The sequence below is a fragment of the Dromiciops gliroides genome, chromosome 4, assembly GCF_019393635.1.
Source record: "Dromiciops gliroides isolate mDroGli1 chromosome 4, mDroGli1.pri, whole genome shotgun sequence".
In the NCBI taxonomy this organism is placed as follows: domain Eukaryota; kingdom Metazoa; phylum Chordata; class Mammalia; order Microbiotheria; family Microbiotheriidae; genus Dromiciops; species Dromiciops gliroides.
In genome coordinates, this window is record NC_057864.1 from 368,974,595 (window position 1) to 369,098,232 (window position 123,638).

Here is a 123,638-nt window from a genome sequence, read left to right on the forward strand (position 1 = left end):
AACACTATTTTAATTAGCACCACTATTTTCATTTAATACCATATGAGCATTTAAGTCTTTGTCTAAATGAATTTAAAATGAAAGCTAAATAAGGATTTATTTACATTTTCTGCCTTTCTACTCTAAAAAAAAAACAACCTTTTTTCTATTTCTAAATTTTATTCTAATCTGTCAAAACCCCTTATTTTACAGGAAAAGAAACTGAAGCCCTGAGAAGCAAAGTGATTTTCCCAAGGTCATATATCCTTATAATAATTAGTATAACTGAGATTTGAACCCAGTTCTTCTGACTCCAAATCCATCATACCATGCCCCCTGTTTCCCAGCCTAGTTTGCAGCCCTTATTCTAGCAATAGTTTATTTTCACTGTTTATTAATTTTCAATTATTTTTAAAAGAAAGAAATGTAGCCAAAATGACTATACATTTTTACCTGTATTTAGTGAGCACAGTACTTTTCCTGTCATGAGAAGTCAGTTCTGATTTGGTGAATATCTTTAATTGCTTTTTGGTTGTGGGATTTGAAGGGTAGGCCTCTTGGAAGCTTGATTAAGGAATAATTTAAAGGCTGAGATATTAGACTTTTTATGATTTTGCATCAAATCTCAGGAGAGCTGAAATTGATGAAAACAGAACCCAAAAAGCAGAAGCTCTGAGAGATAAATTAAGTGAAGAAAACTGGGGGAATTGCTCTTTTTAATTCCAGCTCCCCAAAGGAGTAGTGAAAAATCCTCTGTCTGTTTGACGATTCCCCAAAGACTGTTCTGTCTTCTCTCCAAAGGATTCAGAGTTTATGTATGATTTCATAATCACAAGGGTTTTATTCCATGAAGGCATCAACATCAATTCAGTGTTTCTAAATTTCCAGATATTTGCTATTTTGTAAATATCAACTGAACCTTGTCTAATGTGTAGCTAGAAGTTTTTCAGGTTGTTTCATTATTTTGGTGCTTTTACTAAAGGTCTTTTTTTTTTTACTCGAGTGCAAAGGAAAGTTAAGTTTTATGAATCTGACTTTCACATGAGAAAACCAGGTTTATTAAATAAAGAACATTGGACTAGGAGGTAAGAGATATGGGTTCTAATACTAGTTCTGCCAGTGGTTAGCTATATAAACTTGAACAAGACAATTTCTCTGTGTTAACATCATAAAAGAGAGATTTGAACTGTAGATAGAGGCAAAAAGGAGATGAAGGGTAGAAGGTAAAAGCCAATAGCTATTTCCAATAACACTGAGGAAATGAGTCTCTCTCTGATCCTGGGGCTATCTTTAAGCAAGACATGAAAACTGAGAGAAGCCAATTTTTGTTACTGGTGTTTCAAAGTCTTCCTATTTTGTTGATGATACAGTAGAAGTTGTCTATGAAAGAGGCAGAGAATTAGGCGAGATTTCTCTGCTGTAAATCCTTACAGGTGTTCCCGTGTGGATTTTGCTGTGCATTAATACTTGCATTTTCTTGTATTGTATTTCTTTTATTGTATGTTTGTGTATGTCCATGCCACTCAACTGCCCTAGCTCTTACCTAGGTATGTGTTTTTGTTTGTTTCTTTATTCATTTGAAGTAAAAATCCCTTTATAAAAGTTAATTGATGTTAAGTAGTTAAATAGAATTAGAGGGCTACTTGCTAGCATCTAACAGTGGGTGGAACACAGACAATGGGGGATGGGTCAAGCTAGAAAATAGATATCTCATAACCTCTCAGGGTACTCCCTACAACCCTGAAGGGGAGGGATAGCAGGCCTAGCTCTGGGATAATGGGTTAGAATGTACAAATATGTGTAGATAGATAGATCTAGATATACACACACATATACATATATAGACATATATAGATACAGATTTATACAAATAAATAGTTTTAAAGATCTTTAAATAATTCTCCTGAGTCTCAGTTCTTTTATTTAAAAATCACTCATAGATTTTCCTCATAAGTAGATATTCTACACAGATTATTTCTGAGGATACAAATATTTAGGTGTTTTGCAAAAACAAGAGGAGAAGAAACTATATTAAAGAACGATGTTTGACCTCTGTATGGGTCAGTTAGCTTTGTTCAGTTTTTAACCATAACCTAATGCTAACATGACACATGAAGCCTGCAAATATATACAGGGAGCTTGATAAGAAAATATGATTATATCAATGTAAACCATTCCCACCCCTGAAAAGAACATCAGAAGACTTGTCTTCCTGATGATCAGTAAGGAGCAACATATTAATACATAAAGAATGGCACATTGGGGGCGGCTAGGTGGCGCAGTGGATAAAGCACTGGCCTTGGATTCAGGAGGACCTGAGTTCAAATCCAGCCTCAGACACTTGACACTTACTAGCTGTGTGACCTTGGGCAAGTCACTTAACCCTCATTTCCCTACCAAAAACAAAAAAAAAAAAAAGAAAAGAAAAAGAATGGCACATTAACCCAACAGTGCCACTATTCAGACTACATCACATGAGGGTTTGTTTAGATTTTCTGAGGGAAATACCAACCTGTCATTTTAATTTATGCAGGGAACTCCCCTTGTGGAAACACAGTCCACAAATTCACCCTGGCTTACTTATCACTTTCCTTGATAGTTGCCTAGGAACACTGGGAGGTCAACTCATTTGCCCAGAATTGTTTAGCTAGTATGTATCTGAGGTGAGACATGAACCCAACTGAATGTGGGCTCTCCTATAAACTCCTAGGGACTAATGAGATAGCTTTCAAGGGGACAGGAATAGGAAGAGCTCATGATAGTGACTGGGTGTTTGGGACAACACAATATGAGATCTGGCACCTTGGAGAGTTGAGTAGAAGAGAAGCTTGGATGGAGATACAGCTGCTACCCTGTAGATTATGGAGTGTAAAACAATAAGGATTACCCTGGAGTAGCAAGCGTCATTGTCCATGGCAAGTAGAAATCAAATTAAAGAAAGCCTGATCAATAGTGGACTCTCCAACACTCCACTATGAAACACAGTGGTAAAAGGATATATTCTTTCTCTGTCCCTCTCTTCTTCTTCCTCCCATGAAGTTTAAAAAAAAAAAAAACACCTCAGCTGTGTCCCCTTTTCCAATCCATAACTGTCAATAGTATTTTGGAGGCCTGTAATTTGTAATTTAGTTGTTTATTTTATCTGCAGACATATCAGACTGTGCATGGAAGGATGGTTTTTAAATTTAACCTCTGAGATCACTTATTTTTCTCTTAGAAGAATGAATTACTGGAGAAATGATTCTCTTGTAGGTGTGAATATACCTTCTGGTCCCAGAGCTAGATAGGAGAGCAATTTTTTGTTTGTTTGTTTGGTTGGTTTTTGCGGGGCAATGAGGGTTAAGTGACTTTCCCAGGGTCACACAGCTAGTGTCAAGTGTCTGAGGCCAGATTTGAACTCAAGTCCTCCTGAATCCAGGGCTGGTGCTTTATCCACTGTGCCACCTAGCTGCCCCTGGAGAGCAAATTTTTATAACAAATAAAGTAGACCTTTTAAGAACTTTCATGTATATTTTTATAATAAAGAAAGTAAGAGACCAAAAGTAGTCACCCTTTGCTTCCAGAATAAAATATAACCTTTTTTGTTTGGTTTCTCTTTGTTCTTCAAAATTTTAAAGGTAGGCTCCAGTCTACCCTTTAAACTTATTTCATATTACTCTTTAATACACTCTATATTTCAGTCAAACTGTCCATTTTGGTGATTATCCTTCACAATAGTCAATCCACTATGGTTTACTGAGAGAGTGACAAAATGCAATACTTTAGACAGACCACTTTGGCAGATTAGTGATGGATGGATTGAAGAGGGCAGAGTCATGAAGACCAATTAGGAGGCTGTAGTAATAGTCTAGATCAAAGATGTCTTTCTAAAAATATTGTTGACATTTATTTTTAACATTCTTTTCTTTTTAAATTATGAAATCCAAATTCTTTCCCTCCTTCCCACACCTATACCCATACTCACCCACTGAGAAGGCAAGCAAATGATATCAATTATACATGAGAAATACTGCAAACACATTTCCATCTTAGTCATATTTTTTAAAAATAAAGAAAAATATACTTCAATTTGCACTCAGAATTCATCAGTTCTCTCTCTGGAGGCAGAAAACATTTTTTCATCATGAATCCTCTGGAATTGTCTTGGCTCAATGTCTTGATCAGAGTAGCCAAGTCTTTCACTTGATGATCATTACAACATTGCTGTTACTGCACCCAATGCTCTCCAGATTCTTCTCACTTCATTTGCATTAATTTGCATAGGCTTTTGTCTTATATTTCTGAAACCACCCCCTCATCATTTCCCACAGCATAATTGTACTTCATCACAATCATATGCTATAACTTGTTTAGCCATTACCCAATTGATGAGTATCCCTTTGATTTCCATTTCATTGCCACCACAAAAAGAGCTGCTATAAATATTTTTGTAAATATAGGTCCTTTTCCTTTTTCTTTGATCTCTTTGGGATATAGACATAGTAATGTTATTTATTATTAGGTCAAAGGGATAGCACAGTTTTATAGCCCTTTGGACCTAGTTCTAAATTGTTCTCCAGAATGGTTGGACTAGTGCACTACTCCACCAACCAATTCATTAGTGTATGTACATGTGAAGACTTCCCCCAGAGGAATGGGCAGATGAGAACAATTTGTTCCAAAGGCCATGAAGGCAGCTGAAGCAGGCACTATGGAGCACTTAGGACACAGTCAAACATCAAAGATACTAAGATCATCCACTTCATCCTGGACCATCACCAGTCATCCTGATTTTTGTCTTGATACTGGACTTTGATGACTCTGGAAGGCTGATAGCCATTATGAAACTGTCTCACTTAAATCCAATTTACACACAAATCAAGACATCACCCTGTGATGTCATTTGTTCTCTTTAAAAACAAAGAGCAAACAACCAGTGTGTGCAAAGCTCTTCCTTGCATACCTCTTTTATGTGAGAAAAAATTTTCCCATTCTATCTCTCCTTTCCCCCTTCTCCCAGCACATTCTTTTCTCATCCCTTCATTTTTTTGGAGATCATTCCAACATAATCAACGTAAAACCATGCCCTCTGTCTATATAAACTTCTTTTAACTGCCCTAATAGTGATAAAGTTCTTAGGAATGACTTGTATCATCTTCCCATATAGGAATGTAAACAATTTAACTTTATTGAGACCTTTATGATTACTTTTTCATGTTTACCTTTTTATGCTTTGATTGTATCTTGTGTTTGAATGTCAAATTTTCTATTCAACTTTGTTCTTTTCATTAGGAACACTTGAAAGTTCTATATTTCATTAAGTAACCATTTTCCCCCTGAGGGATTACATGCAGTTGTGTTTTGTTTTGTTTTGTTTTGTTTTGTTTTGGGTGGGGGAGGCTATTCTTGGTTATACCCTAGCTCCTTTGCCTTCTGGAATATCATATTTTAAGCCCTCTGCTCTTTTGACAGGGAAGCCACTAAATCTTGTGTGAACCTGGCTGTGGCACCACAAAATTTGACCTGTTTGTTTCTAGCTTCTTAAAGTATTTTCTTTCACTGGGGAGCTCTGGAATTTGATTCTAATATTTCTGGAAATTTCATTTTGCAATCTCTTTCAAGAGGTGACTGGTACATTCTTTTAATTTCTATTTTACCTTCTTGATTTAAGCTATAAAGGCAGTTTTCCTTGATTATTTCTTGAAATATGATGCCTAGGGTCTTTTTTTCTGCCATGGCTTTCAGGTAGTCTAATAATTCTTAAATCATCTCTCCTCAATCCATTTTTAAGGCCAATTGTTTTTCTGATGAGATATTTCACATTTTCTATTTTTTTTTATTCTCATGAATTTGTTTTATTGTTTCTTGGTGTCTTGTGGTGTCATTGGCTGCCACTTAAACATTTATAATTTTTTTTAATGATTTTCCTCAGAGATATTTTGCACCTCTTTTTCCATTTGGCCAATTCTGCTTTTTAAGGAGTTATTTTCTTCAGTGAATTTTTGTACCTTCTTTTCCATTTAGCCTATTCTGATTATTAAAGAGTTCTTCAATGAATTTTTGTACTTCTTTTACCATTAGGCTAATTCTGTTTTTTAAGGTGTTGTTTTCTTCAGTATTTTTGTGCTTCTTTTGGTGAGCTGTTAATTCTCTTTTCTTAATTTTCTCATATCACTTTCATTTTTCTCAAATTTTCCTCTACCACTTTCATCTCTTTCTTTAACTCTTCCATGAAGTCTTGTTTGAGGTTTTGTTTTTAGCTGGTTTTTTTTTTATTGTTGTCTTCTGAATTTATGTCTTAGTCTTCTTTGCCACCATGGTAGCTTTTTGTAATCAAATTAATTTTTTAGCCTATTTCTTGACTTTGAATTTTATGTTAAAGTTGATCTCTGCTCATCTGGGGGTGGGTAGGCACTGTCCCAAGCTTCAGGCCTTTTTGTCCCATTGCTTTCAGAGCTAGTTTTGGGGGTCTGCAAGTTTTTGGTGCCTCCAAGGTGGTATGATCCTGGGAGATGTATGGTCACTGCTCTCTTGGTCTGCACTCTGATCTTACCCTGTAAGGGCACCTGGTCCCTTAACTGCCACAAGTGCTAATGCTATCTTTGCCTTGGAAGCATGACAAGGACCCTGTTCTCTTGTGACTGACTCCTAGGAAACTGACACACTACTGCATTCAGGCAATAGAGTTGCCAATCAGTGCCAGTTGCACCCAGTGCCATCAAAGGGTCCTCTATAGCCTCTTTCTGACCAGTTATCCAACTCCCTCACTGTTACTGGACTGAGAGCTTTTGAAGATGCTGCTGCTACTGTTGTGGTCACTGTTGCTGCCACCACATGTGTTCCCTCTGGACAGGCTTCCTCCCCAGGGTCACAAACGTTTTTTGCTGACCTTCTAAGTTTTCTTAGATCATAAAAATGCTTAACCATGACCTTTTGTTGGTTCATCTGCTCCAAAATTTGATGTGAGGTATTATTTTAAATTTTTTGGAAGGGAATGCTGAGAGTAAATCTCGGTTGCCTCTAATCTGCCATCTTCAAATGGCATGCTCCCAATCATAGATGTCAAACACATAGTCCACAACACTCTCAAGTGTGGTCCTAACCAGATTAAAATGTAATTGAGGAATATTTAATAAAATAAATAAAAATACAATGAAATATAGATAGTGTTGGTATGTGTTTTTCTAAGTCAATATACAGCCACAGAGATCCTTAGATATAATTTAATGGCCCCTGTTTCTATTTGACCTTGACACCACTGGTCTAGATGAGAAGTGATAAGAGCCTGAATTAGGGTGTTGGCTGTGTAGGTAGAAAGGACAGGTATGAGATATATTATGGAGGTAGACTCAATAAGACTTTCCAACTAATTTTATATGAGGAATAGGAGAAAGAGTAAAGAATCAAACATGACTTTAAAAATGTGAATTTGGATTACTGGAGGGAAGGTGGTACCTCTAATAAAAAAAATAGGAATTAGAAAAGAGAAGAGTTTTTGATGGGAAAGAATAAAGGAGGAAAGAAAATTTTAATTTTCAGATACCTGGGGGACATTCCATTAGAGATATCCAATTTGTAGTTGGTGATGTGGGATTAGATTTCAGAAGAGAAACTAAAGTGGGGTGGATAGATTTACATTCTTAATTTACATTAAAGAAATAATTGTATTATCAAACTGCTTTATTTTAAAGAATCTAAAAAGGAACAAAGAAAGGCAAACTTGGAGCCTTGGGGGAGTTTTTAGGCTTCTCTTGTTTACTTAAGAGAGTAACTAAAGGGGAGAGAAAAAAAGTACACTAGGAATTAAATGAGAAAGAAGGGTAAGAAACATTTCTTATGATGGAGGCATATCAGAAGAAGAACATATAGACAAGAAGGTGGGAGTGGAGGGGATTAAGAATCTCCTGAACTTCATTCTTATCAGAAAAAAGAAAACATATGCAAAGTTTAGTGTGAAAAATAGAAAAATTAGCAAGGCCAGGGAGAGGAAAGAGGGGTGCTTAACTGAGAGGTAAGAATTGGAATGAAATAGTTGCAAGTAAAACAAACTTCAACTGTGAAGGAAAGATTGCAAAATTGGCATTAAAAGATGATAAAGAGAGGTTTACATGCTATAGCAGTACTTGACTGGTTGAAGAGAGAAAGGTAAAATAAGGATCAGAGCACTCTAATTATAAATTGGTACTATTGATACCACTCCCTTTCTTTCACCACTTTCTTTTTCTTTGTAATAGAAGAAAGTAGGAGTGAAGAAAGGAAACATTATAATAGAATATGAGGGAGGAAAAACTTCATCTAAAAACAGCAACCAGGAATGTGAATGGAACTGAATTTACCCATACAAGGGAGGAGGGTGGCAGAATGGATTAAGTGGATTAAATATCAGAATCTACCAGCACGTTGTTTATAAGAAATAAACTTGAAATATAAAACATAAAAATATAAACAAATTCACATAGGATTAAAGATTAAAATGAAAGGCTAGAGTAGAATTTATTATGCCTCAGGAAAATCTCAAAAAGGGATTATCAACAACTAGATATAGATGAAATGTTCCAAATAAGAGAAAAGTGAAATTAAACAACCCTAAGGTTCTACCTCACATCCATCATATGATGACACCTATCAAAGATGACAAAAATGGAAAAAGCAATAGTTGGAAGGGTTGCTGGAGGATAAGCATGTCAGTGCATGACTAATGAAATCATGAATTGATTAACACATTATGAAAAAAAAAAGTCACTAAACTGCATAGAGCCTTTGACTGTGCTATACTATTAGGCACGTATCCAAATGAAATCAAGTATGGGAAGAAAGGATCCATCTGTTCAAGGATCTTCATAAAAACATTTTTCTTCTTGTTGTAGCAAAGAACTAGATATAAAATAGTTTTCCATCAATTGTGATATGACTGAAAAAATTATGATAGAAGAATGTAAAATCGTTTATTACTTTTTAGCATTTGCTCTGAAACAACTATACCAATTCTCCAGAATGTATTTGCCATGTACCTTCAAGGCTCTAGGTTTAGCCCTGAGGTGTTAGGAGTATCTTTCTAAGGTTATTGATCACAAGACCCCACTGGTATACTTTCTGCCATGATCATCAGTGATAGCAACTAGTTAGCCAGACTTAATCAGCTTTTAGAAAAGTTTTTACTCAAATAATATAGAAAGAAGAGTTGGTACAAAAACATCCTTCTAAAATGTTATGATACATTTCCCCACAAGTGCATATATAGTCCAATGGGAAACATGTTCAAGTTTAGAGCATATGTTCCCCCCCCCCAAAAAAAGAGTAACAATTCCTGATAATCCCTTTGCTAAAATCCTCAAGATGTTTACCTAGGGATGATATAGCTTTTCTTCTGCATTGTTTGTAGAGCTTGGAATCTCTTCTCATCTCATTCAGCCTGTCCTTGGCTCCCAATTTAGTCACTGCCACCAGCCACTTATGTTCAGGGATCACTGTTAGGATTCTAATGATTAAAAAGTCCAATTCCAATGACCTCCTAAAGTTCACAGGTGTCTCTTTTCATGAGACAGGGAAGGCTTAGGAATTCTCACTCCTCTTCAAGCATTTCCCTTAAGAGTTTAAAGGGAATGTTCTCTCTTCTCCGTTGATAAGCACTCTAATATTGCTGGTTCAAACTGTCTTGATAGTTGATAGTTTTTTGACTGCCCATAGGGCATGATCAAATTTTCTAAACTAATCTGAATACACTTCCCATATAATATCATTTCAATTGATTAAGGACTTTTTTATGCTTAGTTTAATTGATTCAAAAGAGAAGTATTACTACCTAGTTAATGCATCAGAGTTTAGCATCTTGACACTTACTTTAAATGGAGTGGATTGGTTTGCCTGATTTACTCACACATTTAGAAATATGTGTTTACCCCACACTTACATGTCATTAAGAAATTACGAATATGGCAGATTCAGAGAAATTTGAAAGGGTGCATATGAACTAATTTACAGCAAAATGAGCAGGAAAGCAATCTGTATGATGAAAATAATAATAATATAAAGAGAATTGGCTGTTAAAGACCAAAGAACTCTGAACAAAAAGGCAACCAATAATGACTTCAAAAGACTGATTATTAAACATGTCATCAATAAATATGCCACCTTTGGGAATACAGGATGGAATTATACATTCCCATAACTGACTCAGACAAACTGAAACCTAGGAAAGACCTTAGCTTAAAAAGACCAAGATTTTCCACTGTATCCAGGACCATCTCAAATCATCCTGATATATATCTTGCCACTGGACACAGATGGCTCAAGGAGAGAATGAGGCTAGTGACTTTGCACAGCCCTCCCTTACTTCAATCCAATTCACTGCAAATCATTTCCTTAATTCCCAATATCATGGTTGTCTTCAAGAATGAAGGATAAATAACAACAACAACTCATTCTCAGACATTGCAAATACATTGATTTGTTTTGCCTTCTGCATATTTGTTTTGAAAGAGGGTTTTTACTTTAGGGTACAATTATTGAAGAGAAATAGACAAAAAACAATGTAAATTAAAAATTTTAAGTCCACATTAAAAAGAAGTGCAGGAGATAAAAAGAGAACAATTTCATTAATACCAAGTTAAACTTTATATTTACATATATGACATCTATGTACATAGATCACTTTTTTTTTTTTTGTAGGACAATGAGGGTTAAGTGACTTGCCCAGGGTCACACAGCTAGTAAGTGTTAAGTGTCTGAGGCCACATTTGAACTCAGGTCCTCTTGACTCCAGAGGTGGTGCTTTATCCACTGCACCACCTAGCTGTCCCCACATATATCACTTTTAAAAACTACGAACAGAAGCGTACAGTTTCTCCTTAGATCCTCATTCTTTGTATCTGGAAATGTTTGTATTGGTTGATAACTAAGTTCACAATTTAAAAAAAAAAGAAAAGAAAAAAGCACAACCATCATTTATGTTTTTTAAGAAAAAACCCTTAAAAACTATAAGTACAAAAAGATCATCTAAAAATATAACTTTGTAACTATATATGTGTGTATATATACATATATATGTACAGTGCATACATATAGATATAGACACACACATTTATACCAAAAGCCAGCATTATTTGTAAAGAGGAAAAACTAGATTCCTGATAAATATAAAATTAAAGTGAAGATAAGCTCACCCTTATCTGACATCTAATAGATAATAAATAACATTTATATAGCACTTGTCATGTGTCAGTCATTGTGCTAAGTGCTTTATATTTATTATCACATTAGATCCTTACAACCATCCTATGAGGAAGATGCTATTATTATCTCCATCATATAAGCAAAGAGATGTTAAATAACTTTCCCTGGGTCACACAGCTACTAAATGTCTGAGGTCAGAGTTGAATTCAGGTCTCCCTAACCTCAGGCTCAATGCTCTATCTACTGTACCAAGACAAGATTAAGAAATTCAATCTATAAACATTGGCAAAGGGAAGGCAAAAGTATCTCCATTTTTAGGTGGCATGATGGTTCACTTTTAAAATCCTAGTTAATTTAAAAAGAAATCACAATGAAGAATCAGATAGTTTTTCTTTTTCTTCTGAGAAGGCTAAATAAATAGAAGAAACAGGTCAAAAGGTTTAGAAGATTTGTTAAAATTTTTTTAAGTGGAAAAATTACCATACTTGAATTCAGAAGATCTCCATTGGTGTCCTAGGTCCAATGCTCTCTAGTTGAATGACAAGTCATTTAATCACCTCTGAACCTCAGTTTCCTCATTTGTAAAATGGGAATCATAATGCTGCCAATACCTATTTCTCAGTGCTGTTGTGGGCAAGAAAAAAATTGTTTTGTAAACAATTTACATAATATCTGCTTTATGACTGCTTGTAAATGTCTTGTAAATACTGCCTTATTACTAAAACAGTGTGGTATAGTAGAAGAAATGCAGGATTTGTAGTTTAAATCCTGATTCTTTCACTTCAGTACCTGTGTGACCTTTAACCTTTCTAGCCTTCACTTTTCTCAACTGCCAAATAAGGGCATTGAATTAGATGACTCTTCTAGCTCTAAAAACATATGTGTGTTGCTATTATATTGTGGGAGAATGCATACTGAAAGAATTAGTTATTAACAAAAATAATAAAGATACCCAAATTTCTGAATTCTGGAATAGTCTCCACTATCTAATAGACAACTCAGCCAACATAATGAGTTAAAAAGAATTCTTTTAAAAAGGTAAACTAGAGGGGCAGCTAGGTGGTGCAGTGGATAAAGCACTGGCCCTGGATTCAGGAGTACCTGAGTTCAAATCTGGCCTCAGACACTTGACACTTATTAGCTGTGTAACCCTGGGCAAGTCACTTAACCCTCATTGCCCCGCCAAAAAAAAAAAAAAGAATCTATTGTTGCAAAAAAAAAGGTAAACTAGACATCTTTTTATGGAATTATAACTGTAAATTAATTACTGAAGGACTTGGGAAAATAAAGTAGCTAAGTCAATAAAGATGACCCTATCACTGAATTCCTGCTCCTACTGCAACTTACAACTTAATTATCTTTAATGGGCAACTAGACCCTATGTGACATTTTACTGCTCATCTTCTCCCACAGGGTAGGTATCATACCTTGATTAAGTTTTATAAAGTTTCAGAGACACTGCTCACTAACTAGCCAAATTAGGATTAGATAAACAATAATGCTAGACAAATTGATTTTTCCCCCTGCAATGTCATCATCAATTAAATCAAACAAAGTTGTATTATAAATCCTCCTAATTGCTAGGGAAAAAAATATAAGCATGATTATAAATTGTGAAAATAAATACTTTCCTATTGCATGAGGTTTGAAAGATAACAAGAGAGTCTGGTAAGAACTTGATAATGCTTGCTTAGAATACCAAAATGGAAAAGTAGAGTCTGGAGTTTAGTTTGAGAGGACTTGGGTTTGTATCTTGGGTTTAATCATGACTGACACATTGTAGATATATTTGAGCCTCAAAAAATCCTGTGAGGTAATACCTGCTACAGGTATTAACCCCATTTTATGGATGAGGAAACTAGGTCTCAAAAAGGTGGGAAGTAGCATGATGCAATGAAAAGCATGCTGGACTTGAAGTTATAAAACCTGGGTTTATATACTAGGTATCCAAGTCACTTTCTTAATGTGTGACCTTGGACGAGTGACCTCACTTCTTTGGCCTCATTTTTCTGGTCTATAAAATGCAGTGGTTGGACTAAATGGTTTTAAGCACCCTTTCCTCTCAACATCCTATGAAGTCTCTTGGCATCGATGTCCTCATCCTATGACTTGTTAATGGTCACATATTAAGTAAGGTTCAGAGGTCCCCTTTTCCTGGGTCCAGGCCCAGTATTCTATCCTCCATGCCAGAAAAATTACCTCTCCTCTATGCCCCTCAGCTTTTTCCCCTGTAAAATAAGGGAGTTGGGTTACATGATCTTAAAGGTCCCTTCTAGGTGTAAATATTATGAACCAGGCCACAAAGAAATTTAATAGCTGGCCTTTTTTGATGAGTGTTGATAGTGATCAATGGCCATGGAAGAATTTTGAAAACAACTAGTGCCTGGGCAGCTAGGTGGTATAAATAGAGTGCTGGGGCTGGAGTCAGGAAGACCTGAATTTAAAACCAGCCTCAGACACTGGGCAAGTCACTTAACCTCTGATTGCCTCAGTTTTCCTCAACTCAAAAGTCAGAATAACAATAGTACCTCCTCCCCAGGGTTATTACAAGGATCAAATGGAATAACATTTGTAAAGTGCTTAGCACTATGCCTGGCACATAGCTGTATATAAATGCTTATTAGGGGGCAGCTAGGTGGCGTGGTGGATAGAGAGCACTGGCCCTGGAGTCAGGAGTACCTGAGTTCAAATCCGACCTCAGACACTTAACATTTACTAGCTGTGTGACCCTGGGCAAGTCACTTAACCCCAATTGCCTCACTAAAAATAAATAAATAAATAAACAAACAAACAAACAAACAAACAAATAAATAAATAAATAAATAAATGAATGAATGAATGAATGAATGAATAAATGAATGAATGAATGAATGAATAAATGCTTATTAGTAGTAGCATTATTAATTGCTGCAGGCCTATGCTTTTGATATTTTTTCATAGAAGTAGTCAAAGTGGAAGGGGAAGCAGGGAGAAGCAGGGAAAATAGTTTCACATTAAAAAGTGTGGGATGCTCTTATTACCTCATATGCAGCTCATCTTAAACCAATAGAATCGCTCGGTGAACAAGAGTGTCTGACTCAGATATCTACCTTGGAGGGAGTTTCTGCTACTTTAGAGAAATGTTGACTGGACTTTGGATTTTTTTTTTCTTAAATTAAAAAAGAGAGAGAGAGAGAGAGAGAGAGAGAGAGAGAGAGAGAGAGAAAAGAAAAAAAAGTGTGGGATAATTTGAGAAGGTAGTAGAATTAACCCTGCTACCAACCTCCTGACAGAAAGGAGACAGACTCAAGATGCTGAATGTGACACATATTTTTGGATATGGCCAATGGAAGAATTTATCTTTTGCTTGACAATGCATATTTGTTACAAGGCAACATGAAGCAATTAGCATTTATTAAACACTTATGAAGTGCCAAGAGCCATCCCTAAGTGCTTAGTGATACAAACACAAGCAAAAAGAAACTGAGTTGCTGCCCTCAAGGGTTTAAATCCAATGAGGGACAACAACACAAAAAAGGAAGCTGGAATGGGGGGATGGGTGAGAACATGGGGCCTGGGTGAAAGCATGAGGTCACAGTATTGAATTCCAGAAAGTCAGAAACATACCCAGGAGTGGAATGAAGGTTAGTTGGCCTGGATCCCTCACCAAAATAGAGATCCCAGGAGGGACTTGCCCATGAGAGAAAGAGGCCAGCACAGCGGGAGTGTGCCAGGGTGAGGAGTGTGACTCTGGGTATGAGGGAGACTAACTGCTGTGGAGGGGAATGAATGCAAAAAGTTGTGTTTTTTTTTTTCAAGGGGATTGTTTGGGGAAGAGGTGAAGATAGGAGAAAGAGAAAAAGTGTGGTAATTTTTTTTTTATTTTTTTTTTGGGGGGGGGAAACTCAGTGCAAAATTTGTAGACAGAATACAAAGGTTGCAAAGCTTCCTGAAATCTTTTCAAAGAGCTCAGTGAAGAGCACCTGGCCAATGTTTTAACAGCCATTTAATTTAGTTCAGTAAAAAAAAAAAGAAAAAGATCTGGTTCCTTGGTGGCCTCACCATTCCCCCCCACCTTTATATATGCCCATTGAACAAGAAGGGATGAGTAGGAATTACTGAGGGAATGTTTCTACACTTTGATAAAGGACCTTTTTTTTATCCTCCAGGTTTAGATCTATGATATCATTGATATATGGAGGTCCTAGTGAGAAAACGTCCTCCCTAGATGCAAATCTACAATTTTTCTGCAACTCATACTATTTGGGAGTTGTCTGGGTGAAGTGAGATATTGTGTCAAGAGGCAACATGTGTCAGATGTGGGATTTGAACCCAGGTCTTACTGACTCCAAGTCTTCCTCTCTTATAATGGATGATTCAAGCTGACTCCCTGAAGTAACTGTTAGTGAAAGTACCATTAAAGAAAAACAGTCACTTCCCCAGCTACTACTGAGCAAGAGGATGCGGCTTCAAAGGCCTGGGCATTCTTCTCCATCCCAGATAGGCATGAGCATGCATCAATAAAATATGGTCTTTCACCCTCAGTTTTAGGAAAATGAGATGCTAGCACTTTCTTCAGCTTGAAGGGTAGGGATGAGCAACTGCATGCTCATAAGGCTATGTGAAATCAAAATACTGAGAGATGTATTATTCCCTTTGTTCTACCACATGGCTTTAGCCCACAGCATTTTGGAAAATTGTCTTTTCCTACAGGTGCCCTGTCATCTGAAGCTATGTATCCATTGTCTCCTACCCAGTCTGCTACACAAAATGGCACATTGCTTTCTTACCTCATTGCTTGGATGGTGTGCTTCCCATATGGACAGCTCCTCCTGCTAAGTATTTTTGGGAAAGGTAAAAAATGCATTTCTTTTATTTGGCTTTTGAATTACCATCCCCCCCCCTTTCCCACCAGCTTTTACTAGGGCAAGACTATTTAAATTACTCTGAGAAGCCTAAAGAAAGCATTGGAAACACTTAAGACTGATGGTTATTGTCAGCAACTTCGCTTATACTTGTCATGGGGAAAATAGGGTAGGGAGTTTGGGAAGGGGATAGGGGTTTGGGGTTTGGGGTCCTTAGGAATTCCTCTTTAAAGAATTACACCCTATTGCACATGAGAACTACAAAATTTACTGATTCCCCACCCAGTCCCCTCTTTCCCAGACAAATGAATTGCCTGGGGCTGACTGTCTTTGTCATTTCCAGACTCTTGATGGACTTATGGACCTTCCCCCAAGCAACTTATCCCTTCCCAATGTTCCCCACCTTACTCCTGGGACTTTATGTTATTATGTAAAAAGGGTCCACCTACATTAAGGAGTTTCTATTCAGAGTCAGTAACTCTATACTTAACTTAGGAGCAGTTCTATTATTTCTTTTGTCAAAGGTTCATTTACATTAATTAGCTATATGTCACTCTGGAGCAATCTTTCGGTTCCCTTTTTGTTCTGTTACCCCATTTAAAAACCCTGTCCTCTGTTCTGATCTTTGGATATTCCTAATACCAGGAGCCAATCCTCTGCCCCAATTAAAGACCTCATTTCTCCTATATTGATTGTTTCCTTAATTTCCAGGTTAACACACACAAAAGCAATTAAAATAAGATGGAAGTTTATTTAGGGGCAAGGGAAGGGAGGGGAAGGGAAAGGAAACCATGAAAGAAGTCCTTGGACTTCTCAAGGGGAGAAAGGCATGGCACAAAGAGAGTGACTCTGAGATACCAATCTCCTCGATCAGGAGACTGGCAAATACTTTTATAGAGGATTGATTGGGGTGACCATCTGACTGTGGAAAGTTCCCTTAGTGAGGGAAGACCATTCCCCTGGAGGAGTTGGGTGAGGGGTGGCTGCAGATCTCAACAAAGGAAGGAGCCACACCTAATTGTCATGGGGTGCAGAGCACCCCAGAAGTTCTCTGGGGCACATCAAGGAGCCTTCTCCTTGAGAAACTAAACCAGAGGACAGATAACACCTAGAGAGATAAACTGAACCAAATCAGACTGAGCTAGCTTCGGATTCCTACCCTTCATTCTGGTCTCCCTTGGGTGTGGCTGCGGCCTTTGTGTCCTGAAGAGAGAGCCACCCCTCACCAAATTCCTCCAGCTACCCCCAGTGGGGGATGGTCCTCCCTCACTAAAGGAACTTTTCACAGGCAGATGGTCCACCCCCATCATTCCTCTATAAAAGTATCTTCCAGTCTCCTGTTTGAGAAGACGGGTACCTCTGAACCATGTGCTTTGTGCCTATCTCCCCATGAGAAGTCCAAGGATTTCTTTCATGGTTTCCCTCCCCCTACCCTTCCCTTCCCTTGGCCCTAAATAAACTACCACCTTATTCTAACTACTTTGTGTGCAAGAGGGTGTAATTCTTTAAAGAGGAATTCCTAAGAACCCCAACCCCTGATCTAACCCATACCCCATTTCCCCCATTACATAATCTTATTGCCCCAGGGTTGAGGGAGACTAGAATGAAGGGTGGGGGTCTCCAGCTAGCTCAGTCCGATCTGGTTTCACTTATCTCTCTAGGCGTGTCTGTCCTCTGTTTTAGTGTCTCAAGGAGAAGGTTCTTTGATGTGCCCCAGAGAACTTCTGGGGTGCTCTGGGCCCATAACATACTTGTAAACCAAGGCAAACCTCTCAAATAAGATTTAGATCTTTCATTCCCCAAAGGAGAAGACCAGAGAATGCAAAGGCCAGTTCTTGATGTTTGAATCCCCTTATTCCTAAAAGGGAAGGAAAACCAAAGACAATGCCTATAAAAATTAAAAGAAAGGTTTTATCAAGCAGGGAAGAAAATATGGCATGATCATGGGTGTTATTCAGCCTATTGCCAAAAGGACACCATGCAACAGATTGCAAGGGGTTTTTTATGGCTTAAACAAAAGCAGATAAGAAATCTGGAGGAAAGGTGGGTTTAAAAAGGCCCACTCCCAAAGAAATGTGTGACGAATTCCAGGGGTGCTGGATATGGCCTTTGATATACAATCAGAAGGCATTCTGATTTCTTTTTGTTGAAGCCCCCACAGAAAAACTATGGGAAAATCTCTGAACTAGACACCCAGTATGCTAGTATGACTTTAGACAAGCAGTTAAAATCTATTCGTGTGGTGTAAGGGCTGCCTTCCTTAATCCCACAGGAAGACAGGATATCATTATATTAATTATCCAGCCAGGGAATATAATATCTGAGTTGCCCATCAGGTAGAACCCTACTTTAGCTACTACCATCCAGCGTTTTAATCAGTTTTTCTTTGCAGAAACGTGAGAAAAACTTTCCTTAAAAGCTGCAGTATGTCCACTGGCCAGAAGAGGGCTCTCAGAATCTAGATGTCTAAACTATTTCTCCAATTGTCAAGCCTGCTGCTTCAATGATAGCACTAAACATTTTATGGCAGTTAAGTCTGAAATTAATATGAGGAATGAAATGGAATGCTAACCCAAAATATTAAGTTATAAAATCTATACATAGGTCACAGACTCTCCTCTCCCACATTCCAACATTCAAAGACTTACCATAATGTGATCAGTTTATTGAATATTAGCACAAAGTGAAAGGAAAGAAAGACATTAAGTGCTACCATATGGATCTACCTCCTTCATCTCCTAAACATTCTTCCATTTGCCTTCCCAGATCTTTGAGTGTGACTGAAGATATTACCTATGTGAGATTAAAATTGGATATTAGATCATAAATCTCCCCTACTTAACCTTTCCCTTAATTTATCTCCCAGACTAGTAAATGGAAGAAGCTTCTGGTTTTCTAGATAGAGCCTTTATTGTATGGTAGTCACAAGGTAATGTTGATTAGAAGGATAGGAAAGTAGAAATACAATACAAATCGTCTTAAGTCTAGGCTTAGTCTATATTCCTTATAAAAACTCACCAAAAGAGAAGGCCACCTTTGGAGAGAGAGAGACCGTCTGTGTCACGCAGTCAGGAGACCAGCAGAGCAGGAAAAAGCCCCACTTCCGTTCTCTCCTTGTCTTTTAAGCTCGCACCCCGGAAGTCGAGTGCATAGCAGGCAGTCTGACGTGCGCAGCAGGCGGACTGTTGGTCTCCTCCCCAAAAGGGTGGTCCTTCAAAAACTGGAGTCTTTCAGTTATCCTAACCAACTGTTAAAAAACTTTCATATTTTTTTACCACACCTACCACACACCCTTAGTTTAAGGAAAGGAATAATCAACACATGAATCAATAAATATTTTTAAGTGCCAGGCAGTGTGCTAAGTGCTGGGAATTTAAAAAAAAAAAAGAGGCAAAAGATAGTCTCTTCCTTCAAGGAGCTTACAATCTAATGGGAAAGTAGCATATAAACAAATATATAAAAAAGCAAAGGGAATAAGGGAATGGGGTATCCACATGCTATCTTAGTATCATGAACTCTAAACAAGGGGAAGGAATTATGGAAATTAAATTCTGCTTTGTACTTCACCAATCAATAGCTAGCAGTCTCAGCAACTCAGGATACGCTTTAGTCACAGCTCCCATCTTTATCCCTGCTCAGAGATCAGAATCTCTCCCATAACATTAATCTCTTGTTTTCTGTATGTACATGTCTCAGGTCAAAGCAAAAGTGATTGTCACATCTACAATCTAAGCCATTCCCATCTGCTTCATAGAAGCCTGGAAGTCTGATTCAAGGTCAGAAAAGGAAGGAAGCCAGATGAAACAATGTACAAACAGTGTGCTCCTCCTCTTGTCTCATGACTTCCTGGTTTACTTTCAGAATGTACTGGGAGGAAAAGAGTTTCTCTTGCCCTCTGTCCTAAAAGGATACAAGGGATGGCTGGTAAATGTTTAACAACTGGCCACCCGGGGTGAAAAAATACATGTGACATGCTTATAAATTTAATCTAGATTTTTAACATTTTCTCCATCAGTCTTGACATTAGAGAATTAACTAAACAATATATGCCCTGATTTGTGGCCTTTGCTGATTTCTTTGGTGTAAATACTCATGCTAAAAATTTTTAAATTGCCTCGTCAGTAAGATCTGGCTCTAGCATCCTCCTGAATTATAGCTCACATTTATGTAACACTTTAGAGTAGCATAGTATTTTGTTTCTCTGATCACAACAACCTCATTCTATTATTATTATTATCATCACATTTTATGAGAAAACAGAGTCTCAGAGTAATTATTGGGTCACACAGCTATTAAATGACAGAGGTGGTACTCAAATTTTGCTGTTGCTTGGTTGTTTCAATCATGTCTGACTCTTTATGACTTCATTTGGGGTTTTCTTGGCAAAGATACTGAAGTGGTTTGCCGTTTCCTTCTCCAGTTTATTTTATAGTTGAGGAAACTGAAGCAAACAGGGTTAAGTGACTTGCATAGCTAGTAAGTGTCTGAGGCTGGTTTTGAACTCAGGTCTTCGTGACTCCAGACCCAGGGCTCTCTATCCATTGCACCACCTAGCTGCCCCTCAAGTCTTCTAATTCCTAACTTCCACTGTGCGGTGTTCCTTCCACTATATTCTTATACTATAATAATATAACCTACTGATCAAAATCATGATCATTCTTCATAAAGGCCAGAAAAATGGATAATTGAGTCCACCAGCTTTATTGCACAATAATAAATATCGCTACTGAGGAAAAGTAAGTTTGTGTCCCCCGCCCCCTCAGATTAGTACAAATTTGTTTTAATATCGAATCCTAGACTTGAACTAAGAGGAAAGAAGAAAAGGAATTGTGAGGATATAGGACAGGAGGAATGGACCGAATCTCTAGGACAAGTTACATAGTTCCAATGAAAGCAAGAAGGAAGAAAGGAAGGAAGGAAGAGAGGGAGGGAGGGACAGAGAGAGTGATGGATGGATGGATGCAATTTATTTATTAAGCACTTACTCTGCCAAACACTAGGGATACAAATATGAAAAAGGGTACCATATAACACTTGTGGTTTGTGCAAAGGATTAGGGTCTAAGCAGAGATCAAAGACATAAATTCTAATCATGTCCCATATGATGGCCAGGTCTACATCACCAAAAAAGAGTGAGAAATGAATTCATTAAAAAAAAAAATAAAAGATACTCCATCTCCCAACTCTGGGCATTTTGGCTGGCTCTCCCCATGCCTGAAATGCTCTCCCTCCTCATGTCTTCCTTCTGGTTTCCCTGACTTCTTTCAAATACCAACTACAAGAAAACTTTCCCAGTTCTCTTAATTCTAACACCTCTCCTTTGTTGGTTCTCTTCAATCTATCCCGTATATATATATATATATATATATATATATATATTTGTCCATAGCTGTTTACACCTTCTCTCCTCCATTAGACTGTTATCTCTTTGAAAGCAGGAACTTTTGCCTATTCTTGTATCTTCAGCACTTAGCACAGTGCCTGACACATAGTAGGTGCTAAATCAATGTGCACTGACTGACTAACTGAGGTTGATTTTAAACAAAAGTTTTATTTATGTGTCTGGGAGATAGAAAAGCTTCAATTATTCAGATTAATTGCTTCTATTCAGCACTTCACCGTGCTCACATAACCTTAACCTCACATAATATTACATTCTTAAGTAAATCTTTCAGCTTCTGCATTTAATTATCTAACTGTGGTGTAGTAGATAGAGGATAGCCCTTAGAATCAGGAAGAACTAGTTTCAAGTCCTGATGATCACACTAGCTTTTGGGTAACTATAAATAAGTCACTTAACCTCTCAGTTTACTCAAGAAACTTTCTAAAACTGTAACAGACCAGAGAATAGCTGTTGAACTGCATGCATCAGTGAAGGGATTTGTAAAAACCAAAAATTATAATGTTATATTGTGATTTGGTTGATGGCACAGCCACATAAAGAAAACAAATTGATAGATTAGATCTTATACATTCTTGTCTCCAAAATGTTTTCCCCCTGTCCAGCTTTCCACAAAATTAAAAGATGAAAATATAAAATCATTTTTTAAAAGTTTTGCATAGATTTCAAACATAAGCTAATCATTCTTTGGGAGCACTTTTTGTTTTGAAGGGAAGTCCCTAGAGAGGGCACTGTTAATGAGCCTATGAATCAGATGTATTGATTACATGTTTAACAATCCCCATTATGCTTCATTTACAGTTCAACACTTTGAAGATTGCAGTGCCATGTGTACAAAGCATCTCCCTCATTTGATCCTCACTTGCCAAACTCCTCTGATGCAATGGAGACCACAGGGCATCATTAACACATCCTTTTTTTCTCCCGGCTTAGTTATAATGAGAAATAATTTCACACTATACCTGATTAGGGAAACAGGTACACTTAGTGGTGTTAAGAAAACAAATACCAGAGAGCCTTATTTTTTTTAAGTAAAGAAAAAAAAAAAGAAAACAGCAATTTGGAGAACTTTCAGAGCCGTAAACAGATGGAAAACTTTAGCTGATGCAAGAGAGAATACTCATGCTCCAGTTGTTAGGGTTGTAAACCATGGAGAAAATTGCTCACTATTTTAAATCTGAGTGTTAACAGGCCTATCTTTGAGTTACATATAAACATGATTTAGGCCATTAGAATCCTAAGATATGAGTTGGAAGGGGCCTTCAAAGGTCACCTAGGCCAGACTGTTTCTAAACAGGAATACTCTTTTATAATACCTACCCCCCCTCCAAAGAAAAAGAGTATACAGCTGCCTACCTGATGTAATTTCAGGCCCATTGGGAAAGAATCCCCACACAAGATACCCTCTACTCTCTAGATCAGAAATTTTTTGTGTCATTGATTCCTATGACAGTCTGGTAAAGGCTGTGGATCCCATCTCAGAGTAATTAATAAATGGATAAAATGAGATATATCAGATTATAAAAGAAATCAATTTTATAGAAATTAATATGTAATCTTTTCCCCATATGAGTTCATGAGCCCCCTAAAATCTATCCATGGACTAGATCATGGATTCTAAGTTAAGAACCTTTGCTGTAAATAATATCTGGAATTCTATGATTCAGGCCAGAGAGGGAACACCTTAAGCTTTATCACATTTTCATACCTTAGTCTGAATTTTTAATTTACAAAGTCCTTTCCTGAAACTAATTTGTTTTTAATACCGAGGAAAGAGTATGAGGATTTTGAGAATGTGAGGGTGTGATCCAGAGGGAAAAAGATGAAATTGAATAAACAAAAGACAAAATTTTCCCATTTCACAGTTTTGTCAAAGGCTAACCTTGTTTTCAATAATACACTGCAATTTTTAGAGGTCTAGAATCATGACATTGCTGGAAGGGAAAATAGGATAATAAGCTCATAGACATAGGGAGATCTTTTACTGAGGTTCAGAAAGATCAAATGACCTACCCCAAGTCACACATACAGGAAGAAACAGAACTGGTATTTAAATCTAGATTTTCTCATTCCAAGTCCAATTCTCTTGTTTTTTAAAAAGAAGAGAAACACTATGCGAGTTTTTTTTTAATGGAAAATAACAAAGGAAACTTTTTCATTTTACTACAGTCAGATTTCATCACATCACACTCTAATTGGTTCTGCTGCCTCCCCCACACACACACTTAACTGTAACCTGAGAACAATCATTATTTAGACTTCCTCTACCTGCGTTATCTTCACTCATCTTCTTTCCTTGTCTGATTCCTACACTTCCCATAAGTGCCACCAGAACTACCTACTGAATTTCCCATTCATATTTGCCTCTTAGAACCCCTAGTTTCCCTCAAAGCTTAATTCAAAAACCACTTTCCTTTCCGGTTCCCCCTCAACTGCTAGTGCCTCCCTTCATCCAAAGATACCTTCTATTTACCCTGTATATATTTTGTACATAATGAAATGTGCCTATTACATGTGTGTTTCACTTTTGTTTCCAGCGCCTAGCATAGGGCCTTGTACGTGTGCTTAATAAATGTTTGTTGATAGATGGATGGATTATATATAAGTTAACAACTAACAGTTTGGCATGAGGAAGCAGAATACCTCATGTTTCTGCCCCAACAACAGATCTCAGAAAAAAGCAATCCCCAAAAAGTCATATGGACAGGATTAAGGAAATAGATTTTCATAAATAGGGTTTGACCCTTCTGATTAAAAAACTGACCCTTTCTTTGAAAAAAAAAATGGCACTAGTCCTCAACTCTAGTAGCGTTTGAAATGCAAGAGGTAAAATATTGTCTCTCATTTTCATTGGGAAATTATAAAAAACATGGAAGAAGGAACTTAACCATAAGCATTAATAAATCTTACTAATATGTTATGTTGATCATATGTTAAATTATATTAACAAATGCTTGATGAATTGAATCATATTACATGCCACTAAGATGCTCGTCTTGCCTCTACTTCTCAGTGGGTCACACAGTACAGCAGTGGTCATAAGAAATGAAAGAAAGTTGGTAGAAAGTGGGTGCAGAGCTTAGTATAGCATCTATGCTGGTATGAAGTTTAGAGAATGTCTCTCCAATATAATAGCACTTCTCAACAGATCTCACTATGGTGTTAGGCATCACCAAACACCACAATAGAAAGGCACCAGTGAGGGGCAGCTAGATGGCGCAGTGGTTAAAGCGCTGGCCCTGGATTCAGGAGTACCTGAGTTCAAATCCGGCCTCAGACACTTGACACTTACTAGCTGTGTGACCCTGGGCAAGTCACTTAACCCCCATTGCCCTGCCAAAAAACCCAAAACAAACAAACAAACAAACAAAAGAAAGAAAGAAAGGCACCAGTGGCTACAGTACTTAAGAGGTTCTTCTCAAGGTATGAAGCTGCTAAAGTGTGATACTGAGATAATAATCACAAGATTCTTTCTTAGCCAATGTGTTCAGAATCACAAATATCTTTAAATAGTACATGGGAATTCAGATATTTTTTGTCTAGCTTTTGAACAGAAACTACTTATGGCTTCATAACAAAGTATTATTTTTCCCGAGGCCTTGGAACCACATTATTACCACCTCAGTTCATGAGATGCAATCTGAACAATAACAGTACCATGTCTGTAATCAGGGTAAAATTGTTTCACTTTTCCATTTGCACATACCCATCTGAGAAACCTGAAAGGAGAGAAAAGAAAATCATGGATGTGTCTGGCTGCCTCACTGCTCATAAGACAATCATGAAGTCTGAGTAAAAAATTAAACTATTTTGTAAAGGAGTTTCATCTAAAAGGCAAAACTGCTAGAAATAGTTTACTACTGAAAGATTTTAAAGAAAGAATTCGTGGATAGAGCACCAGCCCTGGAGTCAGGAGTACCTGAGTTCAAATCCGACCTCAGACACATAACACTTACTAGCTGTGTGACCCTGGGCAAGTCACTTAACCCCAATTGCCTCACTAAAAAAAAAAAAATTCAAAAAAATATTTAAAATGTACCTTTAGCATAGAAGTTGTACTGCTGACACAATGGCTGCCATGCAATATTGTGCCTTGTTGAGATTTCTCATTTAAAGCACTATTTTCTGGCTTTGAAATGTATTACACCTGTGATCAAAATTCTCATCATGTGTTAAAAAAATAGAAGCTACTAGCAGAATGTGATTTTAGTCATTGAATATAACTCAGAGGCAGCATGGTGTGGTAGGTAGATGGTTGATGTTGGAATCTGGAAGACCTGGGTACAAGTTGTGTCCTGCTTCTGACACATACTAGCTCTGTGACCATGGGGGATCCCCAGGCATCTCTATACCTGCTGTTTGGGGCCAAGCTTGTTAATATTGATTTCACAGCATTTTTTAAAAATTACTTTGTTTTTTTCTATACATATTGTTATAGTCATTATATATAAGTTGCTATTAAATATATATATATAAATTGCTATAGTCATTTATATCTGTAAATTGCTATAGTCAGTATATATAATGACTATAGCAATATGCATATATATACATATTGCTATAGTAGCAATACTATAATTGCAATAGTAGCAATCTATATATACACACATGTATATATACGCATACATATATACACAATGTATATATACATATGGTAGCAATATGTATGGAAAATATATGTATGGTTTTCTTGATTCAACTTCATTTTGCCTCAGTTCATTATGCCATTCTATGCTTCTCTGCAAAATTACATTCATTTTTTTCTTATAGCACAGTAATTTTCCATAACATTCATGTACTGTAATGTTTTTAGCCATTTCCTAATTCATGAGCATCTACTTTATTTTTATTTCTTTGCTAATACAACATATTGCTATTAATATTTTGGTGTTTATGGAATCTTTTCTGTTTTGTTTTATTTTTGGTTTTTGTTGGTTTTTGTCTTTATATTCCCTGGGGTATATACTTAGCAGTGTTATCTCTAAGTGAAAGGGTATGATGGAGCCTCATGCCTTAGGGGCCTGGGGAAAACCCTCACCCATGTCTAAAGGACAAGAGCAGAACTAATCAGGCAAGAGCAGCATTCAGGGCACTTGAGATCATGACTCTTCTCCTGGCCTGGAACAGAATTTTACCGGAAGGCTTGGACAGCAACTTCTGGTGTCCTGAGACTCAACTGTAAAAGAGTTATTAATGTAATGGGGATTTGGCACAGACCAAGATCACCATGCAGGAATCACCTGCATGGAACATGCTAGGGGACCTCCATCTGGGAGGCACTCTATTCACTGCACCATCTGAAAAAGGTCATATTTAAAATCAAATGGAGCTTATCAAAGCAGCTAGGCGGCAGAGGATAGAACACTAGGCCCGAAGTCAGGAAGACCTGAGTGCAAATCTAAGCTTCAGACACCTACTAGATGAATGACCCTAGACAAGTCAATTAAACTCTTTGAACCTCAGTTTTCTTATCTGTAATATTGGGATAATAATAGCACTTCTATCTTAGGGCTATTGCAAGGATCAAATAAGACAATATTTGTAAAATGCTTAGTATAGTGGGCAGCTAGGTGGTGCAATGGATAGAGTGGTGGGTCTGGAGTCAGGAAGACTCATTTTCCTGAGTTCAAATTTGGCCTCAGGGGCAGCTAGGTGGCACAGTGGATAGAGCACCGGCCTTGGAGTCAGGAGTACCTGAGTTCAAATCCAGCCTCAGACACTTGACACTTACTAGCTGTGTGACCCTGGGCAAGTCACTTAACCCCAATTGCCTCACACACACACAAAAAAAAATGCTTAGTATAGTGCCTGGCACATAGGAGGTGCTTAATAAATGCTTATTCCCTTTTGTGAGAAAATAATTATTGATGACCAGTATATGGGGAAATTCAGATTCCCCTTTTTTGTTACTTGCTGTCAGCCAGACTCACTGTCCCCCTCAGGACTATACCCAAGTAGTAGCCAGCATGCTGGCTCAGTCTGGGTGGGGTCTGAATTCTTTGGATTATTACCATATATAGAAATATCGTCCCAAATCAAGGGGACAGTTCAGTCCTTTGGACCTGATGTAACCCACCTTTAATTATGTGAACCAATCAGATTTGATTGATGTATAATGATTGGCCTCTTATTGGAAAGGGATAAAAAACCTGGAAAATTAGCCACGTTTTCTCTCTCTGTCCCTCTCTCTCTATCTGTGTGTGTGTGTGTGTGTGTGTGTGTGTGTGTGTGTCTCCCATGAGAAGCTAGGAAGTCATATTGTTAATCCTTTACTCATAGATCAATAATATCGATAATATGATTGCCCAAAACTGGTGTCTCTTATAATTATTTTAACTGTAACACTTTCAAATTATAGGTTATTGGTAGAGGGTAACAAGCCCCCAAGAAGAGTCAAAGCACCCCCAAAGGACAAAGGAAGAAAGAGCCTTCTCTGTTTCATGAAGTCTTCTGTCTGTAGCATTCTTCTTTGACATCAAATCTATGCCACTGAGAGAGGCAGCCAGGTGGCACAGTGGATTGAGCACTAGCCCTGAAGTTGGGAGGACCTGAGTTCAAATCTCACCTCCGATACTTACTAGTTGTGTGACCCTGGGCAAGTCACTTAACTCTGATTGCCTTAAATATTCAGGGCCATCTCCAGTTGTCCTGACATAAATCTTGCAACTGAACCCTGATGGTTCCAGAGGAGAGAGTGAGGTTGGTGACTTTGAACAGCCCTCCCTTACTTAAATCCAATTCAGTGCAAGTTGTGACATTACATGGATCATCCTGATGATGGTCAACAAACAAGTCACTGAGAAGCTGAACTGCCTAGAGACAGGTCTTTGGTATTTGTAGTGAGGGCTTCAAAGGGCTTTTTAGTCTCTCAAACCAACAAAATCATGCAAAGCAATTTTCCCACATTGGAGATACACATATACACACGCATTTATCTTGAGAGAAATAATTATTTCTTTCATATTAATAAACAATTATTTAATTAGGATTAAGGTTTTTCCCCTTTCTATTTCCTCATTCCCTGTAGACTATTCACAGTCATCCTTTAAATGACAGGGCTGGTGGCAGCTAGGTGGCACAGTGGATAGAGCACTGACCCCGGAGTCAGGAGTACCTGAGTTCAAATCCGGCCTCAGACACTTAATACTTACTAGCTGTGTGACCCTGGGCAAGTCACTTAACCCCAATTGGCTCACTAAAAAATAAATAAATAAATAAATGAAAATTAAAAAAAAAAAATAAAGGACAGGGCTGATAAAGAGATGAAATCTTAGGCATACACACCCCACTGTAAAACTCAGATCTGTTCAAAAAATAAAGTTGAGTTTACATGAATTGATAGATTCTGGCCCATTGTCTTTTAGTCAGACAAGTCTGTGTAAAAGTGGACTTCCCCTTTTGTTTAGATTACCCTAGATAGGGTGATATGGGTATAGATAAATCTGAATGATCAGAGTCAGTTCCCCTAGACCCTCATTAGAATAAACCTACATCCCATTATAGTATTCATTCTCTCATTACTTGTTAACCAATCAGAGTTTGTTTCGACCCTCAGGAACACCCACTCCTCCAAAGGATATAGTCATTGAGTGGGTTTCATGAGTGGTCTTTGGCATTCAAGGGTGCCACTGACCCCTTTTATTAATTATTTATAATCAAGATTAATAAAATGATTAATGACCCAGAAACTGTCTCTCAAACTTTTTACACACACTCACACATAAATATATATACATATGTACACACATATACATACACACATATATATCATCTGTGTTCTGAATCTTTCACCTCTCTACCAGAAGGTGGGTAGCTTGTTTCATCATTAGTACTCTAGAATTGTGGCTAATGATTACTCTGATCTGAGTAAGTCTTTCAATATTATTCACTAGCCATTGTATGAATGCTTTTCTTGGTTCTGTTCACATTACTGTGCAACCATTCATACAGGTCTTCCCTGGTTTCTCTGAAACCATTCTCTTCATAATGTCTTACAGCACAATGGTATTGTATCACATTTATATGCTACCACTTTTTCAACCATGCCCCAATTAATGGATACCCCTTCACATTCCAATTCTTTACCACCTCAAAAAGAGCTATAAAAATATTTACACAATATGTTCTTAGAGTTTGTTTTCCTTACACCAATTCCTCCCTTAAGTTACCCTCCCTTTAACTCCTTCCCTTTTCTCCCCTTTCCTTCCTATTCCCCTGTTGAGTAAAATGTATTTTGGTACCCAACCATATGTGTCTTTTCTTTCCTCCTTTAACCAGTTCAGATGAGAGTGTGGTTAAGGTCTCAGTTGTTCCCCTACTTCTTCTTCATTGTTTTGTATAGACTTCCACTTACCTACTTTAGTTATGTGTGATAATTTATTCTAACCTTCCTTCCCCTCCTTTCTCCCCACCCCTACCTGATTATTCCTTTTTCCTTTTCTATACTTCTTTTAAGATTATCAAGACATAATAGAATCACTCCCAGACCTTTTGTCTACTTAGACTTCTTTTATGACCCTTGATGATGATAGAATCCAGAGGGGACACATATATCATTACCCCAAATTAGAATATCAATAAGGTTATCCTAGTTTAATCCCTTATGATTGCTTGTTTGTTACTTTTTCATTTTTCTCTTAATTCTTGTGTTTGAACTTCAAAGTTTCTACACAGCTTTGATCTGAACTTTGGCTTCTATTTTGTCTATTTTAATTTTCATATAGTTGGGGAAGATTTTGTACCTCTTAGACCTGGCTCTAAATTCCCTTTCCAATTCTTTCTTCCACAGCTCTCAGTTCTTTTCCAACCATTTCCTCTAGTGCTTCTCATTTAAAAATGGTGTTAACTCTTAATTCTTGCTTCATCTTTTCCAAGAATTCTAGAGGAATTTATACCTAGGTTATGTTTTTCTTTGAGGCTTTGCTTATAGATTGATATTTTGGAGTCATTATCCTCTTCCAGTGTTATATCTTGAGCATTCCTTCATCAAAACAGTTATTTGTGGTGGGATTGGTTGTTTGTTTGTTTGCTCATTCCTCAAGTATATTTTCTGACTTCAGGCTTAATATTAGGGCCAGCTCTGCACACATCTGAAAGGGAGGTCTGGGTTGGTCCTATTACTGCTTTCTTGGATTATTTAATATTATGTTATTCCAGGCTCTAGGGGACAGCTCAAGCTGGGGAATTTTAAGCTTTCAGTGCTCCCCAAAGTGTTCTGACTCAGGGTAAAATTGAATCATTCCACATACCCCCATCTCCACTCCTGGTTTGAGCTCTGCAAGTTCCTAACATGAGTTTCACTCAGCCAGTTGGGAAGCTACTAGTTTATAGTCTGGGATTTCCTTCCTGGTTATTCCTCTAAAGGCTTCAGATTAGGTCAGAAGCAAGAACTAAGACCCTTTCTGTTTCTGGTGTCTGATTCTAAACTTATTCCTCTAGGTATGTGGCCTAGGACCCTCACCACTCCTTATCTTGGAATGGTACCCCTTAGCCTAAGTACCCTCTTCAACATGGATCTGTAACCCCGAACTGGATAGTGGGTAACAAAGCTGTCAATTGGCATCTATTTCAGCACCCTGTAGAACCTCACCTTGATCTGGTACACAACCTTTCCCTACACTGGAATATTCTGATACAAGTGGCATGCTCCTATCTATACCCTGTTTCTGGTGTCCACAGACTTCTCTGTTTCACTTTGCCAACCCTAGACTGGAAAAAATGACACTGTTACTTTTTCTTGGATTTCTCTATCAGAATTCTGCCTGGGATATTTTCTAGATCTATTTGGAGGGTTTATGTTTTGGTTGGAGGGGGTAGTATGTGATACTTCTTCCTACTACTACAACATCTTAGTGCTACCTTCCACCCACAATTGATTTCAAGTTTATATTGTTGTTAATATTTTGTATTTCTTTTTTGAGAAATGTTTGTTCATATTCTTTGACCATTTGTCTACTAGGGAATAGTTTTTAGACGTATATTTCTGTTAGTTATATACATATCTGGGATATTAGAAATTTTGAGATATTTGATTTAAAAAAATCTTTTCCTAAATAAGACATTTTCCTTCTTACCCTAGTTACATTATTTTTTTCATATAAGAACCTTTCAATTTCCTCTATGTCCCTCCCTCCCCCTTCCTTCTTCCCTTCCCTCTATCCTTCCCTCTCTCCCTTTGTCTCTCTCCCTCTCCATGTCTCTTTTTCTGTATCTTTCTGTCTATATTTCTGTCTGTATGTCTGTTTCTGTCTCTCCCCCTTTTTTCTTCCCTTCCCTCCCTTCCTCCCTCCCTCTCTGTCTCCCTCTCCCTGTCTCTGTCTCTCTGTCCCTCTCTCTCCTTCTGTGTCTCTCTTCTTCTCTTTGGTCCTCCTTTATTGATTTAGATCAAAGTGAGGTCATAAGATGCCAGCTTTATTCAACCCTTTCTCTATGTTAGTATGTTCTTCTTCTTGAGCACCTATTTATTCAAAATATTAAATTTCTGTCCCCTTTTCTGCATTTCTGTCTTGTGTATTTTTTATGCCCTCCCTTTTCTTTCCTCACTGAAAAACAATCTCAAAATAGAACACAACCACCAGGCCTCCCTCTGTCACACTTGAAAACGTTAGGGTCCTAAAGTGACACTTGTATCTTCTCTCTTATTCAAATGTATAAATTCTCTTATCATTCAGCCCTTTCAAGAGGTTTAAATATATTTACCTTTTTAGATTGCCCCTTAATCTGCTATTTGTATTCAAACTTTCTGCTCAGCTCTAGTATTTTTACTAGAAATGCTTAAAAATCCTCTATGCTATTAACGATCCATTTTTCCTTACTAGGTTTATACTCTTTTTTGCAGAATATATTATTTTTAGTAGTAACCTCTATATTTTGCATTTTTTTACTAGCTAAGTACATATTTTCTCCCATATTATATCTCATATTTTCTCTTATGGAATTTGTTGCCAAGGAGCATGTAATTATGACTATAGTTCTTTGGTTCTTTAACTCTTTTTTTTCTGGTTACTTGAAGCATTTTTTTTTTGCATTGGAAAGATTATGCTTTTTCTATGACATTCCTGGATGTCATTAGTTTGAGTTTTCTTTTAGGAGGTAATGCATGAATGCTTTCCATTTTCCCATTTCCCACTGGTTCTAATAGATCTATACAGGTTTGTTTTTTTTTTTAATGACATGTTGAAATATAGTGCCCTGGAACCCACTTAAGCAACATATATACTAAAATTAGAACAATATCTAGATTAGCATTGCTCCTGCACAAGGATAACAAGCAAATTTGTGATATGAAAGGAAGAAAGGAAGGACAAAAGGGAGGAAGGAAGGAAAGAAGGAAGGTGTAATGATTGGAATAATGCCACCTGCTGGAGACTTACTGTAGAAGAGTTCCGCCCATGAAGTGAAGGTCTTTGAGGGCAAGACCAGGAGTCTTTTCTTTGGCGTCAGGAAGTGACGCGGGCTAGTGGGAGGAGGAAGGAAGAGACTGGTGCTCAGTCTTGCGCTCTTTCCTTTGGACTCTGGTGGAGAGCGGAGCTAGAAATGTTGTGCTCTCCCTTTAATAGATAGGAATCTAGGCCTTTCTCTTTACTAAATTCTTATTCTCCTTAATAAATGCTTAAAAGTCTAACTCTTGCTAAAGCTTATAATTCATTGGCGACCACTCATTAGATATTTTAGACAGACTAGCTAGAATTTTAGCCCTTAACAAAGGAGAAATATAGAGTTCAGGTTTTTTATTATATTTTCAGAGACTATTATTCTTTTGTATTTTATTCTTTTTAAAAATAATAAACATTTTTATTTATAGTTTTGGGTTCCAATTTTATCCCTCCTTCTCTCACTCCCCTTCCCCCTCCCTGAGGCAGAATACTATTCTTTAGATTATCTTTCCTCACCTTATTTTGCAAGTCAATCATGTTTGAGAGTAGATATCTTACATAGTCTTTCTCCCCCCAAAATTTTGGCTTTTTTGAAATATTTCTAATTATCTTGTGGAGTCATTGAATCCTATTATTCAGGAAGTCCACTACTTGAGTAAGGTTTCCCCCTTTTCTTCCAAGTTACCTATTCTTTCTTCTTTTTTTTTTCTTACCAAATTCCCATTTGGTTTCTTATTTAATGTTTTTCTATTGCTTTGTTTCTTTTCGTAATTGTATTTTATTGCTTTGCTCTTTTTGTAATTGTAGGGTTTTTCTTAATCTTCTGGGTTTTCATTTTTGACCATACTTAACCCCCAAATTGCTTAATTGTGTTAAATATTTTCTTATGTTTTCTCATGCTTCAGTTCTTGGTTTGGGATTTTATGCTCAGGCTAGTCACCTCTAGCACTCTCAATTATTCCTTTTTGATCCTGTCCCTTCTGTAGTTTAATTGACATTGTCATTACCAATTTGAAGAAACCTAATACCTAGGAGAACAGAAGGATGGTGGTACCCTTGATAGGAATAGAGAAGTCCAAAAGTTGAATAGGTTTCAGGAGAGAAATAATGTTATTTTTTTTTTAGATATATTGTGTATGAGATGTTCTATTTGTAATGTCTAATAGGAAGTTGGTGATAAGGGACCAGAGTTCAGGAAAGAGACCAAGACTGAATGTACACACACACATACACATACAGAGTTATCTATATTTATATGTAGATCATGTAGACATAAGTATAATGTGTATATATATATATATATATATGTATAATAGCTCTTATATAGAGATAAGAAAGATGTCTCTTAGAGTCTTCTGACTAAAGATGATAATTAAGCCAATGGCTGCAGATTCAAATGAGAATCTAAAGAAAAGAAGAGGAGTAAAGATAGAGACTTGGTGATATACCTCCAGTTATGGGTGCACTATGGATAATGATCTAGCAAATACTTTGAAGAGTGATGAGACAAAAGGAGTACAACCAGGAAAATAGTGACATGAAAACCCAAAGAAAAGAGAGTATCTAGTAAGAGAGATTAGTAAACAGTGTTATATGCAACAAAGAGGACAAGAAAAATGAGAATTTAGAAAAGACCATCAGATTTAGCCATTAAGACATAATTAGAAATATTGTATACAGTGGTTTCAACTGACTGCTAAGATTAGAAGCCAGATTGCAAAGGGTTGGGAAGAAAATAAACAGAGAGGAATTGGTGGCAATAAATTTCAATAGTTTGTTCCTAGGAGTTGTAGCTGAAGAGGAGAGATATAGAATGATAGCTAGCACATATGGTAGGATCTAGGGATGTTTTTAAGGATGGGGGAGATCTGCACATGCTTATAGGCAGCAAGGAAAGAATAAGATGATAGATTAAAGATTAAACAGAGATAAGAGATTATTGAACTGGGTAATCCTCTAGAGAAGATGGGAATGGAAGTAGTCAATAGTTAATGTAAAGAGAGTAGCCTTGGCAAGGAGAAGGGCTGCTGTATAAAAGACTGTAGTCAGTGAGGAGAGAGTAGGGCAGGAGGGTGTCAAGGGGTTTTGAGATGAAGAGAAGAGGGAGCTCACAGTAGAATAGTCTCTATTTTCTCAATTCTAGTTCTACTCCATTTGATTATATCCCATCCACATACAAAGAGGAGATTCGGTCTAAAGAAACTGAAAGCACATAGCTCACAAAATGTTTCATATGTCAATTTTTTTCTTTTTCTGTGCCCTATCCCTAAAATAGCCTACTCCAATATTTGTCTGCTCTCTTCCCCAAACTGCCTATTTTTCTTGCACTAAACCTTTCTCAGACTTTCCATGATTTTCTATAAATCATCAGGGGTTTTTTGTTTTTTTGTTTTTTTTTTTAACCAAAATCTGCCTCCCTTTGACTAAATCTCTTCAGACCTGTGCCCCATACAGATTCATGCTCATAAAAGACTCCAGGATACAGTCTCATATTAGATAGTTAACCTCCAGAAAGATCATAGGACTTAACGCTAGAAGAGACCTTACAGATCATCTAAATCAATGCCTTCATTTTGAGAATGAGAGAGGCAGCTTTCATCTATCAGTTTGAAAAGTAGACAAACTACTGTATGTGATGTTCTATTACCAAAGAGGTGTGTAGGGAGATGTATAGTCATTTTAAAAATTTTGTTCAGCACATTTCTTGATACCTACTGCTTTGCAGAGCTTTGAATTAGGGAATACTATGGAAGTATGTTATTTTTTCATGTAGTTCCTGCTTTCCAGAGAAACCAAAACCATGAGTGAAATAATAGACTAAAGGACTCATTGAATCAAGAAGTCTTTGGTCTGCAAAGAAAATCCCATTCATCCTTTTAAAAAATAAATGTCAGATGTTTATTCTATAACATCATTTAACACATTTTCTGATTTATTTGTAACTTCTGAGTTTTAAACTTATCCAAGAACTTTCTTTCCCCTGTCCCCAGATCTTGGTTTTTTTACTTGTGTGTGTGTGTTGGGGGGGGGGGTCTTTGTGTGTGTGTGTATGTGTCTGTGTGTGTTTCTTTGGCCCCCAAATTCTCTCACCTATTGCCTTTTGCCTGGGAACTTTTGGTGGAAAGTAAAGGTAGTGGATAGGGAAAGAAAAAAGAAAGGGACAGATTACTCTGCTGGATTAGAAATGTCTATAGAACTGAGAGGTGAACCCCCCAAAAAGCATCTGCTATTCTATAAAACTTGATTCATGTGAATTTGTACAGTTTGTTTTCATGGTGGATCTACAATATCGATTGCTGATGCAGAAAGATTCAGAGACTTCCAGCTCTTATGGTTCCTCATCCTGGTTTCATCTAATTAGAACACTACATTGACATGGATCAGTGATCTCTTGGATTTAAATAAGCCCTCTAATATTACAGATTTAATCTATCCATTATGTATGAATCATGTACATGTCCTCCCATAAATCCCCCCAACCCAGTCAGTTTGCAGAGGACTCTAATCTTCATCTCTTGGCTCTGACACATGGAGCCTGGGGACTTGTGTATCTGTTATCCATTGTTTTTGTTTTTGTTTTTTGCAAGGGGTGGGGGGGAGGTAAGAGACTTGCCCAGGGTCACACATCTTCCTGAATCCAGGGCCGGCGCTTTATCCACTGCGCCACCTAGCTGCCCCCTATCCCTTGTTTTTACAATGTTACCAGCACCACTTCTCTTCTAGTTACACATCTCCCTAGTTTATTCCTTTATTCTATTTTTCCTGTGCAATTCTTCACTGATAGTATGTAAGCAGACTTGGGGCAGCTAAGTGGCACAGTGGATAAAGCGCCAGCCCTGGATTCAAGAGGACCTGAGTTAAAATCCAGCCTCAGACACTTGATACTTACTAGCTGTATGACCCTGGGCAAGTCACTTAACCCTCATTGCCCCACAAAAACAAACAAACAAAAAAGATAGTAGTAAGCAACCTAGTAGCCTAGTCACACCCACAATATGCCTTCTTCATTGGGTGAACTTCAACTTTCATTCTTGGAGCAATATTGGAAACAGTAGGAAAATGGTGGTCACCCCTGACTTTAGGGTAGAAATGAGATTAGCACCTGTTTGGTTTTTTTTGTTGTTGTTGAAGGGGCAATTTTAAACAGTAAAATGATTTTGCTTAAAATTGGTTTACTTGTTTAATTAAACAATCTTTTTAAGCATTGTAAGTTACCCAATTATCTAAGAATATTTTATTCTTTATGAAACCAGTTTCTAAGAATTCAGTGAATCAGATTATCATTTTTATATGCCAGACATTCAAGTCCTGAAGTGCCTGACACAAAAACACTATTTAATTTAATATGCCTAGCTCTAATTATTTAGCTGAGCAAACAGTTCTATGAAAATAATCTGATCACTTAATGTCTGAATATATGGGTTTTATCTATTAGAAACTCATTACATAGAGTTTGTGTTCCTTCTCTAAACGAAATTCTACAGTTGGGGAATTATTAGCAGCTTTCTATGAGTTTTGTCTGTTATAGTTCAGGTGTATACTACTTTCTACCATTGTTTTGTAACAGAGCTTGAGAACACCACTGAGTAGAATAGGAATGGGAAATGATTTAGATAAGTAATGATAATCTCCCTCAGGTACCACTCTAAGTTGTCACATATATTTTGCAGCCAAATTCACACAGAACATTATTTGAATTTCCCAAATGTTTAGCTATGAATAGACATTCTAGTATAATGGAAAGAAAATTGGAGAGCTGAATGTTCATCCTGAGTTCCATTCCTAATTATCTGTAACTTGGATAACTCAAACTCTGTGTGCCTCCCTTGCTTAATATCTATAATAAAGGGGTTGAAATAGATGACCTCTAAGGAGCACCTCGGTGGCACAGTGGACAGAGTGCCAAGTCTGGAGACAAGAAGATCTGAGTTCAAATCTGGCTTCAGATACTAACTGTAAGACTCTGGGCAAGTCAGTTGACCCTGTTTGCCTTATTCTCCTCATCTATAAAATGAGCTGGAGATAGTAACAGCAAACCACTCTTTGCCAAGAAAATCACAAGGGGGCTGGGGTAGTGTCATGGAGAGTGACTGAAAAATGACTAAAACAATAACCAGTATCAAATCATTACAATTTTTCATAGACTAAGAACAAAGAGCAAAGCAAAGCATTTCTTCCTTGGGCATAAAAGCAAGATAGTTTTGGAGCTTGGAAGTAATAAATAGGGGAAAGCTACCATTGTTGAATGAGAAGGAAAAAGGATTGTGCAGTATCTTTGTCATTGGGATTTCTTTTATCAAGTTGTGCTATAGAGGTTGGTAGATAGGCTCCTATATGCCTGATTAAGCTTCAAAGGATATGAAGAGGGCAGGATTTGGAGAATAGCATCCATTTATTCCTTTAGAGATTACAAATAAATTACTTGTTACTCAAAATTCTCAAAAGTTTCTGGACAGAGAGAAACCTAAACCACAGGGACAGGTAGATGGCACAGTAGGGAAGTGCTGGGCCTGGAGTCAAGAAGACAAGTTCAAGTCTGGCTATAGGCACTTACTAGCTATGTGACTTTGGGCAAATCACTTTGCCTCTGTTTCCTCAACTGCAAAATGGATAATAATAGCACTTCCTTCCCCAAAAGTTTTTTTGTGAGAATCAAATGAAAGATATATAAATTGTTCAGCTCAGTGCCTAGCACATAGTAGGTGCTCAATAATGTTTTTCCCCTTCTTTTCTCTAAAGATTTTAGAGATGAAGCTTAAAATTATTTTTCTTTTCTCTGTGACTTTGAGCTCCATAAAGATGCTTCAAAAAAAACCAGCACAAACACATACAAGTTTAAATTATATCTTTAAATTTAACATGCAAGCATGACAATTTTATGAAAAATGCTAGTTATAGACATCATCCAGCAGAGGCCACTGTAGAGGGAAGTTTGGATGAATTTGTTATCTGTGTTCCCTTTGGAGAAAGTGTGTGGAATTGATCACACTTGTATCCACCCAGTGGGGCTTTCTCAGATTGCAACTTTCACTGTCCGTCTCTGTCTCTGTCTCTGTCTCTCTCTCTTTGTGGATGTCTGTCTGTCTCTGTCTCTATCTCTGTCTCTCTCCTGTCTGAAAGGAAAAGTTACATTATATCATGATATTTTAGTCTACAGCAAAGATTCAAGTTCCACATGACAAGCTAAAAAAATACAGATTATAAATAAAACATATAAAATGTTCCAAGCTTCCAGGAAATTTGTTGATTGACAAGCCTGAAGGATGGTCTCCTATCCATTTGAATTAAGTTTAATCAATTTCTACACATCGGGGTTAGGAGTGAAGGTAGGGCTTTATCATACTCTTTATAGCAAAAACAAAAATTCAGAATGCAATTAAAATTATCTTTATCCGGACAGCTAGGTGGTGCAGTGGATAGAGCACCAGCCCTGGAGTCAGGAGGACCTGAATTCAAATTTTGCCTCAGACACTTAACACTTACTAGCTGTGTGACCCTGAGCAAGTCACTTAACCCCAGTTGCCTCACCAAAAAAAAAAAATTATCTTTAACTAGTAAAGAATTGTTTTAAAATGTAAATAACCAATAAGCTGTGGAAATTTATTTTGATTTGGGGACCCTACCTTTAGGCTGAGATTAGAAAACCTTAGGCCCTCAGGGTCTCTTCTGTGTGGGAGGGACTGGTGCCCCTCCCCCTCCCTTCAGTTGAGCCGGAAAGCCCCGTGGGCTGTACAAGACGCCAGGTCCGACAGCTGGGGGAAAAAAGCTTCCAGCTCTCTCTGAGCGGAGCTATCCAAGAGATCCTGGACTGGTCCAGGCCGGGCTCTGGTATAGTCTGAAGCACGTGTGCACCCCCCCCCCCCACCACCACCACCAGCGCAGCCCTGGCTAGCGGATTAGCTTGGTGTGTGGACGCAGGAAATCCCGAGATTTGAGTGGAGAGAAGAAAAGGTATATAAAGACCTGGGAGTTAGACAGCAAGGAGTTCAGACGGACCAGACAAGGTGGAGGAGAAGTCAAGTGGTGGCTGATGAGATTAGAAAGGTTGGAGCACGGCAGACTAGAGATGGGGCTACAAGGACGCAGGAGAACACGAGAAGGACTAGGAACAGGGAAAAGAGAGGGAGCAGACAGACAGAAGGTCAGTGAGAGAGAAACACAGGGGTTCAGGGGTGGCAGTAAGGAGAGGAAAGTTAGAAGCAGGGGGATTTACAAAGTGAAAGGGTATAGGCGGAGTTAGTGAAAGTAGCTGAGCAAGTGAAAATACCCTGAGGCGAGAGGTGGCTAAGGCCCTTATTGTTTTAAAAAAGTTCAAAGCGCAGCAGGTGGGAAAGAGAGGCACTGCAATGTAGTCAGGTTGTACATTTTATTTCCTTGTATTCTTAATTTGAAATAGTATCTCATAAATAAACTCTGCGTTGATTATTTAGCTAAGAGGCTTCTTAATATTTTGCTTATCAATTTGGGAGTGGAGCAGTGTGGTGGAACTTTATAAACGGCCCACATTAAGTTAAAAGCAGTCAGATAGCCAAACAGTCAAAAGTCCCCAGAATTAGTCCTCCAGTCAGATTAGCCCCCCCAAATTATCCCTAGTCATCAAAAATATTCTTACATTTGAATGGCGACCCAGATGGGACTTATGGCCCAATTATAATTTTTCATAAACTTATCATTTTTTATATAATCATAATTTTTATAAGTACAATTATTATAATTTTCCCAGGTTGGTTATAGTTAATAATTATTTTTTTACAAAGCCAAATATAAAAATACCAAAGAAACATTTAAAAATGAACCCCACCACCCATTTTTAGCTTAATAAAATAAGGGAGAAGCAGAAAGTGGGGTAGATTCACCATTGTTTCACCATTTTTTGTTTTGCTTTGTTTTTTTTCCGAAGGAGATATTATTCAATCACTCTTTGCTGAATTCTCTTCCTAAGCTGAGCTTCAAGTCAGGAAAAGGGAAAGCTCTAGCAGCTACAAGAATGAGGGTCAGTCAGGGGTAGCTAGGTAGTGCAGTGGATAAAAGTACCAGCCCTGGATTTGGGAGGACCTGAGTTCAAATCCAGCCTCAGACACTTGACACTTACTAGCTATGTGACCCTGGCCAAATCACTTAACCCTCATTGCCCTGAAAAAAAGAAGAAGAAGAAGAATTAGGGTCAGTCTCTTGTGGTGTCTTCCATCTGTTGCTGGTGTTGGAGTTAATACCCCGACCAACTCATTCTCTATATCTCTCATTCCCACTCTTCCCCCAACTCCTAATCCAGAGAAAGTTTAAAAGCTGTGTCAGAAAACTCTGCCCTCCATTTCTGATACTGCAATAGATTTTTTTTATCTTCCACAGTTGAAAACAAATAAAACTTCCAGTGTCTTTTGCAACTTTGGCCCCCATACAAGATGTAGACTTGTCAGAAGAACCATTAGGTTCATAATTTTGAATTCCCAAACTAGCACAAGGCCTTTATTTAGCTCTCTGAAGAATACCAACAAAACTTCTAAAGTTTTGTATGTATTTTAGTGTTCTCAAAATTGTTACTGACTGTTTCCATTCCCAAATATAAGATGTTGATTTTTCTTGCATGGCTTCAATGTTTCCAAAAATGAGAAAGACCCTGACACAGTAGAAAGAATATTGTATTTAGAGTCAAAAGACTAGGTTTTGATTCCTGCTTTGTAAGTATCTGCATAAGTTTAGGCTCATGGTGTGGCTAGGTGGCAAAGTAGATAGAGCATTGGCTCTGGAGTTAGGAGAACCTGAGTTCAAATCTTAGCTTAGACATTTATTAGATGTGTGACCCTGGGTAAGTCTCTTAACCCCCATTACCTCAAACATTGCAGGGGCGGGGGGGGGGCATCTTCAGATATCCTGATATATATCTTGCCACTGGACCCAGATGGCTCTGGAGGAGAGAGTGAGGTTGGTGATCTTCCACAGCCCTCCCTCACTTAAATCCAATAACTGCAAGTCAGGATATCACCCCAATGTCATGGTCTTCTTATTTCCCTATAGGTCTCTAATGGGTATTTTAAAAAATATGAATAGAATAGCTCCTTTGGGGAGCTTCATGTCCCTAGTTTCCAGCATTATATTGAGCAAATAGTAGGTGCATAATGATTATTTGGAATGAATGAATGAATTACTGGAAAAAAAAATGAATCCATGGCTTGTATTTATGTAGTACTTTATAATTAAATACTTATTATGTATCCAGCTCTATTCTAGGTAATGGGAGTTTGGGAATAAGCAAAGTCAATTCATTTCCTGCCCTTGAAGAATTTATAATCCCATGGATATGAATCTTGGGGCACATATGTATCTAGATGTCAGAACTTCTGTCAGAGGAAAAAAATCACCTAACCTCTTTCATAATTCATTCTCTTGAGTTTTCCATAGCTCCAGGAATAGTCCACAGGAGTTGGGGCTGGGTGTTATTAACCTAGCAAATTAGGAGAGCAATAGCATGAGGCAGGTGTTTTCTATACTCTAACAAAGAAGAAAGGTACCATGGGTCAGTAGTTATTTGGGATCAGCTGCTAATGCTTTCTTAAATTTGAAAGGATAACGAACATTTAGTGTAAAAATAGCTATTGCTTTTGAGAGAAAATCATGTAAAAATACATAAATTACAAGAGAAATATTAATTTTTTCCAGAGGCTAATGATTGAGCTGAAAAGTCTAACTCTGACCCTTTCATATTGTCAAGCTCTGTTGTAAAAGAACAAATTCAGCATTGTTAGAACAATTGTATGTGAATGTGTGTGTCCCTGAATGAATCCTCCACCACAGCAGTGCCTGGATATCTTTTGTGATGTGAGAGTTATCTTGAATTCTCAAAGGCTGTTCCAATGGAGGGTCCCAGGAATCAGTCAACGTTTAATAAGTGCCTACTATGTGTCAAGAATTATTCTAGGCATTGGGAGTGCAAAGATAAAAATATACACCATGAAAGGAGAGGTATTATGTTGTAATTTGAATGTATTCTGCTTTTAATAACTATGAATTGAGTTGAATTTACTTTATCTATACTCGCCAAATCCCTGATCCTACTGCCATGGAAATTATTGGACTTTAAGAAAATCTGTATCTACTGAAGGAGAGAAATGAAAGAAGCTGTAAAAGTTAACAACTCAAGCCAACAGTCATGTATTAAGTACCTGCAGTCACTGTGCTTAGTATGGACATACCAAGAAAGGCAAAAGACAGTCCCAGGTGTCAAGGAGTTCATGGTCTAATGGGGGAGACAACATGCAAACAACTATGTACAAACAAGCTATATACAGGATAAATTGGAGATATTTTTTAAAAAGCAGTGAACAGTACCTGACCACAGGTGGACAGATTCCTCAGTAATAACTGTACCCCAGATATCTCAAGTCCCAAACCTCACTGCCAGAAATTCATTGGCTCCTGTTTATCCTGCTTTAAATCCCACTTATTAAATTATTCATTGGGGTACAAAATTAACCTTTTTATGCAAATAACTGTGGCTGTGTTACTGAGTTATCCATCTTTTAATCATTCTCACTGTATGATTTGTTGTGGTGGTGGTTGCTTTTTATTAGACCTTTATTTCATCAGAGTATTTCCCCAGTAAGGGACTGCCTTCATCCATGAAGATCCACACTTTGTCAGTGACTTATAAATTTAGAGAGTTACCTGGGGCACAGTAATTTCCACAGAATCACACAACTAGTATGTGTCACAGATAGGATTTGAACTCAGGTCTTCCTGACTTTGAGGTCACCTGGCTTCTTTTGATTTTGTTAACAAGACTTTAAAACAAGTTAAGAAATCCTTTGGGGTTTAATACAAATACCTCTCATCGATTAGTAAGCATCTCCTAATCTATCAGTAACATTATTCCTATATATAATTAGCCACACTTTAGTCTAAATTGGTTCATTCAGAATTATTTTCTTCTAATATCTACCTGAGACTTATAAGCAAATGAGATTGTTTTTTCATGGGAGAGGGAAAGTAGGTAATTTTGGAACATGGATCATTTTGTGGGATAGTGAGTATAGTTGATGGATCATGGTAGAAAGATTGAAACATGAAGGCATTGGACAAATTTGTTAGGCCAGGGAATAATAGCAATAGGTGAAGGGTACAGAAGCCAACACAGATGTGTACTCAAGACTGATATCAGGGGCAGCTAGGTGGCACAGTGAATAAAGCACCAGCCCTGGATTCAGGAGGACCTGAGTTCCAATCCGGTCTCAGACACTTGATACTCACTAACTTTGTGACCCTGGGCAAGTCACTTAACCCTCATTGCCCCCCCCCCCAAAAAAAGACAGATACCATTTATTTCAAAATATTGTAAAGATCCAAACCTATTTCCAGGAAAGAGAGAGGAAATTATTTTCCTTTTCCTCTTCTTGCTTTTCTGCCCTTCCTATATTTTCTACTGAATGTTCCATTATCACCTCTGATCCCAAGACTCAAAACTCAGGCTGGAACCATTATAATTTAGTTATAATATAGTTTAAAAGACTTCTGTTAGCTTATCTGAGAACTCAACCACTTTTTATAATACTATTTCTATGAGAAAATTCACTTTGAGTTCCAAATCACCACTATCAATGAATTTTTAAATTCCTCTTCCTCAACCTGTTCGTTGGTTAGGGATTTCACATGTGTACACTAAACAAGATGCAATAATCTCATTTCTTAATTTTTTAAATCATAGCAATAATGTTGAAATGTAAGATTCATCTCGCCCATGAAACCATTGCTGATGAACCCAGCTAACAATGAGCTTTAATTTCATTTAAATTCATATAACTAAATCATATTTGTACCACACAATGTAACACTTAATAATCTGCTTTTTCTCAATTTAACAATTTTTTTTTAAAACCTTAGTAAGTAAAACACTTACTCTGTGCAATATACTAGGGATACCAGGACAAAAAGGAAACATTTCCTGCTACTAATATTCTACTGGAGAGGGACAACATATACACATTTAAATAAACACACAAATTATAGACAAAGAAATACAAGATAACTTCAAAAGGAAGAGAGGCTAGCAATGGGAGATCAGGGTGGGGGGGAATGAAGGAAGGTCTCATGTAGGAGGTGGGAACTGATCCTATATTTAAAGAAATCTACCAATTCTGAAGGTAGGTAGGTGGCACAGTGGATAGAGTGCCAGGCCTAAAGTGAGGAAGACTCCTCTTTGTTAGTTTAAATCTGCCCTCAAACACTAAATAGCTGTTTAACCCTGAGCAAGTCACTTAATCCCATTTGCCTCTATTTCCTCATCTGTAAAATGAGCCTCTCTAGTTTCCATTTTCCTCATTCATAACAGGAGGGTTTTAGATTATGGCATTGCTGAGATACTTCCACTTGTAAAATTCAATGACTGCCCCATGGCATCAAGGTCAGTAACTTTAAAACCTTGCCTTGTGGGCAAAGAAAACAAACTTTCTGAGGTGGAAAGTAATTAACCTCATTATTAATTGAGGGTGTTAAATATGCAAAAGAAAGCAGATGTAGGATTGGTCATGTAGTTTGGTGCAAAGATTCAAACTGAAAAGGCCAATAGCCATGAGGAATGACATTTTAAAAGTTCGAGAGGCATAATTTCTGGGTAATTTATTCAGTTTGTTAATAAGGCTAGCATGTTTATTAATAAAAAGACGTTAGTAGCACTCTCAAATACCAAAGACCCTTCATAGTGTTGGGCTCCTAGTTTATATGCTCTTGGAAGAGTGGATGTTCCTGAAAGTGTCAATCAACTTTGGTTAACGATTAATGGGGGCTCATTTTAATGAGGGTCTTGAGGGTGACTTGGATCACCTAACTCTGGGTCAAAAAGACCTATCAACATACATATCAAATAGAGAAGCCACTTCTAGCCCAGACTAAACACAATAAACAGGAATTCACCCATTAGCCTAACCTTAGAATTTCTTTTGCTGTCTGATTAGATCTTGGCTTCAGTAAATCTTTGCCAAAGATTTCGCATACTGGTTGATATCTGCATGAGGAAGTAAAAAAATTGTGTGTGTGTGTGGGGGGGGACTTTGGTCCTGATTTAATGATTAATTATTAATACAAGAAAGAAATCATTTCTCTCAGAGGAAGTAGTGTTAAAAGGTCTAGCGCCCCAGAAGTTCTCTGGGGTACATCAAAGAACCTTCTCCTTGAGAAACTAAACCAAAGGACAGACACACCTAAAGAGATAAGTGGAACCAGATTGGGACTGAGCTAGCTCCGGGACCACCACCCTTCATTCCAGTCTCCCTCACCCCTGGGGAGATAAGATTAGGTGTGGCTGCTGCCTTTGTGGTGGGAGGAGGAGAGAGATGGCTTGAGATCTGCAGCCACTCCTCCCCCAACTCCCCCAGCCACCACCAGTGGGGGATGGTCCTCCCCCAATAAGGGAACTTTCCACAGTCAGATGATCACCCCCATTGGACCTCTATAAAAGTAACCGCCTGTCTCCTGCTCTAGGAGATTGGTATCTCAGAGCCATGCTCTGTGCCATGCCTTCCCCCCATGAGAAGAAGTCCAAGGATTTCTCTCTCGGTTTCCCTTCCCCAGGCCAAAATAAACTATTATCTTATTCTAATTGGTTTTGTGTGCAAGAGGGTGTAATTCTTTAAAGAAGAATTCCTAAGGACCCCAACCCCTATCCCAAACCCCCAACTCATTTTTCCTATAACAGTAGGATTTGCATAAGTGGTATTTTTCTCAGAGCCCCCTTGCTTTTCACTATCTGCTTTTCATAGTTTATTGCCATGTTAAATCATCTCTGATGAAATCCCCTTCTCACACTCTTTTAGCCTATTTCACTTGCCTCAAGAGAGAATGGAAATGATTGTAACCTGGCAAAACCAGCAACCCAAGACAGACTTCTGTTGTAACAGAAGTTATTTATTAGATTGAGCTTCTCTCACTTTTTCCAATGTCCATACGGAACGATATTTACAGTAATGAAATACTTAACGTCATCAGCTACCTCTTCAGTAAAATGGGGTTTTCCCACTTCCTGAAATCCCTATTCCCTCTGAAATGAAAGAAAATGTCAACCTCTGTTTGCACTGTCTATATGAAAACAATTTATTAGTTTGACTATGAATAGTACTTTGAAAAAACAGAAAGGTCATCACAGGTCAGTTCATAGAAACACCTTTCTGGTCAGTATTGATCTTCATGCTATTAGGTGAGTAAGCTCTGTCTGAGATAGCGGTGTCTTTAGATATTGAAGCTGAGTGCATTTGCTGCAAACAGGTATTTGTGTTCCTACAGGGGCCATGAGTGTCTTACCATTTCCTGGCATGGGAAACAGCTAGTGAAAATGGCTAGAGTCCGTAGATGAAGCATTTTGTTTGAGGAACAGCAAAAGAGCCAGTATCACTGAATTGTAGAGTTGGGGGTATGGAGGGCTGAGCCAGAAGGGGTTAGTAACATATAAGAAAAACTAGGTTATAAAGGACTTTAAAAGACAAAGGATTTTATATTTAATACTGGAGGTAACAGGGCAGCTAGGTAGCACAGTGGATAGAGCACCGGCCCTGGAGTCAGGAGTACCTGAGTTCAAATCTGGCCTCAGACACTTAACACTTTCTAGCTGTGTGACCCTGGGCAAGTCACTTAACCCCAATTGTCTCACTAAAAAAACCAAACAAACAAAAAATACTGGATGTAACAGGGAGCCACCAGATGGAGTTTGAGTAGTGGGGAGGGAAGGCAGGTAAGATGGCATGATTCTTTAGGAAAAATCACTTAGGTAGCTAAGTTGAGGACAAAATGGAACTGAGAGAGGCTTGAAACTAGAAGATCAACCAGAGGGCTATTGCGGTAGTCCAGGTGTAAGGTGAAGAGGGCCTGCACAGAGTTACAGCAGTGTCAGAGGAGAGAAGGGGATGTACAAGAGAGATGGCACAAGGGTAGAATAAACAGATTAGATCTGAGGGAAAAGAGAATGAAGAGTCAAGGATGGCACATAGGTTATAAGCCTGGGTGACTAGAAAAATAGTGGTGCCCTTGACAGTAATAGGGAAGCTCTGAAGAGAAAAGAGTTCAGGGGAAAATGATAATGAACTCATTTTTTAGACATGTTGAGTTTAAGTGCATATGGGATATGCCATCTGAGATGTCCAAGAAGGAAATGGAGATGAAAGACTGGAGGTCAGGAGAGAGGTTGGTGCTGGATAAATAGATATGAGAGCTGACAAACAAATGTTTAGACTGATTTTACGTAAACATATATATACACATACATATTTGTGTCTAACAGTAGCCATCTCTAGGGCAGGTGGGGGGGGGAAGGGAAAAAAAGACAAGAAAATGATAACTTTATTATGTATTTTAAAAGGATAGCAAAGTTTATATATTTGTAGTTTCATGCGCAATCTTTTTTATTCCACTGTTATGGAAATTCTTGTGTTATTTCATAAATTAAAAAGAAAATTTGAAAAGAAAGTGAGATTTCTGAAAAAACAAAACAAAACTTAACATTGGTAACTTTAATGACCAAGATTGGCTCCAGAGAAGAGTTGAGAAAATACACCTCCCTCCCTTTGCTTTAGACCTAAGGAATTACAGATATGAAATATTTCATATGCTGTTAGATGCAGTCAATATGTTGGTTAGTTTTGTTAAAATGCTTCCCCCCCCCTTTTAATCTTTGTTATAAGAGATGGCTTGCTGGGTATGGGAGGTGATAGGATTATTCCAAAATAAATGTAATATAAAAACAAAAGTTATTAATAAAAACAAGTGCAAGTTTTAAAAAAATAGATATGAGCATCATTTTTGTAGAGATAATTGAATCCATGGAAGCTGATGAGATCAGCAAGCAAAATAGTATACAGTGAGAAGAGAAGAGGACCCAGGACTGAACCTTGAGTTTAGGGAATGTGACCAGGATGAACACCCTAAAAAAAAAGAGAGAGAGACTCTTGAGCAGATAGACAAATAGGAAGAGAGCCAAGAATAGGCAGAGTTATGAAAAGCTAGAGGAAAGTCAGAGCAAGATCCAATAGGGGAGCAATGACAGGCAAGGTCCAGGTTTCAAGAGAAAGGAGCTGAATAAAAACCAAAGACTATCTTCATTAATTTCATTTACTTCCATGAAATCTATGTGTTGCTGGACAGGTGGGGTTAAACATATACAAAGCCATGGGAAAGTTTGTAGATTAAATTTTTTTTCCACCAGAGGTCCCACAGAGCATTTTGCTAGTGTTCAGCTCATATATGTATATTTCTGTGATAGTCATATGTATCTAAGATTGAATGGATTGCATCCTAATGAATCTTATATCTTACCTGGAGCCCTTAGCATAATATTGTGCACATGCCAGGTGTTTAATAAATGCTTGTCACAGCTAAAATTGAGATGGAATTTTGAATTTCTGATTCAGCCTTCACTATCATATTTCATGCATTTTTGTCTTTTAATGAAAAGCATGCCCTATGCATAGACCTCTTTTAAAAGATCATCTAGGGGCAGCTAGGTGGCGCAGTGGATAGAGCACCGGCCCTGGAGTCAGGAGTACCTGGGTTCAAATCCGGCCTCAGACACTTAACACTTACTAGCTGTGTGACCCTGGGCAAGTCACTTAACCCCAATTGCCTCACTAAAAAAAAAAAAAAAAAAAGATCACCTAGACTTGTGACAAGTACAGTAGCCAATTGACTTTGGGGTTGTTTTAGTTATGCTACTCCCAAGGGATTATCAGACTCTTGCTAGAAAGTGAGAGGGTAACCTCCACTTGAGGCATTTTCCTTGAGAGAGAGGAGTCCGTGGGCTGCTGTGGCTTGCCACCGCTAGAAACTTAACCTAGCTGCCTAGCATTGTGGAAATACACCCAGCTAGGTTTGTGTAAGTCAAGGGGCCTTGATTTGACTGCAAATTCTAATGATCTCCCCATTTAATTCAACAGATAGGTAGGCACTGGGGATGGGAACACAAAAAATGAAACACTCCTTGCAGTCAAGGTGGTTCCATTCTTCTGGGGAGAAACAACATCTGACAGGCAAAAAAAAATTTGTGTATATGTATGTGATGTATATGTATATGTGTATATTTTGTTTATGTATGTGTATGTGTTTATGTGTGTGTATATGTATATGTATGTGTATATATGTATGTATGTATAAGAAAATTGGAGGTTTGTAGTTTGAAGGGAACACTAATAACAAGATGAATTTGGAAAAAACCTTGTATAGGAAGTGATCAGGCATGTGATCTGTGATTCAAAGTAAAGATTCTAAGAGGGAGAGATGAGGAGGAGAGTTTATTCCAACAAAGGGGAATTAGGAGGTAGGTGATACAACACTGAATATAAGAAGCATCAAATCCGACATGTGTTTGACAGGAATGTTAAGGATGTTAAGATGAATTATTAGTTGTTGTTCAATTGTTGTCTTTTCAGTTGTATCTGACTCTTTGTGACCCCATTTGGGATTTTCTTGGGAAAGACACTGGAGAAGTTTGCAATTTCCTTCTCCAGTTCATTTTATAGATGAGGAAACTGAGGTAAACAGAGGTAAGTGACTTGCCCAGGGTCAAGACCAGATTTGAACCCAGGAAGTTGAGTCTTCCTGGCACCAGACCCAGCTTTCTAACTGCCTGTGCCACCTAGCTTCCCAAATTATTAGCAGCAAACCTAAAAAGGTAGAGTGAAACCAGACAATGAAGGGTTTAAAATGTCAAATAGAATGATTTCTAATTTATCATAGAGGCATTAGGGAGTCGATGAAGCTTCTTGAGCAGGGGAACTAAATGATCCAACCTGCACTTTAGGAGGTAATGTGTATATTTAAGCACTGTTGCAAACTTTAAAGCGCTATACAAACATCAGCTATTGTCATTACTTCAAAAGGATAAAAAGAGATGCAAATACTTAGAGAGGCTGATTTCCATATCTAGAGCATGGTCTAGTATATGCCAGGCAACATTATCTTGCTGCCCACAGCCCAGGGCTCTAATGAAAACCAAGCACAGTCAGTCAACAGTGGTTATTGATCTCACTGTTTACATTGTACTGTGCAAACCTCTGTGGGAGAAAGGAAAAAGGAAAAGGAGAACATAACAATTATTATATTAAAAATTCACAGCGTGATTTCCTGGAAAGTTGCCTGGCAGATCTTTTTTTAGAACAAACTCTCAGGTTAGGAACAATGGATAATATATCTATTGTACTTGAAGACTGAGCTCCAATGTCACCTCTCTCAATAAATGCTAAATGGTAATATGACTGTCTGAAGAGGCTGTTAAGAGGGCTCTATCCAGGTTTTATAATTGAATAAGTCAGGAAGCCAATTTGTTGACACCACTTTCTTATATAAATAAATCATTATGGAGGCAGTTGAAATGGTCAAGCCAATTCAAATTATACAATAGCAGCTCAGGAGTGAAATCCATTCTTTGCCCATATCAACATAAAAGAAGGGTTCTAAAACTAGGCTCATTCAGTCATTTACCAGAAAGTCATTGGACACCTAATGAATGGCCCTGTGCTTAGGACTTTTTATTGCTTTTAGATGCTGTCTGTTTTTGATTCATAGTTTTAAGGCTGTGAAGAATGTTAAAAATAATCTCCAAATAGCCAATCCTCTCTGTGATACCTGTTACATAAAGATTTGTAACCATTCCAGTGGGGACATCTTGGAGAAGATATAATGACTATCTGGCATGAGGTGGACAAGCCTCTGGTCAGTTATGCAACTTCCCTCCCTTTTTTTTTCTTTTACTCATAGACTTCTTAATATAGTTGTCTCTCCCTGGGCAACTAGGTGATGCAGTGGATAGAGTGCCAACCCTGGAGTCAGGAAGACTCCTCTTCCAGAGTTCAAATCCAGCCTCAGACAGCTGTGTGACCCAGAACAAATCACTTAACTCTATTTGCCTCAGTTTCCTCATCTATAAAATGATCTGAAGAAGGAAACGGCAAACCATTCCAGTACCTGCCAAAAAACCTCAAATGGTGTCATGAAGAGCCAGGAACAACTGAAAAACAACCAAAGAACTATCCCTGAAACCTCAATTTTCTCACTACCCTGATTCCTTAACCACTTGTAATAAGGCTTTTACCCCCATCGCACTACTGAAATTGCTCTCTTAGAAGCCACAAAAGACCTCAGCTTTTCCTCACCTGGATATGGAGTCATGAACCAGTGCATATTGAAGTAGTAGTCGTCTTTGTCACCATCACCATCACCACCATCATTACCATCACCACCATCACCACCATCATCCTCTTTATATAGCACTTTAAGGTTTACAGAATACTTTACATATATTATCACATTTTGATCCTCGTAACAAACATATGAGACAAATACTATTACTCTCATTGGACAATAACAACATCACCAAGCATTTATTAAGCATGTGTCAGAAACTAAGGTTAAAAAGAAAAGCAAAAACAATCCTTGCTCTTAAGGAGCTCCCATTCTAGTGAGAGAAGAAAATGCAAGAGAGGTTGGGGGAAAGAAGGCAGAACATGAGCAGCAATGGGGTATATTTTTAAAATGATTGGGAAATTGCCATAAGGTAGAAAGATAGTGCCATATACAAAGGAGGCTTCGAACAATTAAATGACTAATCCAATCACACAGGTAGTAAGCAGCAAAGCTGGGATTTAAGCCTCAGACTTCTGACTTTAAATCCAGCATCATCATATTTAGAATCTTTTTTTTTTAATCGGCTTAGAATTTATTGCTTTAATACAATGATTCTTTCAGAGATATAATTCAAGTCATCTCTTTACATCAGTTCCAAAAAGTCAAACAGAAGGTGCAACATAGACTTTTCACAGTAATGAAAGCCGAAAGTTTCAATTTTAAGTCAGTTAGAGATCTATAGACCCAAATTCTGGATAAATCTTATTTCATAATTAGTATAGCTATCTACATGATAAGCAGTATTCTCTCCCTTTAAAAAGAGGAAATTAATTTTAAATTTGACAAAATATCATTATAGAATTATCAAATCATGGCAATACACAATTTTTTGTTGTTGTTCAGTCATTTTCAGTCATGTCTGACTCTTCATGACCCCATTTGGGGTGTTCTTGGCAGATACTGGAGTGGTTTGCCATTTCTTTCTCTAGATCATTTTTACATATGAGGAAACTGAAGTAAACAGGGTTAAGTAACTTGCCCAGGGTCACATAACTAATAAGTATCTGAGGCCAGATTTGAATTCAGGAAGATGAGTTTTCTCGACTTTAGACCTGGCACTCATCTATTGCACCACCTAGCTCTTTATACAATGAACAATATTATCTACATTTAATCCTTCATCTTTCACCCTGCCAAATCTGTCTCCTACTTTCCCACTGATACTTAATTTTTGGAATGACAGGAAAAAAAAAACCTATGCTTGTTTGTTTGTTTTAGGCTTGGAAGGTTATATTTGATGTCTTCTAGTCAGCCAACTGTTGTATGTTCCACTGTCTTGCTAAAATAATTATTTTCCTATTTCATCATCAGAGTCAGATGACTTCCTAGTAGCATACAGGGAAATGTTAAGGATGTAATTTTGTGGGGTAGAACATACCAGGATAGGACAAGAATAGAACATTATAATATCTAAATAGAAAACTTCTTTGAAATGAACTGTGCCCTCCTAGCTCATTCCCTCATACCTAGCTTTTCCTAGGTGAACATTTGTGTATTTGATGGTAGTAGAATAGAAGAGTCTTTAAAGCTTATCTAATCCAGCATCTTCATTGTCAAAGGAAGAAACTTGTTCTACCACCTATGGAACTAACGCAGTGTTGTTTTGAAATTACATAAATATATACATACATACATGATGCAGTTCTTCAAATAGGAGAGGCTCTTCAAATACATTAGAAGACCCTTCCTGGATAATCTTAAAACAGAGTAATCAATTGGATTAAAATCCTGTACTCTAAGAGGAAGAGACTTGCCTCTGGTCACACTGTTAGTATGTTTTGATTGTTGGACAGAAACCTAGGTCTTCCTGACTACAAGGTAGTCTGTCCTTCATATTTCCTCAAATCTCTGTAAAGTGTGTCCCAAAACTCTTAGTAAAGTTTTAAGCCACTAAGCCCTTAAAAAAAAAGCTTACTACAGCTCAACCTCACTGTTCCACAAATAAGACACTCCATCTCTCAGCTTCTGAATTCTTTCAGGCCATCCTACATGCCTGGAACGCTCTCCCTCCTCCTCTCTAGTCACCTCCCTGGCTTCCTTAAGTCTCAACTAAAATTTCACCTTCTACAGGAAGCCTCCCCCAACACATCTTAATTTTAATGTCTTCCCTCTATTATTTCCTACTTATCTGGTATATAGTTTGCTTTGTAAATATTGATCTACAAATTGTCATCCCCATAAGATTGTAAACTTCTTGAGAGGAGGGACTTAACTTTTGCCTCTTTGTATCCCTAGTGCTTAGCACAGTGTCTGGCACATTGTAGATCCTTAATAAATGTTGAATGATTGATTTATTAAGCTATTAAAGTTAAGACTTTGGGGACACCTTGTATGTATGTATGTATGTATATATACACATATACATATATACACATACATACATATATATATATACATATACATATATACTTTTGTCATTTCTATCCAGACCTGTTATTTTATTGGTCTCATAAAATCCTCAATATGGAAATTTCCTCTGCTGATACAAATCATCAACTCATCTGTAACTTAGAATCTTGAGCATTTGCTTGAGACCTTGAAAAGTTGGCGGGGGGGGGGGGCAGCTAGATGGTGCAGTGGATAAAGCATCGGCCCTGGATTCAAGAGGACCTGAGTTCAAATTTGACTTCAGACACTTGACACTTGCTAGCTGTGTGACCCTGGGCAAGTCACTTAACCCTCATTGCCCCACAAAAAAAAAAAGAGGAGACCCTGAAAAGTTAAGAGATTTATCCATGGTTACTCAATCAGAATATGTCAGAGGTAAAACTTGACCCCAGGATTCCTGACTCCAAGGTCAATCTCTTCATATGTATACCTGTGTGTTTATATTTACGTACATATTATACATATGTAAATATACACATATGTATACATACACATGCAGATAAATTTCTATACACTTAAAGAGCTTAAAATAATTCTCCTGAGTTTCTATTCAGATTCTTTCTGAGGAAACAAATTAGCATTGTGAAAATGTGAATTGAATACTTTGCCAAGGAGAATATACTTCAGTGCTTTTCGAAACCAAGGATAGAAAAAACCATATATTAGAGGATTGAATGTGGAGTTGAAATAGCCAAACCAAGTCAGAGCATCAAACAATACTGCAGGAGTAGAGAAGTTCAAATATGGATCAAGTAAAATTGTGAAGAAGCAAGGAAACCAGCATAACAAGAAGACACCCATCACAATCCCCAAGGTTTTGGCTGCCTTCCTGTCTTTCTTCATTTGGCTACTTTGACTTTCAGGGATGGTGTTGATTGCACGAGCATGTTTTTTGGATACTGCAAAAATTTTGCCATAAATTCCTACCATCACAGAGCTTGGTGTAAAGAAGCCTGCCACAAACAAAGTGGTGCCCCACAGCTTATTGAACATCACTGGGCAAGAACTGGAACACGCAACCAGAACATCATAGCCTTCTATTCCATCAGCATATGCCTCAGAGAAAACTACTCCAAAAGCAAATGCTCCCGGTATTGACCAACAGAGAAGCAGCAACTTCTTTACTACTGAAATGGTCATTTTGGTAGAATAATGCAAAGGGTAGCATATGGCATAAAACCTGTCTATGGCTACAGAACAAAGATGGAAAATTGATGTTATGCTTAGCATCAAGTCAAAGCTGTAATGTATCTTGCAAAAAAGAATTCCAAAATACCAGCAGTTCTCCACAGACCGGATCATGCTGTAGGGCATAATGCTGAATCCCAGAAGAAAATCAGTGATTGCCATGGAGAGGATGAGAAAGTTGGTTGGAGAATGAAGCTGTTTGAAATAGGAAATGGAAATAATCATAGCGAGGTTTCCAAAAATAGTGATGAAGATAGCCCCAGACATAAATAGATACATGGCAGTTCGAATACCTAATGACTTGTCATTCTCTGGGCATGATCCATTTCCAAATTCAGAGCAGTCAAAGGCTACCTTCAGAAAAGCAAGAAGATATAAGGCTCTGTCAGGCAACATTTAACATGTTTTATGCTTTGCAAAAATGCTTATAGTAATTCAGAAATATGACAGACATTGACATAGGCAGATCTAAGATTTTGGATTTAAAATTTTATGAGGTTTTCCATTACCGCTCATCTTAGATTTGTTTGAACTTTGATACAAATCCATTTTAATGACTATAAATGAACAGAATAGCTTTTTGAACCTTTAAAGATTTACAGTTTTAAGTTTTTCAACTTCATAGTGTATATTTCATCAGAATTCAATAAATGCTTGGCTTCTAAATATAAATCCAAATAGATTGATTAGATTGAAGAGCCAGATGAATTCTTTGAGTTAAATATAATTTTAAAAAGGTTTCATATCTCTTTTAATACCCCTTTAGTTATGTTAGAAGAGTTAGAAGGATCAGTCAACAATTGAGATGGCATTTATTCTGTCTGAGGCCATATCTACTGATTCAATCCTAGGTGACATCGTATCTTTCAAGACAGTAAAGCTCATGTAAGTAATCTGACCTTTGTTGAGAGACAACATACAATACCGGAAGGAATGCCAGACTTGGAATCAGGAAGACCTAGGTACAAATCCCACATTCAACAATTACCAGATGTGTAATTTGGGTAAATCATTTAACCTATCTGAGCCTTAATTTCTTCAGTTGAATTCAACAAATTATTAAGTACTGTTAACATGAATATATGGGTCACCTGGATTTGATGGAGGGGTACCTTATAATCAATCTAAAAGGAGTTTTGTAAAACACTGGATTAATAGGAGCAAAATGTCCTTCAACTGAACTTCAAACTGAACCCAGATAGCTAGCAGATAAAGGACCCTACCTAGTGACTTCTTTCCCCTAAGGATAGTAAGTCCCTATCTTATGGTAACATCTGGGCATCCTCATCCTTGCCAAACCCTTTTTTGGAATCCTGTAGTCTTATCATGATGCTTCTATATTTCCTCCATACTTGTTATAACTGAAATTGTAAAACTACTTTTTGCTTCTGGGTTGATTTCTGTATCATACTATTGAAACTGACAATGCCCTGTAATCAGTGGACTAAAACCATATATACCTTCAGAAATGGGGAGTCCCCACATGATCACGTGTAGTGTTATTTTTCTTCTTGGGACAATAAAATATTAAATTGATATTATGTTTTTTTCTGTTTGTCTCTGATCTGTTTCGTAGGAGGACAGGTATGTTTTTTCTGTCTGTCTCTAATTTGTAGGAGAAATTAAACATTATTTCTCTGATGTTTGTAGGAGACAGGTAGATATATCATGTTCTCTTTCTAGTTAGTAGGAGATATTATAAGATTATAATTTCTCTGATCTGTTTATTAATTTGTAGGAGAAATTAAACATTATTTCTCTGATGTTTGTAGGAGACAGGTAGATATATCATGTTCTCTTTCTAGTTAGTAGGAGATATTATAAGATTATAATTTCTCTGATCTGTTTATTAATTTGTAGGAGAAATTAAACATTATTTCTCTGATCTGTTTGTAGGAGGCAGGAAGATATAAAAGCTATATTTTAATATTCTACAGTACTTACTAGTGAAAGACATGGTTCAATGGCTGGGAATACAAAAAGAAAAAAGGAAAAAACTCTTCCCTTAAGGGATTTGTATTCTCCTTACTTACTCACAACATATATAGAGTTAAGTAGATACAAAGTAATTTCAGGAAGATGAGAGCCTCTTAGAGAGCTAGGGATTCTAAGAGAAAAGACAAGGTACACAGAGAGATGATAATTTGTAAAGAGGGCATAAAAGTGAATGTCTATAGGACCTACTTCACTGGGGTGGTGTGAGGATAAAGGAAGAGGCCTAAAAAGTGTTTTACAAATTGTAAAATGCTATATAAATTTGAACTATCATCACCCTTAACACATCCACATGAACCAGATATCACTGTGTTTTGGATGGCATGAGACAGAGAGATGGTTCAGAATTCATAAGTCTGTCCCTGACCCAGTGTTCTCAGTCAAGAATTTTTGTTTGACAAAAGAAGACTGACCAAGTGATGATAGCAAGGCAACTCTTTCTCCCTGTTCCCTTCTTGCTTGTAGAATCCCATCAGCTAAGCTTAAACATTTTAACAGTATTCTCTAAAGTGGCTTTGGTGAATGAGCTAATGACAGCACAGATTTTTTTTTTTACACACACACTTTACAGTAAGAAGCAAAACTCTTAAACCTGTACTTCATTTAAGGAAGAGCACCCAATATTAATGCACTGACTCCTAATTATAGTGAGGAATCCATCTCATGTTTTATTTAGGGATAAAGATTTTCAAAGAAGAATGTGGCTACTTGTTCATTGTTGTTGAAACTTTATGGGTTCTGAACATCTCTAAGACTGAGATCCCACACTATAAACCACGTTTCTTTTTTCCTCAGTCTTTTTATCCACATGATCCCCACAAAAAAAGAAAGAAAAAAGGGTGTGGTTTTTCCTCATTGGGATTAAGTCTCTTGGCTGATCATTCAATATTATTTTCCTGCTTTATAATACAATTTACTTTGGAGAAAAAGCTGGCATAACTATGATGTACTTGGCAATTTAGGAGCAGGCAGTTCACCTTTTCCAAAATTTCAAATGACAAAGGCCAAACAAAGATGAGGCACTTCCAGGAAGGAAAATATTACTTTGACAAGATGCAAAATTCACAAGACTAAATTTAGATTTAGCCTTCAGTAACATCCATTTGTTCCCAGGCATTTATTGTTGCAAAGAATTATAAATGAGAAACAGAGCATGAAGAACAAACAGCCAAGGACCTTGTTACTGAAAGTGAATTTTGCTTCTTAAGAAAAGTCCAAATAATAGAAGTGAATGCAGATCCAACCCAGCTAAAGCCCCTTTGCTCACTTACCTGCTCCATTTCCAAGGAATCTAGGGGTTGATCCATTACCTTTTCTTGCTTTTTGCCTCCCCAATGTGAAATGTTGATTATTGAATGCAAAGAACTAAAAGATGCAGTTTGTGGTGATTTATAACTCAACAATGGGTCTCTAGGGGATTGGACCTGAAAATGAAAGCAGGACTTAGCATCCTGAAGTTTCAAGGGCTAAATCAGGGTAGGTCCCTCCTCTTCCATCCTCTGAGGATTTCAATATCTATTTCTGATTTATCTCAATGCACACAGGTTTCCTTCACCTTCAACACCTGTAAGGCTATATCTACTAGATAGGAGTTGTTAAGGGAAACTCTGAATTTCCACCGCGCTATAGTTGTTATCAGTTTTGGTGGAGTATATACCCATACCAATGAAACCACAAATACTTGAAGCATTGAAGTGTTGCATCCATGACCAGTAATTAGTGTAAACCATGACTTGTGTTTGCATGTACAAACTTGTTGACCACTTTTATTAATGACCTAAAATATTTAACTAATTGGTTCATTTAGAAAGTTCTAGAGGAATGCCAAGATTACACAAATCTTAATCAATAACTAGTGAGCATTTATTAAGAAACTACTTTATCCTGGCCATTGGTGATAAAAATACAAAAATGAAACAATCCCTGCGCTCAAGAAGTTTACATTCAACAGAGGAAAGAAGTTTAGGGTTGTGGAACAAAAATGGTGGGAAACATCACTTTTCTAATCAGATATTTGTGCCCCAAATTCAAAACTATCAAGATTTTTAAAAAATATATGTTTGTATCTACTATCACTAATGATGACCTTCACCCTGAATGTATATTGTGCCTTGATATACTAACTGACTGTATGAGGCTTTCTATATAAACTCTTCTAGCAAGGCTAAAGACCCTGGGAGTTGGATTTCTTACATGCTCAGACAAGAGAGAGATAACAGAACCCAGGTAGGCCTTTTTGCTGCCTCCACAACCAATCAAAATGACTCCTATTCAGCAAGTGGTTAGCAGCCTGGAACCAATTACAGAATGGCTAAGTATACTTCACAATCTCCCTTTTCAGTGCCCTTTTCAGCTGACTCCTAATATTCCTTTGGTGAATTGGACATCATCAAAACAATGCACCAGGCAAAGCAGCGTTTTTTCTAGCTATGTTCGAATCCTACCTCAGTCATTAGCTGCACTACCACGGGCAAGTCACTTAACTTCTGAGCTTCTCTCCCAATCTGTAAAATAGGAATGGTAAAAATGGAAATAATAATAGTCTGTACATCACAAGATTGCTATGGGGAGCAGATGGAATCATTTGAAAACTTAAAGCACTAGATAAAAGTGAGCTCTATCTAAGGCTGTATGAAGCATCACAAATTACCAATCAAAGAGCCTGGTACTCCCCTTTGTGTTACCCTATACCTTTGTCCTACAGCGTTCTGGAAGACTGTTATTGGGGTTTTTTTTTTTCTTCTTGCTGCCTTGTCTACCACCAGCCTGCTTTCCTCACCCAGGGGCACATAAAGGGATACTTTTCTTCCTTGCCTCCCATATGGTCAGTATATCCTGTCGAGTACTTGGAATGCAAAGGAAAAAATAATCACACCCTTTTTCATTGGACTTTTCTATTACCATTTTTACTTCCTCCCTCCTCCTCACTGGGGCTGGGCTCTGTGAAATAATTTGATGCTTAAAAGGAGCCTAAAGAAAGCATCAGGGGGTTAGCTAGGTGGCACAGTGGATAAAGCACTGGCCCTGGATTTAGAAGGATCTGAGTTCAAATCCAACCTCAGACACTTACTAGCTGTGTGACCCTGGGCAAGTCACTTAACCCTCATTGCCCCACCCCCACCCCCCACCCCAAAAAAAAAAGAAAAGAAAGAAAGAAAAAGAAAAAAAAAAGAAAGCACCAGGAACACTGGAGGTGATGATCATCATCAACAACACTGTAGCATAAGCAGGGGTTTGGTCGCCATTATTCTCCAGTACAAGAGCTCCCAGTAAAAGATTGGCAGGTCAGGGACTTCAGAGCAATAGGGGAAGAGCCAGTCATATATAGCTATAGAAAAACCCAGAATCACCTGGCTGGGGCTTTGATCTGTTATTTGTATACTGTCTTCCTTTTAGAGTGTGAGCTCCTAGAAGACTAGAACTGCTTTTTGCCCTTTTTTGTGTCCTCAACACAACACAGTGCCTGGCAAGGATAGCAAAAGCTTCATAAATACTTGCTGATTAATGATTAGCCAACCACCTTTGACAACAAAATGATGGGATTGTTCAGGAGTTGTCTAGTCTTAGATACACATCTTTCTCCTTCTAAGGAAGAACACAATGGTCACTCAACAGGTTTCATGCTTATATTGAGTGGAGCCCCAACTCAGATGCTAGGTGAAAATCTCTGAACTCCACAGCCCAATACACTGGTCCACATTCCACACTTGTAACACACTTTCTGTTATATGTCAAAAGAAAGCTTTAATTCTAAAAGAATTTTTAAAAACATTGTGCATTCTCCAAATAAATTGAAATATATCAGATTCCCATTAGGTCCCACAGTGTGTATACTGCAATGTAATGCACATTCCTAGTATGGAGTCCCTCTATAGCAGATAATAGTAATTCTAGTAATCTGGTAAGCCTCAACTGCATCTCTGCTTCTCTTACTTAGCATGGTGTCTCATGGCATCTGCTTGTATTTGTTTTCAGGTATACACTTATGGGATCCATTGTTAGGATCCATTCATTAGTGTCTTATGGGGGTAATTGGGGGGTCCATTTCTCTAATTAAGAACTTTAGGGTAGGGGGAGGCTAGGTGGCGAAGTGGATAAAGCACTGGCCCTGGATTCAGGAGTACCTGAGTTCAAATCCGGCCTCATACACTTGACACTTACTAGCTGTGTGACCCTGGGCAAGTCACTTAACCCCCATTGCCCCGTTAAGAAAAAAAAAAAAGAACTTTAGGGTAAACCCAAAGAGAATATAATAGAATGGCCTTTGGGTTTGGAGTCAAAGATCATGGGTTCAAATCAGGATCTCCCAATTATTGTCTCATGACCTTGGGCAAGTCACTTAATCCTTCTGTGCCCCAGTTTTCTGATATATAAAATGAAAAGTTTGAACTAGAGGAACCCAAGGATCCTAAGTAAGTAAATCTTCTGGTTTGGCTGGAGTTATAGCTCTCTATGGCAGTATTCATGGTTAGAGCCTTTAAAAAGTACTAACTTGCAAGTGTATATATGAAAAAGAAGTTTTATTAATCAGCAACAATCAAAAACATAGCATGCCCTCCACTGCTCACCAGACAGTACTCCATACTGGACTCAGCCAAAAAAGTATTAAGGCTACTCTTAAGAAGTAACAGATAATTGGGGGGAAAGTAAAATAAAAAATAATTGATTAAAAAAAAGAAGTGACAGGCATATTTTCCATCTTTGCAGGTCTGCCCTTGAAGATTTTCTTTCTCCAGGTGAAGCTACATGAAGTCCACATTCAAGAAGAGTGGTTTTTACACATCTGAAACTAGAAAACGGTATTCTCCTTCCAAGGGAATATGCTTTATTGTTCAGGGACCAAAATGGAAAGTCATTTGTTACCCCAGACTTCTGTTCTTAATCACTTAGGTAAAAATTATTCAATTAGTTATCAGTTCTATACTAACTTAGAGTATTTCCAATTCAGTCTAATGAATATTTGTAAAGGGCCTACTATAGTACAAAACACCACTCTAGGTTTTGGGGATACAAAGAAAAAGAAATAGTTTCTATTGTCATGGAGTTTGGATACTTCCATTTTTTAAGCTAGTTTGGGGGGTGAAAAAAGGAAGAGCTCAACACAGCATATGTTTGAAAACCTATAGTGACAAGGCTCCAACTTAGTTTCGCCACTTCTTAAAATTAGAATCATACTTGAAATATTACAAGAGTATTTAAAGAATGAACCCAAGTACCACCCACTAACTTCAATAGAACTTAAACATGTAGCCTTAATATGATCATGTTCATTCATTTCCTACACGTATTTTATTCAATTGCCTCTGAGCTGCTAGACTAGATATATAGAGGGGTGACTGGGTAGATCTGAGGAGGAGGATAGAAGATAATGTATTTTACCTGTCATGGTTTGCTGATGTGATTATTTTTTAATTTTCTCCTTGTTTTTACAAAAAAAAAAAAAAACAACCCACATTTGTCATTAGGTCTAAACAGGAGAATGTGAAACAGACATCTACAAATTGTCTGTTCAATTTGGCTAGCACAGATGGTCAGTCTGGATATTAATAGTGTGGATAATTCAATCCACAAAAGTCAATCCTGCCTGAATTTGATAAACACTAACAATTATGTAGACCTAGTCCATGATAACTTCCTTCACATCACAAAACTTTTGTATCTCTCTGCTCCATCTTCTCTTTTCCATTCTCACTTCTAACACTCTAGTACAAGCCTTCATCAACCCTCATGTGCATTATTTCAATGGCTTCCTCTCCCTGACCCTAGCCTCTTCTCCTTCAGTTTCCAATCCATTGGAGACACAGCTGTTGAAGTAATCTTCCTAAACATAGATGTGACCATATCACTCACAGGCTCAAGAAATAACAGTTCCATTGCCTTAAGAATAAAGTTCCAAATTCCTTAACAGAACCCTTCTGATATAACCCTTAACCCCAGTTTCCAGATATCTTCTCACTTTCTTGCATTCTATACTCACCATTCTCCAAATATAACTCATGATTTCCAGCTAACATGTCTTTGCTCACAAATTGTCTCCACCTGAAATACCCTTCCCCCAATTTTTATCAAAGTCTTAGCTGATGTGATTATTTCTTAATTTTCTCCTTGTTTCTCCTGAAGGCCTCAATCAGGTGCCAGCTGCTCCATGACACTTTTGCTGATACCACTTCATCCTAAAATTGAAAGTAATTTCTCCCTCTTTTATTTACATCTTACCTCATATCATCTACTATACCTTATCTTATTTCTCCTATTTAAATAAGCCTTTTTATGAGCACAATGATTTGTTCATTTTTGTAGCCCTCCTAATACTTAGTATATTTGTTCAATAAATATTACTTGAATTTAAAAATATCTGGTTCATGTATTTCAGTGAATGCATTTCAGTAAGGAGATTTGGTAACATTTGTTTTGTGGGGTACAAATCAAAGTGAATGAAGAAAGAAAGTTGTTGTTATTTTTCTTCATTGAACCAATATAGTTTGTTGTTGTTTGTCCTTCCTATTTGAAGAGGATCATGACATCAGGGTAATGTCATGACTTTCAGTGAATTGGATTTAAATGAGGGAGGGCTGTGCAAAGTCACCAACCTCATTCTTTCCTCCAGAGCCATCTCGGTTCAGTGGAGAGATATATATTGGGGTTAAGTGACTTGCCCAGGGTCACACAACTAGTAAGTAACTGAGGTGAGATTTTAACTCAGGTTCTCCTAACTTCAAGGCCAGTGAACCACCTAGCTGCCCCAATATAGTTCAATCACAAGGAGAAAGTCCCCTGTAACTGTGAGTGCTCAGTCCCCTGTGTCTCTCCTTGTAAGTTAGTCAACAAGCATTTATTTATTAACTGCTTACTATGTGCCAGGAATAGTAAGGAAAGGCAAAATCATTGCCTTTGCCTTCAAGGAGCTCATATTCTAATGGAGGAGACGATATACAAATAACAAGATATATGTATGTGTATGTGTGAACATATATATCATATGTGTATACATATGTGTATATTTGTATGCATGTGTATACCCACAGTGTAAATTGAATGTCATACCCGAGGGAAAGCACTAGAAGAGATAGAACCAAGAAAGGCCTCATGTAGAAGCTGAGATTTGAACTGAGTCATGAAGGAAGTGAGGGAAGCCAGGAGGAGGAGGTGAGGAAAGAAAATTCCAGGCGTGGACGATAACCAGGGAAAAGGTCCTGAATAAGGAGATGGAGTGATGCGCTTCAAGGAATAGGAAGTCTTACAGGTTTGTAGAATACACAGAGGTGACTAAAGTGTAAAAAAACAAAAAGCAGGAAAAGCCAGGGATATGAATACCTTTAAGAACCAAACAGAAGATTTTAGATTTCATCCTAAAGGTGATTGGGAACCACCGGAATTTACAGAACAATGGGGTGACACAGTAAAACCTGTAGATTAGGAAGATTACTTTGGAAGCTTAGTGGAGGATGAGACTGAAGTAGGGAGACACTTTGGAAGAGAAGCCCAGGTAGAAAGTTATTGTTATAATCTAGGTCTGAATGATGAGGGCCTGTGTGGAGGCTGTGAGTGGAGAGAAGGAAATGTATACAAGAGATGTGAAGGTGGAAGACTTGACCATAGATTGGATATGTGTTGTGAGCATAAATGAGAACTAGAGGATGATACCTAGGTGTCAAATCTGGCTGGCCTAGGAAAATAGTGGTACCCTTAACAGTAGTAAGAAATGTGGGAGGGGAGAGTTTGGGGGGAAAGATACCAAATTCTTTTTTGGAGAGGATGAATTTTAGATGCTTATGGGACATTCAGCTTAAGATGTACAGAGGAAATTGTCAGTGTTATGTATCTCGAATGAGAGAATATATGTTATGTGCCTAGTAAATCTTAAAGCACTATATAAATATCAATTATTACCATTATTATTATCCTATTACAGTTGTAGACTCTGCTGTGTGACCCTGGGCAAGTCATTTAACCCTCATTGCCCTGCAAAAAAAAAAAAAGTAAATTTTGGACACTAAAGACACTGATATTGGTTCATGTCCCTTATAGAGGAGATCTCATTGGTTTTGTGGCATGGTGGATAGAGTGCTGCTGGACCCAATGTCAGAAAAACTTGAATTCAAATCCAGGCTCAGACAGTCTAGCTGCATGATTCTGAGCAAGTCACTTAACTTGTGTCTTCCCTTAAGAACCTAAACTGTAATCTGCTATATAAATCTACAATAATGGTCTAAGGCAGCTCTCAAATACGACCAAAGATGACCTAAGTAGGGCATTTTATAGACAGTGTTCCTTACCTTATCAAACCTGACTCTAATAATGAGGTATAGAATTTCTAACAGACCAGCCTTTGGGCACCCTTCAAATTCTATGATTTCATTTGAGCCTCACAAGTCTGGGCTGTTATCACCATTGTCTAGAAAAGGAAACTTAAGTTTCAGGAAGTTGCCCACAGCTAGTCAATGGCAGAGATGGAAGTCAAATCCAAGTCTCCTAGCTCCATACCCAGTGCTCCTTCCACTACACCACTAATATTCGTTGCCTTAGGCAAACTGAGAACTGGGAAAAACCAAGGTCTCTCATTGCATCTGGGGGGTTCTCCAGTTATCCTGTCTTGCCACTGGACCCAGATGGTTCTGGAGGAGAGTGAGGCTGGTGACTTTGCACAGCTCTTCCTCACTTAAATCTAATCTACTATAAGTCATGACATTGCCTCCCCATTGTCATGATCCTCTTTGAGAATGAAGGACATAAAAAACAATAATATTATAACTAGATCACAAGTCCAATGGTCATTTTTCACAAAGCCTAGGGAAATTGATGGTTAGAGGCCTACAAATGTATAACACAGAAAAATTAATATCGCTGTTGAGGGGGGAAATGGATGGTTTCTTTTCCCTCTGAATTAGTCCAAAAATATTTGACTATGAAAATCTAGACCTGCTCCTATAAGAGAAAAAGAAAACGAAACTGGAAGAATATAGGAAAGGAGGAATGGAGGTGATGCATGGCCCTGCTATAGAACCAGTGAGAGCATGAACAGCACCATATGGTTGTTTGAGGCTGTATTGGAGAGTGGGCTTTGGCTTCAGGAAGACCAAGGCTCAGGTCCTGCTTCCGACTATGTTAATTTTGTGGCAGTGGGCAAGTTGCTTTTAGCTTTGGGTTTCTAGGCAACTCTCAAAGAATGCGAATTACAACGGAGTTGCCAGTCTGTGTGGGTAAAAGGAGTTTTCACACAAGAAATTCACCATACTGACGAAATAACAGGTCAGCACGCCCCCTCCCCAAAATCAAAATTTATAGTACTGTGTTGTAATTACATAGTAGGCCTTGGTCATTCAGTTCTCCAAAAGGTCTATGGCTGACTAGGTTTTTAAGGCCATACTTTAAAGATGAAAACTTTAAACCATTTTTTAAAAGTTTTCAATGGATTACAAACATATGACATCATCCTTCTGAAACACTGTTTTGCAGAAGAGAGCCTGGAGAGGACACCACTAATGAGCCCCTTAATCAGATGTGTTGATTGCATGTTTAACAATGCCCACTGCACTTTATTTACAGTTTGACACTTGGAAGCTACAGTGCCACCTGGGTAATCTGATCCTTAATCTAGAAGGGCATGTGTATAGCCCTCAGTTGACTCTCATTTGCTAAAATTGAGTTGAAGTGCAGACCAAATAGCATCATTAACACATCCTCTTTTCCCTTCCCATCTTGTTAGAATGACAAATACTTTCATACTGGCCCAATTAGGGCAACAGGTGTATTTAGTTGGAGTTTAAGAAATAAGGCTCTCTGGTACTTGTTTTCTTTTAATAAAAAATTAAAACAGCTGCGCTTAGGGATGTTGAAGAGTCTGTAAACAAAAGGCAAAAGTGTTGGCCTAAAAGGGAAAACTTTAGGAGACAAAGAAATGTCTCAGGGTTGCAAATCTCAAGGAAAATAGTTTAGTATTTTAAACAGGGATTCTAAGTATGGACAGGCTTATCTTTTTTTTTTTTTTTTTTGGTGAGGCAATTGGGGTTAAGTGACTTGCCCAGAGTCACACAGCTAGTAAGTGTTAAGTGTCTGGGGTCGGATTTGAACTCAGGTCAGAGCTGGTGCTCTATCCACTGTGCCACCTAGCTGCCCACAGGATTATCTTTAAACCATGAATAAGTTTAATTTTGGTTTTGAGTCCTAGAATCTGAATTGGGAAGGTTCCTCAGAAAGCACCTGGTCCAATGGGAGCTGTATGTATTTGGGCTTCATTGCCTCTGGCCATCAGTTTGTTTTTTATGTCTTTGATGGCCGCAGAACAAAGACCTCTTTCATAATGTACTACTCTTGATACATTGTTTAATGACACTTTTTGTAAAAGACTTTATGAAGCAATTCGAATAGAATATTGAGCTGAGAGCTGGGGAAACATTCTGAATCATCCTGCTCTTCAGTATAATAATTGTGTGACCTTGGGCAAGTCACTCTCTGTGCTTCACTCTCCCTATCTGGAAAATGGGAGCAATACCTACCTCTGTTTACCTACCTCACAGGGTTGTTATGGGGATTAATTAGATATAATGTTTGTAAAACATTTGATCTCCTTGGAGAATGGCTCACTATAAATACAAAATAATCTATTAAAGTTGGTTTATTTGTGGAAAAAAAATAAAAGAAAGCACCTGGTCCAGTGTATTTGAATATACCCTCTAAAACTATGGAAAAAATACAGCTGCCTCCCTGATACAATTTTAGGACAATGGGAAGGTCCTTGTCCCCAAACTAGAAACCTTCCACACTCTAGGTCAGGGGTTCTTAAACTTTGTGTCATGGACCCTTTCAGCGGTCTGGCAAAATCTATGGACTCTTTAGAGTATTTTTTAAAATTCATAGCTGAAGGAAATATTAAATTTCAGCTAGACATTAGACTATGAACTCCTTAGGCAGCAACTAACTTGCTTGTACTTATTTCTCCAGTACTAGAAAGCTAATTTAGCTAGAGTTTGTGAAAAGGAGTAGTGTACAATAAGGCCAGAAAGTAGGTTGAAGCAGGTTATAAAGTGCTTTAAAGGTCAAAAAGAGGATTTTATCTTTTATACCAGAGGTAATAAGTAGCCATGGATGTTGAGTAGAAGAGTTATATTGTCAGAGTTGTACTTTAAAAATATTACTTTCACAGCTGTGCCAAGGATGGATTGCAATGAAGAAAGACTTTAAGCAGGGAGAGCAATTAGGAGGTTATCATGATAGTCTTAATTGAGAAATGATGAGGAACTGAACTAAGATGGTGGCTATGAGTAATAAGAAATGGACTAATGTAGGAGATATTGGAGTGATAGTACTTGCAAAATTGGGGAACTTGATTGGCTCTGTAGGGTGAGGGGGAGTGAGGAATTGAGAATATAATGCTGCAGTTGTAAACCTGAGAAACTGGAAGAATGGAGAAGCCCTTGACAGAAATAGAGAAGGATGAGTTTTAAAGAAAAGATGAGTTCTATTTTGAACATATTGAATGTAAGATGTATGAAATATTAAATATGAGAATCCAATATGAAATATCCAATAGAAAATTGGTGATGGGGGCTTGGAGCATAGGAGTGGGACAGGGGTTGGATATGTAGATGTGTTGAAATGATAATTAAGTCTGTGGGAGCTCGTAAAGGTCACCAAGTGAGAGAATGTAAAGAGAGAAGGAAAGAGGGCTCAGGGCAGAGCTGTGGGGTACACCCACAGTTAGGGGAGGGATAATTTGGATGAAGACTCAGCAAGAAATTCTGTTAAAGAGTGTTCAGACAGATAGGAGGAGAACCAGCAATGAGTGATATCACAAAAACCCAGAGAAAAGAGAGGATTCAGGAGGAGAGGATAGTCAGCAGTGTCATATGTTTCAAAGAGATCAACAAAGATGAAGAAAAGATTATCAAATACACAGGACGTTAGTGTAAAAGCAATGGTCCTTTTATTTAAGTTTTAGTTGATTTGTAGTTGAATTTTTTAATTTTTCAATCATACTGACAAAAATGATAAAATCTCTTTGGAACTACAGATATTCACTGTGCTTCAAAAGCCCCAAATCAGATACTTCAGTGTTTATGCCATGTATTGTGCTGTCGCAAAAATTTCTAAGTCCAACAAAGAAAAGAATCAGCAAAGTCTCCAAGCCATAGAAAATAGGTTTATTGAGAGAGGGCCTATCTCACAAAAAAGTTGGTCAGTTTTCAGGGTAGGACCTGAAAGACTCTGAGCTGACTTTTATACCCCTATGAGGCTTAAATGCTTATTTATATACCTTACTATTTTAAGACATAACTCCTTCCATTTCATCTACATAATGAAGTCAAATGGTACAGTTCATGAATTTAATAGAAGTTCTGGACTCTTACAGATGTTCCTACAGCTGTAAATATACAGGGAGAACATCAACTCTAAGTACAAAGGTCATGTCCTTTCAGCTAATTGGTTGACCATCTAGGACATCAGCTTAAGGAGTAATATACATATACATGACAAAGTGTCCTGATTGGTCATGATCTCAAATGCTGATTGGTCCCTTCAGCTTAGAAGATACTATCTTTAGGTCCTTGGTTAACCACAATGTATCGTAATGAACACAGTAAAAGGGACTTAATTATCCAGAACAAAAGCAAGTCTACAATTCATTGATACCTGAAAACACATTACTGCATTGGCTTAAGCCATTAAAGAATATATTAGAGTACATAAAGAATAATTAATTACCTAATATCTATGGTCTATGCTATAGTATTATTAACTTAAGAAATCATAGAACACTTAATCTTGAGTAAATCACCATTGGTAGTCTATTATACTGATAACTATCACAATTAAATCTCTTATATTTAAGGGGTGGGGAAAATCACTCACAATGCATTGTTCTATCACTCTTTTATTGATACATTTTATTACAACCTAGACTAAAAGCCTAATTTCTGCTCAATGTATTCTCCATATATTTTATTTTATTTTATGCTTCAACCTGTATTCAGACAAGATCAGTTCTTTCTCTGGGTATGGATAGCATTCTTCATCATAAGTCCTTCAGAGTTGTCTTGGATTGCTGAGAATAGTTGTCATCCACAGCTGATCACATTTCTTTACTTTAAAGAAATTAAATTTTTTTGCCACAGCACTTCTGTTACTTTGTACACAGTTCATTTCACTTTGCATCAGCTCATGTAAGTCTTTCCAGGTTTTTCTGAGAGCATCCTGCTCATCATTTTTTATAGTGTAATAGTATTCCATGATAGTCACATACCACAATTTATTCAGCAATTTCCCAATTTATGGGCATTCCCTCAATTTCCAATTCTTTGCCACCAGAAAAGGGCTGCTATAAATATTTTTGTATATGTAAATCCTTTTTGGTTTTTTATCTTTTTTGGATACACACATAGTAGTAGTATTGCTAGATCAAAGAGTATGCGGGGTTTTATAGCCCTTTGGCCATAATTCAAAATTGTTCTACAGAAAGGTTGAATCAGTTTACAACTCCACCAACAATTTATTTATGTCTCATTTTCCCCACATTCCTTCCAATATTTGTCATTTTCCTCTTCTGTCCTATTAGCCAATCTAATAGGTATGAGGTAGTACTCCAGAATTGTTTTGAATTGCATTTCTCCAATCAATAGTGAGTTAGAGCATTTTTTAAAATGTGGCTTTGATTACTTCATCTGAAAACTGTTCATATCTTTTGATCATTTGTCAGTTGGGGAATGGCTCTTATTTTTTATAAATCTGACTCAGTTCTCAGTATGTTTGAGAAATGAAGCCTTTATCAGAGAAACTTGCTTCAAAATTGTTTTTCACAATTACTGTTGCTAACTGTATTTCCCTCCTTCTTATTCCCTCCTCAACTCCATTTATTCTATTCTCTCTCCTTTCACCCTGTCCCTCCTCAAAAGTGTTTTGCTAGGGGCAGCCAGGTAGTGCAGTGGATAGAGCCAGGAGTCAGGAGTACCTGAGTTCAAATCTAGCCTCAGATGCTTGACACTTACTAGCTGTGTGACCCTGAGCAAGTCACTTAACCCCAATTGCCTCACAAAAAAAAAAGTGTTTTGCTTCTGACCACCCCCTTCCTCAGTATACCCTCCCTTCTACCACTACAATCCCTTCGCTTATCCACTTCCCCATCTACTTTTCTGCAGGGTAATATCGATTTCTATACCCAAATGAGTGTGTATATTATTCCATCTTTGAGCCAATTCTGATGACAGTAAGGTTCACTCACTTCTTCTCACCTCCCCCATCTTCACCTCCACTGTAAAAGCTTTTTCTTGCCTCTTTTATGTGAGATAATTTACCCCATTCCATCTCTCCCTTTCCTTTTTTCCCATGCATTCCCCTCTCACCGTTTATTTTACTTTTTTGGATATCATACCTTCATTTTCAGCTATCTATGTTCTCCATATATTTTAAACCAATTATCTTATACCATGGAATGCTATCACAGGTACCACATAACAATGAATTTATAGCTGACAAGCTTCTGATAAAGTTTCAGTCTTAAACATTGGTCTTTCCCAAATTCCATTGGTTTAACTATACTTGACTTCATTAATGTCTTCATGACCTTCTTAGGTTAGACTAGGGGTCTGGAAAAGCTGAGATCAGAAAACTGATGGAGTTTCTATTCCATTGTCCCCTTTTAATTTAGATAACTTGCCTTCTGCACATAGTAAGGAGGACACTTTCTCCTTAACCACCTTCAATATATCAATATATTTAATTTAAGTGATCTCCAAAGAGGAAGAGGAAAATTTTCCAAGGTGTAGTAATAACACTATAGAAAGCTGGACCCAGAGGATAAAGACATGCTCTGAAATTTCCACAGCTCTAAAGATCTCCATTTGTATCTCCTAGAACTTCTGGATGAGTTTGCTGTCATTCCTAAGGATCCTTGCCCCATTTACCACAAGGAAACAGGGATGCTGTAGAAGTAATGAGCCAGAAAAAAAAAAAAAAGAAGCAGCAAAAAAAAGCCTAACTCTGGTCCTAGTCATAGTCCTTTTTACTGTGGATGGTTCACAATTGACTGCAGAAGAAAAGTTGTAAAAGCTTTGATATCAGGGCAGCTAGGTGGCGCAGTGGATAGAGCACCAGCCCTGGAGTCAGGAGTACCTGAGTTCAAATCCAGCCTCAGACACTTAACACTTACTAGCTCTGTGACCCTGGGCAAGTCACTTAACCCCAATTGCCTCACTAAAAAAAAAAGAGAGAGAGAAAGAAATTAATGAATACAAGGATTGGAACAAATGAACAATTTGATGAGGATCACTGAGAAAGGTAAGAGATTATTATGTCTAGATATTTGTTCCCCTTAATAACCTGCTACATAATTTAAAAATACTATTTAATATTTAATGTTAGTTATTTCATCAGAGTTAAATTTGTATTTTGAAAATTATATCACATAAAAAATGTGTAGTTCTGATATAGATCACAGGTTAAATTATTTATTTTGGTATTTGCTCTGCAACTGTGGTGCAATTTCATTTACCTACATGTGACAGTATTATAACTGCAGGGAAAGTAGCCAAGAGGAAAAGGACCAGCCTCCTGAATGTTGACTAGCAAACTAAAGTATATGAAGTCATTCTAGGAAAAGAAGAGAAGACTGAATCATAGATATGTGTGACTATTCTCAATTCTAACAAAATAACCCATTAATTCTTTTTCGGATTTGAACTCAGGTCCTTCTGACTCAAGGGCCAGTGCTCTATCCACTGTGCCACCTAGCTGCCCCCCTAACCCATTAATTATTAATAATAAATTTTGAAAAGTAGCTCTACCTAAAAGAAATATAATATCTAGAGATGGATTACTACTTGAATATTTTTAGAAAGAAATTAAGTATTTTAAATAGACCTTCAACAGATTGTGAAAAATAACGAGGAAACTAGGAAAACTAGGAAAAATCACAGTTACCATTATTATATTCATTAGAAGAGATCAGCAATGGATAAAGCACTGGCCCTGGATTCAGGAGGACCTGAGTTCAAATATGACCTCAGACACTTGACACTAGCTGTGTGACACTGGGGAAGTCACCTAACCCTCATTGCCCTGCCAAAAAAAAAAAAAAAAAGAGATCAGCAAAATAAAGCTCAACATACCTAGCTGCCTGTAAATAACTAAAAAATGGTCAATGATAATAGATGTATTAGCAAGTTTCCATTTTTAAAAGACATTAATTTCTTATCTAATTATAGAATTCATAAATATAGTAAGAAACACAATTCCAAATTAAACATATTCCTAAGTATTTAGTCCTAAAAATAATTGGCATCTGGAAGAGTCCTTTTTGAAAACTTTACCAAAGAAAATCATCTTCAGGGCCCTTCGAAACCATGGATAGAAAAATGCATAAACCATTGGATTCAAGGTGGAATTTAAATAACCAAACCAAATCAGTACGTCATTTAGAAATGGTGGGATAGTGTAATCCATAAAAGGATCAATGGCTGTGCAGAGAAAGAATGGGCACCAACAAATGAGAAAAACTCCCATCACAATCCCTAAAGTCTTTGCTGCTTTCTTTTCTTTGCTTTGTGAAAGTTGCTGTTTCTCTTCAGATCCATTTTGGATCTTCTGGTTTGAATTTTTTATTGATCTGGCTTGCCCTTTGGCAATGAAATATATTTTCCCATAGATACACAGCATAATAGATCCAGGAATATAGAAGGAAGTCATGAAGGCCAGGATGCCAGATATTTTGCTGAAAAAGACAAAGCAACCTCCCTTGCAGTGAATGTGTTTATAATATAGCTCCTCAGCTCCTTTTAAGTTTAGTTCCAGAAATATCATCACAAAGGCAAAAATGGCAGGGACAGCCCAGCTTATTACAATCATCACAAGTACAACGAAAACGCTGATCTTGGTTTTATATCTTAGTGGATCACACACAGCATAGTAACGGTCAATAGAAATGAAGGACAAGTGGAAAATTGATGCTGAGCTTAGCATTATATCTATGCTTGTGTGAAGTTTGCAAAAGACCTCTCCAAAATACCAGCACTTTTCAACTGATCTCACCATGCTGTAAGGCATGACCAAGCATCCCAACAGAAAGTCAACAGTGGCCATAGAATTGATTAACATATTGGTTGGAGTGTGAAGTTGCTTGAAGTGTGATATGGAGATAATAACCATAAGGTTTCCAGCCAGTGTAGTGAGAATCAGGAGTATCATTACACAGTACATGGGAATGCGGGTGATATTTGTCCAACTGTTCTTTACACAGGAACCATTTATGGCTTCATAACAAAATGCCATTCTCTCAAGCAAGGCCTTTAAGCCAGGTTATTTCCACTTTAGTGCATGAGATGCTACCTGAGCAATATTAGTCCCATGTCCAGAATCAGAGTAGAATTGTTTCACCTTTCCAATTGAACATACCCATCCAAGAAACCTGAAAGAAGAGAAATCTAAATCATGAATGTGCCTGTAGACAAAAGGAGCCATAAACTGTAGATGAAGCTTAATCTATTTTGGAAGGAGTTTCACCTCAAAAAATCAAAATTTCTAGAAATGATTTACAACTGAAAGATTTTAAAGAAAAAAAAATACTGAAAATATTTTAAATGTCCCTTTAGCACAGAAGTTGTATTGTCAACCCAATGGCTGATAATATAAGATTGCTTCATGGAGATATTTCTTATTTAAAACATATCCATTTTCAAGAATTTGGACTTATTACATTTGAAGTTCAAACTTTCAGACTAGAGTAGATAATGTCTTCAACAATGTGTTATTATGATGTAGATTGTTTGGACATGCATTTACCTAGAAGCAGGATGGTGTAATTGGTTGGACAGTAGATCTTGGAATTAGGAAGAATGGAGTTTAGCTCCTTTCACATACTAGCCCTGTGATCATGAGCAACTTACTTAATTTCCTAGTACCCCAAGATTATACATTATATAATCTCTAAGATTATATATTTAAAATGTATTTCCAGTCTACACTGATGGAAAGAGTTTCCACACCAGGAGTCTCAACACATCACAGGTTCCAACAACAACAACAATAATAATAATAATAAATTCTCAAATAAAGATAATCTCAAAGAAATATTCTTTGTTCTATTAGCAACAAGTATGATATACTCATAACAGCTTTCTAAGATGCCAGGAAAGAAGATACTGATGATGGGTAAAAGTGTTTCAAAGACTTATATTACTTTGAAAGTGCCTAAAAGTGTCACAACATCCAGCATGCCAAGAATTGGCCATCTTTTTAACCCTTTCCTAACTTAAACTGATACTTTCAACTTATTTTATTGGTGAATTGATATTAAATTGAAAATAGGATTTAGTTTGTAGGAGTTCTTTGCTGCTAACTTGGCTAGAACATCTGCCCCAAATACCAATGATATATTTTGGAGAGGGGCAAAGGGCCTTTTGAAAAATTATTCCATTGACTGGAGAAGTACAAAGCACCCTCCTTTCCCCCAATGAAATATATCTCTAATCTTACTGATATAGGTACTCCCCCTACAAGTACAGATTGTAACCTAACTATGTCTTTCTATTATGTGAAACTCTAATCCATGTTTGCTTGAGTATTCTCCACAGAGAGTCTACCCAGAGGCCTTTCTCTGGATCTCTTGGCTTTACATGAATACCAAACAGAGCATTATTGGCTCCAATGACTAGATTATTAGCCAGCCCATGTCCTTTTCCAGTTATACATCTCTTAGGATACTTCAGGTTACTCTTCATGAGTGTATTGCTCCTTATTCACATTCACCATGCACCTCTACATTGGAATCAAGAAGAGTGACATTTAAGTCCTGCTTTGCTTTGCATAGAATTGCCTATACATTGCATAACCCACTACTTTAATTCTTTGATGACTATGCAACATCAGCAAAATACTTATATTAAAAAAAAAAAAGATGGGCCTTTGTTCCAGAGTCAATATTTGAAAAGATGCCACTACTGACAATAGCTTCAGTGGAACGAATCATGCTTGTCAGGACCACTTTGGGTAGCAATAAGATTAGTACGTATCATTTTTAACATGTAAATTTTTAAATGTCCAATTTAAACAATGAAATGATTTTTTAAAAAATAGATGAACTTGTTTAATTAAAGGATCTATTATAGTATTATGAGTTGCCCAGTTATCTAAGAATGGGAAAGATTGGTGTTTTATTTTCTCTGAGTTCCTCATACATTTAGCTATGAATAAGAACTATGATGTAGTTAAAAAAAAAAAAATAGTAGTGACTTGGTTTCTGGTATCTTCTATGCCATTTGTGTGACCTGAACAAAACACCTGACCTCTGGGGATCTGTCCAGCTGAAAATCCTAGATGACCTCCAAGGTCCTTTCAAGGCTCTTGTGGTTGGTTTTTTTTCAGTCATTTCAGTCGTTATCTTACTCTTTGTGACCCCATTTGAGGTTTTCTTGGCAAAGATATTGGAATGGTTTGCCATTTTCTTCTCCTGCTCATTTTTTACAGATTAGGAAATTGAGGCAAAAGGTGGTAAGTGACTTGCCCAGGATTACACACCTAGTGTCTGAGACTAGAATTGAACTAATGAAGAGGAGTCTTCCTGACTCCAGGACCAGCACTCTAGCTGTCCCTCTTCTGTTCTATAGACTTATAAAAAGCACAAAATACTAACTTCAATGAAATTTACTTCTTTAGAAGATGATTTAGATTGGGATTCTTAACTTGAGGTCTGTGAACTTAAAAAAAATGGTTTTTGATAACTGTGTTTCAATATAATTGTGTATTTTACACAATACAATTGTGCATTTTATTGCATCTATTTAAAAACATTATTCTGACAAGGGGTCCAAGGGGTTCATGAAGGATAAAAAGGAAATAAGACCTGATATAGTCTGGATAACTTTAGAAAAATGTTCTTATCCACTTATCTGGGATATAAACCTTCACAGATGTCCACACTTGATATCTGGATAGAAAGAGCAAACATAATGACACAGTAGATACCATCAGAGAGCAATGACTACTAGAACATAGTGCCTGGCACATAGTAGGAGCTTGATAAACGTTTATTTGATTTATATTGATCGATCAAGGGAAAATCCAAAATAGGTCTTGAAAGGAAGGTAAGATTCAGTTAACTAGAAAGGAGGAGGCAAAGGGAATTGGCTGTGGAAAATTGGGAATTCTCATTGTGTTTTAAGAACAGTGAATATACTATTATTTTGCCTGGAGTATAGAAGGGTGGAAAGATAGGAACAGAATTTATATTTCAGAACATGAAATAGAGTACTACAATTCAGATTTTCCCAGAAACATCATTTTGCAAGTTAGGGGAGAAGAAATCTGGGTGTGGGTTGGGTGGGAAAGGGAGGAGAAGTATCTGGCAAAAGAAATACTAGTGGGGTCAGAGAAATACTAAACAAAATGGAAATGGAAGAGAAGGGACAACTGGGAGAAGGCATGAGGACATAAAGCATGGAAATAAGAAAGACCATTGAAAACAAGATTCCAGTTTTAAAACAAGAACCAGAATGTACTTTGAGCTTAATTCCAAAGTTTTTAAAAGCCCCATAATTAATGCAGTAGCATACTACCACCTTCTTCCTAACACTGAAAAGGTTTCCTAGAAAGATTAATTAGAGCAAGGAAAAAAGTAAAGAAACAAAGAGCTCTGATAGGGGGACAGACCTCTTGGGAAAATGTCAGCATGATTCCGGGGCACTGTGTAGGGGCTGTATTACTAAGTCAATAAATAAACTGTTTCTGCTATGAAAATGGGAACCACAATGCAAAATGCAAATACATTTATTTCCTTACACACACACACACACATATATATATATATATGAGTCAAGTATGAGTGGGGGAAAAATAATGTTGACCAAAAAAATAGAATATTATTAAAATTATTCCATCACACAGATTTGCATAATGTTAATATTAAATAATATAAATACAACTAAAAGTAAATCAAGTGTCATAGTATATATTGAATCAGCACATGATATAGTGGCCATATTTTCTGAACCAAAAATCAGAACATGTGGTACTTAGGAATATCCTAACAAAAAAGGGGGGGAGCGGCATTCCTTTTGTAAAAGCCACATTAAAAGTAGATGTTCTGGGGCAGCTAGGTGGCACAGTGGATAGAGCACCGGCCCTGGATTCAGAAGGACCTGAGTTCAAATCCGACCTCAGACACTTAACACTTACTAGCTGTGTGACCCTTGGCAAGTCACTTAACCCCAATTGCCTCACTAAAAAAAAAAAAAAAAGTAGATGTTCTTCAACTTGGGATCATTCCCCAAAATAAGGGATCAAATAGATACCATCAGTACATGGGACATAGAAGATTGAGTGATTTTAAGTAACATATAGGGTGTATATATATATATATATATATACATATATATATATATATATCAAATATTATCTCTTTAAAATGTGAAAATATGCCATACTCAAACACATACATTTGAGTGGAAGGGCAAAAAGGAAATGTTTCAAAACCAAATACCTTAAGTTCTAAAATTAAGGTAAAAAGCATGTTTTTAAAAGTCTAACAAAAATCATTAACTAAATATAATGATAAAAAATTCAAATAGGAATTTAATTATGTCTTTCAGAATTCAATATTCTAACATCATTCTTTCTACAAAGTCATTAAATAATTTATTCTGAATCTGATTTCCATAAAATCTGGACAACCTCTTGGACATACTGTTCTTTCCTTGTTTTTAAAAGATTAGTAGACAAAATGCAATGTTTTATACCTCCCCCCTGTGCATTTTATGTATTTTAATAAGTGAATATCCAAAAACAAGTGAATATCTTTAAAAAGCATACTTGTAAAGCAATCTGCTTTCAAAAATATAAATATTCCTTTGGTTTGAAAGTTGAAACTAAAGAAATTGAAGAGTCTCTTATACAGTTGTAATTACAGAACCTTGTAGCTCTATCCTAACTACATGGAATTAAACTAATTTTTAATATATTAATCATTACCAAACCACAATTGTTTCATTTGATTTTATAGAAAACAATCTTTCTCCCTCAAAATTATTCCTTTGAGTTATCAAGTATAGGGCCATTGGAATCCTTTGGCTCTATTTCCTCTGTAGTGACTGTCCACAAACATACCTTCTCAAGAGTAGGTGAAACACAGTCAGAAAGGCCAGAAAGCAATAAGCGTGCATGGGTGATGAATTCATATGAATCCACAGACTCGACTGCTACTGATTTGAGCCTGTTGCTACTTAACGGTGGGCTGGATAACAGGATGACGTAAATATTAAACACTGGGAAAAGATAAGCTAATAATAAATCTTCCTGAAGACAAGCTCACAGTGCCAAAAAAATGATAAATGAAAGTGCATTTGTTCAAAAAACAGAATCAGGGAGATAGAAATGAGCAAACTAAATAGACACATGAATATTATATTGCCTTTTAAAAAATATTTTAAAATATGTGCCACCAATTACTGGGGCCATGACTATTAACAATAGATAGCTTCAAATACATATCCATTAATAACTATTAACAATATCCATTAATTAACTATTAACAATAGATAGCTTCAAATACATATCCATTAATATGGCTTTTAAATGTTTCTTTTATTTCCATTTAATGATCCCAACATTGTAAGTGTCTGGCATGTTAAAATAATTCACATTCCAAACAAATGACTTCTACCACTAAATTGAAATAAATTACCTAAATTACCTATTAATCAAGACCAAATATTCCAATATGCCCAAAAGAATGGATGAGCAAATCAAAACTTCTTTCTGTTGCCTTGACTATGTCATCTATTTGGTATCTAACATATAATCACAAACCATAGAAATGGAATAAAAAAACCTGAAGTCAAATGATCTATTTGTCCAGAATAAGTCAGGTTTGCCCCATACTCGACCAGGTAGAGTTTTTGGGATTTTGCTGCCAAGTCAAAATAGGCTGGTTTGGATCAGCAGATACTGACAGCTGTTTATTCAAATGTACCTGCCAGGGTGTAAGAGCAATCGCCTCACTGATGTAGCAGTTGGTTATCAGGTTTATTTAGGTGGTTAATCATCTAAAGGAAAGACTGAGATTAAAGGGAGTAGTCCAAGCAAGGAGTGGGCTTGGACTCCTGAAAGAGCCAAGATAGCTGAGGAGGTGACCAAAGGAATAGACAGAGCAACAGTAAAAGTGCTGGCTGGAATCAAGCAAGAAAGTGGCTTATAGGGATCCAAAGCAATGTTTAGATGCCTACAAGATGGGCAAGTTATTCTTTAAGTCTCCCTCCCAGTTTAAAATCTTTCACTCCTTGAAAAATTTGTCTTTAAATTTTTCATTCAACCCAGGAATACTCAGTCGGGTAAGCAAATGAAGAGTTCCATGGAGGCCAGGAAAACAAACCCCTCTTTACCTCTATACCCCACTCTCCGTCTTTGGGACCTTTGTAGTCCACTTCCCAATCCCAACCCCCAACCAGAGGTAGAGATGGAGAGCTTTTATTTGACAAGCTGAAGTCCCTAACACCATATTGGGTTGTCTTCCTCAATGAGAGAATGCAACACTATAGTCAGTTGTGCAAATTAACAAGGACCACAATACCAAAGTTTCAAGCCTTCAATGAAGGTTCTGTGTGACCTTAGCAATGTGGAGACTCCTTCCAGGGTACAGATTGTGATCCATCTATCACTTCTCATCTTCTGCAATTTTTGTTCATGCTGTCCCATAAATTCTCCATACTGGACTTCGATAAATGACCTAGAGCCCCTTTCAGTCTTTTCCCCCCCTTCCTTTGACTAGTTCTTTTATTATGAACACAAAGAAAATAAATAGAATGAATACAACTTTACTCAGCACTGAAAACAATGAGAAAATGATCTACACAATTTACTTCATAAAAGAAATTTTAAGTAGAAGCAACAAGCTGCTGAGGAAATAGATATATTTTATGTATATTAAGATACATGTAGGAATTAGCTCCCATTATATAAAACTGGTGGAAGGGGGGTAATTCTGTAAAGCACAATGTGGAGAACTATTTCCTAATTATGTAAAATAGTAGGATGGAGCTATCATTTTCTCAAAACGCTCCCTAGTTGTTGTTTTTTTTCCCCTTTCTTTTTCAATTGTCAAGGGCTCAGGAGATCTAAGAATAGGCAGGTTGAAAAGACAAAGGCCTTCCACATAGTAGGGGGAAAAAAGGAAAAATCCAGGTAGGGAATTTTGGAAACAAAACAAAACAAAACAAAAAATGCCTAGGCAAGGTCCATAGATTGCATGGGATTGAAATAAAAAATTAGCTCAACACCCAGAAAGATATGGCCTTGAGCTAAATTTCAGTGAGTTGATGAAAATTAAATGTGATTGAAAAAGGTACCAAATTGTACATGTGTTTATTTTCAAAACTAATGAAGTATCTTTAAAACTAAAACTGCTTATTTTTTTATAAAGGAATTGTTCAGAGGGGCAGCTAGGTGGCACAGTAGATAGAGGGCCAGCCCTGGAGTCAGGAGTACCTGAGTTCAAATCCGGCCTCAGACACTTAACATTTACTAGCTGTGTGACCCTGGGCAAGTCACTTAACCCCAATTGCCTCACTAAAAACAAAAACAAAAACAAAAAAAATAAAGGAATTGTTCAGAAGGGTTCCTGATCAGTTTGATGAGCTCATGGTTGTGAAACTTTATTTGGGAGCATAAGAAAGAAAACCTGCCCATGGAAACTATGGTATTGCATATTGGTGCCTTGTTTAGGGGACACATATCTCAGTGACTAGGTCTACCTTTAAGTCAATTGGGTGGTGGAGTCACAGGAGGACAGACTCTTGTCAGAGGAGTTTGCTCTTTCCACAATCAATAAAATCAAGCTAAAAGATGAGCTCAGATTTTTAGGTACCCTTTTCACATGTTTATTCTTTCCTACTAGAGTGCCATGGAGCAGGGTCAGGGGAAGTGAGGTAGGATGGGAAGGGATTTCTTCCTTTCTAAGAGCAGTTGATGGTGACTTTCTAAGGCTGAGATCACAGTGGCACAAGAACTGCTTGATTTCTTTCAGAAACCATAGCACAAGGGGCAGCTAGATGGCGCAGTGGATAGAGCACCGGCCCTGGAGTCAGGAGTACCTGAGTTCAAATCCGGCCTCAGACACTTAACACTTACTAGCTGTGTGACCCTGGGGAAGTCACTTAACCCCAATTGCCTCACTAAAAAAAAAAAAAAAAAAAAAAAAAAAAAAAAAAAACAGAAACCATAGCACAAACAGATATAGATTTCTCCATGTCGTCATTCATGATCAATTTCCTGCCAACTTCCTGTGTAGAGGAGGGGGGGATTTTAGGTTCCTAAGTACTCTCAACCCAGTACCCTCTAGCCTTCTAACCAGAGATTTCCCAGAAAGTATCAGTTTTCAGTCTGCCTCATGAATCACCTCAAGGCTTAATATTCCCAAATTCAAGACTTTGGAGATCAGACCTTTTAGAAAGAGAAGGGAATTTACTAAGCATCATGCCTTTGGGATAATAATAAGGATGGTGAAATCAGGCATTTTTGTAGCACTTTAAAGTTTGCAAAGCACTTTATATTGGTTAAATCATTTGATTCTCACAACCCTGTGTACAGGTGAAGAAACTAAGATAAGCAGCATTTAAGTGATGTATCCAGGATCACACAGATAGTCTCTGAAGCTACATTTGAACTCAGGTCTTTCTGCCTCTAGGCCCAATGCTCTATCCTCTAAATTATACCTTTTATCCACATTGTTACTTATAGTGCTTGCATGGAAGCAACTCCCTTTTACCCAGAACTGTGGGTAGATAAAAATTATACGTAAGTTTTATTTTGGTGATTTCCCAGACTATACTCTGAAATGGGGATGTAATGAATCAACGAGCAAAAATAACCTTTTCAGATGAATCTCCCCACCCCATATTAAGCCCCTAAGAGAAATTGATGATATGACTCTCAAGGCTTGAGTGAGGGGGCAGTCTGATTGTTAAGATTATGTTGAGCTGTTTGAATACCATGTTCTATTTGTGGCTTGCAGTGGTAGATATCTTAAGCTAAATACAACTTCAATGTGATGCCTTACTGAAAGGATTGCATATCTGGGGGCAAGTTGAGAAGTGAATAAAGCTTCTTTGCAATTCCTGTTCATGTCATTTCATGAAGATCTTGCTCTAGGTGTTTTAATATTTAAGAAGTAACATTACAGCACCCAGGATGTTTTTCTAATCCTGCACCTCCAGGATTATCTCCATTATACTATTTCTCACACAGAAATCACCACTGGTACAATGAAAGCAAATGTCTTAAAAGGGAGAAGGAAAAAGATGGAAGTACAAAGAGATGGGTATAATGTTCTTGGATAGAAAGCATTAGAGGAATATTCTGGGACAAACTTAATTCCATGAAACACAAAAAGAGAAAAGACAGTAGAACCCTAAGAAATATCCTTGAAAAATATTTTGAACATCATAATTTGAACCTTAGAGAGTGGCCCAAACAACTACAGGTTAAAGATTCAGTACTGACTTCTTCAATAAAACCCCCCAAACTAGAGTGTCCCAACAATGAAGGTCCCAAGTAGAGAATATCTCCAGGGATCCACACAAATACACAGATTCCAGATTTATCCTAGATGACACTCCAACATATAGGGAAGCTCTGGCCCTACTTTTCCATCCATTAAGTGCATACTGTGTGTTTAATACTATGCTAGGCCCTAGGGAAATTTCAAAGATCAGATAACGCATGATCTCCCATTCATTTAAGCTCATGGAGTTTAGTCTGACAATTGATATGAATTCGACTAAAACTAACCCAAATAAAAACTTCATATTTTTAGTAGGTCTTACTCTCCCATCCCAAGCATACACTAGTAGTCATGATTCCTCAAGCTAGACTAGCTGTGTCTCCCCTTCAGAGTTCTAACTTACTCTTGACATGTTGGGGACATCTTTCTCTTATTCCTGATTGGTTGGAGCTCTCCTTCCTGTGAGTTCACCCAACTGTTAACTTACAGTGATTAGTGCTCCTAGTTGCATTTAACCAATTAATATCATTTAGCTTCTACAAAGGGATATTTGCTACAAAGCTAATATATAGCAAGAAGAGAACATAGATACATTCCCCACCCCAGCACCTGGGGGGACCTACTCTTTCCTATATCACGCTGATCCCTGGGGAGTGTGGGCTCAAAATTAAGTTAACTACCATTTGGGATTCCTTTGAGATGGTTAATATCCTTTGGAGGCACCCCAGCTGTGGCTCCATAGTGAATAAATAGTTCATATCTTTACCACATCATTGGCAAAGGAACCAGTTACAAAATGTCTGTGCATGCTCCAAATTGGGGAGCAGGACCCTGTCATTCCACATCATCATACTTTTCCAAAAGAAGCTTCTTCTACATGAGAATTTAATCAACCTAGACTGCTGCACATATTCACTAGTCCCCTCTTGCATATACAATAATTTCCTTTGAGAACAAGAATTACATGTTCTAGTTATTTTTAAAAGCAAACTTTAAAATAAAAGGATTTTTTTGAAGTTCTGTAAAGATGCCAGTGTGGTGAAGTAGATAGAGGGGGGTGGCAGGTAGGTGGCACAGTGAATAGAGCACCAGCCCTGGATTCAGAAGGATCTGAGTTCAAATCCAGCCTCAGACTCTTGACACTCACTAGCTGTGTGAACCTGGGCAAGTCACTTAACCCTCATTGCCCTGCGGAAAAAAAAAAAAAAGATAGAGAGCAGGACTTATAGTCAGGAAGACCTGAATTCAATGGTCATAGTAGCCCTGGCCCTGGCCAATTCATTTTATCTCTTTGAACCACAGTTTCCTCATCTGTAAAATAAAGGGATTGGACTTGACAAGGTCCCTTTCAACACTAAATCTGTGATCCTGACGTCTTGGTAGGGTAGTCTCGTATTTCTTCCTGTTAAGTAACAAAAGGCCATTTGAAAGTCAAAGTTTTTATTCATTTTATACACCATTTCCTCTGTTTAGCAATCTCTTTGGAGAACCTCTAGGAAATTAAAAAAAAAATAGAACTAAATTTTAAATGTAGGAAATCATAAAAGTTTTGAAAGTGTAACTAATTTCCATACATTGCTATCACAATGGTCAACTGAAATTTCTAAACATCTCTATGGTTTGAATATTTTACTTTATAATTCCATTATTACCACCATCGCCATCTTTGAGAACACTTGTTAGATACCTACTACTTATATTTTATGCAAAGTTTCTTTCTCTGGTCTGATACAAATAACTCAAAGACTGATACCAGCAAGTTACCTTGGTTCCTATGTGTTGTAGCCCTCTATTTTTAATGATTAAGGCGCTGACCTTCACACACTAATGACATGTGAAAATGTATTGATTCCAACTTGCATTAGCCTACCATCATTTTTGTAAATCTAATTTGGTTTGTCTATCCCGGGGCTTCTTACACTTTTTCCACTTGCAACCCATTTTTGCCCAAGAAATGTTTACACTACCCCCACATATGTAGGTATATAAAATAGGTATACATAACCTACTGCTGCCAAAGTTTTTGCAACTCCCACATTCCCTTATGCAACCCCTTATGAGGTCACAACCCACAATTTAAGAAGCTTTGGTTTATGTGACTGAATAACTATTCTGTTTGTTTAGAAGTACAGAATAAGAATGCTCATACCTGTAATGCTTTCCCCACAGGGTTGTTGTGAGATTCGACTAAGAGATAAAACGTTTTGCAAATTGTGTTGCAGTGATGAAAACCAAAGAACTGGACAGTGCAACTTCTAAAGCAATTAACAAAATAGTGAAGCTAGAAATAGCAGAAAGTGCATTTGTATTCCTTCAAGACCCTACCTGATCACTTTGTCATGAGCCAGACCCTTCAGTAAAGTGGGCTGAGTAGTGAGATTCACCATGGGGGAGGCAGAGGGATTCTTTGAAATAGACCTATGACAGTGGACCTCCAATTAAGAATGGCGGCATGAAGGGCCACAGATGAGCCCAGCCCTCCCACATATCCACTAGCAATGCTCTAAAAAGCATACCAGCTCAATAATATTGAGAATCTAATGACAAGCTTCTGCAGCTTCTTTCTGAATGAGCCCAGAACTGCACAAAAAAAACCAAAAAGGTCCTCTGAGCACAGGAAGGGTAGTTCCACCTAGGAAGCCAGCATGAGCTCAGATAAACAAACAGGCTAGAAACATATCAATACCTTGACTGGATATATACCCCAGGGGGCTGATATTCTTCCTATTTAGTCATGCAATTATGTCTCACTCTTAGTAAGCCCATTTGGGGTTTTCTGGGCAAAGATACTGGAATGGTTTGCCATTTTCTTCTCCAGAGCATTTTACAGAGGAGGAAACTGAGGCAAACAGTAAGTAACTTGACTAGGGCCACATAGCTGGTAAGTATCTGAGGTCAGATTTGAACTCAGGTCTTCCTGATTCTGGGCCCAGCACTCTATCCACTGTGCCACCTACCTAACTCAAGAACAAAATCTATTCTAAACTGATTCCAAAATGGATATTCCTAAAGAATAGTTCTATGTCATTGTCTCATTCAAGAAGCTCCAGATGTGGCCCATTGCTTCTAGGATAAAATACAGACTCTTCTATTTGGCATTTATCGTCCTTCATAATCTAACTCTGGGCTTATATTTCTTTTTTTGTTTGTTTTGGGTTTGGGGTTTTGTTTTGTTTTTTTGCGGGGCAGTGAGGGTTAAGTGACTTGCCAAGGGTCACACAGCTAGCAAGTGTCAAGTGTCTGAGGCCAAATTTGAAATCAGATCCTCCTAAATCCAGGGCTGGTGCTTTATCCACTGCATCACCTAGCTGCCCCCTGGGTTTATATTTCCATTCAAATAGTGTGGTCCTTTCTTCATGCATTCTGTTTTCTAGGGCTCACTGGCCTCCTTGGCACTCCCTGTGTATGACATTTCATCCTCTCTCTCAGAGCTTTTGCCCAAGCTCTCACATGCTTGGAATTCTTTTAATAAGTCTGTCAATAAGTGTTTATTAAGCACTGACTATTTGATTTTCACTTCCTTAACTCAACCTCCTGGGAATTCCTAGTTCCCTTCAAGGATCAGATTTTAAAAAACTCCCTCATTCCCCCAGTTGTTACTGCCTCCTCCTAATAACTTAGTACATTTGTATATATCTTATACTTACTGATCTGTAAACATGTGGCATCCCTACCATGGAATATAAACAAACACCTTGAAAACAGAAACTAGCTCATTTTTCTATTTGGATCCTCAGCCCCTAGAAAAAGTACCTGGCACATCATAAAATAGGTACTTAATAAATGCCCGTCAATTACTCATTAACAACTTTATTTGAATCTAGAAAAGTGGGAAATGCTAATAGCTTTTTATGCATACTATGTAGTGATGAGATTGTCATTCACTCATGGTAATTTCAATAGCTTTTTTTTTTTTTAATGACAGGCAAGTATGGCAGACTTTGGGTCAGGAAGACCTAGGTTCAGATCTTAACTTTGACACTTAATATTTATGTGACTACAGGCAAATCAATCTGTTTTTTCATCTATAAGATGGGTATAGTAATACCTATAATACTTTTTCCACAGGGTTAAGGTGAGGCTCAAATGAGATATAGCATGTTTTGTAAGAACAATATAGGGGGCAGCTAGGTGGTGCAGTGGATAAAGCACTGGCTCTGGATTCAGGAAGACATGAGTTCAAATCTGGCCTCAGACACTTGACACTTACTAGCTGTGTGACCCTCAGCAAGTCACTTAACCCCCATTGCTCCACCAAAAAACAAAAACAAAGAATAATATAAATGTCAGTTATTCTCTTATCCACTAAAACTTTCATAGTTTATGTTCATTTTGTCAGAGCAATCTAAAGATATCCAATATTCAATATTCCAGCTAAAATAAAATGTATTGAAATAAATTTATAGACCTTTAGTTTTTTGTTCTTTTTAACAATGATTCAAGAATTGATCCATTTTTCTACTATAATAATTATCACTAGACTCTCAGCAATACAACTAGCTACAATGGGTTTCCAATCAGTCCTTGGTCCTACTACAACAGTAAACAGGCCCCCGGTAATTATCTGCAATATAACAGGATACAATTTCATTGTAGACAGGAAGACAAAATGTCACCTGGTCCTCAACCAATTTCAGTTAAGTAAACATCATAATCTGTTGAAGGGCATTTTTGTAGCTCCATGTAAATTATTATCTTCCCGTCATCAAGTCTACCAAATGTATCAAACATTGTCTATCAGATAATCAGCTATTTAATTGGGCTCCATTTGCACTGGCAGGGGTTCAGAGTTCCTGAAAAGCTCTGGTAAAGAAAAAGTATTAATGCAGTACTGCATTCTATGTCAGGCACAAATCTTCCAGAAACAATCTATCATTACTCTACTCTTAAGGCTTTTTAGTTGAGAGACATATTGCTCTCCCTGCCCCACCCACCCGTCTCGACTTCTACCTCCAGCCTTCAGCCTTCCCTGTTTTTCTTGAAGAGATTTTTTTAAAGGACCGGATGGAGGTGGGAGAGGAGAGAGGGAGGCATCTCTAGCCAAAAACTGCTTTTTCATCCCAGAGGCACCCAAACCAAAGGATTTTAGGGGGCCTGAGTCACTGGAACACCTGCCCACAGAGACGGCTTTCTTGGGCTCAGCATGGGAAGGTGCAGCCCGTCCCCCAGCCCAGAGCCCTCCTCCCCATCTTCTCGTCCACCAAGGTCCTCAGTACCACCTTTGAATGTGGATACCAAAGCCATGCAGTGTCCACAGACTGTCTGGCCAACTTATGCAGCTTCCCCCACTACTTGGAATGTTCCCTTTGCCTTCATGCTCTGCTCACTCCCAGGAGAGAGAAGCATGCCTCAAGGGTGGCCAGAGGCCAACACAGAGAGAGACATAGATAGAAAAAGAAGGGGAGAAAGAGATAAAGCAGAGAGATAGAGACAGGGTAGAGAGAGAGAGACACACACACAGACACAGACACAGAGAGAGACAGAGACAGAGAGACATAGAGAGACACAGAGAGAGAGATTATGTCAGGGTCTCATCAGTGGATAAGACCATCTGCTTTACTGTGTCCATGCATAATTTGTTAATATTTTAATTTATTCTTCAAAAAAGTTTGGAAATTTTCTAGTATTAGGATACTATATGGTTGTGAAATTAGTCCATCAAGATGCTGTGAAATAATTATGGTTCCTATCCCCTCCCCTACCCCCCCACCCCCACCCCGGGCCTACTAAAAAATAAACCAGGGAAGCCCAGATTCCTGTGGTTCACCAAAAGGAAGGCCTGCTATAACATCCAAAAGCCTTTTTTCATGCTGTGGAATTTGAATATGACTAAACTATTTCCCAGGTGTTCCCTCCAGTGTGAGTCACCACCCATCCCTGTACACCAGATCCAGACTCCTGTTCCTTCCCCGCAATGTCTGGTACTGCTAGACCCGGATAAAGACCCTATAAAGACTAATAACCACCTTTGCACCTCAGAGGCCCGACCTATTTCCATTCTCCCTGACTTCCCCTTGTATTCTCAATATCTCCACTCAATAAAGTTCACTCACTTTACTTTGCCTCTGCTAGCTCCCAACTTTATGGCCTCTTGTGACAGTGCTCATTATGCAGACCAGTTTTATCTTTTAGAAGCATCAGCTGGGGGTTGCTAGGTGGCACAGTGGATAAAGCACTGGCCTTGGAATCAGGAGGACCTGAGTTCAAATTCAGCCTCAGACACTTGACACTAGCTGTGTGGCCCTGGGCAAGTCACTTAACCCTCATTGCCCAGAAAGAAAGAAAGAAAGAAAGAAAGAAAGAAAGAAAGAAAGAAAGAAAGAAAGAAAGAAAGAAAGAAAGAAAGAAAGAAAGAAAGAAAGAAGCATCAGCTGTTGAGCAGGATTAATAGATTTGACACAAAGAATCACATGCCCAGAGGCTAGGCCCTCCCCATTCACCCTGACTCCAGGGCTGTGACTAGGGACCTGCCCAGAACCACCTGCCCCTCTCGGGCTCTTCCCACTGGCCATATAAGTGGTCCATAGAGTCAAATTCCCCACTATGTTCTTACTGTAGATAATGGAGAATGACCACAAAAGCATGGGAATCTTGTAAAAAGCATCAGAAGATAAAACCTCAGAATTAGCTTACTAAAATGAATAAAGCTACAGACAACAAAAAAGGCAGGATCTTTTAAGCTATAAGGAAGAGGAGAAAGATAAAAAAGGATGAGATAACTGCAAAAATAATGGAGGACCAAAAGAAGGTGGCATTAATCAGCACTTACTTTGCTTCTGGTTTTCTCTGCAAAAGGGCTTGGAAAAGACAGAACAAAAATGGCTAATGGAGTTGACACCCAAGATAGGCAGGGAGATTGGGGGCAGCTAGGTGGCACAGTGGATAGAGCACCAGCCCTGGATTCAGGAGGACCTGAGTTCAAATCTGTCCTCAGTCACTTGACACTTACTAGCTGTGTGACGCTGGGCAAGTCACTTAACCCTCATTGCGCCCACACGCACACACAAAAAAAGATAAGCAGAGAGATGAAAAGATAACATCTGGATAGTCTTCATGAGTTCAATGACTTAGACCCACAGGGGCTTCATCCTAAGGTACTGAAATGTATGCCCTCCTGCTGATGCAGGTGCCAGATGTTCCAGGTCTACCTGTCTTCCCTCTCTGCAATGTCCAGATCTTAAGTGTCAAAAAGAGATGGAAGTGGAAAGGAGGAAGATCTTGTGTAAAATACAGTGGTTGAGACTGGGTCACACTATGGTTTTGCTAATAAGACTTTTTAAAGTACCAGACTTCTTGGGACACTTCTCTCACTAGGAAGAGACCTGAGGAAAGGTACTGTTCTTTCCCAAAGCCAGCCTGCTGAGATACAGGGCAACCACATACATCCTAACTGCAAGTGGCTAGCAATTGGAGACAAGCAAGCAAGTATTTAAGCCCTTAGTAGGTGTCAGTTGCTGTGCTAGATGCTGAAAATACAAACACAAAAATGAAACACTTTCTTCCCCCATTAAGGAGTTTACATTCTAATGCAGGAACTTAAGTAAATAATTATGTATTAACTAATTAAGTAATAATTAACAATTAAGCAAAAACATTATCATCAATAATGAAAGAAAACAGTCATCTGGACCATGGTCAGATACAGAGACCTTCTATACTTTTCCCAGTCAGAACCTAGCCACTCATCCTTTGATTTCTAAAATAAAGATCAAACTTTGAGTGTCACCTGGTGGTTTATGCGGATATAGCACTTTGGAGCTACTGCTGCAAGTCTCATCCCTAGGAGAGAAATGCAGCTCCATGAATTTGTCTCCACACAAAAGTGTTTCCCATGAAGAGCTTAATTTTTTAAAAATTTTTTGTGAGGTCTATAGTGTTTGTTTTGAGATTAAAGATACTTTTTTGTCATTTTTTTTTTTTGCTGAAAAAAGTTTTACTAGAATTATTTCCTTTCCAGTTGATGATTTAATGTTTCTCTGCTTTTGACCAATCTAGCTTGTTCTACAGGATTCAAAATGCATTTTTTTTTCTTTTTTTTAGTGAGGCAATTGGGGTTAAGTGATTTGCCCAAGGTCGCACAGCTAGTAAGTGTTAAGTGTCTGAGGCCGGATTTGAACTCAGGTACTCCTGACTCCAGGGCCGGTGCTCTATCCACTGTGCCACCTAGCTGCCCCGTCAAAATGCATTTTAACTCTGGTTGCCAAAGAATTAATTTTTGCCTGTACCAGTATCATATACTGGGGTTTTTTTGTTTGTTTTGGTGGGGCAATAGATAGTAAGTATCAAGTGTATGAAGCTCAATTTGAACTCAGGTCCTCTTGAATCCAGGGCCAGTTCTTTATCCACTGTACCACCTAGCTGCCCCCATATCATATACTTACTGGTAATGACTACTTAGAGTTACTAACAGAATTGTGATACTGATTATTTTGTTGCTTGACTGCACCCATATTATGTACTCCATTAATTTTTTATTGCTATTCTACCTATTATTGTGTATTTTATTAATGTATATAGCATACTGCTCTGTTATATGTTCTATTGCTTATAATTAGCACGTGATACTTCATATTTCCATTTGCTTTATTTCTTTGTTGAGTGCATTAACTAGAATTTGAACCAAAGCATGGCCAAAACTTTTAGGAATGTGATGTGTAATAATGTTCATACTAATATGAGAGAGCTTTTAATTCTAAGAATAAACACAGCATAAACAGAAGGATGTTGTCAGAGAATTCACTGAAGGGTAATTAAAAAGGAGATGGGGAGATGCAAAGTATAGGTACATGGAGGCAGAGAAGACTCTGCTTCTTTTCTGTAAATTGCCAGAAAGGGTTGCTCATTCAAAAGCATAAATTAAAATGGTGGAGTGAACTTGAAATTGATCGCTGAGCTTCCTTCAGAAGATAATGATTTGCCTGGATAGTTTAAAGTCATTTGGAAACTATGATGGACAAAGAAAGTTTGCCTGGAGATGGGTACAATAGGAGGAATACCTTGGAATCAGAGGACCTTGGCTGAATTTCCACTTTCTGACACTATCTATGTACTTTCCAGGGACATCCCCATAGATGATGAGGTTGATGCACATATTGCCAGAACTGGCTCGGCATTTGGGAAATTTCCGAAAAAAAGTGTGGAAATGAAGAGTATTAGGTTACATACTGAGCTCAAGGTCTACAGAAACATTGTGCTGACTTTACTGTTGCATACCTGTGAAACCTGTAGTCTATCAGTGCCATGTCAGAGAACTGAACCACTTCCATTTGTTTTATCTTAGGAAGATTTTAAAGATGACATGGTATGAAAAGGTACCCAACACTGAGGTCCTTTCTCAAGCGCAACAGCTAACCATTCAAACTCTCCTGCAGAGAGCACAATGGGCTGGCTACTTAGCCTGAATGCCGAATGAAAGCTTACCTAAAAGACTATTCTAATGGAGAATTTGCACAAGACAAGCACTCACATGGTGGTCAGAAGATGGGCACTCTCAAGGTCTCTCTAAAAAGCTTTAGTATTGATTGTGAAACACAGGAGACACTGCCTTAGGACTGCCTAGCATGGCCTGCCTATATCAAAGAAGGTACTGTAATACATGAGCACAAATTACAGGAGCACAAAGGAAATGTGAGGTGCAAAAATCCAGAGACATCTCCTCCCAAATATTCTAACATTTTACTTGGGCTTGACATGTGGTAGAGACTTCAAACTCATATAGGACTGATCAACCACAGCTGATCCCTAACATCATGATGTCATTGGTCCTTTTCAGAAAAGAAGGACAAACAACAACAATCTCAGGGAAGTCATTTAAATTTCTTAATACATAGTCCAGCCATCAGTTTGGAGACTGGACTAAATGACTTCTAAAGTCCCTCCAAGATTATCTTCAATTTATCCTATGTATTTCTTTAGGATAGCTAGGTGGTACAATGGATAGAATACTGGGGTTGAAATCAGAAAGACTCATCTTCATGAGTTCAAATCTGGCCTCTGACACTTGCTAGCTGTGTGACTCTGGGAAAGTTACTTAACCTAGGTTGCCTCAGTTTCCTCATTTATAAAATGAGCTGAAAAAGAAAATGGCATTCTAATATCTTTGCTAAGAAAATCCCAAATAGGGTCATAAAGAGTCTCACACAACTGAAATGACTGAAAACCAAAATATATTTCTGTGCATAGTTGTTTTCATGTCATCGCCTTACATTAGACTATGAGTTCCTTAAGAGTAGGGACTCTTGGGGACAGCTAGGTGGTACAGTGGATAAAACCCTGGCCCTGGATTCAGGAGGACCTGAGTTCAAATCCAGCCTCAGACACTTGACACTTACTAGCTGTGTGACCCTGGGCAAGTCACTTAACCTTTATTGCCCCACCAAAAAAAAAGGGTAGGGACTCTTCCTTTCTTTGTATCCCTAGTACTTGGCACAGTACCTTGACCCATGGTAGGTGCCTACTAATGCTTGTTGTCTTGTCTCATTTTCACATGACTTGACTGGTGAAAGGTGAAATTTTGAAAAAGGTACAGCACCCACAAACAGTATTGTGTCCAGATATGCCTCAACACATGATCATCATTGACCTAAGTGAAAAAAGTTCTCAATCATGGGTCTCTAAGTAAGGACCATTTGAGTTTTGGTTTGATACAGCTGAAATAATGTAGCACTAGAAAGTAACCGATACAGAAAAGAGGGCAGGGGAGGTAAAGATTTTAAACTTCCAAAAATATTTAAGGACCAGTCTTTGGACATGTGTACAGTCTAAAATCTGAATATCCTAAAGTCATACGGCAGAAATGCTTATAAAAACTAGAGACTCAACCTGGCAGTTCAAAAACAGCTCAGCATAGGTGTGTTTAAGTTTCTCGCTGCTCTCTTTCAACATAAAGGGTAGCAACTCTCCCATTTTGTAATTATGTGACAGATTATTATGGATTGTAGAAGTGAGAAATGTAATAAATTTTGAAAATGAAAGATATAGTTAGACTAAGACAAGTGAAGAGGGGCTTGCTATATTACAGGGAGTTCAGGGCCAATTTGAAGATGACGAGAAATAAATGATAATTCCAAGAATAAGGCTGATAAAAGACATTTGGATCTTCAAAAATTGATAAAACAGGAAAAGACAAAAGACCACAAATGATCACCTGCATTAAAATTCAGGAGTGTATAGAAAGCCCACTTAGGACTGGAATCTTGGACAAAATGATTTTACTTAGCAAGGCAAAGGATCAAGGGACCAGAAATTACAACAGTACAATGCAAGTGTGTCCCTGGCTCAGAGCAGCTGAAGAAACTGGCAATTCATCTGTCGAGTGTACCTGGGAGGAGAACCTGGTGTTACATGTTGGCTTCAAAAAAAAAAAAAAAAAAAAAAAAAACAAGGATGGAGCCGGGACAGAGGTCAACTTAGATCTGAAAAAACAAATCACAGATCTGGAAGTGACCACAGTAGCCATACAGTTCAATTCATACCTAAAAAGAATCCCCATTGCAACATAACCAAAAAGTGGAATCCAACCTTTGCCTTATCAATCAATCAAGTATTTGTTAAGTTCCTACTGTGTACCAGGTTATGTGTTAGGTGCTGGGGATAGAAGTACAAAAAAAAAAATCTACTCTCGATATATTTACATTTTTAAAAAGGAGGGAAGTACATATCAAAATATATGCACCATAATTAGAAAATGAATACATACATATGTATTTGTATATGTATACACAAAAAGTAATTAAATACAAGGTAATTTGGGAGGGAAGACACTAGTAGTTGGGGGTATCAAGAAAAGTTTCATGCAGAAGATAGTGCCTAAGCTGCATCTTCAAGAAAACAGAGGGACTCTGTGAAGTGAAGGAAAGGAGTATGTTCCAGACATGGGGGATGACCAATACAAAGACATGAAGGTGAGAGACAAGAGTGTCCTGAGTGAAGAGCAAAAAAGATCTGTTTGGCTGAATTGAAGGCTGTGAGAGGGGAAGTGATGTCCAATGAGGCTGGAAAGTCAGGTTGAAACTAGACTGTGTAGGACTTTAAAAGCTAAAGAAAGGAACTTCATATTTTATTCTAGAGTCAATAAAAAGCCACTGAGGCTGAGTATGGAAGTCACATAGTCATATCTTCTGGGCATAGGGAAATTTATTTTGGCAGCAGAGTGTAGAATAGATTATCAAGGAGGCTTGAACTGTTTTAGGAAGTTGCAATAATGTAGTCAAGAAGGGATGAGGGCCTGAACTAAGGTGGTAGCTGTGTGGAGAGCAGGGGTCAGATGTAATGGCATAAGCAAAATTTGGCACATGACTGGATATGTGAGGTAAGGAAGAGTGAAGATTCGAGGGTTAGGCTGGGATTACAAACCTTTGACAGTGAATGGATAGTGGTATGAAATAGGAAGTTTGAAGAAGGGGAAAATTTAAGGGGAAAGATAATGAATTGTTTTAGACATATTAAATTTAAGATGCCTCCGGGACACCCAGGATAATTGGAGATTTGAAATATCCAGTAGGCAATTGGTGATACAGGACTGAAGCTCAGGGGAGAGGCTGAGACTGGATCTGTGTAGAGGTGATAATTAAACCCATGGGAACTAATGAGGTTATCAAGAGAAGACAAATAGAAAAAGACCCAACACAGAACCTCAGGGAACAACCACAGTTAGGATGGGTGATGTGGATACTAAGCAGGCAAAGAAGACTAAGAAGAAATAGTCAGGATGGAGACTTATACAGTGTAATACCATCAGATCTCTATGGCAGAGGAAGACAAAGAAGGGACATTTTCATCTGTCCAGGTGGACTTTACAAGTCTGATCATATGCTCCCAGACATACTGCAAATACCTACTACCTTTCTATGGCTTATGGAAGTGACTGGAGGCATAAATTGAAAGGATATTTCATTGAACTGAATGATTTCATTGTCTTTGCTATGATTTTGTGTTGCATCAACTAGAAGGAGATTGTTTGGAGCTGTCAGTCAACAAGTTTCAGATTTGAAAAGACTCTATGAAGTTCATGAGATACATAATATTATCACCCAGGAACAATCACTAATACAGAGAACACGGAAGGGTTCATCAGCTGGTCATGTCCAAATAACCTTAAAGACCTTAGAACTTTTTCTAGGATTTGGCAGATATTTTTGAAAATTTTTGAATAATTATGCTGTCACTGCTAAAGTCCTAAATAATCTCATTCTGGGTTATAAGACTGAGGAGTACCAGAAGCAGAAGGATTAAGAAAGGTCATTTTGGCCTGAAGCCCCAGAAACCATTTTGAGTTCATTAGCATGAGAAATATGAACAGGCTTTTAGAGATTCGGTCATTGTCTCAAACATACACCAGTGTTTGTCTATGTGGATTCTAAAAAGTGCTATGTCTACTTATGCTAGACTAAAAGATTTGGGAGCAGTCCTGTGTCAAAAAAGCAATGGCTACCAGGAAACTATTTAGATTTGCCAATAGACGACATATTGACAATGAAGACTTCTTATCCCACAGACAAGCTGGAGTTCTTGGCTTTGAAATGAGATGTCTGTATAAACGGAAGCAATGAAGCCAAAATTAGAAGGGATGCAGAAAGCTGGGAAACAGTTTTTACAGTCAATGTTTCTGATAAAGGCCTCATTTCTAAAATATATAGGGAACTAAATCAAATTTATAAGAATGCAAGTCATTCCCCAATTGAGAAATGGTCAAAGGATATGAACAGGCAGATTTCAGATGAAGAAATCAAAGCTATCTACTGCCATATAAAAAATGCTCTAAATCACTATTGATTAGAGAAATTAAAATTAAAACAACTCTGAGGTACCACCTCACACCTATCAGATTGGCTTATATAAAAAAAGGAAAATAATAAATGTTGGAGAAGCTGTGGAAAAATTGAAACACTAATGCATTGTTGGTGGAGTTGTGAACTGATCCAACCATTCTGGAGAGCAATTTGAAAACTATGCCCAAAGGGCTATGGGACTGTACATATCATACTTTGACCCAGTAATACCACTACTAGGTCTGCATCCCAAAGAGATCATAGAAAAGGGAAAAGGCCCCACATATACAAAAATATTTATAGCAGATCTCTTTGTGGTGGTAGAGAATTGGAAAACCAGGGAATGCCCATCAATTGGGGAATGGCTGAACAAGTTGTGGTATTTGAATGTAATGGAATTACTATTGTGCTATAAGAAATGATGAGCAGTCAGATTTCAGAAAAACCTGGAAATATTTAAGTGGACTGATGCTGAGTGAAGTAAGCAGAAACTAGGAGAACATTGTACACAGTAACAGCAACATTGTGTGACGATCAACTGTGACAGACTTGGCTCTTCTCAGCAATACAATGATCCAAAACAATTACAAAGAATTCATGATAGAAACTCTTCTCCACATCCAGAAAAAAAGAACTGTGGGTTCTGAATGCAGATTGAACTATAGTTTTTCTACTTTTTGGCTGTTTTTTTTCTTTTTTAAGGTTTTTTCCCCTTGTGTTCTGATTCTTCTTTCACAACATGACTAATGCAGAAATATGTTTAATGTGATTGTACATATATAACCTATATCATATTGCTTTCTGTCTTGGGGATGGGGGAAGGGAGGGAGGGAGGGAGAAAAAATTTGGAACTAAAAATCTTATGAAAACAAATGTTGAAAACCATCTTTACTGGAAAATAATAAAATACTTTTATGATAAAAAAAACAGTAAAAAAAAAAAAGAAATGAGATGTAACCAAGAAGTTCAAAGACTATAGAATAAACAATAAAATGTTGACCTATATCTTTACCTGCACCAAATTAGATGCTGCTTACCAGAAATGAGAAGTTGCACTCAACAAATATTAGCTGAGTCAGGAGAAACTAATGTGGAGGCACATGCTCCATTGTATAGGCCTTATGAGAACAAAGCTATGGTATATTCCTGAAAAGGATTAAGTTTGTCATAGAAAGATAGCTGGGCCAGAATCAAATATCAAATAATGTGCCAAAGGTGGATATTAATTTTGTTTCACTGAGTCAAACTGCTCTGTTTTATATGTCCTTGGATGGATGGCAGCAAGAATAAATGGTCAGGGGGCAATTAGGTAGCACAGTGGATAGAGCACCAACCTTGGAGTCCAGAGGACCTGAGTTCAAATCTGGCCTCAGACACTTGACACTCACTAGCTGTGTGACTTTGGGCAAGTCACTTAACCCTCACTGCCCAACCAAAAAAATTAATAATAATAATAAATGGTCAATGAAAGGCTATGATAAGTTATATGAGCCAAGAGGCAAGGGACTGACTCTTGGTGACTTAAGCTTCATTTTTTCCAGAGTACCTTACCATTGATTAAACAGAAAAAGTTAACAGTTACTTTATATGGTACCTTACCAAACTGAAACTAATTCCAGCCATGATACCATAAAACAGTACTGACCAAGGCATTTCATGCTATGACCGTGGAAGCACTAATAAAGAATTTGGAGACTTAGGTCAAGAGGGAATACCTGAGCTAGTAAGAAATTGACTTTACTGCTATCAGGCATCACTTAGAAACTCAATCTTGCTCTTAGTTATTTAAAGTGCTAACAATTCACACTGCTTGTATATAAGCACCAGCACTAACTAATATAGCTAGTATGTATTGACTTCTTGTGTCTGGAAAGGAAAAAGGAAAATGTAAGCAACTTCTTGGTATTTGGTAGTAGCTGACCGTTTTACACAGAATGTACAAGTATATACAACTAGGAACAGCTACCTCCCATGATTAAGATTACTCCCATTTTATTGTGAGCTCCTTGAAGGCAAGGACTATTTTTGCCTTTAATTTTTTTTTTGCCTTTCATTATTTAAATTTCTAGTTTTTAATATAGTGCTTAGCACATAATAGATTTTATATATTATAGATATATTTACATAGATATTAATAAATGCTTCTTAATTTGATTTGACTTGTTATTGTTCACTTCACTATAAGTTCACACAAACCCTTCCAGTTTTCTATGAAACTGTCTGTTTTGGCATTTCTTATGCACAATAATATTGTATTATTTTCATATTCCATTCTTAGTTTAGTCATTTTCCAATTGATGGGCACTCTATTTCTAGTTCTTTACAAAAAGAGCTGCTATATATAGTTCTGTACATATAGGTCTTCTTTGATCTCTTTGAAATATAAGCTTATATAGCTGGGTCAACAGATATGCAGAGTTTAGTGACTTCAAATTTAGTTCTAAATTGCTTTCTAGAATGGCTAGATCAATTCACAGTTCCACCAGTGATGCAAAGGTATACATGTCTTCCTGGAGCCTCTCCAACAAATGTCATTTCCCTTTTTGTCATTTTTGTGAATTTGTTGAGTAAGCCAGTGGAGCTCCAGGTTGCTTTAATTTGCATTTCTTTTTACTTTGCATTTGCATTTACTTATTTGGAGCACTTTTTTATATGTTTGTTCATAAGCTTTTGTTCATATAAATTTGAATCAGTTCCTTATACATCTTAACTATGGTATCTTTATCAGAGAAGCTTGAAAAATTTCCCCCAATTAAACATTTCCCTTCTAATTTTAACTACATGGTTATGTATGAAATCTTTTACATTTTTTGGTAGTAAAAATTATACATTTTATATATGGTAATCCTCTCTATCCCTCATATGGACATGAACTTTTTCCTTAGCCATAATTGTGAAAGATATTTCTGTCATTGCTCCTCTAACTTTCTTATGAAGTTGCCTTTTATATCTTTAAGTTGTAGCCTTCTATAGCTGTCATATGGGAGAGGGATTAGCTTGGTTTGCTTGGTCCAAAAAAGACAGAAATAATTGCTCTAAGCTACAGAGAAGAAGCCATTTGACCAAGGTAAGGATGCTATTGTTGTTAGTCCTCTGTTTTCGAAGAGGACCAATGACATCACGGGGTGATGTCTTAACTTGTGCCTGAATTGGATTTAAATGAGGCACAGTTGCACAAAGTAGTCAGCTTCACTCTTGCTTCCAGAGTCATTAAAGTTCAGGGGCTAGACAAAAAGTCAAGACAAATGGTGATGGCCTGGGGTGCAGTAAACGACCTTCGCATCTTTGATATCTGACCATGCTCTAGGGCATCACAGAACCTACTTTGGCCACCTTCATGGCCACTGGAAAAAAATCATTCTCATCTGCCTTTCTGCTGGGGGATGTCTTCACATGCTTGAAATAAACATCTCCATAACTCACCAATGATTTTGAGGCCAGTGTAAGGATAAACTTTGGAGTTATCCAAAAGTGCCTTGGGAACCCCCTTATTTGAGGTCTTTGTGCAAGGGCTGGATGCCCACTTTGCAGGTATGTTATTCTTATTCAGATATGGGTTGAACTAGCTGGCCTATGAATTCCCTTCCAACTCTGGGACTCTGATTCTGTGAAGAGGCAGCCCTGGCTATTTATGCAGGTCAACAATCATTTATTTAATTTCCATTATATAAGTATACTGTATAGGGGTATAAAAGAAACATTAGACACAAACCTTGTCCTTGGGGAGCTTATATTCTAGTTGGGACATTAGAAAAAATAAAGAATATTTGACCAATTATTAAGCAACACATCTATAGCTATAGAATACTGTCATTCAAATAAGTACATAAATATAGTGAAATGATAAGCAGGCTTAAAGTCAGGAAGACCCAAGTTAAAATCCCACCTCCAATGTTCAGTAGTTGTACAACTATGGGAAGTCACTTAGCCCCACTGAGTCTGTTGCCTTGTCTGGAAAACAAAAAAAAATAAGAGCTCTAGTGCCTACCTCATGGGGCTGTTTTGAGGATCAAATGAGATCAAGCATGAACAGTACTTTTAAAACCATGAATTATATGGCTATGTGCTACTTTTGTTAACAGTAATCCCAAAAATCATTTCATTGAGCCTACCTACCAAGAATATGAACTTATATCCTGATACTTTTTAATCAATTACAAAAAAGTTACTTTATTCACTTGTGCAACAGTCCATAGATTGTTAAATATAGAAGATAGATGAGAAAATTGTCCTGGGTCCATCTTTATCTGAATACCATCAAAAATGACAAAAATAAGATTATTATTATTGCTAATAAATGATAATGATTATAATTTTATGATGAGTCCTGTCTCTGAAATATAACTGGCTTGTGTCCCAGAGCAGGTCACTTAACCTCCCAGTGTCCCAGGCAACTTTATAAGATCATAAGTTGTAGAAAACTTTTCAATCTACTTTGGTAGAAAAAGTTTTCTCATCAGGAGTTCCCTATGCTGATGAAAATACAGTTCAAGGCAAAAATTATTATTGTTGTTGTTATTAATAAATTCCTAATGAATTATGGAGAAGTCAGGAATCAGAACTAGGTATGGGCTTAGTTAATACATATCATTTATATGAAGTTACTTTACTACAGACTCCAATAGAGATGGCACTTCCAAAGAAAAACAAAATTTGTCAAAGAGAAACTGAGATAGTAAAAAAGTTCATCTACAGGAAAAATAAAATTATAAAGACCTCTGAATTTTTATTGATGGGGGTGCGGGGGCCAAAGGCAATGAGGGTTAAGTGACTTGCCCAGGGTCACACAGCTTAGTGTCAAGTGCCAGCGGGCAGATTTGAACTCAGGTCCTCCTGAATCCAGGGCTGGTGCTTTATCCACTGCACCACCTAGCTGCCCCAAGCCCTCTGAATTTTTGTAGAGAATTTGTAAATATTAGTCCAAATTCATTTTAAGAATCTAACAAATATTGAACCAATCGATTAATCACAAAAGAAATAAGGATTTCTATGATGGTATGTTTCTCCATCTATAACATTTATTACTTTATAACATTTGATGAACAGTCTGGCAATTATATTTTTTTCTATATTTCACAGGATTCTAGTATACTTTATTTAAAAATTAGTCTGAACCTTATGGTTACAATAAAAAAGCAACAGGAACTGTTAATATTACACAGCAATGAAGGACCCATGTGAATGATGGGGAAACCATTTAGGGGCAAGCAGATTTTATACATAGACTTTAAGTGAATTTGTTCAAGGAGGTGTAATAAAGAACTCTATTATGAAATTCTTTTGAGATCTATCTATTCAGAGAAGCACTGACGTTTGTTTGCAGATAGAAACATGTGACAAATCAAAGAGGCAATAAAAAACCATGACACACTTAAAATAGTGAAATTTACCTCAGAAGTCAAGGCCCAAGTGCCAAGAGAGAGTCAAACCCTGGGTCACATAAGTAGCAAGAAACTGGATACTGATCTCATTGTCAGTGTCCTAATCCATGCTAAGAATAAACAGTACAAATATGAAAGGACATAAACATGAAACAAAATCAATCTAAAAATGTACTTCGAAAAGGCAATTTTCAATTCCTGGCTCCGCCACAGAATGATTGTGCGAGAGTGGTCAAGCCATGAGGCAGAGGTTTGTGAATCACTTGTAAGGTATGGTGATAAAAGCAGGATCCATGTTTAAGGTAATGGTTGGAGCAGATGACAATGTTTCACTTCAGGATTCTATGCCTCGTGTCCCTGAGCATCAGCTGTCACATCTGAAGTATAATAGTATCTCACAGGGATGTTAGAAGATGGCATGGGAGAATGTCCATCCTAGGGCATTCTGTTTAAGATGTCATATACATATAAGAGAATATGACCCTTTCATTTTATAGATGTGGTAGCTGAGCCCTAGGGAGATGTGACTTATATAAGATCTCACAAATAGTAAATGTTAAGATGTAATGGCAGGATGCACTTGGTAATGGTAGTGATGTAGTTTGGCATGTAGCATCAATGGTCCTGCTTTGATAGGCATGTGGAAGATTCTCATAGAGTACTTTCCAATCACTAGTATCATTTCATGGGCTTTAATGTGCCACTATAGTTCAATAACTTTTCAATACTATAGAGAAAGGTGAGAATTAAACTAACCTGGGCATTCACCTATGAATTGTTCAGGGTAGGAAGGCTGTCCAGACATATATGTTCTTACCATCAGGAAACAATAAATGATAGGCAACACAATATTGTACAATTCCTACCAAATTGCTGAGTACAGAACAAAAACCATAGTTATTATCCTCATCAATAATGCAGTTCCCAGATCAACTGAAGCATTTTTTGGTTTATTCTTCTCATACTGCCTCCCAAATAGAGTCACCATTAAGAGAGGTCCAGATGTACCATTCTCATTTATTATGCGTCCATCATTTAAAATCTAGCAAAAAAAAACAAAAACAAAAACAAGTTGCTTCCATTAACAATAAAAAGAGACACCACTTCAATATGATATTATAAACAAAGTCTATCCAAACTCTTAAACCAAGAAACTACTAATAAATGGATTAAAGTGGTTTATGGGTCAAAGACAGGAATATTAAAATTGTTAAGGGTTCAATTAAAATTAAGGTGGAAGAAAATATAAAATAAAAGCAATACCCCACATCTTATAATGAAACCACTGTAATAAATACAAACTGGTAGAAACCTGGAAAACAGTATGGCAAAAATTAAGCCCAGACAAAAATCTTAAGCCATATCCACAATAAATTCAAAATGAATGTGACAAACGCAAAGGTACAAAACTAAAATATTCCACTTCTAATGTAATGCTATTTAATAAAAGACATCTTACATAATATAATGAGGTAGAGTACATGCACACTTTGGTGGCATCTATCTGCCCTTTCTTTAAGTGAGACTTTTAGAATTTAAATTTATTTACATGTACAATCAAAACATTAGTGAAGCAAGTGGCTTATTTTGTGAATCAGTCAGATAGGTATAGCACTCGGGAATTTGAAGCTGCCAAGAAGGGGCATATTACAAATTCTAAGAAGAAAATACATGACATAAAAAGTTAACTGCTCAGTGGATAGAGCACTGGCCCTGGAGTCAGGAGGACCTGAGTTCAAATTCAGCCTCAGACACTTGACACTTACTAGCTGTGTGACCCTGGGCAAGTCATTTAACCCCAATTGCCTCACCAAAAACCAAGTAAACAAAAAAATGAATGAAAAGTTAACTGCTCAGAACATTAGGTTGTTTTTCAGTTTTTCAGTTATGTCTGATTCTCCATGACCCCATTTTGAAGTATTCTTGGCAAAGATACTGGAATGGTTTGCCATTTCCTTTCCTGCTTATTTTACAGATGAGGAAAGTAAGGCAAACAAGATTAAGTGACTTATCAGACACTTGACACTAGCTGTGTGACTCTGGGAAAGTCACTTAACCCCCACTGCCCCGCCAAAAAAAAAAAAAAAGATTAAGTGACTTGCCCGGGAACTATGCCTAGCAAAGGGCACTGAGAGTTTAAGTAACTTGCCCATGGTCACACAGCCAGTATGTGTCAGGCAAGGGCTGACTTACACTGAGCTGAAATCTGCCTCCTGGTATACTGTACCCATTATATTCATTATGCTAGTCTCCTTTCTGACGCAAAAGAAAATGAAAAAAGTATGTTGCCAAATCTAAATTTCCTATTTCCAATGCTGCAAAGATAATGATTGAGATGTCAGTTCTAGGTGGCTCAGTGGAGAGAGCACTGATCTCAGAGTAAAGAAGGCCTAAATTTAAATTCTGCTTCAAGTCCTTACTGTATGACCTTGTGCATGGGGTTTTCTCACTTGTATAAAGGGGATGATAACAGCATCTACCTCCTTGCATTGAGGCAACATTCACAAGGGCCAAAGTTTAATCTAGTCAGGCCTGAGCATTCCAAGACAAACCAGCAGGGGTTTCCCCTTTTTAATAATGTTTTGTGCCTAAAATGAGTGGAATCATCCAAAGCACAGGGGCCTTTGAGGCTCTGGACTTGGAGTGGAAGCCCTTCTTGCCCAGGTAGAAGGGCAGCACTCCTGGAGAGGCTGTGCCACAAGGTGGCACATCAGGGTATTGGGTTTTTTGTTTGTTTTGGTTTGTTTTGGTTTGGTTTTTGGTGAGGCAATTGTGGTTAAGTGACTTGTCCAGGGTCACACAGCTAGTAAGTGTTAAATGTCTGAGGCCAGATTTGAACTCAGGTCCTCCTGACTCCAAGGCCAGTATTCTATCCACTGTGCCACCTAGCTGCCCCACATCAGGGTATTGTTGATGGAGCTATGAATCAGTATAATCAGTTTAGAAAGCAACTTCAAATTCTGCAAGTAAGTGACTAAAATGTCCATACTTTTTTTTTGGGGGGGGGGGGGGGCCAGGCATTGAGGGTTAAGTGACTTGCCCAGGGTCACACAGCTAGTAAGTGTCAAGTGTCTGAGGCCGGGTTTGAACTCAGGTACTCCTGAATCCAGGGCCGGTGCTTTATCCACTGCGCCACCTAGCTGCCCCCCCAATGTCCATATTTTTTGACCTAGAAATTCCACTAAAAGGCATATACTTCAAGGAAATCATTTATAAAAAGAAAGGCTCTGTATATACCAAAATATTCACAGCAGCACCTTTTTATGATAGCAAAGATCTACAAAGAATATAGGTGCCTATCAATTAAGATAAAGCTAAACAAATTATGGTACATGAATACAATGAAATATTATTGTCAGATGAGAGATAAGAAACATGAATACAGAGAAGCATAGACTTATGTGGTCTTATAGGAGGTAAGCAGAGCCAAGAAAAAAACAATGACTAAAACAGTATCAATGAAAAGAAGTGGCACAAAAAAATCAAAGGCAATTGTTGCAAAAGTAAAAAGAACAAGCATGACCCCAAAGAAGAGATATGTAAAGCATTATTCTGCTCCTTTGCAAAAGCAGGAGTTTTACAAATGGGGGTACTGCATATATTTTCAGATTTTTTTGATGTATTTATATGTTTTTCTTTTTTCTTTTCTTTTTCTTTTTTGTTCTTTATAAACTATTATTTTTTGTAATGGATGGTTCTCTGAGAGCAAGAGGGGAGAGAACAATTCTGGTAATACAAAGAAATTAAAGAAATCAACAAAATTTAAATTAAAAAAAAAAGGAAAGGAAGACTAAGGTTAGTTGTGAAATAATCACAGAACAATGACTGATTTATTGCTTACAGCTTACCAGTCTTACTCACACCTATTTTCTATCTATAACCCAGTATTCCTGATGCTCTTCAAATGCCCCTTCACCCCTTACTAACTATAGATATTGATGACATTTCTGAGCAGAGCAGTATTCTTTTATTTAGATTTTATTGCACAAGCCATGCCTTCATCTCACAAGGACTCAACTTAGAAAGATCCAGAAGAGGCTCCTACCTCAAATTCTCCAGGTGCAATCTGAAGCCCACTCAGCAACATCTCTGGAAAAACGTGTGGAGAGTCAAATGTGCCGCTCAGAGAGAACATGTCAAATAAGGTAGAAGCATTCTCGACCGGCTGCCCACAAGTTTCTAACATAGTTGTTAAGCACTTCAACAGAGTACAAATCTGAGTGAAAAAAATAAATGCAGATCAAATAATCGCTATATACAACCTTTAAGAGCATAAAACTGCTTTTGTTAAATAAAATCATCAAGCTTCCCTATTTTATTAGCCATTCTGTTGTCCCAGAGTACATCTGAGGCATTTAACTCTTGAAGACTTCAGGCGTTGTTAGCTCTTACGGGATAAAACTTTTAGGAAAAACAGTACAATACATGGTTCTAGCCAGGTAGTATCTGAAATACATACTTATACATATTTATGAAGAAGCGGAACAAGACCCTAGGCCCTCCCTGTCAAAACCTAAAATTACCTGTGACTATGCTTAGGACTACCAATTTTAATTCAATTCAATTTGACTTATGCAAGTAGTTGTAATGTCTTAAATAATCTATTTAATCTAAACATTTCCTGTTATTTCATAAAATGTTCCAGCTGCAGCTGGGAAGGGACCCTAAAAATAATTTAGTCCAGCACCCTCACTTTATAGATGAGGAAACAGAAACCCAGAGAGAGTAAGTCATGCTGTCATCTAAAGGGGAAACATGAACTTAAAATCTAGATCTTCTGACTTTCTGGTTAGTATTTTTTCCATGACACTACAATGCTCTTTATCAGGGTTCAGTGCCTAGAAGCAGATGATGGCACAGTGGAGATTGCTGCACGTGGTGACTGAAAGACTTGAGTTAAAATCTTGCCTCAGACACTTAGGTAATTGGTTTCCTAATCTGTAAAATGGGGGTGATGATAATAGCACCCACCTCACAGAGTCGTTGTGAGGAGCAAATGACAGAATGTATAAAGTGCTTTGCAAAACTTAAGGTACTATATAAATATTACAGTTTTATTTAATTTTTTTCTGTGTGCAAACTTTAAAGGCCAATATTTAATAGGTAATTTACTAGATATTTTCATATAAATATCACCGTTCTAACAATCTTTCCACCTAACTTCCTTCTCCCCAAAATAATTACCTGTATGTAATATTCCCCTTCAGGCAAGTGTGAAGTCCATCAAAAGCCCCCAAAAACATAAACTTCATCTGTTCTCTTCTCAGACAGTTTATAGCTCAAGTGGACAACACAGTGTGTTCTGACAAACAGTGTAGTTCCCTGTACCATTAATGAGTTCTTTGAAGGTGAACTTATCAAAAAGTATTCTGGCTTTAAATGTCTCTTGCTCTGTGAGAAAGGTTCTATGCTGTTAGCATAAGAGCTCCAATTTCACTGGTGGTGAGAATTTGGGATGTGAGTCCAGTTGTGAAAGGAGAAGCGTCCCATTCTCTGAATTCAGATCAATATAATATGCTTTGGGAGAATCTGGTGCATAGATACCACTCCCTGAAAAATAGCAATAAGGCACATTTTTTCAATAAGAAAAGTATGAAAAATTACATAGCTTTTAAAATTACTGTCACTCATGTAGTATTTAAATATTGAGGCAAATATCAGCACTGCCAATGATTTCAGGTATCAGGAGAAAGGGGAGGTAGATTAGAGAGGGAGAAGGATGTTAGAAAAAGTTTACCCGAATCTTTCATGTCCATATTAAATAACAAATTAACATGCAAATTAAGAAAACCAAAGAAGAAAACTACAAAGAAATTAAAATCAAGACTGAATCTATATCCTGTCTCAAGTGTACTGTTTCAAAGGTTTTAAGTGGGCAAATAAATACTCTACTAGGGTCTTCATGGCAATTAAAAAATTAATGTCAGAGCTTAATTACAGGAAATCCATAAATCTTCTTTTAGAAATTGTAAATTTTTTAAAAATTGTAAATTACCTGTCATTTGATTGACAGTGTCATGGATATTGGCGACAAGCAAATTAACTCTCATTTCCATAGCCCAAGCTGCATGGAATGCAGTGGCATATAAATGTGGTAAACTGTTTGTCCAAGCTACTGGTAACACGATTGTGTCCACTTTGACTTTTCCACCAGAGTTACTGCAGGGTCATGAAAAGTATGTCAAAGCCTGTTAAAACGCCAAACTTTCCAAACGTTGTATCAAAAGTCACCAACTCAGGATCCACTGGGGTATCAAAATGATCTTCATTCGTTAATAGATATTTCTGTAATAAACGCACACACACAAAACCATTTTATAAGAAAGTTGATGTAGATGCCATAATGTGCTTAAATAAATGTGGGCTTAGTGCAAGCTTATAGTTATTAGATAATATTAATTTTGCCTCGGGTAGAAAGAAAACTTCTGGAGAAAATGGAGATAATGCATTAGAAAACCATATAATTTCTCTTACAGTGAAAGAAATTAAAATAACTCCTTTGCATCCTACAAAAAAAGGTAAGATATGATTTACACTACCTTATCCATTATAGGAAGGCAATAAATATCTGCTGATTTGAATGACTTTCAAAAATACTTAATTATAATTGTCTGTGGACAAGTACATTTTGGCTGATCTTTCTAATCTGGTAGAACAAGATCTTCTTATTCTACTGCATGAATGCATAAAACATGAAAAAAAACCTTATGATTCCTTCAGCATAGAGAACTCCCAGTGTGGGACCTGCCTCCATTAAACAAAGATCAGCACCTTTAAAATGGCTTACAAGATTAATCCTAAACATTTGTCTGAGGCATGGAGTGGTTAAGTGACATACCCAGGCTTATACAGTAACAGCTGTTAGAGGAAGCAATGGATCCAGGTTTTTGGACTCTCAGTCCAAGTACCACTATCCACTACATTACACTACTGTTCTCACTGTTTGAGACCAGGTAAAATACACCACCACTTCAATATACATCAGTAACTTCTGGTTTTCGTGTGTTCCAATTCATTGTAATAGTGACTTTTTTCAATAAGAGAAATTGAGTACAGCCGAAGCTCTGTAGGGCCCTTCCTAATGTGAGAATAATTATATTATGTTGTCTTAGCTAGCTTTCCCCATACAGGGGACAGGTAAATGACCACACACATTTAGTTTTACCGTCACACTAACCAGAACATTATTTCCAAGTGCTTTACCACTCACTAATTCCAGACATGAAGTTAAGCAATGTGCCATAAGTGACTTTGATAAAATCACTTCTATTATTGCCATCACCATTATGCTTATAGATAACTTGATTATCAATATTTCCCCTTTACCACCTATTTTATAGTTGATATTACTATTTGACATTCAGTTGCTGAATTATTTAAAAATTAATTCATACTTATAGTAACGGGCCACCAATTTCCCCCTCTGAATCATATACCACCTTAGTGTTGTACTGGTAATAGCCATTATTGGGGCATCTGGATACTGTAGGATCACATATCTTTTTATCCCACTATATTTGCTACCACATAGATGGAGTTATTCACTGGCCATGCAGCTGAGTCTTTCTTGGCACTGGTGTCCTTGCCAAATCTAGTATATGTTCAGTGGGAGAAAAAAAAAAATAGGATCCATGGAATTCAACATCTGAAGAATTAAAAGTGATACTGTTACAGCACGATTGACACATAAAATACTCAGCCAGGTACTCAAGGTGGAGAGAGAGAGAGTTTATTACGCACAGGCCCAAAGGGGAGTCAGAGCACCAACAGTGGGCCCTGAGTCTTGTAGCCCACCTGGTTATATACAGAAAGAGTAGATGTGGTATAGTGGCGTAGTCAACAAGATACATACAGGAGTATCAAATAAGGATGAGGTCAGTAGTCACCAAATAAAGGATTCATAGTGGCACCTAATGGTTTAGTCATCATTAAAGGAAAGCAAGATGCATAACGATGAGTTCAGTAGTTATCGGACAAAAGAGGCCTGTCGCTGCAGCTGGGATACGGCAAGGCCAGAGCCTGTCTGAGACAGACAAGGTCGGAAAGCAGAGATTACCTTTGCAGCTGGGATATAGCAAGGCCAGGGTTCTGTTTGAGACAGACAAGGTCAGAGCTACATGTGATTTTCCACATCAATACTACAACTTTGAGCAACCAAGTCATTTTTGAATATTAAAATACGCAAATTCATTACACAGGACCTATGAAAGAATATGCTATCTGCATCCAGGGAAAGGAACTAATAAACTAAAAGGTCTGTGTAGTATGGTTTTATATATGTGTGTGTGTATTTATGTCTAAAATATATATATTTGTGTCTAATTGTAGCCACCTCCAGTGGGGAGGGGAGGGGAGGGAGAGGAAAAAACACGATAACTTTATTATATATTTAAAAGGAAAAGAAAATTGTACATTATAGATTGCAGTTTCATGTGCAAGCCTCCTTTTAAATTCTACTGTGTATGGACATGCTTGTTTTATTTCTTAAGTTCAGAAATTGAAAAAATACATTTGTGAACAGAAAAAAGGTGATACTACCATAAGCTGTCTTATCCACAAAAAGGCAATTCAAAAGAGAGGCAGAGGGACCAAAAAAAAGAAAGAAGATAAAAGGAAAGTTCAATGAGCAATATTCTCAAAAGAGGGCTGGGGATGAACATGACTGTGAAAGGGTATATGCACTAAGAAAATTCTGGCAATGAGGTATCCAAAGATTGGCAAGCTCTTTAAGAAAGACATAAAGGAGGTCCCAGGAAGCAATGTTTGCCATAGTGAATAAGGGCTGGACTTGGAGTCAAGTACACCTGGGTTTAAGTCCTGCCTCTGACATAACCAGCTACATTACCATGTTCCAAGAAACTCTTTAAAACCACAATTGTGGATGAATGACCAAGCACATTGGTAAAAGCAATCTTTCATAACCAGGATTTCCTCAAATGGTAAAATTACAGGTACAGACAAACACCCCCCCCCTCCAAAAAAAAAAAAGAAAGAAAGAAAATTGAAAGGGAAAAGGTAAGTTACAAAGGAAAGCCCCACTGAATTTGAAAGTCCCCATATCTCTAGGTCTGGCCTTCTTTACTTACCAAGGTATGACCCTTGGATAAGTCATTTAATCTCCCTTGGTTTATGTTTCTTTCAGCCTACTTGAGCAGGGATGAGAGTACGCACTACCCAAACCCAAGGGGCAAGGAAGTCTATTATCATGAAAAGCATTTTACAAAAGTGAAAGCATTATATAAATATGTGGTGGTAATACCACGTGGAGTCCTTATGCCATGTAAAGGGATAATCAGAACTAATATAATAAATGAAATTGAAGGATAAGAAAAAAGTGAGAGAAAGGAATCTTGTAGGGAATATCATCAGTTTTCTCACACTGACTGAACTTTTCCATAATAATTAGATTCTTTGGATAAGTTAATAGGCTGATAAAAATGCTCTTAGAGTTGCCTAAATTTCTCTAGACCCCAAGATATCTCCTTTAAAAAGGGGGACAACAATGCAACGGGAACATTGGCTTTAAAATCAGGAGCTGTAAAAAACAAAAAAACAAAAAAATCAGAAGCTGTGGGTTTGAATCCCAGCTCTGCCAATTCAGTTATGCTGTCATGAACAAGACTTTGAACCTCATCTCTAAAATGAGCGTAGTAATACTCACACTATCTATTTTACGACAGAGAGAGCACGTCATACTTGACTAGATGGATCCAGGATGACCTGGGTTCGAATATGTGAATATTCACTGGTTCCGTGTGATGAGACAAAAGTAACTTAAACCCTCAGTAATCAGGGCCAATTCTCTAAGCATATAAATTTCAAGAGTTGTCATTCTGCATTCATGGAGAGGATTTCCTTACAGAGAACTCCCCAATCAGTGAAATTACAAGTCAGAAGAATATAAAAACACCTAAAACAAAACAAAACAAAAACAAGAGCCCCTCCCCAAAAAAACCCCCCCTAAAGTCTAATTCATGGCCTCTTGTGGGGGCAGGAGAGGGGGAAAGAAATGGTGTTTTTTCGTAAACTTTAAAGCTTTTCGAAATGTAAGCATCTATTATAGCAGAGTAAATGAGGTCCTTGAGAGGTTAAAAAACTGCACTAATATTTAAAAACAAGTCAACAGACTTTACAGGGTTTACACAGAGAAACTGATAACTCAATAATCTCTCTTGTTTACTTTGAATACAATGGAAATGGGATATTGCAGTGGGTGGAAAAGAGCTTATTTAAGTATTATAGGTGGGAGATATTAGTCTATACCTAGTTGCTGCCATACTGTTTTCAATTTTCCAGCAGTTTTTGTCAAATAATGAGATGAAACAGGACACAAACAAATGAAAACCATTAATTTGGTGCCAACTGCTGGCAAATAACTTTTCAAATCATCTTTTATACCAAATCCTATTTGCAGAGCAAACATTATAGTTTTTTCATTCTCACATTTATAAAACATTTATAACTTACACGTTTTCAAAGTATTTTCCTTTAACTGGTAGGTAGGTCACAAGTATTCTCTCCATTTTATAAAGAAACTAAGACTCAGAGGTATAGTATATGGAAAAAAACAGGAGCTGGAGTTAGAGGATCTGAGTTCAAATTCTGATTCTTTGTTAAGTAACATTTCCCCTTTGGGAGGTACAAAATGAAAGGATTTGACCAAATTCTCTTCCATTTCATCTCTAATTACTAGATGATCAATCCTAGAGCTTTACTAGATCTAATAAGTGGCATTACTAGAATTCCATTCCAGGTCTCCCAACCCTAAGTCTAGTGCTATATCTGAAATAAATGAGCCTACAGCAACCTACCCATAATGAGCAAGGGGATAACTATATTTGGAAAACTGCTTTTAAAAATATACATAGGAAATTGGTAGGCTTTTTTTGTTTGTTTTTGAAGAAGAAATAGCAGCATCTCCCAACTTCTGCTCGAAATTGCAGGTTTGGTATGAGACACCTATGCTTCAAGGACACAATCTGGGATCTAGATATGGATCCTGAAAAGGAGACTGAGAAGGAGAGGTCAGACGGCAGAAAAATCAGGAGAGAGCAGTGCCCTGAAACCTAGAGAGGAGAGCATCGAGGAAGAGTGATCAAAGGTGTCAAAGGCTGCAGAGAGGTCAAGAAGGACTGAGGACTGAGAATTAGGCTTGGTAATTTTGGACGAGAGCAGTTTCCGGGAACTGATGAGGTCAGACTCTGGATTGCAGGGAGTTAAGAAAAGAGTAAACAGCCTTCCCAAAGAGTTTTTACATGTGTTAATCTAATTCTCATTCTAACAATAAGCATTTCTTAAGTACTTCCTATGTGCTAGGAACTGTGACAAGTGCTGGAGATACAAAGGAAAAATAAAACCAATGCCCTGCCCTCCAAGAATTTACATTCTATAGGAGGAGACAACACGTATATATGTTATTATGCATAAAACTACACACAAAATGTAATGAAATGTATTGCTGAGGTGAGGGGAGTTGTGTACCAGCTGCTGGGAGAAACAAAAAAGCTTCATGTAGAAGGTTGGCACTTAAAGCTGATGTTGATAGGAAACCTGTGATTCTAAAAAGGAAAGTAAAGAGGCAGTTAGGAATTCAGGACAGCCAAGACAGAAACTAAGAGAGAGTAGATAGAGTTGTCTGGGGTGAGAAACAACAGGAAGGTTAATCTGGTGGGTCACAGTTTACAAAACAAGAAGAATGAATTATGATCCTAAAAGGTAAATTTGGGCAACTCACAAAGGGTTTTTAAAAACTGTTGGAGTTTTACTGAGCAGAGCAAGGGAATGGTAAAACCTTCCCTTTATGAAAATAACTTTTTGCTCCTAGGTGTGGCGATGAAAGGAAGTGGGATGAGATCAATGTATCTAGGAAAGAGGTGATCAACATCCTGAACAAGATGGTGGCCAAGCAAGTGGCGAGAAAGGAAATCGATGCAAGAAATATCACAGAGATAGGAATAGCGGAATTTAGAACTGACTGGATAGAAAGGGGAGGTGAGAGTAGAGTCAAGTACTAATACCAAAATTGTAAAGAGTATACAGAGCTGAGGAAAATTGTAAATGATTTCCATCAAGTACCACAATGTGTGCTTTTTGCCCAGACCTGCAATTACTGTAGCTGAGGAAAAGGATTTTGGGACAGATCACAAACCTGACACTGAGGTTACAACATCGTGGTGATGGGAGATTTTAAATATCCTAACATCTGCTAGGGCTCCTTCCTTTGCCAAAAGCAGAGGAAATAATAACTTTTTAACTGACTTAATAAGTTTCATCCTTTAAAATGTGGAGAGAAACCACCATGGAGAAATTTTATTCTGAATCTGATTCTCACTATCAGGGAGAAATTCCTAGTGTAGGAATGATGGGAAACTAGGGAAGGGGAGAGATTATTCTTTCCTACAGTTTGTGAATGAGGAGAGGGAACCTAGGCTTAGTCTGTTTTGTATAGTAGATCTGGGAAAACAGAATGCAAAGGGTTCAGAAAGAGATAAGTAATATCCTGTGGACTAAAATGCTGCAGGGGACAAGTCAGCCCAGGAGATATGGGAGATGCTCAAGAATGAAATTCTGAAGTCAAAAGAGAAACAATTTCAGTGAGGAGGAAAAACTGTGATTTACCCTGATGATACCAATGCGGCTATGCACCCAGAAATAACCCAAACCAACTTACAACTTTAAAAAGAAATGCAGAGAAGATGGAAACAGGGCAGGAACAGAGAAGGACTACAAGAGCATAGCAAGTCTTGTAAAAATAGTGATGGACCACATCAGAGCTCTGAGAATGAGATGCGCCTGGTAAGGGATGCTAAGGACAAGAAAGACTAGGTTTTGGGGCAGCTAGGTGCGCAGTGGATAGAGCACTGGCCCTGGAGTCAGGAATACCTGAGTTCAAATCCTGGCCTCAGACACTTAACACTTACTAGCCTGTGTGACCCTGGGCAAGTCACTTAACCCCAATTGCCTCACTAAAAAAAAAAAAAAAGAGACTAGGTTTTGTGTTCATTTTGTTTTTGAGTTACATTGGGAAACAAAAAGAAGGTAATGACTGTCAAAGACTTTTTCTCAAGATGGATGGGATGACAAGGTAGAGCTATTCAACTCAAATTTTGATTATATCTCTTGAATCTGTTTGTAACCAAACAAAAATGACCAAGAGGAAACTGATACCCAAGAGAAGCAAGATGATATTAAGAGAGCACCTAGTTGCCCTTGATGAATTCAAATCACCTGACCCCAATGAATTACATTCCAAAGTACTGAAACGATTGACAAGATGGACAGTACAGATGGGGCAGCTGGTGGAAGAGTAGATAGAGTGGTGGGTCCAAATTCAAATATAGCCTCAGATACACACTAGCTGGGTGACCCTGGGCAAGTCACAATTTCTCTGTTTCCCCATTTGTAAAATGGGGATAATAATAGCATCTACCTTCTAGTGTTGTTGTGAGGGTCAAATGAAATAATATTTGTAAAGTGCTTAGCACAGTGCCTGACACATAACAGGTAGCATATAAATGTCAGCTATTATCATTATCATTGTGATATTACTGAGCCACTGTCAGTGATATGGGAAAGACTACAGCAAATGGAAAAGACTGGGGGAGGGAAATATCCCAATTTTTTAAAAAGGGAAAAGAACAGTGTCTATAAACTGTATGCCCATGAGCTTTATTTTAATTCCTAGGGAAGTTCTAGAAGGGATCATTAAATAAATGGTTGGTGAGTTTCTGAAAAAGGAAGTAGTTACCATGAAGAGCCAGCATGGCTTCATCAAAAAAAGGGCTGAAGTAGAATAAATAAGATTTAGCAACTGACTGGATGTGTAAGATGAGAGAGAGTGAAGAGCCAAGTAAAATGCTGAGGTTGTGGAACCTGGGACAGAGGAAGGAGGGTGGTATCCTCCACAGAAATAAAGAAATTCCAAGGAAGGATGATTTTTAGAGGAAAAGCAACCAGTTCTATTTTGGACATGTTCAGTTTGTGGTATCTCTGGGACATCCAGAGAAGATGACCCAGATCAGAGGCTAAGGTACACCAAGAGTTAGAAAACATGATATGGAGGAAGATATCTAGCAAAGGAGACTAAAGAGGAGCCCTGAGACAAGTAGAAAAAGCCAGAGCAAACAATCTGGAGAAGACACAGTATCCAGGAGCAGAGGGCTATCAACGGTGTAAAATGCTGCAGAGTGGTCGAGTCAGGAGAGGACTAAGAAAAGAAGGGCTGAGGATAGACAACATATTTTAATACCTGTTACGGTCTGTACAAGGGGTCCAGTTCACCTTTGGGTGTGGAATATTCTCCAGAAAGGGATACATCTGTATTTTATCAAAGATGAATCCAGAAACACCATATTCTGGAGTCACAATGATTTGTGCACCCTGTTGAAAATAAACTTAATTAATACAATCCCAAATAAATTCTGTGACAGTAATAACATTTGCTAAATAACATGCACCCTTGTGCCACATCACCTTCTTTATCAGCTCTTTCAGCTGTCTCATAGTTTATCTATCTTTAAAACTGAGCCCAAATCAAATACCTGCCCCAACCAATTTTCTTTGCTCTTTTATTTTTAACTCTGAGATTCTATGACTTTTATTACTTTAACACCTGAATTTTATAAGGAAACTCAATTCCAACAGGAAAGCACAGCAGTAATGTAGTATAGCTTTGTTTTGGGGTTGCTGTTTTCTTTAATCACTGTATTTAGATGATATAAGACCCAAGTTTCAAAACCTAGCTCTGCTATTTGCCACTTTTTGACCCTGGACCTCTCACATCTGTGGGTTTTGATTTCTTTATTTGTAAAATAAGGAGAATGAACAAGATAATATCAGAGGTTTTTTAACCTCTGTATCCTATTATCTGACTCCTAGTAATGAATGAATTTCTATACTCCTTTCTTATTTAACTATTAAGGAAATTAATCTTACTGTTATTTGGGGTGGGGGGCATTGACAAATATGATTTTTCCCTAAATATCCCTGAAAACTACATAATATCCATTGAATCAGTTCTAATTATAAAATTTCATTATAAACATTTTTAAAATTTAAGTATCAATTTGAATGTCTTAATGCAGCCTAAAATTATCTTAGCTTTCTCATTCTAACTTTTCTGCTGATGTTGTTATGCTTGCAGACACTAAAACTGACAAACCTTACCAGATCAGGTACTACATAGCCCATGTCAACCACAAATGAATTCCCTGTTTCTAGTCATTTCTCTTGGGCCTTCAGTGAAAGTTCCAGAGTTCAGACCTCACTGTACTACAATATAGTACTAGTGAGCACAATTAGGAAAAAGTACCTGCTTTGCTGCAGATATAATTGCTTGCTCCAAAATGTCCATGTTTCTGTCCATTGCATTTAAGGCTTCTTCCTGGCTAACAGGCCCTAAGTTTTCAGAATTCATTATCACTGCATGCTCATATACAGCTGCAATAAAGTTATCTAGACAAGTGGTTCTGAAGGCACAAAGAGCAAAAATTGCCAAATAACTGTGCCACTGAGAAGGGAACATGATGTAGTCCAAGGATTTCTGAAAAATAAACAAACTCATGTAGTGTTATACATATAAAATGAGGGAAAACTTTTTATCATAGCCTGTTAAAAAGTAAAGAATATTGTATAAGTTATCATTAAAAATAGCCATGTGAGGGACAGCTAGGTGGCACAGTGGATAGAACACCGGCCCTGGATTCAGGAGGACCTGAGTTCAAATCCGGCCTCAGACACTTTACACACTTACTAGCTGTGTAACCCTGGACAAGTCACTTAACCCCAATTGCCTCACCAAAAAAAAAAAAAATAGCCATGTGAGTCCCTGACTTCTAAATATAGTTTATAACTGCACACCTTAGTGATCTTCAATGCCCAGATTAAACCCATCCCACTACCATCTCCAACTAGTCACTCTACCAATGGACAAAAGCCCTTGCAAACTCAGCTTATCATATGCAGGGAAGATGTTTCAGCACCACACTTTTCACTCATCTCCCAGTTCCACTGCTCCTAGTTCAGGATTTAATTACATGCATATTTATAAAAATAGTAAGACTTAACACATTGCCTTCTACACAGAGACCACTTAAATGCTTGTTCAATTTGTGATAGCAGTGATCACTTTAAATTTTGCTATTTGGTTTGGGGAATTTGGCTATGACATTCTTGGGAGTTTTCATTTTGGGACCTCTTTCAGGAGGTGACTGGTAAATTCTTTCAATTTATATTTTACCCTTTGGATCTAATATATCAGGGCAATTTTCCTTGACAATTCTTGAAATATGATGTCCAGGCAGTTTTTTTTATTATGGCTTTCAGGTAGCCCAATAATGCTTAAATTATCTCTCCTCAATCTATTTTCCATGTCAGTTGTTTTTCTAATGAGATATTTCATATTTTCTTCTTTTTTTTTTCATTCTTTTGACTTTATTTTATTGTTTTTTGATGTCTCATAGAATCTATACCTTTCACTAACCCGATTCTAATTTTTTAAAGAATTATTGTATTCAATGAGCTTTTTGTGCCGCTTTTCCATTTGGCTAATTCTGCTTCTTAAAAAGTTATTTTCTTAAAGTGTTATCTTTCCTTTGGTATTTTTTTGTGCTTCCTTCACTAAACTGTTCATTCTCTTTTCATAATTTACCTTGCTACTTTCATTTCTTTTCCCAGTTTTTACACTATCGTTTTAGCTGTTTCTTTAATGCTTCTGAGAATTCTTATTGGCTTGGGTGAATTTACATTTTTCTTTGAGACCTGCCTGTAACTGTTTTAATGCTGTTGTTTCTCTGGGTTTGTCTTGGTCTTCCGCATCACCATAGTTATTTTTTTATAATTAAGTCCTTTTTTTGTAGTTGCTACTTTTCCCAGCTATTTCCTGACTTTAAATTTTACATCAAGGTTAGGCCTCTGGTGATTTTAAAACATGGAAGACCTGGAACCCTATCCACATCCAGCGAAAGAAACTAATCTAATTAGAAGTATGTACAGTATGGTTTTATATACGTATGTGCATGAGTATATGCACATAATCTAGGCATATATGTTTGTGCTGTGGTGTGTGTATATAATATATATATATATATATATATGTATATTCACATTTAATTTTAGCTTCTCCTAGGACACGGGTGTCGGTGAGGGAGGAAGAAAAAATTAAAAGTACCACAGCAGGAGAAAAAGAAACTTAGAAGGAAAGCACCAGAAAACTGGGTAGTTTGAAAACAATGTATAGTATTCTTTTATATATCTAGCTTTTCAAAAAAGTAAACAGGCTGAAATGGAAATTCATGGTTTTATACTGAACTTCTCTCTTTATGTTTTTGCTGTGCTACATGGAAATGTCCTTTTTTCTTGTTTCTTGTATTTAAGTTTAAAATGAATTTTTAAAATTTTAGTAAAAAAAGAATGTGAGGCTCTGCTCACTGGGGTGGGGACGACTGCTCCACGCTTCAGGCTTTTTTTGTCCTGCTGTTTTCAGAGCTAGTTCTGCAAATTTTCAATGATTCCAAGGTGGTGTGATACTGAGACAGGTGTAATCATTGCTCTCCTGGTTTGTGCTCTGGTTTTTACCCAGGAAGGGCCCCTGCTCCCCTACAGCCCCAAGTGCTAAAGTTCCTGTCTGCCTTGGAATTGTGACCAGGGCCCCTGTTCTCCTGAAGCTGTAAGCACTAATACTCCTTTCTACCCTGAAACTGTGACCCAGAACTGTATATGGGTATTAGAGTAGCCAAATAGCACCCAGTTCTGCACCCAGTGCCCCTTCAGGGTCCCCTGTAATCTCTTTCTGACCAGTTGTCTAATCCCCTTACCATCTCTGGACTGAGAACTCCCAAAGCTGTTGCTGCTGCTATCACAATGGCCTACAAGGCCCATCACTGGTGTTGCTGCTGCATGCTCTCCAGGCCAGCTCCCACCCCAGAGTCATAGACCTCTCCAGCTGACCTGCTAAATTGTCTTGGTCTGGAAAAATGTCTCAACTTGACCTTTTGTTGTTTCTGCTGCATTATTTTCAAGTTCTTTGGAGAAGAATATTGGGAGAGTCCAATTGTTTTGCTGTCTCTCCTCCACGATCTTGGTCCGTCCCCCCCAAATTCTTTTTGACAGCAATTCATGTCCAAAACTGAACTCATTCCTCCTGAAAACTTCCCCATTTCTATTAATAGAACCATGAGGTACCTAGTTTCCTCAGTCTTGATGTTCTACATAGCTCAAGGTCACCTTTGATCTTTCCTTTTCATTCTCATCCCTTCATCTAATCAATTGAATTGAATTGAAAATACTATCAAATCTGCCTCCAAAATGTCTTTGGCATTTTATTCCCTCTTCTTCACTCCCACTGCAAGCCATCCTAGCTCACCCTTTACCCTTACCCCAATTTTCGCTCACATAGCATTAACCTAGTTCGGACTGTTTATCTTTTTAGATTATTATAAGAACTTGCTCATAGCAATAGCCTACAAATTAATTTTCTTTTCTCTAGTTTTATCTATCTTTAACACAAGCACTCAAATAATCTTCCTGTGCCAACCTGATCACATAACTACTGAAAAATCTTCAGTGATTTCCCACTGGCTACCAAATAAAGTACCCCAACTCCTTTCATCACTATGCCCAAAGGAAAAACTAAAAGAGATAGATAAGGCCAAAGTTAAGCTTACCACTTGAATATATTAGCAGGCTTATCTGCTAAACCTCTGAAGCCAGAACATAAAACCCAAAAAGACACTCGCAAAGAAAGGAGAGAAGCTACTCAAAGAGGAATTAGATCCTGGTAAGAATGGGAACCCTACAAAAAATGGAGATGTCAAAATAGATAGGTGCATATGAATTTTTGCTAACTCTATAGTTCAAGTGACTAATGGTTTAGAATATTTTATTAAGTTTCACAAAAATGTAGAATTTTGGATAAATTAATAATCCTGTTGTTTAAGAGCCTCCACAGTTCAGCTCAAACTTATTGTTTGTACTTATCAAAATGTACTCTGCTAGTCTCCATCCCCCATTCAGATGCTGTCCTTAATAGTTATTATTTGTCCTTCATTGCCAAAGAGGACCATGACATCATGGTGATGTCATGACTTGCAGTGAATTGGATTTAAGTGAGGGAGGGCTGTGCAAGGTCACCAACCTCACTCCCTCCTCCAGAGCCATCTGGGTCCAGTGGCAAGATATATATCAAGATGACTGGAGATAGCCCTGGATGTTTAAGGCAATTGGGGTTAAGTGACTTGCCTAGCATCACATAGCTGGTAACTGTCTGAGGTGATATTAGAACTCAGGTCCTCTGGACTCCAGGACTAGTTAGCTCTCTTTCTACTGTGCCACCTAGCTGCTCCTGTCCTGAATGGAGCTTTGCCTAGAATGGATTCTCCAATTCTACCCCATACCCTGTGTCCTTGCCTTCCCCATTCTCCCCCATTAGACTATAAATTTTTTATAAAATCCCCTCAGATACCTTAGCCACTCAATTCCTCAACTAAGTCACTCCCCGTGATATACTTTCCTCTGTCACACATAAAGATAGTCATATACTTGATCTTGCCAACATAGACAAATGTACCACCTCCACATTCAAGAATTCAGAAATCTCCTTATCTGACCATAATCTATTAGCTTTTTGACTCTCCCTGTGTCTTCTTCATTACTCTTTATTCTCAGTACTCATTATTCTTCATTACTGTGATCTCCAATCCCTCCCAACCCTCAATTTTCTCCCAAACCATTTCCTTTGCACTAGCCACTTTTCTTTCTCCACTTCTCTTTTCCCCAACTTGACCTCTCAGAGAACCAATTCAACTGTACACTGCCATCCTCTCTTGAATTTCTAGGTCCTTTTACATTTTGGGATTTATGCTCAGCCAAGCCTCAGTCTTAGATCACTCCCATCATTGGCAACCTTTGCTCACATGCTGCTGAGCAAAAGTAAAGAAAAGAACCTCAGCTGGGCCCTCAATGCAGCTAGGCAATCCTTCTACACCTGCCTTATCAGTTCACTATTCCATTCTCCATAGTGGCTCCTCCTAACCTTTTTATCCCTGCTCAAACCCCCCTTAGCTCCCTCTCCCTCTCTCCTACTCTCTCACATAAGAATCTTGCCTTATTTTTTACAGAAAAAAATCGAGACCATTCACCAAGAGCTCCCTCTTCTCTGCTCTTCCTCATTTCCTATCACTCAGATGCCTTCTGCCACTATCTCCTCCTTCATCCATATTTCATATGATGAGGTGGCTTTAATCCTTACCAAGGCTAACCCCTCTCTACTTTGTTCAAGCCATCCCATTCTGTCCCATGTCCTCCAACAGATTGCCCCCACTGTCACCCCTACTCTTTCCCTTTTTTTTCCATCTCTTCCTCTGTACTGGCTCATTCCGTACTGTTCTCCCTCATCCTCAAAAAACTCATCATGTGCCTTCCATCTCTGCTACCTATTGTCCTATATTCCTCCTGCCCTTTGTAGATAAATTCCCTGGGAAGGCTATCCACAAGTGCCTTCACTTTCCTGCCTCCTTCTTAACTCCTTACAATCCAGTTTTCA

General features: G+C 37.7%; 2 protein-coding genes and 1 pseudogene across 3 annotated transcripts; all 3 read right to left on the reverse strand.

Moving 5' to 3' along the window:
- Positions 1 to 54,836: 54,836 nt before the first annotated feature.
- Positions 54,837 to 60,296, reverse strand: LOC122726686 (trace amine-associated receptor 2). Of its 2 annotated transcripts, none has more exons than XM_043964546.1 (2): positions 60,275 to 60,296; positions 54,837 to 55,828 (listed from the first exon to the last, which is right to left on the reverse strand). In XM_043964546.1, exon 2 carries the CDS (start codon positions 55,755 to 55,757, stop codon positions 54,837 to 54,839), a length of 921 nt encoding a protein of 306 aa, XP_043820481.1. In that variant the 5' UTR covers positions 55,758 to 55,828; positions 60,275 to 60,296. The 2 variants fall into 2 exon arrangements, with proteins under 2 accessions (XP_043820481.1, XP_043820480.1); XM_043964545.1 differs by lacking the exon at positions 60,275 to 60,296 and adding an exon at positions 58,745 to 58,753 and having other exon boundaries at positions 54,837 to 55,832.
- A 13,419-nt stretch (positions 60,297 to 73,715) lies between these two features.
- Positions 73,716 to 79,630, reverse strand: TAAR1 (trace amine associated receptor 1). The gene is given in 2 exon segments (XM_043999906.1): positions 73,716 to 74,868; positions 79,560 to 79,630. Coding segments are annotated over 2 exon segments (1,224 nt in total).
- Positions 79,631 to 103,862: 24,232 nt separating this feature from the next.
- LOC122755674 lies at positions 103,863 to 118,622 on the reverse strand (annotated as a pseudogene).
- Between the last annotated feature and the right edge of the window lie 5,016 nt (positions 118,623 to 123,638).